The 144,179-nt window shown below is 46.9% G+C and overlaps 2 protein-coding genes and 1 long non-coding RNA gene across 5 annotated transcripts; all 3 read right to left on the bottom strand.

The window, feature by feature from the left end:
- Positions 1-29,365: 29,365 nt before the first annotated feature.
- On the bottom strand, positions 29,366-38,967 carry LOC120998370 (zinc finger protein OZF-like). Its single transcript, XM_040429040.1, has 3 exons — positions 38,923-38,967; positions 31,240-31,393; positions 29,366-31,191 (listed from the first exon to the last, which is right to left on the bottom strand). Exons 1-3 carry the CDS (start codon positions 38,942-38,944, stop codon positions 30,165-30,167), a joined length of 1,203 nt encoding a protein of 400 aa, XP_040284974.1. The 5' UTR covers positions 38,945-38,967; the 3' UTR covers positions 29,366-30,164.
- Positions 38,968-47,390: 8,423 nt separating this feature from the next.
- On the bottom strand, positions 47,391-68,380 carry LOC120998336 (zinc finger protein OZF-like). 3 transcript variants are annotated; one of them, XM_040428999.1, is made up of 4 exons: positions 68,321-68,380; positions 51,278-51,532; positions 48,438-49,929; positions 47,391-48,085 (listed from the first exon to the last, which is right to left on the bottom strand). In XM_040428999.1, exon 3 carries the CDS (start codon positions 49,895-49,897, stop codon positions 48,440-48,442), a length of 1,458 nt encoding a protein of 485 aa, XP_040284933.1. In that variant the 5' UTR covers positions 49,898-49,929; positions 51,278-51,532; positions 68,321-68,380; the 3' UTR covers positions 47,391-48,085; positions 48,438-48,439. The 3 variants fall into 3 exon arrangements, with proteins under 3 accessions (XP_040284933.1, XP_040284934.1, XP_040284932.1); XM_040429000.1 differs by having other exon boundaries at positions 51,278-51,490; positions 68,321-68,349; XM_040428998.1 differs by lacking the exon at positions 51,278-51,532 and having other exon boundaries at positions 68,321-68,377.
- Positions 68,381-68,622: 242 nt separating this feature from the next.
- On the bottom strand, positions 68,623-69,617 carry LOC120998418. The gene is made up of 3 exons (XR_005778362.1): positions 68,925-69,617; positions 68,766-68,844; positions 68,623-68,669 (listed from the first exon to the last, which is right to left on the bottom strand). It is a non-coding gene; the product is annotated as an uncharacterized LOC120998418 (long non-coding RNA).
- Between the last annotated feature and the right edge of the window lie 74,562 nt (positions 69,618-144,179).

Genomic DNA, 144,179 nt, shown 5'->3' with positions numbered 1-144,179 from the left:
ATTGGCTTCTTACGCTCAAATATTTCCTTGACAGACACCTGACTGTGGGCAGATGAGCAGGAACTGCTCAAGGCGAGAGGCGGAGTGGCGGATGGTTGAGAGGGGGCAAGGAGGACAGCAGTGGTTGACGTGGCTGAAGATGCTGGACCAGGAGGAGGATGGTGGCTTTGAGTTTGTGTGCTGCTTGTACTCGTCATCATGTGTTGATCCCATAGGCGTTTGTGATGTGAGATCATGTGCCTTCGCAAAGCAGTTGTACCTAGGTGGGTGTTGGGCTTCCCACGACTCAGTTTCTTTTGGTACAGGTTGCAAATGGCATCGCTGTTATCAGAGGCAGACACACAAAAAAAATGCCACACTGCTGAGCTTTGCAATGACGGCATTCTGGTGGTGGCAACAGCATGCGTTGATTGGCGTGCTGTCTGGCTGACCCGGGTGCCGATACATGCTGTCTGACTGTGCCACTAGCTCCTTGCGACGACCTCCCCCTGCTTCCAACTCGTCTCCTCCTCCTCTCTGTCTCTACATCTGAACTTTCCCCCTGTTCTTCTTCTCTTCGAGCGGGCACCCACGTGACATCCACAGACACATCGTCATCATCAACCGCTTCACTTGTATCTGACAACTCAGCAAAGGAAGCAGCAGCGGGTACAACATCATCATCATCATCACACCGTACGTCCATGTGTGTAATGCTGCCTGACTGAGACATGTCCCTGCTATCTACATCCTCTGGCAATAATGGTTGCGCATCACTAATTTCTTCCAACAATTGTGTAAATAACTCCTCTGACAGATCAAGTGAAGAAGCTGTGGTGCTAGTGTTGGTGGTGGCGGCAGGCGGGCGAGTGGTAACTTGAGAGGTGCCCGAAGCTGAGCTGGAGGAGGATGGTGCGTCAAGGTTCTTAGCGGAAGCTGTAGAAGATTGGGTGTCCTGTGTTAGCCAGTCAACTATGTCCTCAGAACTTTTCGAGTTCAGGGTACGTGGCCTCTGAACAGTGGGCATTATTCTAGGGCCAAAGGAAATCACAGCACCACGACCACAACGGCCCCTGCGGGGTGGCCTGCCTCTGCCTTAAATTTTTTTTAGATTAGTTATACTATGCGTTCAAGCTACTGTGACACCAGATATGAGTGGTGGCACTGCACTGGCAGTAGTTGACACAGTACACGCTGTAGGCCTGAAACACACGCTTGCAGGCAACTGCAATTATATTACAGTCAAAAAAGTTTTAGTTTTTTTTAAATGTAATCTACTGTGACACCAGATATGAGTGGTGGCACTGTGCACTGGCAGTAGTTGGCACAGTACACGCTGTAGGCCTGACACACACGCTGGCAGGCAACTGCAATTATATTACAGTCAAAAAAGTTTTTTTTTTTTTAAATGCAAGCTACTGTGACACCAGATATGAGTGGTGGCACTGGGCACTGGCAGTAGTGGGCACAGTACACGCTGTAGGCCTGACACACACGCTTGCAGGCAACTGCAATTATATTATAGTCAAAAAAGTTTTTGGTTTTTTTAAATGCAAGCTACTGTGACACCAGATATGAGTGGTGGCACTGGGCAAGTGGGCACAGTATACGCTGTGGACCTGACACACACGCTGACAGGCAACTGCAATTAGATTACAGAGAAAAATAAAAATAAAAAAGCAGACTGATGTACTAGCCCTAAAATGGGCTTTTTGGGGTGCTGTCAGGACGCTGTCCTTACAGCAGATCAGATGAGTCTTTCAGGACTGTAGTGGACACTGAATACACTGGCCTAGCTATCGATTTCCCTATTGAATCAGCAGCAGCTGCACTCTCCCTCCTCTCACTAACACTGCAGCTTCCGAATGAATCTAAGATGGATGCTGTCCTTGCTTTTTGCTAGGAGGTGGGAGGGTCTGGGAGGCAGGGTCTGCTGCTGATTGGCTGGAATGTGTCTGCTGACTGTGAGGTACAGGGTCAAAGTTTGCTCAATGATGAAGTATAGGGGGCAGACCGAACATCGCATATGTTCGCCCGCCGCGGCGAACGCGAACAAGCGATGATCGCCGGGAACTGTTCGCCAGTGAATAGTTCGGGACATCTCTAATGGGGAATGTAAAGTAATAACTATTTTTGGAAGGTATTACTATTATGAAAGTAGAGAAATCAAAATTTGGAAATTTGGAAATTTTTCTAAATTTTTGGTAAATTTGGTAATTTTTCATAAATAAAAATACATTTTTTGACTCAATTTTACCATTGTTATGAAGTACAATATGTGACGAGAAAACAATCTCAGAATGGCTTGGATAAGTAAAAGCATTTTAAAGTTATCCCCACATAAAGTGACACTGGTCAGATTTGCAAAAAATGGCCTGGTCCTTAACCACCTCAGCCCCCAGTGCTTAAACACCCTTAATGACCAGGCCACTTTTTACACTTCTGCACTACACTACTTTGACCGTTTATTGCTCGGTCATGCAACTTACCACCCAAATGAATTTTACCTCCTTTTCTTCTCACTAATAGAGCTTTCATTTGGTGGTATTTCATTGCTGCTGACATTTTTACTTTTTTTGTTATTAATCGAAATTTAACGATTTTTTTGCAAAAAAATGACATTTTTCACTTTCAGTTGTAAAATTTTGCAAAAAAAACGACATCCATATATAAATTTTTCTCTAAATTTATTGTTCTATATGTCTTTGATAAAAAAAAATGTTTGGGTAAAAAAAAAAAATGGTTTGGGTAAAAGTTATAGCGTTTACAAACTATGGTACAAAAATGTGAATTTCCGCTTTTTGAAGCAGCTCTGACTTTCTGAGCACCTGTCATGTTTCCTGAGGTTCTACAATAGCCAGACAGTACAAACACCCCACAAATGACCCCATTTCGGAAAGTAGACACCCTAAGGTATTCGCTGATGGGCATAGTGAGTTCATAGAACTTTTTATTTTTTGTCACAAGTTAGCGGAAAATGATGATTTTATTTAATTTTTTTCTTACAAAGTCTCATATTCCACTAACTTGTGACAAAAAATAAAAACTTCCATGAACTCACTATGTCCATCACGAAATACCTTCGGGTGTCTTCTTTCCAAAATGGGGTCACTTGTGGGGTAGTTATACTGCCCTGGCATTTTAGGGGCCCAAATGCGTGCAAAGTAGTTTGAAATCAAAATCTGTAAAAAATGGCTGGTGAAATCCGAAAGGTGCTCTTTGGAATGTGGGCCCCTTTGCCCACCTAGGCTGCAAAAAAGTGTCACACATCTGGTATTGCCGTACTCAGGAGAAGTTGGGCAATGTGTTTTGGGGTGTCATTTTACATATACCCATGCTGGTTGAGAGAAATATCTTGGCAAAAGACAACTTTTCCCATTTTTTTATACAAAGTTGGCATTTGACCAAGATATCTATCTCACCCAGCATGGGTATATGTAAAATGACACCCCAAAACACATTTCCCAACTTCTCCTGAGTACGGCGATACCACATGTGTGACACTTTTTTGCAGCCTAGGTGGGCAAAGGGGCCCACATTCCAAAGAGCACCTTTCGGATTTCACCGGCCATTTTTTACAGATTCTGATTTCAAACTACTTACCACACATTAGGGCCCCTAGAATGCCAGGGCAGTATAACTACCCCACAAGTGACCCCATTTTGGAAAGAAGACACCCCAAGGTATTCCGTGAGGGGCATGGCGAGTTCCTAGAATTTTTTATTTTTTGTCACAAGTTAGCAGAAAATGATGATTTTTTTTTTTTTCTTACAAAGTCTCATATTCCACTAACTTGTGACAAAAAATAAAAACTTCCATGAACTCACTATGCCCATCACGAAATACCTGGGGGTGTCTTCTTTCCAAAATGGGGTCACTTGTGGGGTAGTTATACTGCCCTGGAATTCTAGGGGCCCTAATGTGTGGTAAGTAGGTAAATGACCTGTGAAATCCTAAAGGTGCTCTTTGGAATGTGGGCCCCTTTGCCCACCTAGGCTGCAAAAAAGTGTCACACATGTGGTATCGCCGTATTCAGGAGAAGTTGGGCAATGTGTTTTGGGGTGTCATTTTACATATACTCATGCTGGGTGAGAGAAATATCTCGGCAAAAGATAACTTTTCCCATTTTTTATATAAAGTTGGCATTTGACCAAGATATTTATCTCACCCAGCATGGGTATATGTAAAATGACACCCCAAAACACATTGCCCAACTTCTCCTGAGTACGGTGATACCAGATGTGTGACACTTTTTTGCAGCCTAGATGCGCAAAGGGGCCCACATTCGCATTTTTAGACATTTGGATCCCAGACTTCTTCTCACGCTTTAGGGCCCCTAAAATGCCAGGGCAGTATAAATACCCAACATGTGACCGCATTTTGGAAAGAAGACACCCCAAGGTATTCAATGAGGGGCATGGCGAGTTCATAGAATTTTTTTTTTTTTTGGCACAAGTTAGCGGAAATTGATTTTTTATTTTTTTTTCTCACAAAGTCTCCCGTTCCGCTAACTTGGGACAAAAATTTCAATCTTTCATGGACTCAATATGCCCCTCACGGAATACCTTGGGGTGTCTTCTTTCCGAAATGGGGTCACTTGTGGGGTATTTATACTGCCCTGGCATTCTAGGGGCCCTAAAGCGTGAGAAGAAGTCTGGAATATAAATGTCTAAAAAATTTTATGCATTTGGATTCCGTGAGGGGTATGGTGACTTCATGTGAGATTTTATTTTTTGACACAAGTTAGTGGAATATGAGACTTTGTAAGAAAAAAAAAAAAATTTCCGCTAACTTGGGCCAAAAAAATGTCTGAATGGAGCCTTACAGGGGGGTGATCAATGACAGGGGGGTGATCAATAACAGGGGGGTGACCAGGGAGTCTATATGGGGTGATCACCCCCCTGTCATTGATCACCCCCCTATAAGGCTCCATTCAGATGTCCGTATGTGTTTTGCGGATCCGATCCATGTATCCGTGGATCCGTAAAAAACATACGGACATCTGAATGCAGCCTTACAAGGGGGTGATCAATGACAGGGGGGTGATCAATAACAGGGGGGTGATCAATGACAGGGGGGTGATCAGGGAGTCTATATGGGGTGATCACCCCCCTGTCATTGATCACCCCCCTATAAGGCTCCATTCAGATGTCCGTATGTGTTTTGCGGATCCGATCCATGTATCCTAGATCCGTAAAAAACATACGGACATCTGAATGGAGCCTTACAGGGGGGTGATCAATGACAGGGGGGTTATCAGGGAGTCTATATGGGGTGATTACCCCCCTGTAAGGCTCCATTCAGACAGCCGTATGTGTTTTGCGGATCTGATCCATGTATCCGTGGATCCGTAAAAAACATACGGACGTCTGAATGGAGCCTTACAGGGGGGTGATCAATGACAGGGGGGTGATCAGGGAGTCTATATGGGGTGATCACCCCCGTCATTGATCACCCCCCTGTACGGCTCCATTCAGATGTCCGTATGTGTTTTGCGGATCCGATCCATGTATCAGTGGATCCGTAAAAATCATACGGACGTCTGAATGGAGCCTTACAAGGGGGTGATCAATGACAGCGGGGTGATCAATGATAGGGGGGTGATCAGGGAGTCTATATGGGGTGATAAGGGGTGAATAAGGGGTTAATAAGTGACGGGGGGGTGTAGTGTAGTGGTGTTTGGTGCTACATATTACTGAGCTACCTGTGTCCTCTGGTGGTCGATCCAAACAAAAGGGACCACCAGAGGACCAGGTAGCAGGTATATTAGACGCTGTTATCAAAACAGCGTCTAATATACCTGTTAGGGGTTAAAAAAATCTCATCTCCAGCCTGCCAGCGAACGATTGCCGCTGGCAGGCTGGAGATCCACTCGCTTACCTTCCGATCCTGTGAACGCGCGCGCCTGTGTGCGCGCGTTTACAGGAAATTTTGCGTCTCACGAGAGGACGCGTATATGCGTCCAGGAGGAATGAATCAACCACCTCCAGGACGCGTCGCTGCGTTCGGCGGTCCGGAGGTGGTTAAGGTGAATAATGGCAGGGTCCTGAAGGGGTTAAGGACCTGGGAATTTTTCTCTGATTGGCTCTCATGACCGTGATAACTTTTCTCTGATTGGCTCTCATGACCGTGGAAACATTTCTCTGATTGGATCTCATGACCATGGGAACTTTTCTCTGATTTGCTTTCATGACCATGGGAACTTTTCTCTGATTGGCTCTCATGACTGTGAGAACTTTTCTCTGATTGGCTCTCATGACAGTGGATATTTTTCTCTGATTGGCTCTCATGATCATTGGGAACATTTCTCTGATTGGCTCTCATGACCGTGGGAACATTTCTCTGATTGGCTCTCATGACCGTGTGAACTTTTCTCTGATTGGCTCTCATGACCGTTGGGAACATTTCTCTAATTGGCTCTCATGAACATGGGAACTTTTCTCTGATTGGCTCTCATGAATGTGGGAACATTTCTCTGATTGGCTCTCATGACCGTGAGAACTTTTCTCTGATTGGCTCTCGTGAACGTTTGGAACATTTCTTTGATTGGCTCTTATGACTGTGGGAACGTTTCCCTGATTAGCTCTCATGAACGTGGGAACTTTTCTCTGATTGGCTGACTGTTGTATTCAGTGAATGAAACCTAGTTTTTAATGTGATTGGGCAGGGGAGGGCATGTGACTTGTGGAACCAATGAAAGCACCTCCTGGTATAAAAGGATCGTCCAGAAAAGAAAATGGCAGTGCAATTTTGTTGGGGATCTGGAGCGACCCCCTGACCTCCCTTGACTTTGGGTGAAAAAAGGAGTATATATTTACCTATCTAACCACCTAACTGTTCTGCTGGAGCTGGGCTTGAGTATAAAGTAGAGGGGAGGGGGACTGCTTTAGATGCTGACATCTCCTGAATAGTAGCAGCTACAACATACATTCCAGACTTTTATACAAGTCCAAGCAACAGAGACCGTGGGAACTTTTCTCTGATTGGCTCTCATGAGCGTGAGAACATTTCTCTGATTGGCTATCATGACCATTGGGAACATTTCTCTGGCTCTTATGAACGTGGGAACTTTTCTCTGATTGGCTGACTATGTTGTATTCTGTGAATGAAACTTAGTTTTTAATGTGATTGGGCAGGGGAGGCCATGTGACTTGTGGGACCAATGAAAACACCTCCTGGTATAAAAGGATCGGCCAGAAAAGAGAATGGCAGTCCAATTTTGTTGGGGATCTGGAGCGGCCCCCTGACCTCCCTGACTTTGGGTGAAAAAAGTAGTATATATTTACCCATCTAACCACCTAACTGTTCTGCTGGAGCTGGACTCGGGTATAAAGTAGAGGAGGGGGGGGGGGCTGCTTTAGATGCTGACATCTCCTGAATGGTAGCAGCTACAACATACATTCCAGACTTTCATACAAGTCCAAGCAACAGAGGAGATATCACTGTTAGAAATCCAGTCGGGAATAATTGCAGGTAAAAAGCAGTTTTTAGTTTCACTTCACAGCATCCCGATTCTATCAATGATATCTTCCCCTGTACTGAACAGATTGTGGAGTTTATTGGAGGATATACAGTTTATAAATAAAATAAGACTGTAATTCTACTGTATAGGGCAGTGATGGCGAACCGTTTAGAGGGCGAGTGCCCAAACTGCAGCCCGAAACCCACTTATTTATTTGAAAAGTGCCAGCACGGCAATTTAACCTGAATACTACAGTCCAATATAGTATATCTTCCATGTACTTTATCATGTAGCTATAATAGCCTGCCTGCATTCAGTGCACTGCCTGTGCCGTTCATAGTGCGCCCTGCACTGCCTGTGCCGTACATAGTGCGTCCTGCGCTGCTTATAGTGCGCCCTGTGCCATACATAGTGTGCCCTGTGCTGCATATGCTGTTCATAGTGCGCCCTGCGCTGCCTGTGCTGTTCACAGTGTGCCCTGCTCTGCCTGTGCTGTTCATAGTGCGCCCTGCTCTGCCTGCGCCATTCATAGTGCACCCTGCACTGATAAATGGCAGGAAAAGTTTAAGCCATATTGGTACACCATAGACTTTTTCCAGGGTGCCTACAGAGAGGGCTCTGAGTGCCGCCTCTGGTACCTGTGCCATAGGTTTGCCACCACTGTTATAGGGTATTATGAGGGGCTCTTTCTTGGATAGTTATGCGGCCCTAATAGGAGCCCTGGTTTAGGATTTTGTCTTTATTTATTCTCCATTTTTCTTCCTTTTTTTCTTATTTCTTCCATCTTACACGGCCACTTCTTTTTTGCTTGAGTTCTTTCCGATCTTCTGTGGTAACGCAGGAAACACAGTAATTTGCAGACACGAAGGTACAGTACTGTACGAGTGGCAGCAAACTAAAGTACATGTAAAAAAGGGAGACGAAGATACTGTACATAGATTTATTTGTACAGTACAGTAAGCAGCAGGGTCACACCCCATGAATACAGTACTAATAAGATCCTTAAGCTTCATTACATACTTTAGGTTAACACTGTCCTCTACTGGCCGTGCTGTGTATTGCTGTTACAGAAGTTGATTAGTTCGTAGTGAAAGAGAAGTCGCGATTCGTTAGTAACGTTATGTGAAAACAGTGATCGCTAGCGCTGCTACATCTGTGGGCGCCCCGGCCAGTGGCACAACTTCGTTGCTATAGGTTTAAAGGTCTTGTGAAGCAAAGAGTGATGTCCCTGTATGAGCTATGGATGGCTGCATGTGCCAAACTTCCAACGCGTTTTGGATAGTTCGCTATCCTTCGGCAGGCAATCAACTTGGCACTGCTAGATACCGTACATACAGTTGAACCCAGACGTTTACATACACTATATAAAAAGACACATATGCATGTTTTTCTCAATATCTGACATAAAATCTAAATAAACCTTTCCTGTTTTTGGTCCGTTAGGATTACCATAAATATTATTATTTGCCAAATGCCAGAATAATGAGAGAGAATGTTTTAAGGCATTTTTATTACTTTCTGCAATGTTAAAAGTTTCCATACACTAAGATTACTATGCCTTTAAACAATTCTGAACTGCCCATATGATGATGTCATGTGTTTGGAAGCTTCTGTTGGGTTTGGAGATTAGAGGCACACCTGTGGATGTATTTAAATGCACACCTAAAACACACTGCTTCTTTGTGTAGCATCATGTAAACGTCTAAAGAAATCAGCCAAGATATCAGGAAGAGAATTGTGGACTTGCACAAGTCTGGCTTCACCTTGGGTGCAATTTCAAGATACCTGAAGGTGCCTCGTTCATCTGTACAAACAATTATATGCAAGTACAAACAAGATGGGAATGTCCAGCCATCATACCGCTCAGGAAGGAGACGGGTTCTGTGTCCCAGAGATGAACGTGCTTTTGTCTGACATGTGCATATCCACCCAAGAACAATAGCAAAAGACCTTGTGAAGATGATGGCGGAAGCTGGTAAGATTGTGTCAATATCTACAGTGAAACGAGTACTGTATCAAGATGGGCTGAAAAGCCACTCTGCCAGGAAGAAGCCATTACTCCAAAAGAAACTGAAAAAAGCCAGATTAATGTTTGCAAATGCACACAGGAACAAAGAACTACATTTTTTGAGACATGTCCTGTGGTCTGACGAAACTAAAATTGAACTTTTTGGCCATAATGACCATCGTTACGTTTGGAGGAAAAACAAAGAAGCTTGGAAGCCTAAAAACACCATCCCAACTGTGAAACACGGGGCGGCAGCATCATGTTGTGAGGTTGTTTTGCTGAGGAGAGACTGGTGCACTTCACAAAATAGATGGCATCATGAGGAAAGAAGATTAGGTGGAAATACTGAAGCAAGATATCAAGACATCAGCCATATGTGTCTTTTTATATAGTGTATGTAAACTTCTGGTTTCAACTGTATAAACTCTCGCGATCTCCCCGCTTTAACTTTTTACTTACCACATCACAGTGCCTTGTATTGCTCACAGCGACACGGTTCTCTATCTTCTTACTATTAAAGGGTTTCTACCATCAGATTTTGTGATATGTAGCTTACTGACCCTAGCGATGTGCTAGTGTCAGCAGTACATAACAGTGTCCTTTTTTCACTTCTGTCTGCGGCCGTTCAGCTAAAAAACGTACTTGTATCAATATGCTAATGAGCCTCTAGGTCAGGGGTGGGGAACCTCCGGCCCGAGGGCCGTATGCGGCCCACGGTATCATTTCATGTGGCCCCCGGCCCCCTGCCAGAACATAATGTGAAAATGCTTATGACCCCTTCCATTATGGAAGCGGTCATTAGCATACGGGAGGCACAGGAAGGTGAGAACAGCACTGCACTGGCTGTCCTCACCTTCCCTGGTCTTCTTTCAGCCCCACACTGTGTCCTGACACATCCAGCGTCAGGACGCAGTGCACGTAGACGTGCACTATGACCTGACGCTGTGCGGTGTGAGGTGACAATATAGTGCGGCAGGAAGAAGAACAGGGAGGGTAAGTGAATCTGCCAAGAGGCAGCGCCGTACGGAGCTGGAGAGGTAAGTTTATTTGTTTATCTTAAATACAGGGAGTGCAGAATTATTAGGCAAGTTGTATTTTTGAGGATTAATTTTATGATTGAACAACAACCATGTTCTCAATGAACCCAAAAAACTCATTAATATCAAAGCTGAATATTTTTGGAAGTAGTTTTTAGTTTGTTTTTAGTTTTAGCTATTTTAGGGGGATATCTGTGTGTGCAGGTGACTATTACTGTGCATAATTATTAGGCAACTTAACAAAAAACAAATATATACCCATTTCAATTATTTATTTTTACCAGTGAAACCAATATAACATCTCAACATTCACAAATATACATTTCTGACATTCAAAAACAAAACAAAAACAAATCAGTGACCAATATAGCCACCTTTCTTTGCAAGGACACTCAAAAGCCTGCCATCCATGGATTCTGTCAGTGTTTTGATCTGTTCACCATCAACATTGCGTGCAGCAGCAACCACAGCCTCCCAGACACTGTTCAGAGAGGTGTACTGTTTTCCCTCCTTGTAAATCTCACATTTGATGATGGACCACAGGTTCTCAATGGGGTTCAGATCAGGTGAACAAGGAGGCCATGTCCTTAGATTTTCTTCTTTTATACCCTTTCTTGCCAGCCACGCTGTGGAGTACTTGGACGCGTGTGATGGAGCATTGTCCTGCATGAAAATCATGTTTTTCTTGAAGGATGCAGACTTCTTCCTGTACCACTGCTTGAAGAAGGTGTCTTCCAGAAACTGGCAGTAGGACTGGGAGTTGAGCTTGACTCCATCCTCAACCCGAAAAGGCCCCACAAGCTCATCTTTGATGATACCAGCCCAAACCAGTACTCCACCTCCACCTTGCTGGCGTCTGAGTCGGACTGGAGCTCTCTGCCCTTTACCAATCCAGCCACGGGCCCATCCATCTGGCCCATCAAGACTCACTCTCATTTCATCAGTCCAGAAAACCTTAGAAAAATCAGTCTTGAGATATTTCTTGGCCCAGTCTTGACGTTTCAGCTTGTGTGTCTTGTACAGTGGTGGTCGTCTTTCAGCCTTTCTTACCTTGGCCATGTCTCTGAGTATTGCACACCTTGTGCTTTTGGGCACTCCAGTGATGTTGCAGCTCTGAAATATGGCCAAACTGGTGGCAAGTGGCATCTTGGCAGCTGCACGCTTGACTTTTCTCAGTTCATGGGCAGTTATTTTGCGCCTTGGTTTTTCCACACGCTTCTTGCGACCCTGTTGACTATTTTGAATGAAACGCTTGATTGTTCGATGATCACGCTTCAGAAGCTTTGCAATTTTAAGAGTGCTGCATCCCTCTGCAAGATATCTCACTATTTTTGACTTTTCTGAGCCTGTCAAGTCCTTCTTTTGACCCATTTTGCCAAAGGAAAGGAAGTTGCCTAATAATTATGCACACCTAATATAGGGTGTTGATGTCATTAGACCACACCCCTTCTCATTACAGAGATGCACATCACCTAATATGCTTAATTGGTAGTAGGCTTTCGAGCCTATACAGCTTGGAGTAAGACAACATGCATAAAGAGGATGATGTGGTCAAAATACTCATTTGCCTAATAATTCTGCACGCAGTGTACAGTATCTGATCTGATGTCTGATTGGGGCTGATCTGAGGCTAAAGGAGGGTGGGGAGGGTCTGATGGGGGTCTGATCTGAGGCTTGGGAGGGTCTGATCTGAGGCTGGGGGTGTCTGATCTGAGGCTGGGGTTTGATAGGGGTCTGATCTGAGACTAGGGGGGCTGATGGGGGCTGATCTGAGGCTGGGGAGGGTCTGATGGGGGCTGATCTGAGGCTAGGGAGGGTATTATGAAGGTCTGATCTGAGGCTGGGGGGTCTTATAGGGGCTGATCTGACCCTGGGGGGTCTGATGGGGGCTGATCTGAGGCTGATGTAGGCCTGGGGGGTCTGATAGGAGGCTGATTTCAGGCTGATGGAGGTGGGGGCAGATATTTTGCTGAGAAAGGGACAAAGGCAGGGACAGTTGCGAAGAAAGAGGCAGGGAGAGTGAAAGCTGGGTGAACCCCTCTCTGGACCCCCTGGGTTTAGCTTCCTGCCATTAATGTCAAATAAGTAACATTCTGAACTTAAAAATTAGACTGCTATGTGTGGTCAATATGGCGCCTGTATTGTATGTAATATACTGTATATATATAGTGCAGGCGCTATTTTGTGCTGCAAAAATACAGCCCTCTAGATTATTTTAATTGAAGTGCAATTTCTGTAACTTATCCCTAAGTCAATTATATGTTTGACCAAATACAGCAGTAAAAAATTTTTATTGAGAATTTTGTATGGCCCCCGAATGATGTTACAAATATCCAAATGGCCCTTGGCAGCAAAATGGTTCCCCACCGCTGCTCTAGGTGCTATGTGGGCGTCGATTCAGCACCTAGAGGCTCCGTCTACTCACCATTTATGCCGCCCATGTCGACTGTCTAGCCCGCCCCGCTCCTCTTGACTGACGTCCGATTTCCCTGGATCACAGTCTAAATCCTGCGCCTTCGCCACCTGCTTCTGTATTTGGCCGTCCGCTTCTGTATTCGGCGCAGACGCAGTGACTGTCGGACGCGCTCCTGGCGCCGGCTTCCTCACTGCACCTGCGCTGAATACAGAAGCGGACGGCGCAGGCACGGGATTTAGACTGAGATGCAGGAAAATCGTGCACCAGTCAAGTGGAGCGGGGCGGGCTAGACGGTCGACATGGGCGGCAGAAATGGTCAGTAGACAGAGCCTCTAGGTGCTGAATAGACGCCCACATAGCACCTAGAGGCTCATTAGCATATTGATAAAAGTACGTTTTTTAGCTTAACGGCCGCAGACAGAAATATAAAAAGAACACCGTTATGTACTGCTGACACTAGCACATCGCTAGTGTCAGTCAGCTACATATCACAAAATCTGATGGTAGAAACCCTTTAACCCTCTCAGGCCCACTATTTAAAAGCAAACCGTTCTATTTCGATATTTCAGCCGGCTGGAGCCAGTGTGTTCAGGTTAAAAATCCACCAGTTCTGGGCATACTTTTGATGTAATCACCTCCACTTTCACCATTTCTAACCCATAGAAGGTGGAACATACAGAAATCTCTTCGTAACGCCGTGATGGTGGACATCCCTCAGACTTTCTCCCATCTTCTCTTTAGTTGTCTTTTTTGCGGCCATGTTACTGCATACACCCCTGGCTGTAACGTGTAATATGTTCCCCGATATTCTGCCTGTGTGATCCATCCCTATTCTCTGGCATATTTTTTATTATTTCGTGACTTTCTACAACATACACACTTTTTCTTTATCTGCGTATTTTTTTTTACACCATTGATATTTGTAGCTACGCAGTTACTCATCGATGCCACCATATTTCCTATATTTTTTGCTTTTCGATACACAAATCTTGGTATATTGGGGATAAATTCTCTAATTATCGTATCCTCCTTTAACACCTTAAGGACCAGGCTGTTTTTTTGGAAATCTGACGTGTCACTTTATGTGGTAATAACTTTAAAACGCTTTTACTTATCCAAGCCATTCTGAGATGTTTTCTTGTGACACATTGTGCTTCATGATAGTGGAACATTTTTGTCAATATAATTTTCCTTTATTTTAAAAAAAATCCAAAATTCACATAAAATTTGTAAAAAGTCACCATTTTCAAAATTTTTATTTCTCTGCTTTAGGCAGAGTGATAATCATAAAATATTACTTTACATTTCCCATATATCCACTTTCATGTTTGCATCATTTCGTAAATATTTTATTTTTTTGGATCTTATAAACGCTTAGAATTTTAGGCTACTTTCACACTAGCGTTCGGGGCTCCGCTTGTGAGTTCCGTTTGAAGGCTCTCACAAGCGGCCCCGAACGGATCCGTCCAGCCCTAATGCATTCTGAGTGGATGCGGATCCGCTCAGAATGCCTCAGTCTGGCACCGTTTGTCCTCCGCTCCGCTCAGCAGGCGGACCCCTGAACGCAGCTTGCAGCGTTCGGGTGTCTGCCTGGCCGCGCGGAGGCAAACGGATCCGTCCAGACTTACAATGTAAGTCAATGGGGACGGATCCGTTTGAAGTTGACACAATATGGCTCAATTTTCAAACGGATCCGTCCCCCATTGACTTTCAATGTAAAGTCAAAACGGATCCGTTTGCATTATCATGAACAAAAATTTTTTTTATTTTTTTTTGTTCATGGTAATGCAAACGGATCCGTTCTGAACGGATCTAAGCGTTTGCATTATAGGTGCGGATCCGTCTGTGCAGATACCAGACGGATCCACACCTAACGCAGGTGTGAAAGTAGCCTTAGAAGCAAATTTTTGAAATTTTAAGAAAATTTTCAAAAACCCACTTTTGAAGAACCAGTTCTGTCATGAAGTCACTTTGTGGGGCTTACATAATAGAAACCACCCATAAATGGCCCCATTGTAGAAACTAGACCCCTCAAGGTATTCAAAACTGATTTTACAAACTTTGTTAACCCTTTAGGTGTTCCACAAGAATTAGAGGAAAAGATTACATTTTTAAATTTCACTTTCTTTGGCAGATTTCCATTTTAATCCACTTTTTTCTGTAACACATCAAGGGTTAACAGCCAAAGAAAACTCAATATTTATTAACCCGATTCTGCAGCTTACAGAAACACCCCACATGTGGCGGTAAACCGCTGCACGGGCACACGGCAGGGCGCAGAAGGGAAGGAGCACCATATGTTTTTTAGAGGGCAGATTTCACTGGGATAATTTTAAGTTGCCATGTCACATTTGAAGCCCCCTGATGCATCCCTAGAGTAGAAACTCCCAAAAAGTGTCCCCATTTTGGAAACTATGGGATAAGGTGTCAGTTTTATTGGTATTATTTTGGGGTACATATGATTTTTGATCGCTCTATATTCCGCTTTTTGTGAGGCAGGGTAACAAAAAAATGGCAGTTTTTATTTTTTTTACGGTGTTCACCTGACGGGGTAGATCATGTGTTATTTTTATAGAGCTGGCTGTTACGGAAGCAACGATATCAAATATGTGTACTTTTATTTTTATTTTGTTTTAGTTTTACATAATAAAGCATTTTTAAAAAATCATGTTTTTGAGTCTTCTTTTTCTGAAAGCCATATTTTTATTATTTTTCAGGTGATTAGGAGCTCAGTTTTTGTAGCATGAGGTGATGGTTTGATTAGTACTATTTTGTGGTACATACTACTTTTTGATTGTTTGTTATTACACTTTTGTATGATGCAATGTAACAAAAAATAGATTTTTTCACCTAACAGGGTAAATCATGCGATATTTTTTTTATCGAGCAGGTTGTTACAGATGCGGCGATACCTAATTTGTGTATTGTTTTATATTTATTTTGATTTTACACAATAAAAGCGTTTTTGAAAGAAATGATCATGTTTTTATGTCTCCATTTTCTGAAAGCCATATCTTTTTTATTTTTTGGGTAATTGTCTTATGTAGGGGCTAATTTTTGCGGGATGAGATGATGGTTTGATTGGTATTATTTTGGGGTACATATGACATTTTGATCGCTTGGTATTACACTTTTTGTGATGTAAGGTGACAAAAACTAAGATTTAGTCTTACCGGTAAACGGTTTTCCAGGAGTCCGACATGACAGCACCCACTGGAGGATTTCCTATTGGATCTCTGTAGGGACAGGAAGCGTGAGAGGTTAAAAGGCCCCTCCCCACCCCTCCCATCAGTGTTTTTCCACATTGCTACACCAGATAGGATCCAAAGTTTTCATTTGAACTTCCATGTTAATCTCACATTGGAAATTTTATACATATGGATCCCGGCTATAACAGGAAAGGAAGGGGGGGGGGGGGGGGTATTAACGGGTGCCGTCATGTCGGACTCCTGGAAAACTGTTTACCGGTAAGACTAAATCTTAGTTTCCAGGACGTCCCTCCATGACAGCACCCACTGGAGAACTACCAGCTTAATAATTAGGGGGGGACCACTGCCTGAAGGACCTTACGACCAAACACCAGGTCCTGGTTGGCAAGAGAATCCAGTCTATAATGTTTAACAAAGGTAGAAAAACTGGACCATGTAGCGGCCCTGCAAATTTGTTCCACTGAAGCCTCCGCTTTTTCTGCCCACGAAGTCGCCACAGCTCTGGTGGAGTGGGCTCTTATGGATAAAGGGCAAGTAAGTCCTTTCAGTATATAAGCCTCGCGAACCGTGTCTCTGATCCAACGGGCTAAAGTCTGTTTTGAGGCCTTGTTGCATCTGTTCTTTCCTCCAAACAAAATAAAGAGGTTCTGTGATCTTCTCCAAGACGGTGATCTCTGTAAGTAGGCCAGTATTGATCTTCTTACTGTAGTCCAGCAATTATAAGATGAAAGATTATAATGGGTAAAAAATTAAATAACAACTTAATCCAGCAATAGAATTAAACCTTATAAAAAAATAGGTACTTTTATTAACCACCTCAGCCCCCAGTGCTTAAACACCCTGAAAGACCAGGCCACTTTTTACACTTCTGACCTACACTACTTTCACCGTTTATTGCTCGGTCATGCAACTTACCACCCAAATGAATTTTACCTCCTTTTCTTCTCACTAATAGAGCTTTCATTTGGTGGTATTTCATTGCTGCTGACATTTTTACTTTTTTTGTTATTAATCGAAATTTAACGATTTTTTTGCAAAAAAATGACATTTTTCACTTTCAGTTGTAAAATTTTGCAAAAAAAACGACATCCATATAGAAATTTTGCTCTAAATTTATAGTTCTACATGTCTTTGATAAAAAAAAAATGTTTGGGTAAAAAAAAAATGGTTTGGGTAAAAGTTATAGCGTTTACAAACTATGGTACAAAAATGTGAATTTCCGCTTTTTGAAGCAGCTCTGACTTTCTGAGCACCTGTCATGTTTCCTCAGGTTCTACAATGCCCAGACAGTACAAACACCCCACAAATGACCCCATTTCTGAAAGTACACACCCTAAGGTATTCGCTGATGGGCATAGTGAGTTCATAGAACTTTTTATTTTTTGTCACAAGTTAGCGGAAAATGATGATTTTTTTTTTTTTTTTTTTTTTCCTTACAAAGTCTCATATTCCACTAACTTGTGACAAAAAATAAAAACTTCTATGAACTCACTATGCCCATCAGCGAATACCTTGGGGTCTCTTCTTTCCAAAATGGGGTCACTTGTGGGGTAGTTATACTGCCCTGGCATTCTAGGGGCCCAAATGTGTGGTAAGGAGTTTGAAATCAAATTCTGTAAAAAATGACCTGTGAAATCCGAAAGGTGCTCTTTGGAATATGGGCCCCTTTGCCCACCTAGGCTGCAAAAAAGTGTCACACATCTGGTATCTCCGTATTCAGGAGAAGTTGGGGAATGTGTTTTGGGGTGTCATTTTACATATACCCATGCTGGGTGAGAGAAATATCTTGGCAAAAGACAACTTTTCCCATTTTTTTATACAAAGTTGGCATTTGACCAAGATATTTATCTCACCCAGCATGGGTATATGTAAAAAGACACCCCAAAACACATTCCTCAACTTCTCCTGAGTACGGGGATACCAGATGTGTGACACTTTTTTGCAGCCTAGGTGGGCAAAGGGGCCCATATTCCAAAGAGCACCTTTCGGATTTCACTCCTCATTTTTTCCTGAATTTGATTTCAAACTCCTTACCACACATTTGGGCCCCTAGAATACCAGGGCAGTATAACTACCCCACAAGTGACCCCATTTTGGAAAGAAGACACCCCAAGGTATTCCGTGAGGGGCATGGCGAGTTCCTAGAATTTTTTATTTTTTGTCACAAGTTAGTGGAAAATGATGATTTTTTTTTTTTTTTTTTTTTTTTTCATACAAAGTCTCATATTCCACAAACTTGTGACAAAAAATAAAAACTTCCATGAACTCACTATGCCCATCAGCGAATACCTTGGGGTCTCTTCTTTCCAAAATGGGGTCACTTGTGGGGTAGTTATACTGCCCTGGCATTCTAGGGGCCCAAATGTGTGGTAAGTAGGTAAATGACCTGTGAAATCCGAAAGGTGCTCTTTGGAATGTGGGCCCCTTTGCCCACCTAGGCTGCAAAAAAGTGTCACACATCTGGTATCTCTGTATTCAGGAGAAGTTGGGGAATGTGTTTTGGGGTGTCTTTTTACATATACCCATGCTGGGTGAGATAAATATCTTGGTCAAATGCCAACTTTGTATAAAAAAATGGGAAAAGTTGTCTTTTGCCAAGATATTTCTCTCACCCAGCATGGGTATATGTAAAATGACACCCCAAAACACATTCCCCACCTTCTCCTGAGTACGGAGATACCAGATGTGTGACACTTTTTTGCAGCCGAGGTGGGCAAAGGGGCCCATATTCAAAAGAGCACCTTTCGGATTTCACAGGTCATTTTTTACAGAATTTGATTTCAAACTCCTTACCACACATTTGGGCCCTTAGAATGCCAGGGCAGTATAACTACCCCACAAGTGACCCCATTTTGGAAAGAAGAGACCCCAAGGTATTCGCTGATGGGCAAAGTGAGTTCATGGAAGTTTTTATTTTTTGTCACAAGTTAGTGGAATATGAGACTTTGTATGAAAAAAAAAAAAAAAAAAAAAAAAATAAGCATTTTTCACTAACTTGTGACAAAAAATAAAAAATTCTAGGAACTCGCCATGCCCCTCACGGAATACCTTGGGGTGTCTTCTTTCCAAAATGGGGTCACTTGTGGGGTAGTTATACTGCCCTGGCATTTTCCAGGGGCCCTAATGTGTGGTAAGTAGGTAAATGACCTGTGAAATCCTAAAGGTGCTCTTTGGAATATGGGCCCCTTTGCCCACCTAGGCTGCAAAAAAGTGTCACACATGTGGTATCGCCGTATTCAGGAGAAGTTGGGGAATGTGTTTTGGGGTGTCATTTTACATATACCCATGCTGGGTGAGAGAAATATCTTGGCAAAAGACAACTTTTCCCATTTTTTTATACAAAGTTGGCATTTGACCAAGATATTTCTCTCACCCAGCATGGGTATATGTAAAATGACACCCCAAAACACATTCCCCAACTTCTCCTGAGTACGGCGATACCAGATGTGTGACACTTTTTTGCAGCCTAGATGCGCAAAGGTGCCCAAATCCCTTTTAGGAGGGCATTTTTAGACATTTGGATACCAGACTTCTTCTCACGCTTTGGGGCCCCTAGAATGCCAGGGCAGTATAAATACCCCACATGTGACCCCATTTTGGAAAGAAGACACCCCAAGGTATTCAATGAGGGGCATGGCGAGTTCATAGAAATTTTTTTTTTTTGGCACAAGTTAGCGGAAATTGATATTTTTAATTTTTTTCTCACAAAGTCTCCCGTTCCGCTAACTTGGGACAAAAATTTCAATCTTTCATGGACTCAATATGCCCCTCACGGAATACCTGGGGGTGTCTTCTTTCCGAAATGGGGTCACATGTGGGGTATTTATACTGCCCTGGCATTCTAGGGGCCCTAAAGCGTGAGAAGAAGTCTGGAATATAAATGTCTAAAAAATTTTACGCATTTGGATTCCGTGAGGGGTATGGTGAGTTCATGTGAGATTTTATTTTTTGACACAAGTTAGTGGAATATGAGACTTTGTAAGAAAAAAAAAAAAAAATTCTGCTAACTTGGGCCAAAAAAATATCTGAATGGAGCCTTACAGGGGGTGATCAATGACAGGGGGGTGATCAATGACAGGGGGGTGATCAATGACAGGGGGGTGATCAATGACAGGGGGGTGATCAGGGAGTCTATATGGGGTGATAACCACAGTCATTGATCACGCCCGTGTAAGGCTTCATTCAGACGTCCGGATGCGTTTTGCGGATCCGATCCATCTATCAGTGCATCCGTAAAAATCATGCGGACATCTGAATGGAGCTTTACAGGGGGGTAATCAATGACAGGGGGGTGATCAATGACAGGGGGGTGATCAGGGAGTCTATATGGGGTGATCACCACAGTCATTGATCATGCCCCTGTAAGGCTTCATTCAGACGTCCGGATGCGTTTTGCGGATCCGATCCATCTATCAGTGCATCCGTAAAAATCATGCGGACATCTGAATGGAGCTTTACAGGGGGGTAATCAATGACAGGGGGGTAATCAATGACAGGGGGGGTGATCAATGACAGGGGGGTGATCAGGGAGTCTATATGGGGTGATCACCACAGTCATTGATCATGCCCCTGTAAGGCTTCATTCAGACGTCCGGATGCGTTTTGCGGATCGGATCCATCTATCAGTGCATCCGTAAAAATCATGCGGACATCTGAATGGAGCTTTACAGGGGGGTAATCAATGACAGGGGGGTGATCACCACAGTCATTGATCATGCCCCTGTAAGGCTTCATTCAGACGACCGGATGCGTTTTGCGGATCCGATCCATGTATCAGTGCATCCGTAAAAATCATGCGGACATCTGAATGGAGCTTTACAGGGGGGTAATCAATGACAGGGGGGTGATCACCACAGTCATTGATCATGCCCCTGTAAGGCTTCATTCAGACGTCCGGATGCGTTTTGCGGATCCGATCCATCTATCAGTGCATCCGTAAAAATCATGCGGACATCTGAATGGAGCTTTACAGGGGGGTAATCAATGACAGGGGGGTGATCACCACAGTCATTGATCATGCCCCTGTAAGGCTTCATTCAGACGACCGGATGCGTTTTGCGGATCCGATCCATGTATCAGTGCATCCGTAAAAATCATGCGGACATCTGAATGGAGCTTTACAGGGGGGTAATCAATGACAGGGGGGTAATCAATGACAGGGGGGTGATCAGGGAGTCTATATGGGGTGATCACCACAGTCATTGATCATGCCCCTGTAAGGCTTCATTCAGAAGTCCGGATGCGTTTTGCGGATCCGATCCATCTATCAGTGGATCCGTAAAAATCATGCGGACGTCTGAATGGAGCTTTACAGGGGGTTGATCAATGACAGGGGGGTAATCAATGACAGGGGGGTGATCAGGGAGTCTATATGGGGTGATCAGGGGTGATTAGGGGTGATCAGGGGCTAATAAGGGGTTAATAAGTGATGGGGGGGGGGGTGTAGTGTAGTGTAGTGGTGCTTGGTGCTACTTTACTGAGCTACCTGTGTCCTCTGGTGGTCGATCCAAACAAAGGGGACCACCAGAGGACCAGGTAGCAGGTATATTAGACGCTGTTATCAAAACAGCGTCTAATATACCTGTTAGGGGTTAAAAAAAACACATCTCCAGCCTGCCAGCGAACGATCGCCGCTGGCAGGCTGGAGATCCACTCGCTTACCTTCCGATCCTGTGAGCGCGCGCGCCTGCGTGCGTTCACAGGAAATCTCGCGTCTCGCGAGATGACGCGTATATGCGTGACTGTGCGCAGCGCTGCCACCTCCGGAACGCGATCCTGCGTTAGGCGGTCCGGAGGTGGTTAAAGATCAAACACATATGACATACTCCACTAAACTGTTTAAGGTAGAACCTCCAATGGCTGGGTAAGCTGATAATGGGTGGGGAATCTATCCCTACGCTGATACCCCAAGCTACACCTCAGCCCAGGGACGCCCCCTGATGGTGGGGACTCCCTGTTCTCGAGCCTAGACTACCACCTCCTACTGTTCCCTCTATACGTGACAGGTGGTGGATACTGGCTATGTGGGGGGCTACCAAATAAACAGACAGACAAACATATAGAAAAGGTGCCCTATGTATACAGCCCTGTTGATGTGGTAACACATCAAGAGGTACAAGGTGCACCAAAAAATCTAAAAACACCCAAAGAATTAGTGTGATAATTACAATGGTAATTTGAAAAACCCCGACGCGTTTCCCCCACGGTGTGGGATCATCAGGGGGTGAATGAGGATAGATAAATAGGTAAATAATGAAAACAGAATTTGATAGTTAGATTTCGGAGAGCAGGTATATAATCTGAACTCCGTAGAACGCCTACTTCCGGTTAGTGAATCCTATCTGTCACATGCCGTGACGTGTATCCGGCCGTTGGACCGCACCGCACTTCCGGTCCCTTATCGTATGCGCTCCATCCCTGAAGCAGAAGGCAGGTTTATCGACGAGTGGGCGTTGTCGACTAAAAAGAGAAAGTTTATCACCGAAACAGAACGGCAGCATTGTCCTCTCATGGGGCAGAAGCAATTTTTATATGGGAGGTACAATAGGAGTACCTGTGTGTAGGCCAGATGGGAGGGAGATCATAGAGAGGGGGGGGGAGAGGGGGCTAGTAATAGAGAGGAGAGCGTCAGGTTCACTGATACATGCTGACCCTTCATGATAAGAAGGGGGCATACTAATGCAAAATGAACCAGTTCATGTCCATTTTTTGAGATAGTTAAACATTAGGGTGCTTCGCGCACCCAGGCTAAGTTAGGGGGGCATTGCATTCCTGATGGCCTCACACGCTGACGGGACTAAGGGAAGGGGGAAGAGGGAAAGGGAGGAGGGGTAAGAAGGGCAGGGATATCCCGCACATGGGCCAGATGGTCAACCACAGAGAATGATGGTTAATAATAGGAAGATGTGGGGGGAAGGGGGGTTAATTTAGAAACAGATATGTGAACGGACCGGAGAGAAAGGGGTCAGGGAAAAGGGGGAGGGAACTTAACCCCAGCCTAAAACGTCAGAGAAAACACGAAAATGTTAGTCTCTCATTAAGGCCGCGGGGGGACTGGGACCGGAATCTATGGATCCATTTGATCTCCTTCTGTAGGATCCTCCTGTCCCAATCATCCCCGCGAGGGGAGGGAGGTACCAACTCCAAGACAGTGAATTGGAGGGACGTAGGATCACCGCCATGCAGATCATTAACATGGGTGGCTACTGGTGTTACCTCCTTCTTGATCACATCATTTACGTGCTCAAGTATCCTCCTTCTTAACTCTCTCACGGTTTTCCCGACATAGTCCATGGGGCATGGGCATTGGCATAAGTACACAACACCTTTTGACCTACAGTTGATAAAGTCTCGGACAGTTGATAAAGTCTCCTCTAAATAATACTGCTGGGTCCAATATGGTATGTAACAACACCGTGGTATCAATAACGGTGCTCCACACCCGTTCTACGGAGTTCAGATTATATACCTGCTCTCCGAAATCTAACTATCAAATTCTGTTTTCATTATTTACCTATTTATCTATCCTCATTCACCCCCTGATGATCCCACACCGTGGGGGAAACGCGTCTGGATTTTTCAAATTACCGTTGTAATTATCACACTAATTCTTTGGGTGTTTTTAGATTTTTTGGTGCACCTTGTACCTCTTGATGTGTTACCACATCAACAGGGCTGTATACATAGGGCACCTTTTCTATATGTTTGTCTGTCTGTTTATTTGGTAGCCCCCCACATAGCCAGCATCCACCATTGATCTTCTTACGTCCAAACAGTGAAATTTTTCTTCCTGCGCATTTTTGGGGGAGGCACAAAAGGAGGGAAGAATTATTTCCTGATTTTTATGGAATGGAGATACCACTTTTGGTAAAAAGGATGGTTCTAATTTTAATATGACTCGATCATTCAAAATCTTTAAGAATGGTTCCCTGATGGAGAGGGCTTGAATTTCTCCTATTCTGCGTGCTGTGGTTATCGCTAGGAGAAAGACTGTCTTAAAAGAACGCAACTTATCTGATAACTGCTCTATTGGTTCAAAGGGAGAACTACAAAGACCTTCTAAGACTATATTTAAGTCCCAAGGAGGTACATCCTGGAAATGGATTTAACAAATCTCCTAATCCACCTGTGGTCTGCTAGAGGGGTGTCTAGAAAACAACTCAACGCAGAAATCTGGACCTTAGGAGTACTGGGTTTTAGGCCCAAATCGAACCCCGTCTGTAAAAAGTCCAGAATGCAGCCTATAGACGCGACTGAGACCCCTGGATGTGAATCTGATAGCCATGATGTAAATTTCTTCCATATTTTTAAATATATGGCCGAGGTTACGGGCTTGCGGCTTTGTTGTAAGTTAGAAATTACCTTATCAGACAGGCCCTTCCTTTTTAGGATCTGCCTTTCAGGATCCAGGCTGTTAACCTCAGCTTCTCGAGGTTCGGATGTTCCAGGGGCCCCTGTACGAGAAGGTCCTTCCTTTCTGGAAGAGTTATTGGATCCCTTAAGAGCAATTCCTTCAACAGCGGGAACCAGGCTCTCTTCAGACAGGCAGGAGCTATAAGAATAAAGGGTCATTGAGCAAGTTTTTAGTTTCTTCAGGACCAATGGGATCAAGGGAAATGGAGTAAAGGCGTACGCCAGGTCCATGTCCCAGTCCTGGGATAAGGAGTCTACCCCTAGCGGATTGTTTCTCGGATTCAGAGAGAAAAAATAATTCAACTGGGTGTTCTTCCTTGACGCAAATAGGTCTACTTGTCGGAACCCCCACTGGTGGCAGATCTGTAGAAATACTTCCCGGTTTAGGGACCATTCGCCTGCGTCGAGACTGTGTCTGCTTAGGAAGTCTGCAGCAGAGTTTTCTGCTCCTCTTAGGTGAACTGCCGATATTGAGAGAACTTCCTTCTCTTTCCAGCAAAATATTTGGTTTGACAAGGCCTGTAGATGAGGGTTTCTGGTTCCCCCCCTGATGTTTTAGGTAACAAAAAGTTGTTACATTGTCCGACAGGATTCAGATATGGTGGTTGGAGAGACTGTGCTCTGCCTTCTTCAGAGTCTCCCATACCACCTTCAGCTCTCTGTAGTTCGAGGATCTGTGGCTGTCCAGGTTGGACCATCTGCCCTAAAAGTAATGATCTTTCAGATGGGCTCCCCAACCCCACTGGCTTGCATCCGTGGTAATGACTATGGACGGTGAAGGATTCCAGGCAACCCCTTTCCTTAAATTTTTTGGGTTGGTCCACCAGGATAGAGAACTTAGACTTTGCTTTGAAAGCACTATCTCTGAGTTTAAGGAATGATGATCCCTGTCCCATATCTCCAGGATTGCGATCTGTAAGATCCTGGAATGGAACTGAGCCCACGGAATCACCGAGATAAATGATGTCATTAGGCCCAGAACCTGCATAGCCTCTCTCAGTGTATGGACCCTTCTTTTCTAAAAGGTTTCTATCTTTTTCCTTATCTTTCCTTGTTTTGTCCTTGGAATGAAGGAATATTGTCTCTCTGAGTCTAAGAGAACTCCTAGAAACTGTTTCCTGGTACTAGGTCCGATTTGGTGTAATTTATTATCCAGCCCAGATCCTTGAAAAGGGCTATGGTCTGTTGGATACTGCTTTCTAGACTCTTATTTGTTGCTGCCTTAGGTATGCCACGACCTCTGTGATAACTTTTGTGAAGATGCGAGGTGCTGAGGATATTCCAAATGGAAGACACTGGAACTGGTAGTGAAGAACTGTCCCCTTCTGGATGATTGCAAACCTGAGATATTTTTGGTATAGTGGATGAATTGGGATGTGATAGTAGGCATCCTTCAAGTCCATGGTACATAAGAGATCCCCTACCGAAATTAGTGGGATTGATGATTTTATGGATTCCATCTTGAATCTGTGGTAAACTAATGACTTGCTCAGGGTTTTCAGGTTGATAATCGTCCTGAAGGTTCCATCTGGTTTCTTTATTAGAAAGAGCCTTGAATAATGTCCCAAGCATCTCTGATCCTCTGGGACCTGAACTATAGCATTCAGTTTTATTAGCTTCTGTAAGTCCAGACACAATTGATTTTGTTGATCCACTGATTGGAATTTTGTAATGAGAAATCTTTGCGGGGGAGGACCGCGAAATTCTATTTTCACTCCCTCCCGGATGGTGTTGAGGATCCACTGATTCTGGGTGACCCGAGTCCAGGATTCCCAGAATAAACGGAGTCTGCCCCCAACTGGCCTGATGTCATTGTTTGCTTGAGCTAGAGTTTGGGTTGAAGAGGAAACCCCTACCTCTTCCTCCTTTGGGGTAGCTCCATCTACCTGTTTTACCTTTCCCCCTCTCTGAGGTTGTAAACTGTTTTGAGGGTTTACGAAAGGGCTGCGGCTTCTTTACTTTTTCCTCTGGGAATCTCTTCTTTTTATCAGCTGCACTTTCCAGAATGGAGTCGAGGACCTGACCAAAAAGATATGCTCCAGTAAAGGGGATTGCACAGAGTTTATTCTTAGAGGCAATGTCCCCTGTCCAGGATTTGAGCCAGAGGGCTCGTCTTGCCGTATTTGTGAGTGCGTCATTCTTTGCTGCGAACCGAATTGATTCTGTAGAGGCATCTGCCATAAAAGACGCTGCCAACTTTAATAAAGGTAAGGATTCTAAAATTTCCTCCCTGGATGTTTTCATCTTAAGATGATTGTCTAGCTGATCTAGCCATAGACACATGGCGCGGGATACAGAGGTGGCTGCAATATTGGTATTTATGGAGACTGCAGAAGATTCCCAGGCTTTCTTCAGAAGCCCATCCATTTTCTGATCTGATTTCTGATGGGATCTTTTAATTGTGAGGAATCCTCAAACGGTATGGACGTCTTCTTCACCACCTTGGCCACCTGAATGTCGACCTTCGGTATCTCGTCCCAAAGTTTTGTTTCTTCCGGGTTGAAGATCAGCCTGCTCTTAAATTCCCTGGGCACATAGAGCTTCTTGTCACCCTCTTCCCATTCATTCTTGATTAGATCTCGCAAGTAAGAATTCACAGGAAAGAGTTTTCTCTTCCTGGCTCTTAAACCGCCGAACATCTCGTCCTGCACTGTACGCTTTTGTTCTTCTTCCTCTACCGCCATGGTTTGTCTCACCACTGTTAGCAGCGAATCCAAATGCTCTGTAGAAAACAGATTTCTTGGTTCTTCCGCCAAGGAAGGGGGATAGTCTTCCTCCAATTCGTCCGAAAGGTACCCCGGTTCTTCCTCGAAATCCGAGACTAACTGTACCCTGGAACGTTTGGCAGGTGGGGAAGAGGGGACTGGAAGGGAAGGGGGCTGCCTGTACTTCTTCCCTCACTATGGTTCTTAGCTCCTCCAAAAAGGAAGGTTGTTCCTCCTTCAGAATCTTCGCTAAACAATCTGTGCATAGGGCTTTCTTATATGACTCTGACAGCTTCTTAGTGCAGGTTGCGCACTTTTTAGCTTTTTTCTTGGAGTCCCCATACGGTCTGTGTGCAGTTTCCTTTTCCACCTTAAATAAGGGGGAGGAGATATATAACCGGGCAAGCAGGAGTTAATCCTAACAGGAGGACACTACTTACAATACCTTGGACGAGGGGGTCTGCAGGAGCATCTTGCTTACTCAAAGCCTGGGCCTCCATGATGCAACCAGCCTGTAGCTTAACATCATCTCTTTTTAAAAAGACTTACCATCTTGGCTCTGCCCTCGTCGCCGCTCGGATCCGCCTCCTCTTCTGGGGGACTCATTCAAAGAAGAATCAACCCCTCATGCGAGGCCTCAGAAACCCGAGGCCTCCAGCATGGATGCGCGCCGCCATCTTCTCCGCGTTACTTCCGGTCGCATAGGAAGTGACGCGGTCCGCATCATCAGAGGAGCCGCCGCTGTGCCCAGAGCTCCCACACCGGAGAAGCGGCAACAGCGTCCTGATACCGCGGCTTAGATCCTTGAGGAAAAAAGGTACCAGGAGTGTTAGGGGACCCCTTCCCAGAGGGGTGCTAGCTTTAGGCCGTGTCTGAGGCTGAAGAGGAGAGGAATAAGCCCCCCGACTTCTCTGTATATTTTCAGGCCATCGTGGGAAGGGACAACTTTCTTTAGAAATAAAACTGTTCACATCTGTTGGTTTATTGAACGTTTTCATGCATATTTTATCCCCTTCAATATAGTTAAATCTAAAAAAAAATCTCTTTACTACTATAGCTGGGTGTGAATTCTAGACAAAAACTCCAACAGAGTCCCCCCCCCTTCTCATATAAAAAAATAAAAATAAATAAAAACCACATCATCAATAAAACGCCACCATAGCATGAGTCCTGCCCGGAGCTCAACATTTAGGTTTATAAATTGATGTTCCCATCATCCCATCTATAAATTGGCGAACCCTGGTGCGAACCTCGTCCCCATCGCGGTCCCCCACGTCTGGAGGTAAAAATCTCCATTATAAATAAAATAATTCCTCTGTAAAATAAACATAAAACACCCCCTTTATATTCAATCTGTACTTTCGGATCCGTCAAAATGTATGCAAACTGATGGCATTTGTCAGATGGATCAGGATCCTGATCCGGATGAAAAATGCATTGAAATGCCGGATCCGTCTCTCCGGTGTCATCCGGAAAAACGGATCCGGGATTTATTTATTTTTCAAATTTTTTGCAGTCTGAGCATGCGCAGACCGCAATGCCGGAACACTTGGGGCCAGATCCGACATTAATGCATTTCAATTGGAAAAAAATGCCAGATCCGGCAAGTGTTCCAGAATTTTGGACAGAGATAAAACCACAGCATGCTGCGGTATTATCTCTGTCGTGAAAAGGCAAAAAGACTGAACTGAAGACATCCTGAACAGATTGCTCTCCATTCAGAATGCATTAGGATAAAACTGATCAGTTCTTTTCCCGTATTGAGCCCCTAGGACGTAAGTCAATGCCAGAAAAGAATAACGCTAGTGTGAAAGTACCCTAATTCCCCCTTTTCCTTTTTTTTTCATAAAGTATTTTTTCAAGGCCAACCTTCTCAAACTTCCTCACCCCTATGAATGCCTCAAACCTTTTAAAAAAAAAAATGCAGTGGGGGCAAACTTTAAACCCTTTTTAAGGATAAGCTGTTCCCCTTTAGTAAGTGAGTGTAGACTCAAATTATAGATTTGTTGTCCCAGACCCCCTCTATTTTATTATTTCTTATTTGTTGTTTTTTCTTTTTGGTTTCACAGTCTTTCTAATCGTAGATTTTCTCTTTCACTTCTATTTACTTTCGATGTTCCAGAATGCGCGTATGAAATCCTCGGATGGTCTTCCTAATATACAGTACATCACAATCATATTGGCACAGCTACACCTACGTGCGCAGTTCATAAAGGTTGTCCTACTAAAGGTTACGTTTTAAGGATCTTTATTTTCTGTGATTTTTTTAAGATAATCCTTCAACAGAAGAGGAAGGAACCTTCCACAAACTTAATTTGAGAAGATGCATATTCCTGTAAGTAGCCTCCACGAGTCAGAGGAACCTGTCATTTCCAACAATCTCAGGGAGCAGGGAAACCATTACCCATTGTGTGTGGAAGATGGCTGGGCCTATCCAGCCTCCTACAAAAACTCATGGTTGACTAAAACATTAGTTCTAAATGGAACTTCACATTTGGAAGGACGGTCAAGCTCTTTACCGCTTTAGACAGTTACTGATTTTGTAGAAGTTGAATAGGAAAAACAAACAATGGACCCAGTTTTCAGGTAATTCCCCTTTCATGAAACCTCAATAACCGTACCTAATTCTTAACTTATTCCCTGGAAGAAAAAAAGAAAAAGAAAAAGGTAAAACAAGGTTTATTTCAGTAAATGGTCTTCAGAAAACAGATATATATTCACAAGATTTCTCCAGGGTGACACTTTAGAGTTATTGGATTAAGGTCCATTTTTAGATTTCTATTACTACCTTATGATCATCTCATGGTCAGATGCCACACATGTTGGTTTGTGAAAAAGCAATTGTCAATAAAATAAATGTTTTGTTATTTCCACAAGATTTTGGTTTCTCCTCTGTGTAAATTCCGAGTTTCAAAACTTGATCTTCCCTATATAGATCAAAATGGGTTCTCTCCTATGTGAATTCTTTCATGTGTAACAAGACTTGACTTAGTAGTAAAGCATTTCCCACATAATGGACATGAAATCTCTCCTGTGTGAATTCTTTGATGTACAAGGAGACTTGATTTTTCTGTAAAACATTTCTCACATTCTGAACAGGAATATGGCTTCTCTCCTGTGTGATATCGTTGATGTGAAACAAGGTGTGATTTATTTAAAAAAGATTTTGCACATTCTGAACATGAATATGGCTTCTCTCCTGTGTGATTTCTCTCATGATAAAGAAAATTTGATTTATTTGCAAAGCTTTTCCCACATACTGGACATGAATATGGCCTCTCTCCTGTGTGAATTCTTTGATGTATAAGAAGATTTGATTTATCGGAGAAACATTTCCCACATTCTAAACATGAATACGGCTTCTCGCCTGTGTGACTTCGCTGATGTAAAACAAGATGTGATTTCTTTAAAAAAGATTTCTCACACTCTGAACATGAATATGGCTTCTCCCCTGTGTGACTTCTCTGATGTGAAACAAGGTGTGATTTCTTTAAAAAAGATTTTCCACATTCTGAACATGAAAACGGCTTTTCTCCTGTGTGACTTCTCTCATGTTCAGTAAGAGTGAATTTAGTTGTGAAGCATTTCCCACATTCTGAACATGAAAATGGCCTATCTCCTGTGTGAATTCTATGATGTGAATCAAGGTGCGATTTCTTTGAAAAAGATTTGTCACATTCTGAACATGAATATGGTTTCTCTCCTGTGTGACTTCTCTGATGTGAATGAAGGTGTGATTTCTTTGAAAAAGATTTGTCACATTCTGAACATGAATAAGGCTTCTCTCCTGTGTGAATTCTCTCATGTGCACTAAGAGCCGATTTATTTCTAAACCATTTCTCACATTCGGAACAGGGATATGGCTTCTCTCCTGTGTGGCTTCTTCTGTGTACAGAAAGACCTGACCTATATTTAAACTGTTTTCCACATTCACCACATTGAAGCCTTTTCCCCCCTTTTTGCCCAGTACTTGTGATAATCTGTGATCGGTCAGGAGAAGATTCCACATGATTTGGAGGATTATATGACAGATCTGCACTGTGAGGTTCTGGGTGTACATTACAGGTACTATAGATTTCTCCTAAAGAGTGTGACAGGATATCTTCATCTTCTTTATAGTCTAGCGATAACATGAAGTTTCCCTCAGACTTCTTACTGGGATTTTCTGAAGGAATAATAAATAAATAAAAAATTTCAATTGGTATGGAAATGCACATGCGGATGTCAAGTTCAGAAGCAAATCATGCAGGAAGAAGAAGTCTTTCATTCATACACTCGTTGAGAAAAAAATGCATTCAGACACCGAAGAGATTTTGCCCAGATGACAGACTTAGAGAAGCTTGACTGAGAGAAGCAGGATGCATTTCAACCAACTAATCTAAGCTGTAGCTGTTAAGAGGAGTTTGATCCACTGACAAGCATGAGCAGCTCCCCCAGTTTCGTTGTCCACCATTCAGGTGGCCCCTTTGTTACACATCTCTGCACAAACCATTTCCAAGTGCTTAGCAGAAAGAAATTTGGGTCAAACATTAGGTGTCCTGCCATTGACAGCCAGCCACCGTCACCTTTGATTGGAATGGTGTCGATAAAGGAAATTTGGACTACCACGGACTGGAACCACATCATCTTTAGCAACTAATCGAGGTTCTGTCTGGGATCCAACAATGGTCAGGTTCAAGTAAAGAGGCCTGGTGGCGAGATCTTCAATCCTGCTGTGGAGAGACACACTGAGCCAACTGCTGGTTTGATGATCTGAGGAGCCATTGCATCCAACAGTCGGTCATCTTTAGTAGTGGAGGGACACTAACAGCTCAGCGATATGTGCAGAAATTGTACATGTATTCCTCTCATGGCAGGCCTTCCAACTAGCATTTTTCATCAGGATACTGCTTGTCTACACATAGCAAGAGTCGCCCAGGAATGTCTCCATCAGATTACAATCCCTTGGCTTGTCCTATTGCTAGATTTATCACCAATCCAGCATTTATGGGACCAGCTGTGACAATGGCTTCAGCGTGTGCAGGATGTATATGCACGGCTGCAAAATCTGTGGAAGGAGCCGCCAGATATCATATCGAACCTGTGTGCCTCCATGTCCGACGGAATCTCATCTTGTATCCAGGCTAGAGGCGGCTTTAAATTGTACAGTTTACCCTAAGAAACCTCTATTATTGGAATCACATATATAAAAATGACAGCTAGAAAGCTTCATTCCAACAACTCCTTTTTGGGAGGTAGTTTTGTCTATGAGTGTAATTCCCATTCCTTTTTAAACCACTTCTGGCTTTGGCTCAAAGAACTGCACCAAAATTGCATCAAGATCCTTTTAAGCATGGCTTTTACAGACCTACACTATATGAAGAAAAGTATTCCACCTACAGAAGCTTTCATTCCATCCCATTCTAAAACCATAGGTGTTAATATGGAGTTGGTCTCCCCCTTATCCCTCTTGCACCAACACTTATAGCTGGCACAATAGTCAGGAAGGTAATGTTCTCCTGGCATTCACCAAACCCAGACTTGTCCACCAAACAGATAAGTACGATTGGTCACTCCACAGGAAACGTCTCCACTGTTCCAGAGTACAACACTCCATCAGACACTTGACATTGTGCTTGGTGATGGAAGGCTGGCATACAATGGCCATGGGCACCCATGCTATGAAGCTCCTGGCACAGTTTTTGTGCTGAGATTAATGGCAGAGAAGGTTCAGACTCTGCAGTTATGGAGTCGATAGACTGTGTGGCTAGAGGCTGGATGTTATACACTGTGGTAATGGTAGACTGCGTGGCTAGAGGCTGGATGTTATACACTGTGGTAATGGTAGACTGTATGGCTAGAAGCTGGATGTTATACACTGTGGTAATGGTAGACTGCACGGCTAGAGGCTGGATGTTATACACTGTGGTAATGGTAGACTGTATGGCTAGAAGCTGGATGTTATACACTGTGGTAATGGTAGACTGCACGGCTAGAGGCTGAATGTTATACACTGTGGTAATGGTAGACTGCATGGCTAGAGGCTGGATGTTATACACCTGTGGTAATGGTAGACTGCATGGCTAGAGGCTGGATGTTATACACTGTGGTAATGGTAGACTCCGTGGCTACAGGCTGGATGTTAAAGGCTACATGCACATGACCGTTGTGTGTTTTGCGGTCCACAAATAGTGGATCCGCAAAACACGGATGGCATCCGTGTGCGTTCCGCAATTTGCGGACCGGCATGGACAGCCTTAAACTGCCTATTCTTGTCCGCAAAGTGCGGACAAGAATAGGACAGGTTATATTTTTTTTGCGGGGCCGCGGAACGGAGCAACTGATGCGGACAGCACACGGAGTGCTGTCCGCATCTTTTGAGGCCCCATTGAAGTGAATGGGTCCTCATCTGAGCCGCCAAAACTGCGGCTCGGATGAGGACCAAAACAATGGCCATGGTAGACTGTATGGCTAGAGGCTGGATGTTATACACTGTGGTAATGGTAGACTGCATGGCTACAGGCTGTATGTTATACACTGTGGTAATGGTACACTGCATGGCTAGAGGCTGGATGTTATACACTGTGGTAATGGTAGACTGCATGGCTAGAGGCTGGATGTTATACACTGTGGTAATGGTAGATTGCATGGCTAGAGGCTGGATGTTATACACTGTGGTAATGGTAGACTGCATGGCTAGAGGCTGGATGTTATACACTGTGGTAATGGTAGATTGCATGGCTAGAGGCTGGATGTTATACACTGTGGTGATGGTAGACTGCAGGGCTAGAGGCTGGATGTTATACACTGTGGTAATGGTAGACTGCATGGCTAGAGGCTGGATGTTATACACTGTGGTATAGGCAGACTGCACGGCTAGAGACTGGATGTTATACACTGTGGTAATGGTAGACTGCAGGGCTAGAGGCTGGATGCTATACACCTGTGGTAATGGTAGACTGCACGGCTAGAGGCTGGCTGTTATACACTGTGGTAATGGTAGACTGCACGGCTAGAGGCTGGATGTTATACGCTGTGGTAATGGTAGACTGCACGGCTAGAGGGTGGATGTTATACACTGTGGTAATGGTAGACTGCATGGCTAGAGGCTGGATGTTATACACCTGTGGTAATGGTAGACTGCCTGGCTAGAGGCTGGATGTTATACACTGTGGTAATGGTAGACTGCACGGCTAGAGGCTGGATGTTATACACTGTGGTAATGGTAGACTGCATGGCTAGAGGCTGGATGTTATACACCTGTGGTAATGGTAGACTGCACGGCTAGAGGCTGGATGTTATACACTGTGGTAATGGTAGACTACATGGTTAGAGGCTGGATGTATATAAACCCATACCTATATATATATATATATATATATATATATATATATACACATACACACACACACACACACACACACACACACACACACTACACCAATATCTGTATACACACACACACACACACACACACACACACACACTACAACCCTATCTATATATTAGGATTGTTTCGATACCAACATTTTGATTCGGTTCTGATACCACATGAAAAAAAAATAAAACACAGAAAAAAGCTGCGTGCATTCCACATTTTATAGAACGTCCGGCCCATAATAAAATAGTCCGATCCTAATTTTTTGGGGGACAAGGTGACTAAACAAAAAAAAAAAAATGGCGAATCGCGCAGTTTTTTTTTTTTTTTTTTTCTGTTACGGTGTTCACCACATAGGACAATTTTTATAGTTATATATATATATAATTTTAAGAGTTTGGACTATTCGGAGGTGGCGATAAGTGATATATTTATTTATTGTTTATATGTAAAACTGGGAAAGGGGTAATTTATACTTAATATTTTTTTTTTTAACAGTTTATTTAATAACTATTTTTCCCCTTAGGGGCTAGAACCTGGGATCTTTTAATCCTTTCTCCTATTCACCCTGACAGAGCTCTATAGGACTTGACACTCACTCTCCCTGCTGCCCTGTGCATAGTACACACAGCCGCAGGGAGCTGTCTAGGACAGTCAGGGCTTCAGTAGCGTCCTGGCTGCCAGGGTAACCGATCGGAGCCCCAGGATTACACTGCTGGGGCTCCGATCGGAACTGCCACCAATGATTTTAATAGTTGGGAGGGGGGCGCACTGCGCCACCAATGATTTTAATACTGGGGAGGAGGGGGGGCGCACTGCGCCACCAATAATTATGTAATTAACATTTAATACAGGAGGCAGGTGCGGCACCTGAGGAGTTAACTGCCGCTAATCGCAGCTCCACGCCAGCACTTTCATTGGTGGCGTAGTGCGCCCGCCTCTCTCTCCTCATTGGTGGCAGAAGCAGCACAAGGGGAGGGAGAAAATGACTCCGCCTCCCCTGTGCTGCTGAGGAGAACATGGAGCATGCTGAGAGCAGCGCGCTCCATGTTCTCTGATACTAGACTGCGCAATAATACCTAGTATCGAAAATAAGGCAAACCCTGGTATCAAGGTCGATACCCAAAACAACCCTACTGTATACACACACACACACACTACACCCCTATCTGTATATACACACACACACACACCCCTATCTGTATATACACACACTACACCCCTATCTGTATATACACACTACACCCCTATCTGTATATATACACACACTACACCCCTATCTGTATATATACACACACTACACCCCTATCTGTATATACACACACTACACCCCTATCTGTATATACACACACTACACCCCTATCTGTATATACACACACACTACACCCCTATCTGTATATACACACACACTACACCCCTATCTGTATATACACACACACACACACACTACACCCCTATCTGTATATACACACACACACTACACCCCTATCTGTATATACACACACACTACACCCCTATCTGTATATACACACACTACACCCCTATCTGTATATATACACACACACACTACACCCCTATCTGTATATACACACACACACTACACCCCTATCTGTATACACACACACACTACACCCCTATCTGTATACACACACACACTACACCCCTATCTGTATATATACACACACACTACACCCCTATCTGTATATATACACACACACTACACCCCTATCTGTATATACACACACACACTACACCCCTATCTGTATATACACACACACACTACACCCCTATCTGTATATACACACACACACTACACCCCTATCTGTATATACACACACACACTACACCCCTATCTGTATATACACACACACACTACACCCCTATCTGTATATACACACACACACTACACCCCTATCTGTATATACACACACTACACCCCTATCTGTATATACACACACACTACACCCCTATCTGTATATACACACACACACACACTACACCCCTATCTGTATATACACACACACACACTACACCCCTATCTGTATATATACACACACACTACACCCCTATCTGTATATATACACACACACTACACCCCTATCTGTATATATACACACACACTACACCCCTATCTGTATATACACACACACTACACCCCTATCTGTATATATACACACACACTACACCCCTATCTGTATATACACACACACTACACCCCTATCTGTATATATACACACACACTACACCCCTATCTGTATATACACACACACTACACCCCTATCTGTATATATACACACACACACTACACCCCTATCTGTATATACACACACACTACACCCCTATCTGTATATACACACACACTACACCCCTATCTGTATATACACACACTACACCCCTATCTGTATATATACACACACACTACACCCCTATCTGTATATATACACACACACACTACACCCCTATCTGTATATATACACACACACACACTACACCCCTATCTGTATATACACACACACTACACCCCTATCTGTATATACACACACACTACACCCCTATCTGTATATACACACACACTACACCCCTATCTGTATATATACACACACACACACTACACCCCTATCTGTATATATACACACACACACACACACTACACCCCTATCTGTATATACACACACACTACACCCCTATCTGTATATACACACACTACACCCCTATCTGTATATACACACACACACACTACACCCCTATCTGTATATACACACACACACTACACCCCTATCTGTATATATACACACACACACTACACCCCTATCTGTATATATACACACACACACTACACCCCTATCTGTATATACACACACACACTACACCCCTATCTGTATATACACACACACACACACTACACCCCTATCTGTATATACACACACACTACACCCCTATCTGTATATACACACACTACACCCCTATCTGTATATACACACACTACACCCCTATCTGTATATACACACACTACACCCCTATCTGTATACACACACACACACACTACACCCCTATCTGTATATACACACACACTACACCCCTATCTGTATATATACACACACACACTACACCCCTATCTGTATATATACACACACACACTACACCCCTATCTGTATATACACACACACACACTACACCCCTATCTGTATATACACACACACTACACCCCTATCTGTATATACACACACACTACACCCCTATCTGTATATACACACACACTACACCCCTATCTGTATATACACACACACTACACCCCTATCTGTATATACACACACACTACACCCCTATCTGTATATACACACACACTACACCCCTATCTGTATATACACACACTACACCCCTATCTGTATATACACACACACACACTACACCCCTATCTGTATATACACACACACTACACCCCTATCTGTATATATACACACACACACTACACCCCTATCTGTATATACACACACACACTACACCCCTATCTGTATATACACACACACTACACCCCTATCTGTATATACACACACACTACACCCCTATCTGTATATACACACACACTACACCCCTATCTGTATATACACACACACTACACCCCTATCTGTATATATACACACACACACTACACCCCTATCTGTATATACACACACACACACACTACACCCCTATCTGTATATACACACACACACTACACCCCTATCTGTATATACACACACACTACACCCCTATCTGTATATACACACACTACACCCCTATCTGTATATACACACACACACACTACACCCCTATCTGTATATACACACACACTACACCCCTATCTGTATATATACACACACACACACTACACCCCTATCTGTATATATACACACACACACTACACCCCTATCTGTATATACACACACACACTACACCCCTATCTGTATATACACACACACACTACACCCCTATCTGTGTATATACACACACACACACACACTACACCCCTATCTGTATATACACACACTACACCCCTATCTGTATATACACACACACTACACCCCTATCTGTATATACACACACTACACCCCTATCTGTATATACACACACACTACACCCCTATCTGTATATACACACACACTACACCCCTATCTGTATATACACACACACACTACACCCCTATCTGTATATATACACACACACACTACACCCCTATCTGTATATACACACAGCCCCAGATGTCATCTCTCCCGGGGGGAGGGGGCGGAGCCGCCAGGAATCTCCCCGCACATCCAGCAGTGTCAGCCCGGACCAGACCCGTCCACAGCTCCTGTTACCTGGGAGGGGAGGCTCCATCATGGCGGCCGGGGGCAGCTTCTCCATGGGGACTGACAGAGGAAGCACCTGCGGTGACGTCATCGTCTTATGACCAGGGCAGGAAGGGGCGGAGCTCAACCGTGCAGACGGGTGGTGGTACAGGACCTGCGGTGACGTCACTGTCATGTGACCAGAGCAGGAACAGGCGGAGCTCAGCAGTGCAGACGGGTGGTGGTACAGGACCTGCGGTGACGTCACTGTCATGTGACCAGAGCAGGAAGGGGCGGAGCTCAGCAGTGCAGACGGGTGGTGGTACAGGACCTGCGGTGACGTCACTGTCATGTGACCAGAGCAGGGCGGAGCTCAGCTTTGCACAGGAGAATTAGTCAATGACCTGTGATAACGTCAAGTCACGTGAGGGGGCGGAGCCGCCAGGAATCTCCCCGCACATCCAGCAGTGTCCGCCCGGAGCAGACCCGTCCACAGCTCCTGTTACCTGGGAGGGGAGGCTCCATCATGGCGGCCGGGGGCAGCTCCTCTTCTCTCTGCTGATCCATGGAGACAGGAAACGTTGGAGCCAAAATTGTAGTCAGGTTCTAGCTCCGCCCCGGAAGTTGTAATCTTCGTGCTCCGCCCCCTCGACTAATCCTAAAACTCAAAATTAGCCCAGACGATCATAACTTATCTAAAGGACCTGTGGTGACGTCATCGACATGTGATCGGAACAGGAGCTCAGCTATGCATTTGCGTGGTGGTAAAGGACCTTTGCATACGTCACCATCACGTGACCCATGCAGGAAGAGGCGGAGATAAGTGGTGGGGAAGGATCTGATTATGTCAGGTGATGGGGCGGGGCTCTCTTTACTAGAGGAGAAGAGCAAGAGGAATGCTGGGAGTCAGAGGCGTAACTACAACAGGGGCGGAGCTTCTGACTGCTGGGGGCGTAACTAAACAGGGCAGACCATGTGACTGCTGGGGGCGTGACTACAACGGGGGCGTGACTACAACAGGGGCAGACCATGTGACTGCTGGGGGCGTGACTACAACAGGGGCAGACCATGTGACTGCTGGGGGCGTAACTACAACAGGGGCAGACCATGTGACTGCTGGGGGCGTGACTACAACAGGGGCAGACCATGTGACTGCCGGGGGGGTAACTACAACAGGGGCAGACCATGTGACTGCTGGGGGCGTAACTACAACAGGGGCAGACCATGTGACTGCCGGGGGCGTAACTACAACAGGGGCAGACCATGTGACTGCCGAGGGCGTGACTACAACAGGGGCAGACCATCCGACTGCTGGGGGCGTGACTACAACAGGGGCAGAACATGTGACTGCTGGGGGCGTGACTACAACAGGGGCAGACCATGTGACTGCTGGGGGTGTAACTACAACAGGGGCAGACCATGTGATTGCTGGGGGCGTAACTACAACACTACACTACGTGACTACTACGTAGTCAGACTGTGGTATCATGTGACTGACTGTGGTATCATATGAATGTCACACGATACCACAGTCCATCACTGTAACGGATCTGCGTACCTCCGTTGATGGATGCTCCTAGTGCTTCCCGAGGACTCCAAGCACTCTGCTCGACACCGATACCACCACAGGAACAGGAACAGCTCTTACAAGAGCTAGGAGTAATAGCCAGGGGAGTATACAGCGTATAGCAATCCCATACACATGAGACGAGGCTCTATGCTGAATGTAAAAGAGGAACACTTTATTGACTACATAAGCATTGCCTTTTATACACATTTTCCAACATAGCAGCCAATCATTTACAGCTTTACAGTTTAAACACAAAAACGATACATTCAACAAACACAATGGCATTGTCTGTGACGCAATTAACAAACACAATGGCATTGTCTGTGACGCAATTAACAAACACAATGGCATTGTCTGTGACGCAATCAATAACAGAATAGGCATTGTCTGTGACGCAATTAAACACAATGGCATTGCCTGTGATATATTTAACAAACACAATGGACTTATTACTCACAGGCATAAAATACACATTTTTCCCAACTACAGAAAACACCCCAAAACACCACATATCCCTATAAAAGTTACATTCCCTGATAACCTCAATCTGGGTGAACAACCTATCCAAAAATCACCCAGATTGGTTCAGGGGTTCAGGAATTTCCTGGAAGTCTTATTTTTGCCCCACCGTGCACATGGTCACATGCCGCATATAGTTCCAGTAAAAAGTCCACGGGGCAGAAACAGAGCCTTTGAAATCCAATATGCCCAAATAGTGTCACAGGGCAAGAGGCTGGCAAGCAGGCCTCTCCAACTCCCAGTGACAAAGGTTCTTTCGTTACACATCTTCCCTCCCAGGGGGAGACTAACCAGGTACCTGACCTCCTGTCGGTCAGTACCTGAGTTAGTCGAGAAGCTCACCCACAACCAAGTACTGCACCTGTAGTTCTTGGGTGTCCAGCTTTTTTCGCTAGGCATGGAGCTGTAGGTGCCAGCACTTCTGCTAGGACAACCTGTAAGCGGTCAGGCTCTGGATCAAAGGAAAGGGTAGGGCAGAGGCTAGCAGCGCTCTGCCCAGATGCCAGCTTTTCTGCTAGAAGGGGGTCAGTGGGTATAAACGTCTCCTCCACTGCCCCCAGGACTCGGTTGAGCAGCTGCTGCTGGAGAGGGGCACCGGTTGTACTCTCTCTCTGTAATGTACACGGCCGCTGGGGCATGTGACCGGCAGTCTCCACTCCCTGTAGGACACACTGTCGCTGGGGAGAGAGACCGACTGCCTCCTCTCCCTGTGATGCTGCCTGCCGCTGGGGAGAGAGACCGGTTGTCTCTTCTCCTTTTACAACACACTGCCGCTGGGGAGTCAGACTGACTGTCTCAACTCTCGGTAACGCTGCCTGGTGCTGGGTAGTGGGTGCAACCATCTCCACTCCCAGTGATGCTGGTTGCTGCAGGGATGGGGGACCGACAATCTCCACTCCCTGTGATCCTGTCTGCCGCTGGGGAGAGAGGGCTCGTCTGCACTGGGTTCATGCAGTGAGCGGGTGGACACAAGGCGCAGTTCACAACCCAGTTGAGGATACGAAGTATTTTTTATTTTTTGATTAGCAAAGACGACGCGTTTCGGGGTACGCAGACCCCTTTATCAAGTCTGTATCCTTGTCACCGTAGGCTAATTGGAGGTCACTCTTGTTGGAGATCCCTTATTTGGGGGGTGTACGGCGGTCCGCACTGCTTGGTAATGCGGCCGGTGAGTGTCCTCCAGTGGTAGCGCTTCTGCACGTGTAGCCACTGGCTACACGTGCAGAAGCGCTACCACTGGAGGACACTCACCGGCCGCATTACCAAGCAGTGCGGACCGCCGTACACCCCCCAAATAAGGGATCTCCAACAAGAGTGACCTCCAATTAGCCTACGGTGACAAGGATACAGACTTGATAAAGGGGTCTGCGTACCCCGAAACGCGTCGTCTTTGCTAATCAAAAAATAAAAAATACTTCGTATCCTCAACTGGGTTGTGAACTGCGCCTTGTGTCCACCCGCTCACTGCATGAACCCAGTGCAGACGAGCCCCCTCCCCATACACCACAATTCGCACCAAAGTGGCGGCTTGGCTCCCGCCCATGGTCAACTTGGACGACAACCGGCTGCACCAACCCACATCAACCCACGATTTTACCTCCACCAGAAAAAACCTATGAGCGCCTTCTCCCCTTTTCTCTTTGGCCATTTAATCGCTGGGGAGAGAGACCAGTTGTCATCTCTCCCTGTAAGACATACTGTCGCTGGGGAGCAGGACCAACTGTCACTACTCCATAAAACTCTGGCTGCCGTTGGGGATATGGGCCGACCGCTGTCCTATCTCCACCTGCCATATGGGGTTCCCCCCAGGACAAATCTATGAGGTCCCCTACCTCCGCAGCTGGTACTGAAGCAGGGGATACTTCAGTCGGGTCTTCCCAGCTGTAGGGTTGTAGATCTAGGACTGCCACCCAGCTCTTTGGCAGTGTATATTGAGGCCGAATTGAGCTGAGGAGGTATTGGTAATCCTGCTCCAGCTCCCACTCCCTTGTCACTAGAGATGCCAGGTCTTGTCTCACCTCTCTCGCTGTAGCCCAATCATGCATAGCCTCCCTGTAGTCTTAGATATCCCAGAACCGGAACTCTCCAGCATCTCCGAACTCCGGTTCTTCGAAGGCCTCAAACAACAGGCCAGGGCCATCATAATCCTCACCCTCGGGTCTGTAGTGCTCAGCCATCCAGTGGGAGTGCCAAATCACATACCAGAGTGCCTGAAAGGCGTTGTCTAGCCAAAGCTCCTTCCATACCAGGCTCTCGAGTTCTGTCACCCACTCATCCAGGGGCTGCTCTCCCAGAAGGGGTATTCGCAGGGCCACTCGCATCTGCAACCGCTGCTCCTCACTGGGGAGACTCTCGCCCCGCCGACGCTGTACGTCTTCCAGGGCCTCGTGCCAGATGCCTTTCCGGACTGCATCCATCCAGTCCAGGTCATCCTCCTCCTCATAGTGGAACGCTGTTCGGGAACAAACTGGTTCCATACTGCTGTAGCCAGGGGCGCTGTACGGGGACAAGCGTTGCCCTCAATTTTGTAAATCCACGAACTGTGTCTCCGAGCTGCTTCTCCTCTCACTAGGACGCCATCCCACTGCTGCCACCACTGTAACGGATCTCCTGGCACCCCGACTGGGTACCTCCGTTGATGGGTCTTTATTACTTAGTAACCTCATCACTGCTGATGAATGTCTTCTGCTCTGTCCAGGGGCGAACATCTTTAACCCATGCTGTCCTGCCTGAGGAAATCCACCAAACACTATTCTCAATAGACTTTATGTGATTTCAACTTTGAGGTAAACAAGATAAATACTACTGTGTGAAGTCGATGAGGAGACCACAAGATGTCGTCATCATTATATTTAGGGTAGTTTCTTTATTAATATTCAGTTGCAGTTCACATACATCATGAAAATCATGAATTTATTGCAATTTTCTCCAAGTAACTATTCACATATGGACACTTTATTTATCGACAGTAAATTGCATATTCAATGAGACGAAGAGCACTCCACGATTTGCTGCCATAACGTCTACATTAACTGATGTGGGGGATGGAAGTCCTGTATGAGTACGTCAACCCTATATTTGTAGTCTTCTATATATGTAGACTAAAGCACCAAAATGTTCAAGCCACACATATCTATGCTATAGTGAGAGACCGGGACAGACACGAGGGGTGTCTGTTGTTGGGAGAAGCGACAAATGCAAGGCAGTCACACAGAGCTGTGTGGAGGATTCTCTGATCTCCAACATGACCTCTTCAGGATGGACACATTGACATGGACAGCTGATGTAATATACTGATTAACGGGTATAATCCTTGCTCCAGATAACACATACAAAACATCTGTAGAGAAGACCAGCTATAGTACCCTAAAACTGCAGAGGAAGACTGAAAAGACAACACATGTGGTGAGTCCTCCTGGTATAATCCTCATTCTACATAACACATACACTACATCTAGAGAAGAGGCCACTATTATACCCTAAAAACTGCAGAGGAAGACTGGAAAGATACCACATGTGGTGAGTCCTCCTGGTATAATCCTCATTCTACATAACACATACACTACATCTGGAGAAGAGGCCCACTATTATACCCTAAAAACTGAAGAGGAGGACTAGAAAGACAACATGTGGTGAGTCCTTAGATAACACATACACTACATCTGCAGAGGAGACCCGCTATTATACCCTGAAAAACCGCAGAGGAAGACTGGAAAGACAACACAAGCGCAGTCCCCCTAGTATAATCCTGATTTGAGAGAACACATACACTACATCTAGAGAAGAGGCCACTATTATACCCTAAAAACGGCAGAGGAGGACAGAAAAGATACCACACATGGAGAGTCCTCCTGGTATAAGCCTCATTCTAGATAATACATATACTATATCTGGAGAAGAGGCACACTTATACCCTAAAAACTGCAGAGGAAGACTGGAGAGATACCACATGTGGAGAGTCCTCCTGGTACATTCCTCATTCTAGAGAACACAAACTACAACTGGAGATGATACCTATTTTATGTTTTTGAAATTTTACAAAACCTACTTAGGCTACTTTCACATATGCGTTTTGGCATTCTGATTTTGAGATCTGGCAGAGGATCTGAAAAACGGTTCTATTTTGTCCCCATGCATTCTAAATGGAAAGAGATCCGTTCAGGATGCATCAGTATGCCTTCCGTTCCGTCACCATTCCGATTGCAAGCTGCAGTTTTGTGTCAGGTCATCGAAACAGAACAAACCAGATCAGTCACTAAAAACAATGTAAGTCAATGGTGACGGATCCATATTTTTAGGGTCCTAGAAACGGATCCATCACGCATTGACTTTCAATGTTCAGTATTTAGTAACGGATTCAGTTTGTTCCGTTTTGATTTAACACAACGGCATCCTAATGGACGCAACCTGATGTATTAAATCAAAACGAATCCATTTGGGTTGGGTTTTGAGATCCTCTGCCATGTGAAAGTAGCCGTATTGGCTGTTTAATGTGTGTGAATAAGCGTATCGCATGTCCCAAACTAACCCGAACCCGGAATAGTTGAAGCTAGTTTTAGGAGGTCGGAGTCAGAAGAAACGTACCGACTCCAGTTTAAATATCGGTTATTGAATGTGTGATTTAACTTTTATAGGAATTAACCACCTCAGCCCCCCCCTAGCTTAAACACCCTGAAAGACCAGACCACTTTTTACACTTCTGACCTACACTACTTTGACCGTTTATTGCTCGGTCATGCAACTTACCACCCAAATGAATTTTACCTCCTTTTCTTCTCACTAATAGAGCTTTCATTTGGTGGTATTTCATTGCTGCTGACATTTTTACTTTTTTGTTATTAATCGAAATTGACCGAAATTTTTGCCAAAAAATTAAATTTTTAACTTTCAGTTGTAATTTTTTAAAAAAAACGACATTTCTATATAAATTTTTCTCTAAATTTATTGTTCTACATGTCTTTGATAAAAAAAAAATGCAATAAGTGTATATTTATTGGTTTGCGCAAAAGTTATAGCATTTACCAACTATGGTGCAAAAATGTGAATTTCCGCTTTTTGAAGCAGCTCTGACTTTCTGAGCACCTGTCATGTTTCCTGAGGTTCTACAATGGCCAGACAGTACAAACACCCCACAAATGACCCCATTTCGGAAAGTAGACACCCTAAGGTATTCGCTGATGGGCATAGTGAGTTCATAGAACTTTTTATTTTTTATCACAAGTTAGCGGAATATGGTGATTTTTTTATTTTTATTTTTTTCCTTATAAAGTCTCATATTCCACTAACTTGTGACAAAAAATAAAAACTTCCATGAACTCACTATGCCCATCACGAAATACCTTGGGGTGTCTTCTTTCCAAAATGGGGTCACATGTGGGGTATTTATACTGCCCTGGCATTTTAGGGGCCCTAAAACGTGAGAAGTCTGGAATATAAATGTCTAAAAATCTTACGCATTTGGATTCCGTGAGGGGTATGGTGAGTTCATGTGAGATTTTATTTTTTGTCACAAGTTAGCGGAATATGAGACTTTGTAAGAAAAAACAAACCAAAAAAAAAATATATCAATTTCCGCTAACTTCTGCCAAAAAAAAAAAAATCTTCTATGAACTCGCCATGCCCCTCAAAAGTGATCTTTTTATAGCGCCGCAGCGATTTTACAGTGTTTTTGCAGTGATCAGAAAAAAAAAAATTCTGTCACTGCGGTGGGGCAGACTGAACGCAAGTGTGCGCACAAGATCAGGCCTGATCGGGCGAACACTGCGTTTTTTGTAGAGCCTATAGAATATGTTTTATTCTTGTCCGCAATTGCGGACAAGAAAAGGCATTTTCTATATAGTTCTGGCAATGTGCGGATCCGCAAAATGCGGAAAGCACATTGCCGGTGTCCGTGTTTTGCGGATCTGCGGTGTCCGTGTTTTACGGATCCGTAAAACACATACGGACGTCTGAATGGAGCCTTACAGGGGGGTGATCAATGACAGGGGGTGATCAGTGACAGGGGGGTGATCAGGGAGTCTATATGGGGTGATCAGGGGTTAATAAGGGGTTAATAAGTGACGGGGGGGGGTGTAGTGTAGTGTAGTGGTGTTTGGTGCTACTTTACAGAGCTGCCTGTGTCCTCTGGTGGTCGAGCCAAGCAAAAGGGACCACCAGTTAACAAAACAGCATCTAATATACCTTTCAGGGGTTAAAAAAATCGGATCTACAGCCTGCCAGCGAATGATCGCCGCTGGCAGGCTGCAGATCCACTAGTTTACCTGCCGATCCTGTGAACGCGCGCGCCTGTGTGCGCGTGTTCACAGGAAATCTCGCCTCTCGCGAGATGACGCATCGGCGCGTGAAGGAGAGATGAATCAGCTGCCTCCGGAACGCGATCCTGCGTTAGGCGGTCCGGAGGCGGTTAAGAAAATGTAGAAATGTTAAATCATAAATATATTTAAATGTTCATCAATCTAAAGCCCCAATTAATCAAGAATAAAATAAGCACAGGGTGTTCTAGGGTGGATGGAAAATCACTTCTCACCTCTCCCCCCCTTCCTTTATACTCGGTATCCTAATGCTGCTCCAAGGCCTGAAATAGCGCCGCACATGCTCAGTAGTGAAGACCGGGAAGTATCGGGCATTCCTGCAGTCATCTCAGAGCTGCTAGACAGAACAAGATGACAGCATTAAAGGAATTGTCCAGGAATAAGTAACTTTTCACAAGTGGCCACAGCCTGCCTCCGCTACACAGACATATCCAGCTTCTCTACCTGAGGGCACATTCCTAGACTCCTTACAATTATCAGGTCTATAACAGAATTCTCCAGTTATTATATATTTACTTACAGGGATTTACAAAAATGTTAGGAATTTCAGAAATTGTATTCCCATAAATACAGTATCTGCTCTAAGTAGCCAGTGAGAAAAGGCCAGATTTTACAATTTTACCACAGTACGTTCATACTAAATTATTGGCCATTTATGAAGGAGTCGGAGTTGGGATCAGAGATTTGGTTTAACAGTTCCACAGCCCTGATTCTGAACAAAAATGTGGTTTCTTCTCTGTGTGAATTCTCTGATGAGTTTTAGAATGATTTTCTTATAAAACATTGTTTAAAGAGGACCTTTCACCAGAATAAAACATGTAAACTAACTATACAGACATGTAGAGCGGCGCCCAGGGATCCCCCTGCACTTACTGTTATACCTGGGCGCCGCTCCGTTCGCCCGGTATAGCCTCCGGTATCTTCATAGTTAGGCTCCACCCAGAGAACCTGATGGCGTCTCTTTCTCCTATGCTGTAGCGCTGGCTCCTGGGTGGAGCCTAACTATGAAGATACCGGAGGCTATACCGGGCGAACGAAGCGGCGCCCAGGTATAACAGTAAGTGCAGGGAGATCCCTGGGCGCCGCTCTACACGTCTGTATAGTCAGTTTAGAGGTTTTATTCTGGTGAAAGGTTCTCTTTAAAGCATTAACATTGCTGCTCTCCCGTGTGACTTCGCTCATGTCTTACAAGATATGGTTTGTTGGTAAAACATTTCCCACATTGTGAACAGGAATACGGCTTCTCTGTTGAGTGAATTGTCTCGTGTTTAACAAGATATGATTTATTTGTAAAACATTTCCCACATACTGAACATGAATACGGCTTCTCTCCTGTGTGAATTCGCTCATGTATAATAAGATCTGATTTATTTGTAAAGCATTTCCCACATAGTGAACATGAATATGGCTTCTCTCCTGTGTGAATTCTCTCATGTATAATAAGATTTGATTTAATGGTAAAACATTTCCCACATACTGAACATGAATATGGCTTCTCTCCTGTGTGAATTCTCTCATGTTTAATGAGATCTGATTTAACTGTAAAACATTTACCACATACTGAACATGAAGACAGCTTCTCTCCGGTGTGAATTCTCTCATGTCTCACTAGATATGATTTATTTGTAAAACATTTTCCACATTCTAAGCATAAATACGGCTTCTCTCCTGTGTGACCTCTCTCATGTATAACAAGAACTGGTTTATTTGCAAAACACTTACCACATTCTGAACATGAGTACGGCTTCTCTCCTGTGTGACTTCTCTCGTGTTTAAAAAGGTCTGGTTTATTTGCAAAACATTTACCACATACTGAACATGAATATGGCTTCTCTCCTGTGTGAATTCTCTCATGCTTACTAAGATTTGATTTGTTTGTAAAACATTTCCCACATTCTGAACAAAAATATGGTTTCTCTCCTGTGTGACTTCTCTGATGTGTAATTAAATTAGATTTATTTATGAAACATTTCCCACATTCTGAACATGAATATGGTTTCTCTCCTGTGTGACTTCTCTGATGTGTAAGGAGATTTGATATTACTGTGAAACATTTCCCACATTCTGAACAGGAATACAGCTTCTCTCCTGTGTGAATTCTTACATGACGATTAAGATATGATTTACCTGTAAAGCATTTCCCACATACTGAACATGAAAACGGCTTTTCCCCTGTGTGAATTCTCTCATGTGTAAGGAGATTTGATTCTTCTTTGAAACATTTCCCACATTTAGAACATGAAAATGGTTTCTCTCCTATGTGACTTCTCTCATGTCTAACAAGATCTGATTTGCTTATAAAACATTTCTCACAAAGTGAACATGAATACGGCTTCTTTCCTGTGTGAATTCTTCTGTGTCTACAAAGACCAGAGCTGTATGCAAACTGTTTTCCACATTCCCCACAATGAAACTCTTTACCTCCTTTCTGCCCAGCACTTGTGATAACAATCTGTGATTGGTCAGGAGAAGGTTCCACATGATTAGGAGGATTATATGATGGATCTGTACTGTGAGGTCCTGGATGTTCATTACAGGCAATGAAACCTCCTGAAGAGCGCTGCATGATATCTTCATCTTCTACTTTATGATCTAGTGATAACATGAAGGTTCCCTCAGACTTCTTACTTGGATTTCCTGTTAGGATGACAAACAGATTTTGTGATTTGTTGTTCAAACCATAAAGCAGATAAATTTATAATATTCCTATTAGGCTGGAAAACACTGATGATTGGTGAAGTGCTGCTTGTGGCCATATCATCACTGAAGCCAGGTTATTGGCTGCAGCAGAGCATGTGACCATGTCCATGTGTAGTGCCCTGGAGCAGGGGGTACTTTGACGTTTGGACATTTCCCTGTTGCCCTTTTGCTAAGTTATAAACTTCCTACTTCATTTCACTTAAAAGGGTTAACTTATACGGTTTACTACTGTGTAACTGCATTTTATATGCATGTTGTGATATGTAGATCCTGTTCATTTGGACTGCATTCACATGGCTCTGTGGAAAGGGTTAATGAATACTGACAGATTATTGGGACTTTGAATAAAAAGTTGGTAATTTTCCACAGTTGCCATAGTGTTTAAAAAAGACCATGTTTTGGAGGAAAAAAACTGATGTTGTTTACCACCAAAACCAGACAGCCTGACCTTGTGACTGGTTTATCTCTGTTATGTCTGGAAAACCTGCTGTGTCATTGAGTATCATTGAAGCTGTAATGTAAGTCTATGACAGACGGAAAGTGTTACATTGTATCTGTTTGTGCTGAGATTCTCCCCTCCCACTAGAAGGTTCCAGTCTAGCTAGAAACTGTATATAAGGAGAGCAGTCAGAGCCCCTAGTGTTCTGCAGTTAGGGACCAGTGCTTGGAGGGGAGACTCTGCCAGATTACTGAGTGACCAGACGCTGAGAGGGGGACGCTGAGCCAAAGACCATAGCACACCAACCCTGTGACCAAGAAGCCACCCGGACTACTGAGCTACAGACCGTGGGCCCTTGACCAGGATGCCAGCCTTCAGAGAGAGGGACAGCTAGCTCAGGCCTTTCCTCAGCATCAAACTTTTTTTCTGCCACGGAGGAGACTGGAGAAGCATCTCAGTGCACTGCCTGTATTGTTTTGCACCTAAATTAGTAAAGAAGCACCCTGGTTACTGCAGACCCTGACACTCTGGACTTATTTCCCATTGGGGTGCACCACGCCTTACCATCCCTTCCGGAGGGCAGCAACACATGCCGACACCTCAATGGTGTCCGGGGGCCCAGCATAGCATTGGGGCTACCTCGAACTTGGCCACTGCACATGCTATGCTGGATGTGAAAACTACGCAGACCGGAAAATGAAGGCAGTACAGAGGAACAGATTGCATGGAGCAGGTAATTATAAATATTGTTTCAGGAGGTAGACTCCGAGCATTTCATAAAATGTCCTTATTCCCTAGAACCCCCAATGTCCCTGAACGCATTAAAATAAAAAAATGATTGGATACCTCTTTCTCCTGCACCGTCGTCTGCACTGCCGATCGATCCGGTCCTCCTCTTGCTGGTTGTTCACAATCTGCAGTGGTGATGTGCAGGTAAATAACATGTGACAGCTGCAGCCAATCACTATCCTCAGTGGTCAGGTGCCGTATACCGGCACGTCACCGCTGCAGTCTGTAAATAGAGGGATTGGGACTTGACTGGAAGCACAGAGAATGGAGCTGAAAAGGTGAGCATGATTCTCTTTTTATTTAAAAGTGTGCCTGCAATTAAATGAAAAAAACTTAATATGTAATAGTGAGATAACACACGGAACAGGAACTTAGCAAGCTAAAGGAAGGTGCCTTAAAAGGGGTTGCCTCATCATGGACAATGGGGGCATATCGCTAGGATATGCCCCTATTGTCTTATAGGTGCAGGTCCCACCGCTGGGACCCGCACCTATATCGAGAACGGAGCCCCGCAAGTGAAGTAGGCTCGGCTATTTCCGTCGGTACCATAGAAATGAATGGGAGCGGGGACCGCGCATGCGCGGTACACTGCCATTCACTACTATGGGGAGCTGGCATGGTGGTGGCCGGACCGGAGTCCTCCAGCCACCACCTTGCGGGCCTCTGTTCTCGATATAGGTGCGGGTCCTAGGGATAGGACCTGCACCAATAAGACAATGGGGGCATATCCTAGTGATATGCCCCCATTGTCCATCATGAGACAACCCCTTTAAGTACCCCAGGGTTGCCAGCTGGCTGGTGAAGATAAGTGTAAACGCTGGCCCTTTAACAATTGGAGGCAGTGTACGGGCAGAGGAGGAGAGGCCTTGCTGGTAAGCAGGCCCCAGTCTGTGAGGAGGGATAGAGCGGAGCCAGCAGCCAGACCTGTCGGGAAGAAAACAGTCATGAATCAGACCTTATCCATCACGTTACGGCCGGGCCGACAGAAGGCCCTGGTTACAACCACGCAACCCACACAAGAATGCACTGCGTCCTGCCACACCCCCACTGCATTTACAGTAGTGAGCAGAGCGGCACTTCAAGGATGCAGAGCAACATGGAGCGACTTATTTTTAAGCGATTAGCAACTAAATTTTAAGATTCATGGAAAAGTACAGTGCTAAGTAAAAATGCTACAAAGACGATAAAACAAAGGACATAGGAGAGGACAGTTACAGAAAAGGGACAAAATAAGGAATTTCCATGGTCCATGGTGGGAGTACGCTGGGACAATGACTCAATCCTACGTTTAGATGTATCTCCAGGCACCTGACACCTTATCAACTCCAGCATGCCATTTTAAAGGGTCTAGCTAGTATCCCTCAGCCCCCCCTTCTTAGTCATGTGACAGGGGGCTGCTGCATACAATGCCCCTCTTGCCCTTTACCATGCTATGTGAAATCTATCCATCTATCTATCGGTATAATAGCTCATTTCATTACAGTGTGTCCAAGGCTTCTGGGCAGGGTAAGCGGAGCAGTGGTGGCTTCCAGCTAGAACTTATCTCCAGGAAAAATATGAAGTTTCTTCATATGAGCTGAAGCCTGAAGTACAGTAGTTTTAGTCTCTCGACAGGTCTGAGCGAAGTTGTTGAAAGCTGCTAGAACTCCAGAGGAGATGGTCCATACACTATGAAAAAAGGAGTCTTAATGGAGGACTCGCTAGAATGGTTGTTGTAAGAACACTCTGCCCAGGGGAGTAGTCCTGCCAAATCATCGTGACATGCAGAAGAGAATTTTCACAGGAAGTCAACTGGGATTCCATTAATAGGTTTACTTTAACCACTGAAATGCAGGACTTCAAGGTAAACTGTACTCCCAGATGCGACACAATGTGCAAGGGCAATCCATGAAGCCAGAAAACATCTTCTATGAACAACCTAGCCAGTAGCCTGGCAGACAGGAGACCAGGCAGAGGTACAAAGTGTGCATTCTTCGAGAATCATTCAGCCACCACCCAGATTACCGTGCAGCCCAATAAAAAAAGCAGGTCGGTGATAAAGTCCATGGTGATATGCTGCCATGGGACCAGCAGGTTTCTGTTTTGGAGACTTGTTCCTAGCACAGGTAGGACAGACGACAACAGAGTCCTGAACATCTTCAGAAATAGTAGGCCACCAATATTGATGAGAAATCGGATCAACTCTCTTGTGGAATGATGCCCCCAGACCAGGACCTGCTTCCACAGGAACAAATGTCAGATGGGGAGACCTTCAGCTGAACAGGAGACAGGAAAGCTCTGACAGAGACAGGAAAAACAGCGCATTGCACAGAATGACTTAAGAGGTAAGTATATAAAAACAACTAAAGTAGCTACGCGTTTCAGTCTGCCACCTTCATCAGCTGAACAGGAGTGACAGGGATGATGCGGGCAGGATGCTGCTGTGGGTTTTCAGTCTGATGAATGGGCATCTGCTTTGGTATTTTTGTCAGTTGTTTGAAAATGAAGGACGAAATTGAAGTGTGCAAAAAACAAGGACCTCCAAGCTTGGTGAGGATTGAGGTGTTGAGCTGACTGCATGTAAGTTATGTTTTTGTGGTCGGTGTAAATAATGACAAGATGGCAGGCTTCCTCCAGCAGATGACACAATTCATCAAAGGCAAGCAATTCCTTATCACCAATAGGATAACTCCATTCTGTTGAGGAGAAGACCTTTGAGAACAAGCTACAGGTGAGCATATTGCCAGAGATGCCCTTCTGAGCAAGTACGGCTCTGGCAACCACAGAGGATGTGTCCACCTCCAAGAAGAACAGCCTGGCGACATCCGGACGATGGAGAATAGACACAGAAGAAGAGGCTTGCTTAAGGGCCTGGAAGGCTGGTTCAGCCTCATGAGACCACCCCATAGCATTCACCCGCTTCAAGGTAAGAGCAGAAATAGAGGCCATCAGTGTGAAAAAGTGAGGAATGAATTGACAGTAACAGTTGGAAAAACCCAAGCACCACTGAATAGCACACAAGCCTGAAGAATGGGACAGTCCAGTTCAGCACACAACTGCTCGGCATCCATCTTGATACCACTATCAGAGGTGACGTAGCCAGGAAGGATGGGGAGTTAAAAAAATAAATAAATTAGCATTTTAGAAGATGGTGTGAACATATCTCCGATGAAAGAAGATCAAAGTGTCATCCAAACAGACTACTAGACAGATGTAGAGAAGATCACAGAAGATACTAACATCTAAAACAGATTCTTGAAATACTGCAGCGTGACTGAACCCTAAGGGCATGACATAATATTCACAGTGGCCGTCTCGGGTCTTCCACCCTATCGAGAGGTCAGGAACCAGTGGCAGAGAATGCTTGGTAGTCAGTACACAGCCAGAGAGATGTGTTCATCTGCTTGACAATGATCTGGACTTTGCTGCAGAAGAACCAAGAGGCCCATAGCTCCTGGAATAGTCTGTGTGTGACTGACTGAGGTGTCACAGTGAGAGTCAGGGCAGGAAGTGAAGGGTCAGTACGGAGGTCAAGCACAGGTCAGGCAGTCGTCAGAATCTAATAAAGGGGTAAAGAGTCGGTACACTGCAGACAACAAGTCCTCTCACTGCAGAAGATGGCCTTTATCATGTACAGGTGAAACGCAATAAATTAGAATATCGTGCAAAAGTCCATTTTTTTTTTGTAATGCAAATGAAAAGGATTCGCATTAATGCAGCTTAAAATTAGAATTTTGTGAAAAGGTTGAATATTCTCGTCTCAAACCTTCTAGTCAGCAAATTAATCCATACCCCCTGAGCAAAGGGGACCTGAGACTGTGACTTTGGGGTTTCATCAGCTGTAAGCCGTAATCATCCAAATTATACCAAATAAAGGCCTGAAATATCTCGCTGCCGGTAACGAGTCTCATATGTTAGCTTCACCTTTTAAGCTGCATTACTGAAATAAATGAACTTTGCACCATATTCTAATTTTTCCAGTTTCACCTGTAGATGCAGAGAAGACCAGGCACTTCCTAATGTATCCTGATTCTCCATATTGCTTCCTTTGCTGGCTGTACACGGCTTATTTCGAAGGGTTACTGCCGGTGGTACTATCCATCAGTGGTGGTCATACTGTACACTGTAGGAAAAAGCGCCAGTCCCTCTGGTGGCCGGGATCGAGGGAGCGCACATAGTGGTGGTCGTGACCCCTGTATAATGTGATGGAAAATGGAACGAAGCAAAGGAGGCAATATGGAGAATCACTGCGCATTAGTAGGTGCCTGGTATTAACTGTGTCTACAGGATAAATGCCACTTACTGAAGTCACAGTGCCCCTTTAACACCTTAAGGACCAGGCCATTTTTTGCAAATCTGACATGTGTCACTTTATGTGGTAATAACTTTAAAACGCTTTTACTTATCCAGGCCATTCTGAGATTTTTTTTCTCGTCACATATTGTACTTCATGATGGTGGTAAAATGGAGTCAAAAAAATTTCTTTTTTATTTATAAAAAAAAATACAAATTTTACCAATTTTTTTTAAAAAAGTAGCAAATTTCTATTTCTCTACTTTTATAATAGATAGTAATACCTCCAAAAATAGTTATACTTTACATTCCCCATATGTCTACTTCATGTTTGCCATTTTATGTTAGAAGGCTTAGAAGTTTAGAAGCAAATTTGAAATTTTTCAGAACATTTCCAAAACCCACTTTTTAAGGACCAGTTCAGGTCTGAAGTCACTTTATGAGGCTTACATAATAGAAGCCACCAAAAAATTACAGAAACACCCCATATGTGGTCGTAAACTGCTGTACGGGCACACGGCAGGGCACAGAAGGAAAGGAACGCCATATGGTTTTTGGAAAGCAGATTTCACTGGTATAATTTTAAGTTGCCATGTGACATTTGAAGACCCCCTGATGCACCCCTGGAGTAGAAACTCCAAAAAAGTGACCCCATTTTGGAAACTACGGGATAAGGTGGCAGTTTTGTTGGTACTATTTTAGGGTACATATAATTTTTGGTTGCTCTAGATTACACTTTTTGTGAGGTAAGGTAACCAAAAATAGCTGTTTTGGCACAGTTTTGATTTTTTGTTATTTACAACATTCATCTTACAGGTTAGATCATGTGGTATTTTTATAGAGCAGGTTGTTACGGATGTGACAATACCAAATATGGTTGTTTCAGTTTTACATAATAAAGCGTTTTAAAAAAAAAAAAAAAATACAATTTTTTTTTTAGTGTCTCCATATTCTGAAACAAATCACGGAAAAAAATATATAAAACATCCTGCACGATATGATAATGAATGTTGCGGATATACATGGCTACATTTATACAGTCACAGAAAATAATGCACTGTAATACTAGAAGCAAACATAACATATGGACTAAGCCCTCACTCTATTGATACAATCTGAGACACTTGGTCAATACATTTTGATCAAAACACATCTAAGCCCACCTACCCAGCGCCAAGGTGGTCTCAGTTCAGGCGGGTCCCACGCTAAACCAGTATTGACCAGGTGTCTCAGATTTTAATCAATAGAGTGCGGGCTTAGTCCATATGTTATGCTTGCATCTATTATTACAGTGCATTATTTTCTGTGTCTCCATATTCTAAAAACTATAGTTTTTAAAAATTTTGGGCAACTGTCTTATGTAGGGGCTCATTTTTTCAGTACGAGATTTTATAGAGCAGGTTGTTACGGACGCTGCAAAACCTAATATGTCTACTTTTTATTTATTTAAGTTTTACACAATAACAGCATTTTTGAAACAAAAAAAATCATGTTTTAGTGTCTCCATAGTCTGAGGGCCATAGTTTTGTTTTTGTTGCGACTGTCTTAGGGTGACACCGTTTTTATCAAAATTTTTTTACGATGTTCACCTGAGAGGTTAGGTCATGTGATATTTTTATAGAGCAGGTTGTTACGGACGCAGCGATACCCAATTTGTCAACTTTTTTAGTTTCTTTTACGTTTAACACAATAAAAGCATTTTTGGAGCCAAAAAAAATCATGTTTTAGTGTCTCCATAGTCTGAGAGCTATAGTTTTGCTATTTTTTCGGCGATTGTCTTAGGTAGGGGCTAATTTTTTGCGGGATGAGTTGACAGTTAGATTGGTACTATTTTGGGGGGCATACACCTTTTTGATCGCTTGGTGTTGCACTTTTAGTGATGTAAGGTGACAAAAAAAAAAATATTTTAGCACAGGTTTATTTTTTTTTTTTACGGTGTTCACCTGAGGAGTTAGGTCAGTGATGGCTAACCTTGGCACTCCAGCTGTGGTGAAACTACGACTCCCAGCATGCTCCATTTATTTCTACAGAGTTCTGAGAGCAGCCAAGCAAGGGGGGCATCTTGGGAGTTGTAGTTTTACCACAGCTGGAGTGCCAAGGTTAGCCATCACTGGGTTAGGTCATGTGATATTTTTATAGAGCAGGTCGATACGGACACGGCGATACCTAATATGTCTACTTTTCTTTTTTTCCCTATTTTCAATTTCAATCTTTTTATTGAAGTTTTTCTCATTAACATATAAATTATACACATTTTGAGCCACATTAATATATCACCTCATGTTTATGCATAAGAGTCGACCTCCAAAAAGGTTTTCAAAGGGAACGACCAATTTTTAGAGCTGTATACATGTTGCCCGAGTCTATGTACCACAACATCCTCAATGGATGCTGCCAAACATGGTGCACAACCCGGCTAATCACAATATCTTTCTAAATATATTCGGATGATAATTAGAATAGTGACAAATAAACAAACAAAAAAATAACAATAACAATAAAAACTAACAACTACAACCGGCTCTCTCAGTGTTTGTGTGTTAGCGTATATCTGTGTACTCAATATCGGGCTTTAAGGTTGATACCGGTGATGTTTTTTTCCAAGGTTCCCATGTACTCTCTATTTTCCTCTTATTAATCATCCTATTAGGAATCATGTTCTCGTATCGACACGTCATATTTAGGGTTCCATATACCTCCTCTGTATTCGAAGGGTTTGCTTGTTTCCAGTGACGAGTGATCACCAACTTAATAGAATGAGTGCAAATTGGTGAATGTTTATAAAAAGTTATGCCAAGGCCGGTGTTGGTCTCACTTCCCCTGCACTGATGTCAGATACTAATGTGAAAATCTCCACCATACACCATAGAACATGAATTAGGGTTCCTGTCTGCCACAATTTCTCCAGCAACACGATGGAGTGCCTAGGTATAATTTACCTAATCTATAGAGCGTAAAATACCAACGAAGCGTTGTTTTCCCCCCCGACTCATAGTGCGCTGTACATTAAACGTGGTAGACAGATATGTCAAAGCTTTGACCCGCTCCTCTTCTGTAAATTCTTGGTTTAAGTCATTTTCCCATGCAATTATTGAGGGTATTTTGATAAATGTGTTCTAATCCCATAATAGATTATATATCAATCTAGTAGGCTTGGTGGATAATGTGGGTGTCCGGAACATATTAATCAGGTCTAGGTTAAGCTTGTAAAATCGGATTCAGAGAATGCCCTATTCTTTAGTAATTATAGAATTCCCTGTTCGGAATCATAAAAGCTGATCGAATCATTTGGTCAGTATAGAGGGTGCTATTCTGGGTGACTTCTTGTTCCAAATATACCTTTTTGAGATATTGTGCTTTATTAAAGAATGTGTTCAGGATCTGAATGGGTAATGAGCAAAATATATCTAGATCATTTTGGGAAGAGTCATCATTTGAAAGGAGACTGTTCTACCTACCCACGACATCTCCTTTGATGCAAATTGTCATGCCCCACTCTGGCGATGTGCGGAGGTCGGCCAGGATAGCAGCACGAGTTTAGTGCTTGTTTTGGAGCCGTGCTGGATCCGCCTCTCATCAGGTGCACTGGGTGGGCTCATTAGTTTAAATAGTATACGAGCCCAGTGCTCTGAGCGGATTATACTCATCATTGTGGTCTTGGAAGCTAGGAAGGAAGGTTGGCTGTCTGCTCCAGCTCAGGAAGATAAGTGTTATTTCAAGTTTGGTTGTTTTGTGTCATCAATCCCATCCAGGTTCTGTGCGAGCAGGCTGCTCCTATTTCCCCACTTCACCATCTCAGGGAATTCAGGGTTTTGTCAGCCCAGGCACGGGGACACCTCATACCTTCCTTAACCCCTTAAGGACTTAGGACGTATCGGTACGGCATGGATCCCGAGTCCTTAAGGACCCATGACGTACCGGTACGTCATAACTTGAAATCTGTATTCCGGCGCCCGAGGGGTTAATCGGAACGGGATTTCGGCTGAAATCATTCAGCCGGCATCCCGTAACAATGCAGGGGGGGGGGGTCATTTGACCCCCCCGCATCGGCGATCGCAGAAAACCGCAGGTCAATTCAGACCTGCGGTTTGCTGCGCTTTGTGCAGTTTCTGATCCCCGCGGGCCCTGACCGCGGGGATCAGAAGCTTTAGTGTCCCTAAAATATATATTTTACACCCCCCCCTGCACCCCTGCATGATTTTTTGCCGGCGGGTGGTGCAGGGGGGGAGTTGTGGGCGGTGGGGGCGGTGCGGGAGGCGGGCGGTGCGGCAGGCGGGATCGCGATCCCCCGCCCGCCTCCCTTTGTATAATCGTTGGTCTCTAGTGGGGATACCAGGGTGCCAGCACATTGCTGGCACCCTGGTATAAACGGCTGACATCGATGATGCGATGTCAGCCGTTTAACCCTTTCCATACAGCGGTCCGTACAGACCGCTGTATGGAAAAAGTTAACAGTAAGAGGGAGCTCCCTCCCTCTCCCATCGGGGGGCTGCTGTGCCTTTGCAGCCCCCCGATGGAGAGGGAGAGAGCCCCCAGACAGCCCCCCGAGAGATCCCCTCCTTACCCTTCCCCGTCTGCGAAGTTCTGAGCAGACGGGGAAGGTTCCCATGGCAACAGGACGCCTCTCAGGCATCCTGCTGTCCATGGTGCTGAACAGATCTGTGCTAAAGGCAGAGATCTGTTCAGACAAAGTGTAAGTAAAATACAGTACTGTACAATATATATTGTTCTGTACTGTATTATACAGACATCAGACCCACTGGATCTTCAAGAACCAAGTGGGTCTGGGTCAAAAAAAAAGTGAAAAAAAGTGAAAAAAAAGTAAAAATCCAAAAACACATTTATCACTGATTAAAAATGAAAAAAATAAAATTCTCTACACATGTTTGGTATCGCCGCGTCCGTAACGACCTGATCTATAAAACGGTCATGTTACTTTCCCCGCACGGTGAACGCCATAAAAATAAAAAAATAAAAACTATTAGGAAATTGAAATTTTGCCCACCTTACTTCCCAAAAAAGGTAATAAAAGTGATCAAAAAAGTCGCATGTACGCCAAAATAGTACCAATCAAACCGTCATCTCATCCCGCAAAAATCATACCCTACCCAAGATAATCGCCCAAAAACTGAAAAAACTATGGCTCTTAGACTATGGAAACACTAAAACATGATTCTTTTGGTTTCAAAAATGAAATCATTGTGTAAAACTTAAATAAATAAATAAAAAGTATACATATTAGGTATTGCCGCGTCCGTATCGACCGGCTCTATAAAAATATCACATGACCTAACCCCTCAGGTGACCACCGTAAAAAAATAAAAATAAAAACGGTGTAAAAAAAGCTATTTTTTGTCATCTTACGTCACAAAAAGTGTAATAGCAAGTGATCAAAAAGTCATATGCACCCCAAAATAGTGCCACTCAAACCGTCATCTCATCCCGCAAAAAATGAGACCCTACTTAAGATAATCGCCCAAAAACTGAAAAAACTATGGCTCTTAGACTATGGAGACACTAAAACATTTTTTTTGTTTTAAAAATGAAATCATTGTGTAAAACTTACATAAATAAAAAAAATTGTATACATATTAGGTATCGCCGCGTCCGTGACAACCTGCTCTATAAAATTACCACATGATCTAACCTGTCAGATGAATGTTGTAAATAACAAAAAAAAAAACGTGCCAAAAAATCTATTTCTTGTTACCTTGCCGCACAAAAAAGTGTAATATAGAGCAACCAAAAATCATATGTACCCTAAACTAGTACCAACAAAACTGCCACCCTATCCCGTAGTTTCTAAAATGGGGTCACTTTTTTGGAGTTTCTACTCTAGGGGTGCATCAGGGGGGCTTCAAATGGGACATGGTGTCAAAAAAACCAGTCCAGCAAAATCTGCCTTCCAAAAACCGTATGGCGTTCCTTTCCTTCTGCACCCTGCCGTGTGCCCGTACAGCGGTTTACGACCACATATGGGGTGTTTCTGTAAACTACAGAATCAGGGCCATAAATAATGAGTTTTGTTTGGCTGTTATCCCTTGCTTTGTAACTGGAAAAAAAATATTAAAATGGAAAATCTGCCAAAAAAGTGAAATTTTGAAATTGTATCTCTATTTTCCATTAAATCTTGTGCGACACCTAAAGGGTTAACAAAGTTTGTAAAATCTGTTTTGAATACCTTGAGGGGTGTAGTTTCTTAGATGGGGTCACTTTTATGGAGTTTCTACTCTAGGGGTGCATCAGGGGGGCTTCAAATGGGACATGGTGTCAAAAAACCAGTCCAGCAAAATCTGGCTTCCAAAAACCATACGGCGCACCTTTCACTCTGCGCCCTACTGTGTGCCCGTACAGTAGTTTACGGTCACATATGGGGTGTTTCTGTAAACTACAGAATCAGGGCCATAAATAATGAGTTTTGTTTGGCTGTTAACCCTTGCTTTGTAACTGGAAAAAAAATATTAAAATGGAAAATCTGCCAAAAAAGTGAAATTTTGAAATTGTATCTCTATTTTCCATTAAATCTTGTGCAACACCTAAAGGGTTAACAAAGTTTGTAAAATCAGTTTTGAATACCTTGAGGGGTGTAGTTTCTTAGATGGGGTCACTTTTATGGAGTTTCTACTCTAGGGGTGCATCAGGGGGGCTTCAAATGGGACATGGTGTCAAAAAAACAGTCCAGCAAAATCTGGCTTCCAAAAACCATACGGCGCACCTTTCACTCTGCGCCCCGCTGTGTGCCCGTACAGTAGTTTACGGTCACATATGGGGTGTTTCTGTAAACGGCAGAGTCAGGGCAATAAAGATACAGTCTTGTTTGGCTGTTAACCCTTGCTTTGTTAGTGGAAAAAATGGGTTAAAATGGAAAATTAGGCAAAAAAAAGAAATTCGCAAATTTCATCCCCATTTGCCAATAACTCTTGTGCAACACCTAAAGTGTTAACGAAGTTTGTAAAATCAGTTTTGAATACCTTGAGGGGTGTAGTTTATAGAATGGGGTCATTTTTGGGCGGTTTCTATTATGTAAGCCTCGCAAAGTGACTTCAGACCTGTAGTGGTCCCTAAAAATTGGGTTTTTGTAAATTTCTGAAAAATTTCAAGATTTGCTTCTAAACTTCTAAGCCTTGTAACATCCCCAAAAAATAAAATATCAATCCCAAAATGCTACAAACATGAAGTAGACATATGGGGAATGTAAAGTAATTACAATTTTTGGGGGTATTACTATGTATTACTGAAGTAGAGAAACTGAAAGTTTGAAATTTGCTAATTTTTCTAAATTTTTGGTAAATATGGTATTTTTTTATGCAAAAAAAATTAACTTTTTTGACCCAATTTTAGCAGTGTCATGAAGTACAATATGTGACGAAAAAACAATCTCAGAACGGCCTGGATAAGTCAATGCGTTTTAAAGTTATGAGCACTTAAAGTGACACTGGTCAGATTTGCAAAAAATGGCCAAGTCCTTAAGGTGAAATAGGGCTGAGTCCTTAAGGGGTTAAAGGTCTGTAGGTGGGCTGAGCAGTGCAGGGAAAGAGGTCAGGGATCAGCTAGGAGGTGACCCTTCCCCTGTCTCTCACCCAGAGCCTGGTTGGTGCGTTATCTGTTATACTGAGTGCACGCCCGCCATGACACAAATCCATTAAGGTCCGCTTCTAGGGTATGTAGTAAGGGTAAGTCGTTTTTCTTGTATAGTAGTGAACATGGGGTCGCGAGTTGAACTCCCATGCTGGAGTCCTGCCAATCCAACTTATACGCAGTCTTAAGGGTTTGTAACTCATCTGTGCTTATTTGGGGCTTGAGACTTGTTTTCATTAATCTTATAATATGACAAATTGCCAAAGTGTGAGATAATCTCTATAGCGTTATGTATGGATTGTCTCGGGTGTGTTAGGGTTAATATAATGTCATCTGACAATAGTTATTCCTTCTATTGTTGTGGTGTTTCTGATATGTTGCGCCAAAGGCTCCAGGGAAAGGATAAAGATCAGTGGCGATAAGGGGCATCCCTGACGTGATCCATTCGTTATATTAAATCTTTGGGATATGACTCCATTTGTATAGACTTGAGTAGACAGATTTGTATACAGGCTTGAAATGGAGTGTCTTATTTGGCCTTGGAAACCAACTGCAGCCAACACTGAGAATGCATATGACCACCTGAGCCTTTTCGGCATCTAAAGTTATGGCGAGGAGTGGGATATTCCGCACCTCTGTGTAATTAAAGATATTCAATAGTCTTCTAGTGTTGTCTGCAGCTTGGCGTCCTTTAACAAAGCCTGTTTGATCCACCTTGATGAGTAAGGGCAATATGGGTGCTAGTCGGTTTGCAATCAGTTTGGAGAATATTTTTATTTCCTTTAAGCAGAGATATTGGTGTGAAGTTTTGTGGGACATTATCTGGTTTGCTGGGCTTTGGGAGTGTTATTATGAGTGCCGTTGCATCTCAGTTGGGAAGGGTATTCCTTTGGCCGCTCTTTGATACATGGAGGTTAAATGAGGCAACAGTATTGTAATAAATTGTTTATCATATTCTCCGGATAGGCCATCTGGACCTGGGGATTTTCCTATCGGCAGAGACTTAATTACTGTCTCTTTCTCTGTGATGGGGTCATTAAGCTTTGCTAATTGGGTATCAGAAAGAGAAGGCAAATTCGCATTTATCAAAAAATCATGTACCATTGTAGAATATGAGTCTGGTAATGGGATTTGGTCCTTTAAATTATAAAGTTTTTCGTAGTATATTGTAAATTGGTCCACTATGTCTCTGGGGTCTGTTAGCTTCCCTTGGGTGTAATATATGAGGAATTCACGTTTTGGTTTGCATGGTTTTGAGCTTAGACGCTAGAAGTTTTCCCGCTTTATTTCCTTGTATATAGTATCTAGCTTTTGTGCGAGATAAGGCTTTCTCATAATTACGTGAGAGACTATTCCTCAGCTTTTCTCTTCCTAATGCTATTTCCGCTGTACGCGCTTTTGTTGGTTGTTGTTTGTTAGTCAGATTGGTTAGGACATCCTCTATAGTTTTTTCTCCTGATGGCCTATTTTTATCATTAACCCTCTAATGCATGCTTTATGCGCCTGCCATACAATATATGGATCTGTGACAGAGTCAGTATTGATCTTGAAGTATTCTTCCAAGGCCTCTGTTATTTCTTGGGAGTATTGTTTGTGGCTCATTATAAAGGTATTATTCCTCCATACCGGAGCTCTTTGTGTTTGGGATTGTTCCCTTATTGACAATGTTATTGGTGCATGGTCCGACCATTGTATGAGGCCTATTGTGGTTGTCGATGCGTGAATAGGATGTGTGTGGGGGAGAGAAGCAAGTATAATCCCTTTCTAAGCCATGTTGGGATCTCCGCGCGTCAAACAATCCCTGTGCGGGCAGCAGGGAGGACATGCCTTTCTCTGTTCTGCGGTTGGTGTCGGTAGTGTCAATTGTCGGGTCTACTACAGAATATAAATCCCTGCATATAATCAGTTAACCTTTTTTCATAGTATTTACTCTCTTCATTACTCGTCGCAGAAATGCCATCTGGTGCGTGTTGGGAGCATATATGTTTACCAGGGAGTAGATTATATTATTAATACAGCACACCGAGATCATGGATCTCCCCTCCAGGTCTAATGATTGGGGAATTACAGAAAAGGCCATAAAAACACCTTTTGTTTTCTTAGTGTTGTGTGCGTGTATTATGGTTGGATAACGGCAATGTTTTATTCGGTGAGCGTCTGTCTGCAGCAAATGTGACGCTGAAGACATCTGCCTGTGCGGATATCGCCTCCCTCCAAACATAAGCCCTATTCTGAGGGATATTTAATCCCTTAGCATTAAGTGACAGTAATGTAATCTCCATCTAACTCACAGGAATAATACTGCTATTTGTCACATGCACTAGAGAGCCTTTCCATTCGGCATAATGCCGCTTACGGTAACTTGGAGCGAAAAGATCCATATAGATACCAGAAGTGTCACCGTTCAATGCGCTCCGGCAAAGTGACAGCATAATTAGAGTCATCTCTTGTGGGTCTTGTCTTGAGGGACCGAGTTCTCTGCGCAGATGTGGATGGGTAGTGCATCCCCTTTCCTTCTATGGTTCCATGTAGATCTTCCATTCTTGAAGAAGTTTCTTCCCCTCCTCATAGGACTTCACTACGTGTGTTGTCCCTTCTGCAGATATGAGTATTTTCAATGGGTAGCCCCATCTGTATGCAATATTATGGTTGTGTAATGCTGCGGTAATGGTGATCATAGAGTGTAGCTGCAGATAGGTCGATAAATAGTTTCACCGAATGGAAAGGATGTGGTCGATTTTTATGCTTTCGTGCTGCCGCCATTAAGGCTTCTTTATTATGAATAAAATTGACTCTTGCCAGCGTGTCTCGGGGTACTTGCGGTTTTGGCATTCTGTGCGCTCTGTCGATTATCATATCTTGCGGTGTAATCTTTGGTACAAGAGTTGTAAACAACTTATGGAGATAAGGTTGCAGCTTGTTATTAGGCACCGATTAAGGTTCGCCTCGGAACTTCATGTTGTTACGGCGGGATCGGTCCTCCAGGTCTGCTATTTTGGCTTTTAACATTTCCACTTCGTCCGCCATATCGTTATGTGCGCACACTTCCATTTTGGATTCTATATGCTCTACCCTGTCTTCTAGGCCTTGTATGGAGGCTGACGGTGGAGCCAGAAGTTGTGCCATATTCGTCTGTAAGGATGTTTTCTAAGCTACTAGCATTTGTTTAAGGGGATCTTCTGATGCTGGTTTGTCTGTTGTAGGAAAGTCCAAAAATGGTTCCGATATTTGAGTTGTATATTATAGGAACAGCAGCTTGGGTCTTGTCTCCCATTCTCAGCCTCCGGCTCTGCGGGCTGTATGAGGGTGCGTGGTTGTTTCTTCCCACTTGTTCGCCTTGTTGCCCCCTCTGTGTCTCTTCTTGTAGAGACCGGATGTCTTCTGGTGTTAAAGGCAGTGAGGGTTCGGATTGCTTCTGTGAAAGGAGACTGGAGACTCTGCGTGCGTCGCTGAGGCGCGTCTTTGCGAGACTGGGTGAGAGGTCATATCATGCGTATCTGTGTTATCTCTTCCCCGGTCCTTTTCAAAGTATTGCTCTCGTTTATTTCCGAGCTTGGGGAGGACTCTTTTTGTCTTTCCCATCATCAGGGAATAGGTCCCCTTTATATTATAAAAAAGTATTCTGCGAGAAACGATATTTTGCTGTGCTTTTGTCGCTATATGTGTCTTCCATTATATGGCGATAACCCCCGGCTGTTCAGCCACACTCCTCTGGGTCACTGGCCCTTTAAATATCCGGTGATGTGAATAAGAGGTCTCGGGGTTGATAGCATAGGCTGGAGCCTTCCAGAGTTTTTCTCCCAGAGGTTTGTATGGTGCGCTCTAGTCTCCCCTTAGCTGTCTGCCTATGCAGTATGTCGGCAGCTGTGGGCATCTACCACGCCGTCTGTGCCCCCTCACCTCGCTTCCACTCGTGGCCCACCTCTAAGCTCCCGCTTCGGCTTTCTCCACCGACGGATCCCCCAGATCGGGACAGGTCCTAGCTCCAGAGGATGTATTCCTGGGTCAAGGATGTTCGGGCTTTGACGAACCTGCAGGATACCGCCGGCAATTGCAGTTTGGGCTTTGGTCAGGTAGTAGGCCGCGACCTTGATTTATGTCGGAACTGCTTCCGAGGAGGGTGGAAAGCCGTCAGGCAGGTCTCCAACTATTATATCTGGGGGTTTTCAGTAAGACTGGGGAATTTAGGGCACTGGATGACCTTAGATTAAGGCTTGTGTGGAGGAGCAGAGTTTTCTGCATCCGTTCACTAGCGCCAGGCCACGCCCCCTATTTTTTACTTTATTTTGGGAAAAGGACGCTTTTTTTTTTTTTTTTTACTTGAAACTTTCAATTTTGTTTTGTAAAACTTTATTTATTTTTTTCACTTTATTATTTGTCCCACTCTGGGACTTCAACATTACAGGGTCTGATCCCTGTTTCAATGCATCACGATACTTCTGTATTGTGCTATACTGAACTGTTAGTGTCTAGAGTTGCCTAGGAGACCCAGCCTGGGGGCTGGGCCTCTTAGGCTTCCGTACCTGGAATGGCTTGAGGCTACAATGGCAACCATCGAGTCTCCACCACAGCAGTGCGGGGACCCGATGGAGGAGGTGAGGGAGCACAAACCTCCTATATGCCGCGGTCAGTGCTGACCGCAGCATATGAGGGGTTAATCCACCAGCATGTTACTGACAGCCGGATCTCCGCTCACGGGTGGAGAATCCTGGGCCCTTAACGTGTTAAGCCCATCATCGTATATTCGTATCCACACACAGCTCTGCTGGGCAGCCATCAAAGTCTTCTCCACTACAGCGTCACACATCCACAAACCACTACTCAAAGCCGCCCCCGTTCACTGAATGATGAATGGCTGCAATACTGCTGTCAGCTACACAGCCCCCTCTGTGTGATATCCCTGAAACGTTACAGCCACCCAGCTTTCCTGAGACACATTTCAGCAAAGGGCGGAGAGGACGAAGAGGCTGGAGGGGATAGGGCCATGAAATAATATTGAGTGGTCAGTGGCCTAAAAAAGCACGTGCTGCGCGAAACGGCCGTCCCCATTTTGTACACTGTGTGTGAACTGTCTTGCCCCGAGCCTTGGAGAAAATAAAGGACTTTGTTTATTGTACAGCGCAGAGAGCCGCCTATATATATATATTACTACATTTATTATAACCTGGAGGTCTACTTTACTGCAGCTCTAAGGTGGAGCCTCACCTGAAGAAACCTCCCAAATCCCTTCCTCCATTCATGATTCCATACCTGAGGTCACATGAACTGGAATGTCCTCCTCCATCTCACTCTTACACGGGGGATCGCCCATCATCCGCTCTTCTTCATCCTCCACTTTGATATCAGTCACATCTTCCCCCCGATTTGTCATCTGTAACAATTCAGGACAATACAGCAGACAGGTGGGAAATCTAACAGATCCACATAAGAGACCCCCACCATCTATGACCCCTCTATGACTGCAGGAGCCCCCTATATAGATGTGTATAGGGCTCAGCTCCATCTACCTGATGGTTCTCTGGGAGCTTCTCCTCTGGACAGTCCTGGGAATACAGAGGACGGGGACATCTCTCGGGGGGATTTCCTTCTATGAGTCCATCTGTAGGAAACACACAGGGACAGGAGAGATTATTACATGTGATGATGAGATGATGGGAGTAGTATCCAGGTGACCCATGACAGCCCCCCTCCTTACCCTGCTGATCGCCCCATAAATCCGTCTCCTCTTCTTCTTCATCTTTAACCTCGACCTTAATATCCATCAGATTTTCATCCTGAAGAAGAGAAATGTAAAAATGGTCTTTGGTTCAATCCCTTTCTGGTCAGATTCTGGGGAGACTTCAGCTCCATCTACCTGATGGTTCTCTGGGAGCTTCTCCTCTGGACAGTCCTGGGAATACAGAGGACGGGGACATCTCTCGGGGGGACTTCTCCTCCTGGAGTCAGAACCTATAGGAGATAACACACAGACTGAATACAATGCCCTCTGAACGTCTGGATGATTGGGGTGTGGCAATCAGCAGCCTGAAAGTCTATGGGCAGCCGGAAGCAGTTTATGAGCCACAGATTCAACTGACATTTTACAGTTTCCGGAAGAATTTCTGACGCTTTAGTTTTCTGCTTATAATGGAAAAGAAACAGAAAAATCCCTGGAAAGTGTTACCCTCATAGAGGGAGGAGAGCACCCCCATGTATCAGGACTGAACCCCTTTAGAAGGATGAGAGCGCCCCGGATATCAGGGCTGAACCCCCATAGAGGGATGAGAGCGCCCCCCGATATCAGGGCTGAACGCCCATAGAGGGAGGAGAGCGCCCCCAGATATCAGGGCTGAACCCCCATAGAGGGACGAGAGCGCCCCCTGATATCAGGACTGAACCCCCATAGAGGGAGGAGAGCACCCCCATGTATCAGGACTGAACCCCTTTAGAAGGATGAGAGCGCCCCGGATATCAGGGCTGAACCCCCATAGAGGGATGAGAGCGCCCCCCGATATCAGGGCTGAACGCCCATAGAGGGAGGAGAGCGCCCCCAGATATCAGGGCTGAACCCCCATAGAGGGAGGAGAGCGCCACCCGATATCAGGGCTGAACCCCCATAGAGGGAGGAGAGCGCCCCCCGATATCAGGACTGAACCCCCATAGAGGGAGGAGAGCACCCCCATGTATCAGGACTGAACCCCTTTAGAAGGATGAGAGCGCCCCCCGATATCAGGACTGAACGCCCATAGAAGGAGGAGAGCGCCCCCCGATATCAGGGCTGAACCCCCATAGAGGGAGGAGAGTGCCCCCAGATATCAGGACTGAACCCCCATAGAGGGAGGAGAGCACCCCCATGTATCAGGACTGAACCTCTTTAGAAGGATGAGAGCGCCCCGGATATCAGGGCTGAACCCCCATAGAGGGATGAGAGCGCCCCCCGATATCAGGGCTGAACGCCCATAGAGGGAGGAGAGCGCCCCCAGATATCAGGGCTGAACCCCCATAGAGGGAGGAGAGCGCCACCCGATATCAGGGCTGAACCCCCATAGAGGGAGGAGAGCGCCCCCCGATATCAGGACTGAACCCCCATAGAGGGAGGAGAGCACCCCCCGATATCAGGACTGAACCCCCATAGAGGGAGGAGAGCGCCCCCCGATATCAGGACTGAACGCCCATAGAAGGAGGAGAGCGCCCCCCGATATCAGGGCTGAACCCCCATAGAGGGAGGAGAGTGCCCCCAGATATCAGGACTGAACCCCCATAGAGGGAGGAGAGCACCCCCATGTATCAGGACTGAACCCCTTTAGAAGGATGAGAGCGCCCTGGATATCAGGGCTGAACCCCCATAGAGGGACGAGAGCGCCCCCCGATATCAGGGCTGAACGCCCATAGAGGGAGGAGAGCGCCCCCCGATATCAGGACTGAACGCCCATAGAAGGAGGAGAGCGCCCCCCGATATCAGGGCTGAACCCCCATAGAGGGAGGAGAGTGCCCCCCGATATCAGGACTGAACCCCCATAGAGGGAGGAGAGCGCCCCCGATATCAGGACTGAACCCCCATAGAGGGAGGAGAGTGCCCCCCGATATCAGGGCTGTACCTCCATAGAAGGAGGAGAGCTCCCCCCGATATCAGGGCTGAACCCCCATAGAGGGAGGAGAGCGCCCACCGATATCAGTGCTGAACCCCCATAGAGGGAGGAGAGTGCCCCCCGATATCAGGGCTGAACCCCCATAGAGGGAGGAGAGCGCCCCCCGATATCAGGACTGAACCCCCATAGAGGGAGGAGAGCGCCCCCCGATATCAGGGCTGAACCCCCATAGAGGGAGGAGAGCTCCCCCCGATATCAGGGCTGAACCCCCATAGAGGGAGGAGAGCGCCCCCGATATCAGGGCTGAACCCCCATAGAGGGAGGAAAGCGCCCCCCCGATATCAGGACTGAACCACAATAGAGGGAGGAGAGTGCCCCCTGATATCAGGGCTGAACCCCCATAGAGGGACGAGAGCGCCCCCCGATATCAGGGCTGAACCCCCATAGAGGGAGGAGAGCGCCCCCGATATCAGGGCTGAACCCCCATAGAGGGAGGAGAGCGCCCCCGATATCAGGGCTGAACCCCCATAGAGGGAGGAAAGCGCCCCCGATATCAGGACTGAACCCCCATAGAGGGACGAGAGCGCCCCCCCCCCGATATCAGGACTGAACCCCCATAGAGGGACGAGAGCGCCCCCCGATATCAGGGCTGAACCCCCATAGAGGGAGGAGAGCGCCCCCGATATCAGGACTGAACCCCCATAGAGGGAGGAGAGCGCCCCCCGATATCAGGACTGAACCCCCATAGAGGGAGGAGAGAGCCCCCGATATCAGGACTGAACCCCCATAGAGGGAGGAGAGTGCCCCCCGATATCAGGACTGAACCCCCATAGAGGGAGGAGAGCACCCCCCCCCCCCCCGATATCAGGACTGAATCCCCATAGAGGGAGGAGAGCGTCCCCCGATATCAGGGCTGAACCCCCATAGAGGGAGGAGAGCGTCCCCCGATATCAGGGCTGAACCCCCATAGAGGGAGGAGAGCGCCCCCGATATCAGGACTGAACCCCCATAGAGGGAGGAGAGCGCCCCCCGATATCAGGACTAAACCCCCATAGAGGGAGGAGAGCGCCCCCGATATCAGGACTGAACCCCCATAGAGGGAGGAGAGCGCCCCCCGATATCAGGACTGAACCCCCATAGAGGAAGGAGAGCGCCCCCGATATCAGGGCTGAACCCCCATAGAGGGAGGAGAGCGCCCCCGATATCAGGGCTGAACCCCCATAGAGGGAGGAGAGCGCCCCCCGACATCAGAACTGAACCCCCATAGAGGGAGGAGAGCGCCCCCCGATATCAGGGCTGAACCCCCATAGAGGGAGGAGAGCGCCCCCGATATCAGGACTGAACCCCCATAGAGGGAGGAGAGCGCCCCCCGATATCAGGACTGAACCCCCATAGAGGGAGGAGAGCGCCCCCCGATATCAGGACTGAACCCCCATAGAGGGAGGAGAGAGCCCCCGATATCAGGACTGAACCCCCATAGAGGGAGGAGAGTGCCCCCCGATATCAGGACTGAACCCCCATAGAGGGAGGAGAGCGCCCCCCGATATCAGGACTGTCACCTCGGCAGCGCTCACATGGCGGACACATCCCCTCTTGTGTTGTAAGGGTATTTTACATAATTAAGGGCTGATTGGTTCTGTCCCCTCTAATTATTACATCCCCTCCTGTGTTCTGTGTAATGTAGGGAGTGATGGATGGATAGTGACAGACAGACAGATCTAATAGATAAAGCTGTGTGTATGTTGTCCCAAAATTTGGCACACGGGTACATCAGGTGTCCGGGAAGGTTTTAGACCGGGTCACAGCTCTCTAGCACTCCCAACACATCACATGACCTACATTAGCCAATACAAGCCTGCAAGTCTTTCTCTTCATATCCCAACTGCCATACACACGGTCACATGACCCTCATCAGCCAATAGAAGCTCGCAGGCCCTTAGTCTCCACATACACACAGTTTTACTCCAGGTTTCCATAACAACACAGCCCTTTTTCTTCACTGCTGCAGGTCAGCTTTAAAGGGGCAGGGCTGTGGATGACACTGTTAAGGGAGCGGAGTGCTGTGGAGGTGACAGTTCAGGGGACAGGTAGGGTGGCCATTCAGGACACTCTCAAAAGACGGCCTTAAAAACCACGCCCCCAGGTCCCGCTAAGCCACACCCTGACCTGGTTAGGTCACGCCCACTCCCACTCCGCACCCGACAGGGATAGAAAAAATGAAGGTAAAAATTAACTTCTGTCAGGCTGCTGTGGAGGTCACAGTTAAGGGGGCAGGCTGCTGTGGAGGTCACAGTTAAGGGGGCAGGCTGCTGTGGAGGTCACAGTTAAGGGGGCAGGCTGCTGTGGAGGTCACAGTTAAGGGAGCAGGCTGCTGTGGAGGTCACAGTTAAGGGGGCAGGCTGCTGTAGAGGCCACTGTTAAGGGGACGGGGTGTTGTGGAAATCACTGTTAAGGATATGGGGTACTGTGGAGGTCACTAATAAAGGGACGGCCGCTGCGGAGGTCACTGTTAAGGGGGCAGGATGCTGTGGAGGTCACAGTTAAGGGGACGGTCCGCTATGGAGGTCAGTGTAAAGGGACGGGGTGCTGTAGAGGTCACTGTTAAGGGGGCAGGATGCTGTGGAGGTCACAGTTAAGGGGGCAGGATGCTGTGGAGGTCACAGTTAAGGGGGCAGGCTGCTGTGGAGGTCACAGTTAAGGGGGCAGGCTGCTGTGGAGGTCACAGTTAAGGGGACGGGGTGTTGTGGAAATCACTGTTAAGGAGATGGGGTACTGTGGAGGTCACTAATAAAGGGACGGCCGCTGCGGAGGTCACTGTTAAGGGGGCAGGATGCTGTGGAGGTCACAGTTAAGGGGACGGTCCGCTATGGAGGTCAGTGTAAAGGGACGGGGTGCTGTAGAGGTCACTGTTAAGGGGGCAGGATGCTGTGGAGGTCACAGTTAAGGGGGCAGGATGCTGTGGAGGTCACAGTTAAGGGGGCAGGCTGCTGTGGAGGTCACAGTTAAGGGGGCAGGCTGCTGTGGAGGTCACAGTTAAGGGGACGGGGTGTTGTGGAAATCACTGTTAAGGAGATGGGGTACTGTGGAGGTCACTAATAAAGGGACGGCCGCTGCGGAGGTCACTGTTAAGGGGGCAGGATGCTGTGGAGGTCACAGTTAAGGGGACGGTCCGCTATGGAGGTCAGTGTAAAGGGACGGGGTGCTGTAGAGGTCACTGTTAAGGGGGTGGGTTATTGTGGAAATCATTGTTAGCGAGACGGGGTAATGTGGAGGTCACTAATAAAAGGGTGGCCGCTGTGGAGGTCACTGTTAAAGGGACGGGGTGCTGTAGATGTCACCGTTATAGTGGATTCTGTTGATATCTTTTAACGACACACACAAACATTATATGAAATCGAGGAAATATTCCCGAGCGAAGCCGCGTCCTTCTGCTAGTGAATAAATAAATCGGAGATGGATGGATAGAGAGACAAATCATTGTGCAGAGGAGGCCGCAGTGGGGGCCGCACACCGGAGGGGGGGCTGAACGGTATAAACCTAGTGCACACAGACAGATAACCGGAACCCCACTGAGGCAGGATACTGTGGCGGATTCTTGTATCACATGGCGACAGGAGTTTTCCCCTATTGTATTGCAGGGCACGTGACTAGTATTTACCGTTACTATTCTGTAGGTGATTGTCCGTTTTACATGATATCACGTTTAGTAGATACTTTTATCACTTAGCCTGCTTAAGCCTATTTATTCTCTAATTGGTGAATTTCCATTAAAATACTTGGTGTCAGAAATGTGGAATTTGAGCAAATGAACCCACGTATTGTTGATAGAGTGATGCATAAAGGGGGTAGTTGGGCACCGCAGGCATTGGTGGGAATGTAATAGTCTGCAGGCAGATGGTTGCACCTGTACAGGCTGCGAGTGGCTGTAGTAGAAGGTCTGGAGAATCTGGCAAGGTTCTTTGAGTGGTAGAGTCGATTCTAGAGACAATCTGTCAGAAAAGTGGTGAGAAGTTGTGGATTTCAGGGCTCCTGTGATGGTCAGAGGTTCTGATGAGACTAGAACACACGTATGGCAAGAGGAAAGTGCCCGTGGGTCTGCAAAGATCAGAACTCTTTAAAGAGGTATTGTGGTTAGGCCCCAGGATAGGGGGATAAGTATTAGGTCGGTGGGGTGCTAACCCTAACCCCATACACCCAGCAGCCCCCTGACATGAGCAGAGCGGGCACAGCCGATCCATTCATTTCTATGGGAGTTCCAGAGATAGGTGAGCGCTGTACTCGAGCTGCCGGGCACATGGGCAACTGGCCATCCGGTTCGTTTTAGGAGGCGCCAGGGTCTGGTTGGCACTAAGAATATAAACATGTCAGAAATGTACCATTGTTAGACCAGTTCTGGTGTCAAGAACGACAGTATTAGAGACGGTGAGAAGAGCAGAGCGAGTATTGTGTGGCGTATGCACGAAGGTCATAGAGAAATGCGTAGAGGCGTTCCCTTGAAGAACGCCCCTTTCACTTTTCACCAGGGATGATGGGTCCAGACCGTTCTTTGGTTAGGGACATAGACACACAGGTAAGGTTAGTTCATGACCCCATCCCCTCCAGCCTCTTCGTCCTCTCCGCCCTTTGCTGAAATGTGTCTCAGGAAAGCTGGGTGGCTGTAACGTTTCAGGGATATCACACAGAGGGGGCTGTGTAGCTGACAGCAGTTTTGCAGCCATTCGGCTTTGAGTAGTTGTAGAAGTGTGAAGTTGTAGTGGAGCCGAGCTGTGTGTGCAGTCTGTACTCCGTGAGCGATGTCTGGAGACGGGAATATACCGTGCGGCAGCAAGGACCAGTAATAACTCACATTGCGGATGTTTTATTGAGCTAAAAGAAAGGGATGGAAAGGTCTCTGGGCCCTTCACGTGTTCATGTCCGTGTTGTCAGATCACATGTAACATGTTCTGCGGACACCAGAGATCTGTCCTCATGACTAGGAGAGAGGAGATCACACCGTCCGACTGGCAGGGGGGGGGACTTATATAATCTAGGGGGGGACAGGTTAGGGGACATCTGCCACCAAAATCCTGCCAGTATATATACACATTCTCCTGAATACGGCAGCCCCCCAGAACTAGTCCCCCACATTCTCCTGAATACAGCAGCCCCCCAGAACTAGTCCCCCACATTCTCCTGAATACGGAAGCCCCCCAGAACTAGTCCCCCACATTCTCCTGAATAGGGCAGCCCCCCAGAACTAGTCCCCCACATTCTCCTGAATACGGCAGCCCCCCAGAACTAGTCCCCCACATTCTCCTGAATACGGCAGCCCCCCAGAACTAGTCCCCCACATTCTCCTGAATACGGCAGCCCCCCAGAACTAGTCCCCCACATTCTCCTGAATACAGCAGCCCCCCATAACTAGTCCCCCACATTCTCCTGAATACGGCAGCCCCCCAGAACTAGTCCCCCACATTCTCCTGAATACAGCAGCCCCCCATAACTAGTCCCCCACATTCTCCTGAATACGGCAGCCCCCCAGAACTAGTCCCCCACATTCTCCTGAATAGGGCAGCCCCCCAGAACTAGTCCCCCACATTCTCCTGAATACGGCAGCCCCCCAGAACTAGTCCCCGACATTCTCCTGAATACGGCAGCCCCCCAGAACTAGTCCCCCACATTCTCCTGAATACAGCAGCCCCCCAGAACTAGTCCCCCACATTCTCCTGAATACGGCAGCCCCCCAGAACTAGTCCCCCACATTCTCCTGAATACGGCAGCCCCCCAGAACTAGTCCCCCAGAACTAGTCCCCCACATTCTCCTGAATACAGCAGCCCCCCATAACTAGTCCCCCACATTCTCCTGAATACGGCAGCCCCCCATAACTAGTCCCCCACATTCTCCTGAATACGGCAGCCCCCCAGAACTAGTCCCCCACATTCTCCTGAATACGGCAGCCCGCCAGAACTAGTCCCCCACATTCTCCTGAATACGGCAGCCCCCCAGAACTAGTCCCCCACATTCTCCTGAATACGGCACCCCCCAGAACTAGTCCCCCACATTCTCCTGAATACGGCAGCCCCCCATAACTAGTCCCCCACATTCTCCTGAATACGGCAGCCCCCCATAACTAGTCCCCCACATTCTCCTGAAAACGGCAGCCCCCCAGAACTAGTCCCCCACATTCTCCTGAATACGGCAGCCCCCCAGAACTAGTCCCCCACATTCTCCTGAAAACGGCAGCCCCCCAGAACTAGTCCCCCACATTCTCCTGAATACGGCAGCCCCCCAGAACTAGTCCCCCACATTCTCCTGAATACGGCAGCCCCCCAGAACTAGTCCCCCACATTCTCCTGAATACGGCAGCCCCCCATAACTAGTCCACCACATTCTCCTGAACACGGCAGCCCCCCAGAACTAGTCCCCCACATTCTCCTGAACACGGCAGCCCCCCAGAACTAGTCCCCCACATTCTCCTGAATACGGCAGCCCCCCATAACTAGTCCCCCACATTCTCCTGAATACGGCAGCCCCCCATAACTAGTCCCCCACATTCTCCTGAATACGGCAGCCCCCCATAACTAGTCCCCCACATTCTCCTGAATACGGCAGCCCCCCAGAACTAGTCCCCCACATTCTCCTGAATACGGCAGCCCCGGATAACTAGTCCCCCACATTCTCCTGAATACGGCAGCCCCCCATAACTAGTCCCCCACATTCTCCTGAATACGGCAGCCCCCCATAACTAGTCCCCCACATTCTCCTGAATACGGCAGCCCCCCAGAACTAGTCCCCCACATTTTCCTGAATACGGCAGCCCCGGATAACTAGTCCCCCACATTCTCCTGAATACGGCAGCCCCCCAGAACTAGTCCCCCACATTCTCCTGAAAAACGGCAGCCCCCCATAACTAGTCCCCCACATTCTCCTGAATACGGCAGCCCCCCAGAACTAGTCCCCCACATTCTCCTGAATACGGCAGCCCCCATAACTAGTCCCCCACATTCTCCTGAATACGGCAGCCCCCCCATAACTAGTCCCCCACATTCTCCTGAATACGGCAGCCCCCCAGAACTAGTCCCCCACATTCTCCTGAATACGGCAGCCCCCCAGAACTAGTCCCCGACATTCTCCTGAATACGGCAGCCCCCCAGAACTAGTCCCCCACATTCTCCTGAATACGGCAGCCCCCCATAACTAGTCCCCCACATTCTCCTGAATACGGCAGCCCCCCAGAACTAGTCCCCCACATTCTCCTGAATACGGCAGCCCCCCAGAACTAGTCCCCCACATTCTCCTGAATACGGCAGCCCCCCAGAACTAGTCCCCGACATTCTCCTGAATACGGCAGCCCCCCAGAACTAGTCCCCCACATTCTCCTGAATACGGCAGCCCCCCAGAACTAGTCCCCCACATTCTCCTGAATACGGCAGCCCCCCAGAACTAGTCCCCCACATTCTCCTGAATACGGCAGCCCCCCAGAACTAGTCCCCCACATTCTCCTGAATACGGCAGCCCCCCAGAACTAGTCCCCCACATTCTCCTGAATACGGCAGCCCCCCATAACTAGTCCCCCACATTATCCTGAATACGGCAGCCCCCCAGAACTAGTCCCCCACATTCTCCTGAATACGGCAGCCCCCCAGAACTAGTCCCCCACATTCTCCTGAATACGGCAGCCCCCCATAACTAGTCCCCCACATTCTCCTGAATACGGCAGCCCCCCAGAACTAGTCCCCCACATTCTCCTGAATACGGCAGCCCCCCAGAACTAGTCCCCCACATTCTCCTGAATACGGCAGCCCCCCAGAACTAGTCCCACACATTCTCCTGAATACGGCAGCCTCCTATAAGTGGAGGTAACCAGCTGTGGGGGCGCACCGCAGGGCTCAGAAGGCAGGGAGCACCATGTGGCACTGACAGTCACTGCGACCGATGCTGACACTTTCTGACAACCGGAAGTCTTTCTGGTTCGGAAATACATTTTCTAGGATGACACTAAGGATCCCAGCCCCCGCAGTCCGTCTGGTCTCTGAGCTCAGACTGCTGAGGACCTCACTGCCCCGACTGTTCGCGTCCTGCTCACACGGAGGACGCGCCCCCTCCGCAGCCCTCACACGGAGCACGCGCCCCCTCCGCAGCCCTCACACGGAGGACGCGCCCCCTCCGCAGCCCTCACACGGAGGACGCGCCCCCTCCGCAGCCCTCACACGGAGCACGCGCCCCCTAAGCAGCCCTCACACGGAGGACGCGCCCCCTCCGCAGCCCTCACACGGAGGACGCGCCCCCTCCGCAGCCCTCACACAGAGCACGCGCCCCCTCCGCAGCCCTCACACGGAGGACGCGCCCCCTCCGCAGCCCTCACACGGAGGAAGCGCCCCCTCCGCAGCCCTCACACGGAGGACGCGCCCCCTCCGCAGCCCTCACACGGAGGACGCGCCCCCTCCGCAGCCCTCACACGGAGGACGCGCCCCCTCCGCAGCCCTCACACGGAGCACGCGCCCCCTCCGCAGCCCTCACACGGAGCACGCGCCCCCTAAGCAGCCCTCACACGGAGGACGCGCCCCCTCCGCAGCCCTCACACGGAGGACGCGCCCCCTCCGCAGCCCTCACACGGAGCACGCGCCCCCTCCGCAGCCCTCACACGGAGCACGCGCCCCCTCCGCAGCCCTCACACGGAGGACGCGCCCCCTCCGCAGCCCTCACACGGAGGACGCGCCCCCTCCGCAGCCCTCACACGGAGGACGCGCCCCCTCCGCAGCCCTCACACGGAGGACGCGCCCCCTCCGCAGCCCTCACACGGAGGACGCGCCCCCTCCGCAGCCCTCACACGGAGGACGCGCCCCCTCCGCAGCCCTCACACGGAGGACGCGCCCCCTCCGCAGCCCTCACACGGAGCACGCGCCCCCTCCGCAGCCCTCACACGGAGCACGAGCCCCCTCCGCAGCCCTCACACGGAGGACGCGCCCCCTCCGCAGCCCTCACACGGAGGACGCGCCCCCTCCGCAGCCCTCACACGGAGCACGCGCCCCCTCCGCAGCCCTCACACGGAGGACGCGCCCCCTCCGCAGCCCTCACACGGAGGACGCGCCCCCTCCGCAGCCCTCACACGGAGGACGCGCCCCCTCCGCATCCCTCACACTGAGCACGCGCCCCCTCCGCAGCCCTCACACGGAGGACGCGCCCCCTCCGCAGCCCTCACACGGAGCACGCGCCCCCTCCGCAGCCCTCACACGGAGGACGCGCCCCCTCCGCAGCCCTCACACGGAGCACGCGCCCCCTCCGCAGCCCTCACACGGAGGACGCGCCCCCTCCGCAGCCCTCACACGGAGCACGCGCCCCCTCCGCAGCCCTCACACGGAGCACGCGCCCCCTCCGCAGCCCTCACACGGAGGACGCGCCCCCTCCGCAGCCCTCACACGGAGCACGCGCCCCCTCCGCAGCCCTCACACGGAGCACGCGCCCCCTCCGCAGCCCTCACACGGAGCACGCGCCCCCTCCGCAGCCCTCACACGGAGCACGCGCCCCCTCCGCAGCCCTCACACTGAGCACGCGCCCCCTCCGCAGCCCTCACACGGAGGACGCGCCCCCTCCGCAGCCCTCACACGGAGCACGCGCCCCCTCCGCAGCCCTCACACGGAGCACGCGCCCCCTCCGCAGCCCTCACACTGAGCACGCGCCCCCTCCGCAGCCCTCACACGGAGGACACGCCCCCTCCGCAGCCCTCACACGGAGCACGCGCCCCCTCCGCAGCCCTCACACCGAGCACGCGCCCCCTCCGCCGCCCTCACACCGAGCACGCGCCCCCTCCGCAGCCCTCACACCGAGCACGCGCCCCCTCCGCAGCCCTCACACGGAGCACGCGCCCCCTCCGCAGCCCTCACACGGAGCACGCGCCCCCTCCGCAGCCCTCACACGGAGCACGCGCCCCCTCCGCAGCCCTCACACGGAGGACGCGCCCCCTCCGCAGCCCTCACACTGAGCACGCGCCCCCTCCGCAGCCCTCACACGGAGCACGCGCCCCCTCCGCAGCCCTCACACGGAGCACGCGCCCCCTCCGCAGCCCTCACACGGAGCACGCGCCCCCTCCGCAGCCCTCACACGGAGCACGCGCCCCCTCCGCAGCCCTCACACGGAGCACGCGCCCCCTCCGCAGCCCTCACACGGAGCACGCGCCCCCTCCGCAGCCCTCACACCGAGCACGCGCCCCCTCCGCAGCCCTCACACCGAGCACGCGCCCCCTCCGCAGCCCTCACACCGAGCACGCGCCCCCTCCGCAGCCCTCACACGGAGCACGCGCCCCCTCCGCAGCCCTCACACGGAGCACGCGCCCCCTCCGCAGCCCTCACACGGAGCACGCGCCCCCTCCGCAGCCCTCACACGGAGCACGCGCCCCCTCCGCAGCCCTCACACGGAGCACGCGCCCCCTCCGCAGCCCTCACACGGAGCACGCGCCCCCTCCGCAGCCCTCACACTGAGCACGCGCCCCCTCCGCAGCCCTCACACGGAGCACGCGCCCCCTCCGCAGCCCTCACACTGAGCACGCGCCCCCTCCGCAGCCCTCACACGGAGGACGCGCCCCCTCCGCAGCCCTCACACGGAGCACGCGCCCCCTCCGCAGCCCTCACACGGAGCACGCGCCCCCTCCGCAGCCCTCACACGGAGCACGCGCCCCCTCCGCAGCCCTCACACGGAGCACGCGCCCCCTCCGCAGCCCTCACACGGAGGACGCGCCCCCTCCGCAGCCCTCACACGGAGGACGCGCCCCCTCCGCAGCCCTCACACGGAGGACGCGCCCCCTCCGCAGCCCTCACACGGAGCACGCGCCCCCTCCGCAGCCCTCACACTGAGGACGCGCCCCCTCCGCAGCCCTCACACGGAGGACACGCCCCCTTCGCAGAGCTAACACGGAGGACACGCCCACCCGCAGCGCTCACCCCCGAGGAGAGGACACGCCCTCTGCACAGCGCTCCCATGGGGGTCCTTCCTCCCGGTGTCCGCAGTGGTTTCCGGATAAATCTCCCCCAGATGTCATCTTCCCCGGGGGGAGGGGGCGGAGCCGGCAGGAATCTCCCCGCACACCCAGCAGTGTCCGCCCGGACCAGACCCGTCCACAGCTCCTGTTACCTGGGAGGGGAGGCTCCATCATGGCGGCCGGGGGCAGCTTCTCCATGGGGACAGAGAGCGGAGGACCTGCGGTGACGTCACCACCATGTGATCAGTGCAGGAGGGGGCGGAGCTCAACAGTGCAGACAAGTGGTGGTACAGGACCTGCTGTGACGTCACTGTCATGTGACCAAAGCAGGAAAAGGCAGAGATCAGTATTATAACAGATAAAGGAGGACCTGCGGTAACGTCATTATCATGTGATCATTACTGGGCGGAGTTTAACTGAAAAGACGTCACTGTCATGTGATAAAGAGAGGCGGAGCTCAGCAGTCAGACTAGATGTTAGCGAGGATCTCTGTTGACGTCACTGTCACGTGATGATAATGGAGGAGGCGGAGTTCAACTAAGGAGTTGAGTAGTAATGTTGCTGGAACTTTGAAAACGGAACAGCGTCTGAGGGGCGGGACTAAGCTGTAGATGGGCGGGGCTAAAAGGTAGAGGGGCGGAGATTTGTAGCTGAGCTTTTCTCTATATCATTAGCAGAGCCCTGTATATATTTATAGCCTCCCTGCAGCCCATACATTGTAGTCTGGTCAGTAGTGAGGTGTCTAGAATGTACTGGTCTCTATGAGGTCCTCCCTGCAGCCCATACATTGTAGTCTGGTCAGTAGTGAGGTGTCTAGAATGTACTGGTCTCTATGAGGTCCTCCCTGCAGCCCATACATTGTAGTCTGGTCAGTAGTGAGGTGTCTAGAATGTACTGGTCTCTCTGAGGTCCTCCCTGCAGCCCATACATTGTAGTCTGGTCAGTAGTGAGGAGTCTAGAATGTACTGGTCTCTATGAGGTCCTCCCTGCAGCCCATACATTGTAGACTGGTCAGTAGTGAGGTGTCTAGAATGTACTGGTCTCTATGAGGTCCTCCCTGCAGCCCATACATTGTAGTCTGGTCAGTAGTGAGGTGTCTAGAATGTACTGGTCTCTATGAGGTCCTCCCTGCAGCCCATACATTATAGTCTGGTCAGTAGTGAGGAGTCTAGAATGTACTGGTCTCTATGAGGTCCTCCCTGCAGCCCATACATTGTAGACTGGTCAGTAGTGAGGTGTCTAGAATGTACTGGTCTCTATGAGGTCCTCCCTGCAGCCCATACATTGTAGTCTGGTCAGTAGTGAGGTGTCTAGAATGTACTGGTCTCTATGAGGTCCTCCCTGCAGCCCATACATTGTAGTCTGGTCAGTAGTGAGGCGTCTAGAATGTACTGGTCTCTATGAGGTCCTCCCTGCAGCCCATACATTGTACTGGTCAGTAGTGAGGTGTCTAGAATGTACTGGTCTCTATGAGGTCCTCCCTGCAGCCCATACATAGTACTGGTCAGTAGTGAGGTGTCTAGAATGTACTGGTCTCTATGAGGTCCTCCCTGCAGCCCATACATTGTAGTCTGGTCAGTAGTGAGGTGTCTAGAATGTACTGGTCTCTATGAGGTCCTCCCTGCAGCCCATACATTGTAGACTGGTCAGTAGTGAGGAGTCTAGAATGTACTGGTCTCTATGAGGTCCTCCCTGCAGCCCATACATTGTAGACTGGTCAGTAGTGAGGTGTCTAGAATGTACTGGTCTCTATGAGGTCCTCCCTGCAGCCCATACATTGTAGTCTGGTCAGTAGTGAGGTGTCTAGAATGTACTGGTCTCTATGAGGTCCTCCCTGCAGCCCATACATTGTAGTCTGGTCACTAGTGAGGTGTCTAGAATGTACTGGTCTCTATGAGGTCCTCCCTGCAGCCCATACATTGTAGACTGGTCAGTAGTGAGGTGTCTAGAATGTACTGGTCTCTATGAGGTCCTCCCTGCAGCCCATACATTGTAGTCTGGTCAGTAGTGAGGAGTCTAGAATGTACTGGTCTCTATGAGGTCCTCCCTGCAGCCCATACATTGTAGTCTGGTCAGTAGTGAGGTGTCTAGAATGTACTGGTCTCTATGAGGTCCTCCCTGCAGCCCATACATTGTAGACTGGTCAGTAGTGAGGTGTCTAGAATGTACTGGTCTCCATGAGGTCCTCCCTGCAGCCCATACATTGTAGTCTGGTCAGTAGTGAGGTGTCTAGAATGTACTGGTCTCTATGAGGTCCTCCCTGCAGCCCATACATTGTACTGGTCAGTAGTGAGGTGTCTAGAATGTACTGGTCTCTATGAGGTCCTCCCTGCAGCCCATACATTGTAGTCTGGTCAGTAGTGAGGAGTCTAGAATGTACTGGTCTCTATGAGGTCCTCCCTGCAGCCCATACATTGTAGTCTGGTCAGTAGTGAGGTGTCTAGAATGTACTGGTCTCTATGAGGTCCTCCCTGCAGCCCATACATTGTACTGGTCAGTAGTGAGGTGTCTAGAATGTACTGGTCTCTATGAGGTCCTCCCTGCAGCCCATACATTGTAGTCTGGTCAGTAGTGAGGTGTCTAGAATGTACTGGTCTCTATGAGGTCCTCCCTGCAGCCCATACATTGTAGTCTGGTCAGTAGTGAGGTGTCTAGAATGTACTGGTCTCTATGAGGTCCTCCCTGCGGCCCATACATTGTAGTCTGGTCAGTAGTGAGGTGTCTAGAATGTACTGGTCTCTATGAGGTCCTCCCTGCAGCCCATACATTGTAGTCTGGTCAGTAGTGAGGTGTCTAGAATGTACTGGTCTCTATGAGGTCCTCCCTGCAGCCCATACATTGTAGTCTGGTCAGTAGTGAGGTGTCTAGAATGTACTGGTCTCTATGAGGTCCTCCCTGCAGCCCATACATTGTAGTCTGGTCAGTAGTGAGGTGTCTAGAATGTACTGGTCTCTATGAGGTCCTCCCTGCAGCCCATACATTGTAGTCTGGTCAGTAGTGAGGAGTCTAGAATGTACTGGTCTCTATGAGGTCCTCCCTGCAGCCCATACATTGTAGTCTGGTCAGTAGTGAGGTGTCTAGAATGTACTGGTCTCTATGAGGTCCTCCCTGCGGCCCATACATTGTAGTCTGGTCAGTAGTGAGGTGTCTAGAATGTACTGGTCTCTATGAGGTCCTCCCTGCAGCCCATACATTGTAGTCTGGTCAGTAGTGAGGTGTCTAGAATGTACTGGTCTCTATGAGGTCCTCCCTGCAGCCCATACATTGTAGTCTGGTCAGTAGTGAGGTGTCTAGAATGTACTGGTCTCTATGAGGTCCTCCCCGCAGCCCATACATTGTAGTCTGGTCAGTAGTGAGGTGTCTAGAATGTACTGGTCTCTATGAGGTCCTCCCTGCAGCCCATACATTGTAGTCTGGTCAGTAGTGAGGTGTCTAGAATGTACTGGTCTCTATGAGGTCCTCCCTGCAGCCCATACATTGTAGACTGGTCAGTAGTGAGGCGTCTAGAATGTACTGGTCTCTATGAGGTCCTCCCTGCAGCCCATACATTGTACTGGTCAGTAGTGAGGTGTCTAGAATGTACTGGTCTCTATGAGGTCCTCCCTGCAGCCCATACATTGTAGTCTGGTCAGTAGTGAGGTGTCTAGAATGTACTGGTCTCTATGAGGTCCTCCCTGCAGCCCATACATTGTAGTCTGGTCAGTAGTGAGGTGTCTAGAATGTACTGGTCTCTATGAGGTCCTCCCTGCAGCCCATACATTGTACTGGTCAGTAGTGAGGTGTCTAGAATGTACTGGTCTCTATGAGGTCCTCCCTGCAGCCCATACATTGTAGTCTGGTCAGTAGTGAGGTGTCTAGAATGTACTGGTCTCTATGAGGTCCTCCCTGCAGCCCATACATTGTAGTCTGGTCAGTAGTGAGGTGTCTAGAATGTACTGGTCTCTATGAGGTCCTCCCTGCAGCCCATACATAGTACTGGTCAGTAGTGAGGTGTCTAGAATGTACTGGTCTCTATGAGGTCCTCCCTGCAGCCCATACATTGTAGTCTGGTCAGTAGTGAGGTGTCTAGAATGTACTGGTCTCTATGAGGTCCTCCCTGCAGCCCATACATTGTAGTCTGGTCAGTAGTGAGGTGTCTAGAATGTACTGGTCTCTATGAGGTCCTCCCTGCAGCCCATACATTGTAGTCTGGTCAGTAGTGAGGTGTCTAGAATGTACTGGTCTCTATGAGGTCCTCCCTGCAGCCCATACATTGTACTGGTCAGTAGTGAGGTGTCTAGAATGTACTGGTCTCTATGAGGTCCTCCCTGCAGCCCATACATTGTAGTCTGGTCAGTAGTGAGGTGTCTAGAATGTACTGGTCTCTATGAGGTCCTCCCTGCAGCCCATACATTGTAGACTGGTCAGTAGTGAGGTGTCTAGAATGTACTGGTCTCTATGAGGTCCTCCCTGCAGCCCATACATTGTAGTCTGGTCAGTAGTGAGGTGTCTAGAATGTACTGGTCTCTATGAGGTCCTCCCTGCAGCCCATACATTGTACTGGTCAGTAGTGAGGTGTCTAGAATGTACTGGTCTCTATGAGGTCCTCCCTGCAGCCCATACATTGTAGTCTGGTCAGTAGTGAGGAGTCTAGAATGTACTGGTCTCTATGAGGTCCTCCCTGCAGCCCATACATTGTAGTCTGGTCAGTAGTGAGGTGTCTAGAATGTACTGGTCTCTATGAGGTCCTCCCTGCAGCCCATACATTGTACTGGTCAGTAGTGAGGTGTCTAGAATGTACTGGTCTCTATGAGGTCCTCCCTGCAGCCCATACATTGTAGTCTGGTCAGTAGTGAGGTGTCTAGAATGTACTGGTCTCTATGAGGTCCTCCCTGCAGCCCATACATTGTACTGGTCAGTAGTGAGGTGTCTAGAATGTACTGGTCTCTATGAGGTCCTCCCTGCAGCCCATACATTGTAGTCTGGTTAGTAGTGAGGTGTCTAGAATGTACTGGTCTCTATGAGGTCCTCCCTGCAGCCCATACATTGTAGTCTGGTCAGTAGTGAGGTGTCTAGAATGTACTGGTCTCTATGAGGTCCTCCCTGCAGCCCATACATTGTAGTCTGGTCAGTAGTGAGGTGTCTAGAATGTACTGGTCTCTATGAGGTCCTCCCTGCAGCCCATACATTGTAGTCTGGTCAGTAGTGAGGTGTCTAGAATGTACTGGTCTCTATGAGGTCCTCCCTGCAGCCCATACATTGTAGTCTGGTCAGTAGTGAGGAGTCTAGAATGTACTGGTCTCTATGAGGTCCTCCCTGCAGCCCATACATTGTAGTCTGGTCAGTAGTGAGGTGTCTAGAATGTACTGGTCTCTATGAGGTCCTCCCTGCAGCCCATACATTGTAGTCTGGTCAGTAGTGAGGTGTCTAGAATGTACTGGTCTCTATGAGGTCCTCCCTGCAGCCCATACATTGTAGTCTGGTCAGTAGTGAGGTGTCTAGAATGTACTGGTCTCTATGAGGTCCTCCCTGCAGCCCATACATTATAGTCTGGTCAGTAGTGAGGTGTCTAGAATGTACTGGTCTCTATGAGGTCCTCCCTGCAGCCCATACATTGTACTGGTCAGTAGTGAGGTGTCTAGAATGTACTGGTCTCTATGAGGTCCTCCCTGCAGCCCATACATTGTAGTCTGGTCAGTAGTGAGGTGTCTAGAATGTACTGGTCTCTATGAGGTCCTCCCTGCAGCCCATACATTGTAGTCTGGTCAGTAGTGAGGTGTCTAGAATGTACTGGTCTCTATGAGGTCCTCCCTGCAGCCCATACATTGTAGTCTGGTCAGTAGTGAGGTGTCTAGAATGTACTGGTCTCTATGAGGTCCTCCCTGCAGCCCATACATTGTAGTCTGGTCAGTAGTGAGGTGTCTAGAATGTACTGGTCTCTATGAGGTCCTCCCTGCAGCCCATACATTGTAGTCTGGTCAGTAGTGAGGAGTCTAGAATGTACTGGTCTCTATGAGGTCCTCTCTGCAGCCCATACATTGTAGACTGGTCAGTAGTGAGGTGTCTAGAATGTACTGGTCTCTATGAGGTCCTCCCTGCAGCCCATACATTGTAGACTGGTCAGTAGTGAGGTGTCTAGAATGTACTGGTCTCTATGAGGTCCTCCCTGCAGCCCATACATTGTAGTCTGGTCAGTAGTGAGGTGTCTAGAATGTACTGGTCTCTATGAGGTCCTCCCTGCAGCCCATACATTGTAGTCTGGTCAGTAGTGAGGTGTCTAGAATGTACTGGTCTCTATGAGGTCCTCCCTGCAGCCCATACATTGTAGTCTGGTCAGTAGTGAGGAGTCTAGAATGTACTGGTCTCTATGAGGTCCTCCCTGCAGCCCATACATTGTAGTCTGGTCAGTAGTGAGGTGTCTAGAATGTACTGGTCTCTATGAGGTCCTCCCTGCGGCCCATACATTGTAGTCTGGTCAGTAGTGAGGTGTCTAGAATGTACTGGTCTCTATGAGGTCCTCCCTGCAGCCCATACATTGTAGTCTGGTCAGTAGTGAGGTGTCTAGAATGTACTGGTCTCTATGAGGTCCTCCCTGCAGCCCATACATTGTAGTCTGGTCAGTAGTGAGGTGTCTAGAATGTACTGGTCTCTATGAGGTCCTCCCCGCAGCCCATACATTGTAGTCTGGTCAGTAGTGAGGTGTCTAGAATGTACTGGTCTCTATGAGGTCCTCCCTGCAGCCCATACATTGTAGTCTGGTCAGTAGTGAGGTGTCTAGAATGTACTGGTCTCTATGAGGTCCTCCCTGCAGCCCATACATTGTAGACTGGTCAGTAGTGAGGCGTCTAGAATGTACTGGTCTCTATGAGGTCCTCCCTGCAGCCCATACATTGTAGTCTGGTCAGTAGTGAGGCGTCTAGAATGTACTGGTCTCTATGAGGTCCTCCCTGCAGCCCATACATTGTAGTCTGGTCAGTAGTGAGGTGTCTAGAATGTACTGGTCTCTATGAGGTCCTCCCTGCAGCCCATACATTGTAGTCTGGTCAGTAGTGAGGTGTCTAGAATGTACTGGTCTCTATGAGGTCCTCCCTGCAGCCCATACATTGTAGTCTGGTCAGTAGTGAGGTGTCTAGAATGTACTGGTCTCTATGAGGTCCTCCCTGCGGCCCATACATTGTAGTCTGGTCAGTAGTGAGGAGTCTAGAATGTACTGGTCTCTATGAGGACCTCCCTGCAGCCCATACATTTTAGTCTGGTCAGTAGTAAGGTGTCTAGAATGGACTGGTCTTTATGAGGTCCTCCCTGCAGCCCATACATTGTAGTCTGGTCAGTAGTAAGGTGTCTAGAATGTACTGGTCTCTATGAGGTCCTCCCTGCAGCCCATACATTGTAGTCTGGTCAGTAGTGAGGAGTCTAGAATGTACTGGTCTTTATGAGGTCCTCCCTGCAGCCCATACATTGTAGTCTGGTCAGTAGTGAGGTGTCTAGAATGTACTGCTCTCTATGAGGTCCTCCCTGCAGCCCATACATTGTAGTCTGGTCAGTAGTGAGGTGTCTAGAATGTACTGGTCTCTATGAGGTCCTCCCTGCAGCCCATACATTGTAGTCTGGTCAGTAGTGAGGTGTCTAGAATGTACTGGTCTCTATGAGGTCCTCCCTGCAGCCCATACATTGTAGTCTGGTCAGTAGTGAGGAGTCTAGAATGTACTGGTATCTATGAGGTCCTCCCTGCGGCCCATACATTGTAGTCTGGTCAGTAGTGAGGTGTCTAGAATGTACTGGTCTCTATGAGGTCCTCCCTGCAGCCCATACATTGTAGTCTGGTCAGTAGTGAGGCGTCTAGAATGTACTGGTCTCTATGAGGTCCTCCCTGCAGCCCATACATTGTAGTCTGGTCAGTAGTGAGGTGTCTAGAATGTACTGGTCTCTCTGAGGTCCTCCCTGCAGCCCATACATTGTAGTCTGGTCAGTAGTGAGGAGTCTAGAATGTACTGGTCTCTATGAGGTCCTCCCTGCAGCCCATACATTGTAGTCTGGTCAGTAGTGAGGAGTCTAGAATGTACTGGTCTCTATGAGGTCCTCCCTGCAGCCCATACATTGTAGACTGGTCAGTAGTGAGGTGTCTAGAATGTACTGGTCTCTATGAGGTCCTCCCTGCAGCCCATACATTGTAGTCTGGTCAGTAGTGAGGTGTCTAGAATGTACTGGTCTCTATGAGGTCCTCCCTGCAGCCCATACATTGTAGTCTGGTCAGTAGTGAGGTGTCTAGAATGTACTGGTTCACTATGAGGTCCTCCCTGCAGCCCATACATTGTAGTCTGGTCAGTAGTGAGGTGTCTAGAATGTACTGGTCTCTATGACGTCCTCCCTGCAGCCCATACATTGTAGTCTGGTCAGTAGTGAGGAGTCTAGAATGTACTGGTCTCTATGAGGTCCTCCCTGCAGCCCATACATTGTAGTCTGGTCAGTAGTGAGGTGTCTAGAATGTACTGGTCTCTATGAGGTCCTCCCTGCAGCCCATACATTGTAGTCTGGTCAGTAGTGAGGAGTCTAGAATGTACTGGTCTCTATGAGGTCCTCCCTGCAGCCCATACATTGTAGTCTGGTCAGTAGTGAGGTGTCTAGAATGTACTGGTCTCTATGAGGTCCTCCCTGCAGCCCATACATTGTAGTCTGGTCAGTAGTGAGGTGTCTAGAATGTACTGGTCTTTATGAGGTCCTCCCTGCGGCCCATACATTGTAGTCTGGTCAGTAGTGAGGCGTCTAGAATGTACTGGTCTCTATGAGGTCCTCCCTGCAGCCCATACATTGTAGTCTGGTCAGTAGTGAGGTGTCTAGAATGTACTGGTCTCTATGAGGTCCTCCCTGCAGCCCATACATTGCAGTCTGGTCAGTAGTTAGGTGTCTAGAATGTACTGGTCTCTATGAGGTCCTCCCTGCAGCCCATACATTGTAGTCTGGTCAGTAGTGAGGTGTCTAGAATGTACTGGTCTCTATGAGGTCCTCCCTGCAGCCCATACATTGTAGTCTGGTCAGTAGTGAGGTGTCTAGAATGTACTGGTCTCTATGAGGTCCTCCCTGCAGCCCATACATTGTAGACTGGTCAGTAGTGAGGTGTCTAGAATGTACTGGTCTCTATGAGGTCCTCCCTGCAGCCCATACATTGTACTGGTCAGTAGTGAGGTGTCTAGAATGTACTGGTCTGTATGAGGTCCTCCCTGCAGCCCATACATTGTAGTCTGGTTAGTAGTGAGGTGTCTAGAATGTACTGGTCTCTATGAGGTCCTCCCTGCAGCCCATACATTGTAGTCTGGTCAGTAGTGAGGTGTCTAGAATGTACTGGTCTCTATGAGGTCCTCCCTGCAGCCCATACATTGTAGTCTGGTTAGTAGTGAGGTGTCTAGAATGTACTGGTCTCTATGAGGTCCTCCCTGCAGCCCATACATTGTAGTCTGGTCAGTAGTGAGGAGTCTAGAATGTACTGGTCTCTATGAGGTCCTCCCTGCAGCCCATACATTGTAGTCTGGTCAGTAGTGAGGTGTCTAGAATGTACTGGTCTGTATGAGGTCCTCCCTGCAGCCCATACATTGTAGTCTGGTCAGTAGTGAGGTGTCTAGAATGTACTGGTCTCTATGAGGTCCTCCCTGCAGCCCATACATTGTACTGGTCAGTAGTGAGGTGTCTAGAATGTACTGGTCTCTATGAGGTCCTCCCTGCAGCCCATACATTGTAGTCTGGTCAGTAGTGAGGTGTCTAGAATGTACTGGTCTCTATGAGGTCCTCCCTGCAGCCCATACATTGTAGACTGGTCAGTAGTGAGGCGTCTAGAATGTACTGGTCTCTATGAGGTCCTCCCTGTAGCCCATACATTGTAGTCTGGTCAGTAGTGAGGTGTCTAGAATGTACTGGTCTCTATGAGGTCCTCCCTGCAGCCCATACATTGTAGTCTGGTCAGTAGTTAGGTGTCTAGAATGTACTGGTCTCTATGAGGTCCTCCCTGCAGCCCATACATTGTAGTCTGGTCAGTAGTGAGGTGTCTAGAATGTACTGGTCTCTATGAGGTCCTCCCTGCAGCCCATACATTGTAGACTGGTCAGTAGTGAGGTGTCTAGAATGTACTGGTCTCTATGAGGTCCTCCCTGCAGCCCATACATTGTACTGGTCAGTAGTGAGGTGTCTAGAATGTACTGGTCTGTATGAGGTCCTCCCTGCAGCCCATACATTGTAGTCTGGTTAGTAGTGAGGTGTCTAGAATGTACTGGTCTCTATGAGGTCCTCCCTGCAGCCCATACATTGTAGTCTGGTCAGTAGTGAGGAGTCTAGAATGTACTGGTCTCTATGAGGTCCTCCCTGCAGCCCATACATTGTAGTCTGGTTAGTAGTGAGGTGTCTAGAATGTACTGGTCTCTATGAGGTCCTCCCTGCAGCCCATACATTGTAGTCTGGTCAGTAGTGAGGAGTCTAGAATGTACTGGTCTCTATGAGGTCCTCCCTGCAGCCCATACATTGTAGTCTGGTCAGTAGTGAGGAGTCTAGAATGTACTGGTCTCTATGAGGTCCTCCCTGCAGCCCATACATTGTAGACTGGTCAGTAGTGAGGTGTCTAGAATGTACTGGTCTCTATGAGGTCCTCCCTGCAGCCCATACATTGTAGTCTGGTCAGTAGTGAGGTGTCTAGAATGTACTGGTCTCTATGAGGTCCTCCCTGCAGCCCATACATTGTAGTCTGGTCAGTAGTGAGGTGTCTAGAATGTACTGGTTCACTATGAGGTCCTCCCTGCAGCCCATACATTGTAGTCTGGTCAGTAGTGAGGTGTCTAGAATGTACTGGTCTCTATGACGTCCTCCCTGCAGCCCATACATTGTAGTCTGGTCAGTAGTGAGGAGTCTAGAATGTACTGGTCTCTATGAGGTCCTCCCTGCAGCCCATACATTGTAGTCTGGTCAGTAGTGAGGTGTCTAGAATGTACTGGTCTCTATGAGGTCCTCCCTGCAGCCCATACATTGTAGTCTGGTCAGTAGTGAGGAGTCTAGAATGTACTGGTCTCTATGAGGTCCTCCCTGCAGCCCATACATTGTAGTCTGGTCAGTAGTGAGGTGTCTAGAATGTACTGGTCTCTATGAGGTCCTCCCTGCAGCCCATACATTGTAGTCTGGTCAGTAGTGAGGTGTCTAGAATGTACTGGTCTTTATGAGGTCCTCCCTGCGGCCCATACATTGTAGTCTGGTCAGTAGTGAGGCGTCTAGAATGTACTGGTCTCTATGAGGTCCTCCCTGCAGCCCATACATTGTAGTCTGGTCAGTAGTGAGGTGTCTAGAATGTACTGGTCTCTATGAGGTCCTCCCTGCAGCCCATACATTGCAGTCTGGTCAGTAGTTAGGTGTCTAGAATGTACTGGTCTCTATGAGGTCCTCCCTGCAGCCCATACATTGTAGTCTGGTCAGTAGTGAGGTGTCTAGAATGTACTGGTCTCTATGAGGTCCTCCCTGCAGCCCATACATTGTAGTCTGGTCAGTAGTGAGGTGTCTAGAATGTACTGGTCTCTATGAGGTCCTCCCTGCAGCCCATACATTGTAGACTGGTCAGTAGTGAGGTGTCTAGAATGTACTGGTCTCTATGAGGTCCTCCCTGCAGCCCATACATTGTACTGGTCAGTAGTGAGGTGTCTAGAATGTACTGGTCTGTATGAGGTCCTCCCTGCAGCCCATACATTGTAGTCTGGTTAGTAGTGAGGTGTCTAGAATGTACTGGTCTCTATGAGGTCCTCCCTGCAGCCCATACATTGTAGTCTGGTCAGTAGTGAGGAGTCTAGAATGTACTGGTCTCTATGAGGTCCTCCCTGCAGCCCATACATTGTAGTCTGGTTAGTAGTGAGGTGTCTAGAATGTACTGGTCTCTATGAGGTCCTCCCTGCAGCCCATACATTGTAGTCTGGTCAGTAGTGAGGAGTCTAGAATGTACTGGTCTCTATGAGGTCCTCCCTGCAGCCCATACATTGTAGTCTGGTCAGTAGTGAGGTGTCTAGAATGTACTGGTCTGTATGAGGTCCTCCCTGCAGCCCATACATTGTAGTCTGGTCAGTAGTGAGGTGTCTAGAATGTACTGGTCTCTATGAGGTCCTCCCTGCAGCCCATACATTGTACTGGTCAGTAGTGAGGTGTCTAGAATGTACTGGTCTCTATGAGGTCCTCCCTGCAGCCCATACATTGTAGTCTGGTCAGTAGTGAGGTGTCTAGAATGTACTGGTCTCTATGAGGTCCTCCCTGCAGCCCATACATTGTAGACTGGTCAGTAGTGAGGCGTCTAGAATGTACTGGTCTCTATGAGGTCCTCCCTGTAGCCCATACATTGTAGTCTGGTCAGTAGTGAGGTGTCTAGAATGTACTGGTCTCTATGAGGTCCTCCCTGCAGCCCATACATTGTAGTCTGGTCAGTAGTTAGGTGTCTAGAATGTACTGGTCTCTATGAGGTCCTCCCTGCAGCCCATACATTGTAGTCTGGTCAGTAGTGAGGTGTCTAGAATGTACTGGTCTCTATGAGGTCCTCCCTGCAGCCCATACATTGTAGTCTGGTCAGTAGTGAGGTGTCTAGAATGTACTGGTCTCTATGAGGTCCTCCCTGCAGCCCATACATTGTACTGGTCAGTAGTGAGGTGTCTAGAATGTACTGGTCTGTATGAGGTCCTCCCTGCAGCCCATACATTGTAGTCTGGTTAGTAGTGAGGTGTCTAGAATGTACTGGTCTCTATGAGGTCCTCCCTGCAGCCCATACATTGTAGTCTGGTCAGTAGTGAGGAGTCTAGAATGTACTGGTCTCTATGAGGTCCTCCCTGCAGCCCATACATTGTAGTCTGGTTAGTAGTGAGGTGTCTAGAATGTACTGGTCTCTATGAGGTCCTCCCTGCAGCCCATACATTGTAGTCTGGTCAGTAGTGAGGAGTCTAGAATGTACTGGTCTCTATGAGGTCCTCCCTGCAGCCCATACATTGTAGTCTGGTCAGTAGTGAGGTGTCTAGAATGTACTGGTCTGTATGAGGTCCTCCCTGCAGCCCATACATTGTAGTCTGGTCAGTAGTGAGGTGTCTAGAATGTACTGGTCTGTATGAGGTCCTCCCTGCAGCCCATACATTGTAGTCTGGTCAGTAGTGAGGTGTCTAGAATGTACTGGTCTCTATGAGGTCCTCCCTGCAGCCCATACATTGTACTGGTCAGTAGTGAGGTGTCTAGAATGTACTGGTCTCTATGAGGTCCTCCCTGCAGCCCATACATTGTAGTCTGGTCAGTAGTGAGGTGTCTAGAATGTACTGGTCTCTATGAGGTCCTCCCTGCAGCCCATACATTGTAGACTGGTCAGTAGTGAGGCGTCTAGAATGTACTGGTCTCTATGAGGTCCTCCCTGCAGCCCATACATTGTAGTCTGGTCAGTAGTGAGGCGTCTAGAATGTACTGGTCTCTATGAGGTCCTCCCTGCAGCCCATACATTGTAGTCTGGTCAGTAGTGAGGTGTCTAGAATGTACTGGTCTCTATGAGGTCCTCCCTGCAGCCCATACATTGTAGTCTGGTCAGTAGTGAGGTGTCTAGAATGTACTGGTCTCTATGAGGTCCTCCCTGCAGCCCATACATTGTAGTCTGGTCAGTAGTGAGGTGTCTAGAATGTACTGGTCTCTATGAGGTCCTCCCTGCAGCCCATACATTGTAGTCTGGTCAGTAGTGAGGTGTCTAGAATGTACTGGTCTCTATGAGGACCTCCCTGCAGCCCATACATTTTAGTCTGGTCAGTAGTAAGGTGTCTAGAATGGACTGGTCTTTATGAGGTCCTCCCTGCAGCCCATACATTGTAGTCTGGTCAGTAGTGAGGTGTCTAGAATGTACTGGTCTCTATGAGGTCCTCCCTGCAGCCCATACATTGTAGTCTGGTCAGTAGTGAGGAGTCTAGAATGTACTGGTCTTTATGAGGTCCTCCCTGCAGCCCATACATTGTAGTCTGGTCAGTAGTGAGGTGTCTAGAATGTACTGCTCTCTATGAGGTCCTCCCTGCAGCCCATACATTGTAGTCTGGTCAGTAGTGAGGTGTCTAGAATGTACTGGTCTCTATGAGGTCCTCCCTGCAGCCCATACATTGTAGTCTGGTCAGTAGTGAGGTGTCTAGAATGTACTGGTCTCTATGAGGTCCTCCCTGCAGCCCATACATTGTAGTCTGGTCAGTAGTGAGGAGTCTAGAATGTACTGGTATCTATGAGGTCCTCCCTGCGGCCCATACATTGTAGTCTGGTCAGTAGTGAGGTGTCTAGAATGTACTGGTCTCTATGAGGTCCTCCCTGCAGCCCATACATTGTAGTCTGGTCAGTAGTGAGGCGTCTAGAATGTACTGGTCTCTATGAGGTCCTCCCTGCAGCCCATACATTGTAGTCTGGTCAGTAGTGAGGTGTCTAGAATGTACTGGTCTCTATGAGGTCCTCCCTGCGGCCCATACATTGTAGTCTGGTCAGTAGTGAGGTGTCTAGAATGTACTGCTCTCTATGAGGTCCTCCCTGCGGCCCATACATTGTAGTCTGGTCAGTAGTGAGGTGTCTAGAATGTACTGGTCTCTCTGAGGTCCTCCCTGCAGCCCATACATTGTAGTCTGGTCAGTAGTGAGGTGTCTAGAATGTACTGGTCTCTATGAGGTCCTCCCTGCAGCCCATACATTGTAGTCTGGTCAGTAGTGAGGTGTCTAGAATGTACTGGTCTCTCTGAGGTCCTCCCTGCAGCCCATACATTGTAGTCTGGTCAGTAGTGAGGAGTCTAGAATGTACTGGTCTCTATGAGGTCCTCCCTGCAGCCCATACATTGTAGTCTGGTCAGTAGTGAGGTGTCTAGAATGTACTGGTCTCTATGAGGTCCTCCCTGCAGCCCATACATTGTAGTCTGGTCAGTAGTGAGGTGTCTAGAATGTACTGGTCTCTCTGAGGTCCTCCCTGCAGCCCATACATTGTAGTCTGGTCAGTAGTGAGGAGTCTAGAATGTACTGGTCTCTATGAGGTCCTCCCTGCAGCCCATACATTGTAGACTGGTCAGTAGTGAGGTGTCTAGAATGTACTGGTCTCTATGAGGTCCTCCCTGCAGCCCATACATTGTAGTCTGGTCAGTAGTGAGGTGTCTAGAATGTACTGGTCTCTATGAGGTCCTCCCTGCAGCCCATACATTGTAGTCTGGTCAGTAGTGAGGTGTCTAGAATGTACTGGTCTCTATGACGTCCTCCCTGCAGCCCATACATTGTAGTCTGGTCAGTAGTGAGGAGTCTAGAATGTACTGGTCTCTATGAGGTCCTCCCTGCAGCCCATACATTGTAGTCTGGTCAGTAGTGAGGTGTCTAGAATGTACTGGTCTCTATGAGGTCCTCCCTGCAGCCCATACATTGTAGTCTGGTCAGTAGTGAGGTGTCTAGAATGTACTGGTCTTTATGAGGTCCTCCCTGCGGCCCATACATTGTAGTCTGGTCAGTAGTGAGGAGTCTAGAATGTACTGGTCTCTATGAGGTCCTCCCTGCAGCCCATACATTGTAGTCTGGTCAGTAGTGAGGTGTCTAGAATGTACTGGTCTCTATGAGGTCCTCCCTGCAGCCCATACATTGTAGTCTGGTCAGTAGTGAGGTGTCTAGAATGTACTGGTCTCTATGAGGTCCTCCCTGCAGCCCATACATTGTAGTCTGGTCAGTAGTGAGGAGTCTAGAATGTACTGGTCTCTATGAGGTCCTCCCTGCAGCCCATACATTGTAGTCTGGTCAGTAGTGAGGTGTCTAGAATGTACTGGTCTCTATGAGGTCCTCCCTGCAGCCCATACATTGTAGTCTGGTCAGTAGTTAGGTGTCTAGAATGTACTGGTCTCTATGAGGTCCTCCCTGCAGCCCATACATTGTAGTCTGGTCAGTAGTGAGGTGTCTAGAATGTACTGGTCTCTATGAGGTCCTCCCTGCAGCCCATACATTGTAGACTGGTCAGTAGTGAGGTGTCTAGAATGTACTGGTCTCTATGAGGTCCTCCCTGCAGCCCATACATTGTACTGGTCAGTAGTGAGGTGTCTAGAATGTACTGGTCTGTATGAGGTCCTCCCTGCAGCCCATACATTGTAGTCTGGTTAGTAGTGAGGTGTCTAGAATGTACTGGTCTCTATGAGGTCCTCCCTGCAGCCCATACATTGTAGTCTGGTCAGTAGTGAGGAGTCTAGAATGTACTGGTCTCTATGAGGTCCTCCCTGCAGCCCATACATTGTAGTCTGGTTAGTAGTGAGGTGTCTAGAATGTACTGGTCTCTATGAGGTCCTCCCTGCAGCCCATACATTGTAGTCTGGTCAGTAGTGAGGAGTCTAGAATGTACTGGTCTCTATGAGGTCCTCCCTGCAGCCCATACATTGTAGTCTGGTCAGTAGTGAGGTGTCTAGAATGTACTGGTCTGTATGAGGTCCTCCCTGCAGCCCATACATTGTAGTCTGGTCAGTAGTGAGGTGTCTAGAATGTACTGGTCTCTATGAGGTCCTCCCTGCAGCCCATACATTGTAGTCTGGTCAGTAGTGAGGTGTCTAGAATGTACTGGTCTCTATGACGTCCTCCCTGCAGCCCATACATTGTAGACTGGTCAGTAGTGAGGTGTCTAGAATGTACTGGTCTCTATGAGGTCCTCCCTGCAGCCCATACATTGTAGTCTGGTCAGTAGTGAGGTGTCTAGAATGTACTGGTCTCTACGAGGTCCTCCCTGCAGCCCATACATTGTAGTCTGGTCAGTAGTGAGGTGTCTAGAATGTACTGGTCTCTACGAGGTCCTCCCTGCAGCCCATACATTGTAGTCTGGTCAGTAGTGAGGTGTCTAGAATGTACTGGTCTCTATGAGGTCCTCCCTGCAGCCCATACATTGTAGCCTGGTCAGTAGTGAGGTGTCTAGAATGTACTGGTCTCTATGAGGTCCTCCCTGCAGCCCATACATTGTAGTCTGGTCAGTAGTGAGGTGTCTAGAATGTACTGGTCTCTATGAGGTCCTCCCTGCAGCCCATACATTGTAGACTGGTCAGTAGTGAGGTGTCTAGAATGTACTGGTCTCTATGAGGTCCTCCCTGCGGCCCATACATTGTAGTCTGGTCAGTAGTAAGGAGTCTAGAATGTACTGGTCTCTATGAGGTCCTCCCTGCAGCCCATACATTGTAGTCTGGTCAGTAGTGAGGCGTCTAGAATGTACTGGTCTCTATGAGGTCCTCCCTGCAGCCCATACATTGTAGACTGGTCAGTAGTGAGGTGTCTAGAATGTACTGGTCTCTATGAGGTCCTCCCTGCAGCCCATACATTGTAGACTGGTCAGTAGTGAGGTGTCTAGAATGTACTGGTCTCTATGAGGTCCTCCCTGCAGCCCATACATTGTAGTCTGGTCAGTAGTGAGGTGTCTAGAATGTACTGGTCTGTATGAGGTCCTCCCTGCAGCCCATACATTGTAGTCTGGTCAGTAGTGAGGTGTCTAGAATGTACTGGTCTCTATGAGGTCCTCCCTGCAGCCCATACATTGTAGTCTGGTCAGTAGTGAGGCGTCTAGAATGTACTGGTCTCTATGAGGTCCTCCCTGCAGCCCATACATTGTAGACTGGTCAGTAGTGAGGTGTCTAGAATGTACTGGTCTCTATGAGGTCCTCCCTGCAGCCCATACATTGTAGTCTGGTCAGTAGTGAGGAGTCTAGAATGTACTGGTCTCTATGAGGTCCTCCCTGCAGCCCATACATTGTAGTCTGGTCAGTAGTGAGGTGTCTAGAATGTACTGGTCTCTATGAGGTCCTCCCTGCAGCCCATACATTGTAGTCTGGTCAGTAGTGAGGTGTCTAGAATGTACTGGTCTCTATGAGGTCCTCCCTGCAGCCCATACATTGTAGACTGGTCAGTAGTGAGGAGTCTAGAATGTACTGGTCTCCATGAGGTCCTCCCTGCAGCCCATACATTGTAGACTGGTCAGTAGTGAGGTGTCTAGAATGTACTGGTCTCTATGAGGTCCTCCCTGCAGCCCATACATTGTAGACTGGTCAGTAGTGAGGTGTCTAGAATGTACTGGTCTCTATGAGGTCCTCCCTGCAGCCCATACATTGTAGTCTGGTCACTAGTGAGGTGTCTAGAATGTACTGGTCTCTATGAGGTCCTTGCAGCGTACTCAAGTTAGGTTTAGAAATGTTCCTGGGTGTTGTAGTGCAATAGACACTAACCTGAGACGGCTGACTCTCTGCAAGGGCAGGTGATGATAAGAAATGTTCGTGACGCCAGTGCCAATTAAACGGTGGCACGCCGTTTGCTGACAGCAGGAATAACTGAGGAACCACGTGATGTTAAAGCAGAACTCAAACTTTAGTCGTCATCATTTAGGGACATTGACGGAAACGCAGTTCCTTTGCAGACAGTTGGTTGCAGTACATTTGATGCAGGCAATATATATATAGCAAGGTGACTTCAGAGTGTTAAACACAGGACTTGCAGTACAGGCAGCTTGCACTCTATTCCTGACTGATCCTGGAACATAGAAACTCTTCTCCAAGGCCCGATGCCCTAGCTCTGGCTTATATCCTTGGTTTTATCTCTATCAAGTACCTCCTCTGTTGTCTTGAGTACCTCTTGCTTTTCTGAGCTTTGCCTCTGTCTCTCTCTCAGCTTCCTCAGGCTCTAGAAACTTCTGAACTCCCTTCCTGGCTAGGCCCTAGCCTATTTATACTGAACTGGGGGCTCCCTCTGCTGGCTGGAATAAAGATTGCCTGCACCAGGCCTAACTCTCTTAAAGGGAAACACACATTACATTCTAGCAGTGTCGGGTAACCTACCCGTATGCTGCACACCCCCAGACTTTAACGTGAGTAAGGCCTCGTACTCACACACACCTTCCTGAACCGGCATAACATGGTACATAACATAAGCATTCTATTATAAATACAATAAATAATTATTTCACACAGAAAACATAACATTGGTAACTTCATGAACAAATGACGTAAGGAAAAGGGGCGTCTTCTTGCTTCTTAGGCACGGCCGCTGACCTGGCACAGCGGACTTAGGGTGAACCAGGTTAGTCCATTTTCTTTGGTGGCAGTATAATAACGGAACTACCCAGGGGTATCCTGTGGGTGTATAATAGGCAAGGGCTCACGTGGAGGAGTCCATTCTTGCGCACAAATGTCAAGTAAAGTATTACCAGTAGCAACTGTTTGGGAGGAGACACCACCAGAATAGTCAAAGTCTCCTAAACGGACTGGCGGACGTCCCCTGGTCATCCGGGTGGACCTTCTCAACACAGGGGTCTCCTCCTCCCTTAGCAACGAGGTAGAAGAGAGAGGAGCAACAGGAGGGTCTCCATCAGTGAGACCTTGGTCAGGAACAACAGGAACAACTAGATCCACTAGAGGGGAAACTGGATCCGGGGAATCTCGAACCGGCTCTTCTGGAGGTGAAGATACAGTAGGAGCGGGCACCAACAAGTTCAACCATGGTGTCAGAAGCCAATGCATGGGATCAGCGTCATACCTGAGATTACTGACAGCCTGCATAGGATCCTCGGGCTGTATTGCTGACTCTGACACAGGGGATTCAGATCCAGAACTCTTGGCACTAGGTTCTGGTGTCAGGCAGAGCTTTAACCGGTTTCGGTGTACAATTTGGGATCCCTTGTCTTCCCGGGTGATCTCATAAGTGTGAGTTCCAACATTTGGGATTGCAGTGACAACATAGGGACTTCGCTCCCATTTACTGTCCAGTTTACTGGTACGGCGGTTATTTTTTAACCATACCACAGCCCCTATTGTCAAGGGTTCTTTCTGCATGGGCTGCCTGATCATAGTCTCTCTGCTGTCGGTCTCTAGCATAATCCATACGTTCCTGAACAATGGCTTTGGCTGTATTCAATCGCCTTTGATGTTCAGCAACCCAGTCGGTGTTAGGTAATGGGTTAATGCAATCAGGTACATGTATGTCCAAGGAGTGATCAGCAGGCAATGTCCCTTGGCGCCCAAACATCAAGTAAAAAGGGGTATACCCGGTGGAACAATGTATGGTATGATTGTACGTGAACATGAGCTGTGGCAACAGATTAGGCCAATCTCCTCTGGTTTCAGGAGGCACGGCCCTCAGCATCTCTATCAAGGTCTGATTCATTTTTTCACATAATCCGTTACCTTGAGGATGGTAGGCCGTTGTCCGGATCTTCTTACAGTTGTGTAAGCAGCACAGTTCATGGAACAGATGGGACTCAAAAGCAGGTCCTTGATCGGTGAGGATCTTTTCTGGACATCCGTAGGGCAGGAGGAAGTGCTTCCAGAACATTTCGGCTGTAGTCTTGGCTGTCTGGTCTCTCACAGGCACTGCTACAACAAACTTTGTGAAATGATCAATAATAGTCATGGCATAAGCATACCCTGAGCGACTAGGCTCCAGTTTCACATGGTCGATGGCGACAAGTTCAAGAGGACGGGTACTTACAATGGGTCTCAGTGGTGCCCTCTGATCATGGTGCTCACTTCGTTTTAAGGCACAGGCTACACACTCCCGACACCACTTCTCCATGTCTTCTCTCATGCCCACCCAGTAAAACCGCTGGCGGATAGTAGCTTCAGTCTTTTGGACCCCAAAGTGACCGGATTGATTGTGGTACATCTCCAACACCATACCTGCATCTCGTCGGGGTATGAGAATCTGGTGCACTCTTTCGTTGGACACTGGGTCTAGGCTTCTCCGTAGCAACAGGCCCTTTTGTATGAAGAGTTGATGGCGCTGTCTCCACAGTTTGATGAGCTCAGGATCTGCACTCTTACGCCGAATCCTCTCAGGGGCTCTGCCACTAGTAATGAAGTCCAACAACTCACCCAGCACTCTACTTTCAGACTGTAGTTTCACCCACCTTTCTTCTTTAGGTTCAGGCCTACTGGACGGTGAAGGAACTGCAGCTCTGTTATTGGTAGCTCGAGCCTGATCCTGTTGAGCAAATTTGTTATAGAAGGCCGGCATCTCTACATCTTCCCAAGCATCTCGCACATCATCAGGAGCTGTCTCTGTGGGAAGCCTGGATAAAGCATCAGCATTATCATTAGTGCGTCCAGCACGATATTTTACAGAGAAATCATAGTTGGCGAGGCGAGAGGCCCATCTCTGCTCCAAGGCCCCTAATTTAGCTGTATTTAGATGTGCCAGAGGGTTATTGTCAGTGAATGCAATGAACGGGGTGGCGGCTAGATAATCCTTGAATTTTTCTGTCACTGCCCACACTAATGCCAGGAACTCTAGTTTGAAGGAACTATAATTCTGGTCATTTTTCTCAGCCCCTTTCAGGGAGCGGCTTGCATATGCTATCACTCTCTCTTTTCCCTCTTGGATTTGGGCTAACACAGCTCCCAGGCCTCGCTTGCTAGCATCGGTATAAAGATGGAAAGGCTTGCTATAATCTGGATAACCTAACACAGGAGGCTCGGTCAGTTTCTTTTTTAGCAATTGGAACGCTATCTCTCTTTCCTCATTCCACTCAATGGGCACAGGAGTTCTAGGACTTTTCTTGGGTTGCCCCCTCAGGAGTTCCTGGATAGGATCAGCTATTTGAGCAAAATGGGGGATAAAACGTCTATAGTAGCCTGCAAAACCAAGGAAAGCCCTCACTTCCTTGACGGTAGTAGGAACCGGCCAATTACGTACAGCCGCTAGCTTATCAGGGTCAGGTTGCACTCCCTCTCCGCTTACTACATGCCCCAGGTATTTTACTGCAGGTTTGAGCAAGTGACACTTGGATGGCTTTACCTTCAAGCCATATTTGATAAGGATTTCAAATACTTCTGCTAAATGTTTCAGATGGTCTTCATATGTTTTTGAGTACACAATGACGTCATCTAGATACAGCAGCACTGTTTCGAAGTTTTTGTGACCCAAACACCGCTCCATTAGTCTCTGGAAAGTTCCTGGGGCATTACATAGCCCGAACGGCATACAATTGAATTCGAACAGGCCCATGGGAGTGGTGAAAGCAGTCTTTTCCCTATCTGCAGGGGCCATGGGTACTTGCCAGTAGCCACTGGTCAAGTCCAATGTGGAGAAATAGGCAGAAGAGCCCAGAGCGGTTAGTGACTCCTCAATGCGGGGCAGTGGGTATGCATCTTTGTGGGTTTTTTGATTAATTTTCCTATAATCCACACAGAAACGGACACCACCGTCCTTCTTCTTTACAAGGACCAGGGGTGCAGCCCACGGACTACGGCTGTCCCGGATCACATTAGAGTCTTTCATCTCTTGGATCATTTCCTTTACAGTCTGATATGAAGTAGGTGGTAAAGGTCTGTATCTCTCCTTGATAGGAGGATGAGAGCCAGTAGGTATGGTGTGTTGTATGGCACTCACCTCTCCATAATCAGTAGCATGCTTACTGAAGGCCTGGTGGTGCTCCTTGACAAGCTGTAGGATCCCTTCTTGTTGTTGTTGGGGGGTAGTCTCGTCCCCCACATAGAGGTCTTCCCACCAGGGCACTTGTGGCTGGGTCACTGACGAACATCTATTGACTGCTTCTGGCGGCTTTTCTGTCACTGGAAGACGAATGATGTCTTGGAAGGACACCTGGGACAGCTGGGCAACACGGCAATGCTTAGTAAGCGCAACAGGATGATCACTCAGGTTAATCAGACGGACAGGTACTTTACCTTGGGAGACGTTCACCAGGCACTTGGCAGCTCTCACATAAGAGTAATCCTCCATCTGGATTGGTTCCACCAGGGCTGGATAATCTCGGCCTTGGACTCCCAGGACAGCACGACACCATAAAAGAGTTTGAGAATTAGGAGGCAAAGTCACAGGCTTAATATCACAGATCCTGGCAGTACAAATTTCTCCTTTCCCATTAGCAAACCTCTGCTGGGCACTTAACACCGTAATAGTCTTTTGAATCACCCTCTTGGATGCAGAGGAAGCAGTGGGCAAAGTCTGATGTAATACGGCAAGTATTTCTGAATAACAGTTTTTGAAGACATTGGTGCCTAGAATGACAGGATGTCCTCCTTTGTCGCCGGCCTGTACTACTATCACCCCCTGTTGCGGTAAGGTTACTTCTCCCACCTGCAGGGTGGGTTCCCAGTATCCATGAATCTTTAATGGTTTGCCATTGCTGGCGATAATCTCCACCCAGGATTCAGGCGGCTGGGTTAACTGATTGGTGTCCCAGAACTTTTCAAATGCGGGCAGCTGAATGGTAGTGACCTGGGACCCAGTATCTAATAGGGCTTCAAAGGGGACCCCATTGATCTCTATATTGATTTTAGGATGGGATCCTACATAACGTGGCATCCAATTTGGATCTTTTGGACCTATTGTTCTACCTCCCGAGGGGTGGTCCTCAGCCTCAGGGGTTGCCCGTTTAACTGCCAGCACGTGGATTCTGTGTGTCCCATCTTTTTGCAGTATGTACACACGGGCCTCTTGCGACCTCTATTACGCCTCCTAGGATCCCTGGGGTGAGTCTCTTGGTATGGAGGTGGGAACGGCCTAGGAGGTGACAGGAACTCTTCTTCTGACATTATGGGTTTTTCCCATTCCTCTATTTTTCTGCACACCTTCTCTAGACTTTTAGTGAGGTGATTTACTTGCTCTGTCAGCATGGCAATAGTATCAGTAGCTGACACTTGAACAGCTTGGCCGGCCTCAGCTCGGTTAGTGAGAAGCGGTTTTGGCCTGCAGGCTGATGACTCAGGTGGGGTGCTCAACTCAGGAGATACTGTGGACCCCAGAATTTTTATCGCCAGTTCTTTAAAGTCCAGAAAGGTACTGTTAGGGTGCTGGGCGGACAGCATCTTTAATTGGGTCCTTATTTGCTCACTAGACACCCCGGTGATAAATTGTTCCCTCAGGGTCTGGTCCTGGTTATCAGCCTCTTTGGGATCTATCTGGATTACAGCCCCTAAAGCCTCCTGAAGTGATAGGGCATAGTCACGGAGGGACTCACCGGGCTTCTGTTTCTTGCCAAAGAAGTGCATCTTTATCTCTGAGGCAGTCCTGGTTTCAAAAGTGGCCCTGAGGCGGGTGAATATCTGCTCTAGAGTACTCCGCTCAGCAGCAGGCCAGGATAATACCTCTCTGCGGGCAGCTCCCTCCAGCTGCGCTAGCAGGATTTCCATTTGCTGATCGGCATTTATGGGGTACAGTTTGAATAATGCCAGCAACTTTTCTTTAAAGTCTCTTAGGGTATGGGTCTCTCCTTTATAGCGGGGAAACCATGGGGCCCCAAAATAGTAAGGCATGGTAAAGGGCATCATGCTGGGGGCTATAGGATGATTCGGAGCCGCAAGCTCTCCCGGGGCCGGCTGCTCGGGAACTCCCGGTTCTGACATGTTAGCTTATTACGATGTGGCCGCTGGCGACTAAAGGGGCCGGAACAATCCCCTTCCCTCCGGTTACAAGTCCTTACCGGTATCGCCGGGTTTGCGCAGGCCAAATCTCGAGAGACTCCGGACGTCCTGAGTACGCGGTGACGTAGAAGAAGCAGGGCCGCGGCGGTGCGATGATGACGAGGGGCGGGATTCTCTGTGTCTTTGAAGGGATCCGCCCACGAAGGTCCTCAGCAGCGCGGGAAACTTTACTCCAGGCGGCCGGTGGCCATCTTGGTCACCATTCCCTGACAGCAAGCAGGGTTGTTGACAAGTGAATAAATTGTAATTCACAACACGATTTCCTTTTCCTGGGAGTAGCGCAACACAGCACAGCGCTTCCGATTCCTCCCAGGCACAATTGTAATCCACCGGCTTGGAAATAAAGGGTACAGTCCTTGCAATACGGTGGTGGAATAGTTAAAGCACACAGTTCACACTTCTCTGCACTCCAGAAGCATGCGGATCCTGTTCGTGACGCCAAAAAGAGAGGTGCAGCGTACTCAAGTTAGGTTTAGAAATGTTCCTGGGTGTTGTAGTGCAATAGACACTAACCTGAGACGGCTGACTCTCTGCAAGGGCAGGTGATGATGAGAAATGTTCGTGACGCCAGTGCCAATTAAACGGTGGCACGCCGTTTGCTGACAGCAGGAATAACTGAGGAACCACGTGATGTTAAAACAGAATTCAAACTTTAGTAGTCATCATATAGGGACATTGACGGAAGCGCAGTTCCTTTGAAGACAGTTGATTTTCAATACAGTTGATGCAGGCAATATATATATAGCAAGGTGACTTCAGAGTGTTAAACACAGGACTTGCAGTACAGGCAACTTGCACTCTATTCCTGACTGATCCTGGAACATAGAAACTCTTCTCCGAGGCCCAATGCCCTAGCTCTGGCGTATATCCTTGGTTTTATCTCTATCAAGTACCTCCTCTGTTGTCTTGAGTACCTCTTGCTTTTCTGGACTTGCCTCTGTCTCTCTCTCAGCTTCCTCAGGCTCTAGAAACTTCTGAACTCCCTTCCTGGCTAGGCCCTGCCTATTTATACTGAACTGGGGGCTCCCTCTGCTGGCTGGAATAAAGATTGCCTGCACCAGGCCTAACTCTCTTAAAGGGAAACACACATTACATTCTAGCAGTGTCGGGTAACCTGCATATCCCCTGAGGACGCCGAAGGTTTCGGCGAAACATGTAGGGAAGCGGGAGCATTTACATTTTAGATTCAGATCGAGCGCAGTGAGCCTCCTTAGTAGTGACACACATGCAACTAAATACTAAGTTGCTGTCAAGATTTAGGGACTAGGGCAAGCCCTGAGAATGTTATCAGGAGCCATCCCACCCTATGGTGTATACTGAGAAGAGGTATACACATATATACACCAGTCTCACAGCTCAATCTGAGGATTTTTAACCATTAATTTAGAGTTCAACTTTTAAATTGAAATAATAAAGATATAAGTTTTATGTAAATAAAATAAAAATTAGTCAGTAGGTGATTCAAGCCACGCTTTGGTCGCATGACCCCTGAAAAATTTCGGGTAACCTACCCGTATGCTGCATCCTCCCTGCAGCCCATACATTGTAGTCTGGTCAGTAGTAAGGCGTCTAGAATGTACTGGTCTCTATGAGGTCCTCCCTGCAGCCCATACATTGTAGTCTGGTCAGTAGTGAGGTGTCTAGAATGTACTGGTCTCTATGAGGTCCTCCCTGCAGCCCATACATTGTAGTCTGGTCAGTAGTGAGGTGTCTAGAATGTACTGGTCTCTATGAGGTCCTCCCTGCAGCCCATACATTGTAGTCTGGTCAGTAGTGAGGTGTCTAGAATGTACTGGTCTCTATGAGGTCCTCCCTGCAGCCCATACATTGTAGTCTGGTCAGTAGTGAGGTGTCTAGAATGTACTGGTCTCTATGAGGTCCTCCCTGCAGCCCATACATTGTAGTCTGGTCAGTAGTGAGGAGTCTAGAATGTACTGGTCTCTATGAGGTCCTTGCAGCGTACTCAAGTTGTGTGTAGAAATGTTCCTGGGTGTTGTAGTGCAATAGACACTAACCTGAGACGGCTGAATCTCTGCAAGGGCAGGTGATGATGAGAAATGTTCGTGACGCCAGTGCCAATTAAACGGTGGCACGCCGTTTGCTGACAGCAGGAATAACTGAGGAACCACGTGATGTTAAAGCAGAACTCAAACTTTAGTAGTCATCATACATGGACATAGATGGAAGCGCAGTTCCTTTGAAGACAGTTGATTTTCAATACAGTTGATGTAGGCAATATATATATATATATAGCAAGGTGACTTCAGAGTGTTAAACACAGGACTTGCAGTACAGGCAGCTTGCACTCTATTCCTGACTGATCCTGGAACATAGAAACTCTTCTCCAAGGCCCAATACCTTAACTCTGGCTTATATCCTTGGTTTTATCTCTATCAAGTACCTCCTCTGTTGTCTTGAGTACCTCTTGCTTTTCTGAGCTTTGCCTCTGTCTCTCTCTCAGCTTCCTCAGGCTCTAGAAACTTCTGAACTCCCTTCCTGGCTAGGCCCTAGCCTATTTATACTGAACTGGGGGCTCCCTCTGCTGGCTGGAATAAAGATTGCCTGCACCAGGCCTAACTCTCTTAAAGGGAAACACACATTACATTCTAGCAGTGTCGGGTAACCTACCCGTATGCTGCACACCCCCAGACTTTAACGTGAGTAAGGCCTCGTACTCACACACACCTTCCTGAACCGGCATAACATGGTACATAACATAAGCATTCTATTATAAATACAATAAATAATTATTTCACACAGAAAACATAACATTGGTAACTTCATGAACAAATGACGTAAGGAAAAGGGGCGTCTTCTTGCTTCTTAGGCACGGCCGCTGACCTGGCACAGCGGACTTAGGGTGAACCAGGTTAGTCCATTTTCTTTGGTGGCAGTATAATAACGGAACTACCCAGGGGTATCCTGTGGGTGTATAATAGGCAAGGGCTCACGTGGAGGAGTCCATTCTTGCGCACAAATGTCAAGTAAAGTATTACCAGTAGCAACTGTTTGGGAGGAGACACCACCAGAATAGTCAAAGTCTCCTAAACGGACTGGCGGACGTCCCCTGGTCATCCGGGTGGACCTTCTCAACACAGGGGTCTCCTCCTCCCTTAGCAACGAGGTAGAAGAGAGAGGAGCAACAGGAGGGTCTCCATCAGTGAGACCTTGGTCAGGAACAACTAGATCCACTAGAGGGGAAACTGGATCCGGGGAATCTCGAACCGGCTCTTCTGGAGGTGAAGATACAGTAGGAGCGGGCACCAACAAGTTCAACCATGGTGTCAGAAGCCAATGCATGGGATCAGCGTCATACCTTAGATTACTGACAGCTTGCATAGGATCCTCGGGCTGTATTGCTGACTCTGACACAGGGGATTCAGATCCAGAACTCTCGGCACTAGGTTCTGGTGTCAGGCAGAGCTTTAACCGGTTTCGGTGTACAATTTGGGATCCCTTGTCTTCCCGGGTGATCTCATAAGTGTGAGTTCCAACATTTGGGATTGCAGTGACAACATAGGGACTTCGCTCCCATTTACTGTCCAGTTTACTGGTACGGCGGTTATTCTTTAACCATACCACGGCCCCTATTGTCAAGGGTTCTTTCTGCATGGGCTGCCTGATCATAGTCTCTCTGCTGTCGGTCTCTAGCAAAGTCCATACGTTCCTGAACAATGGCTTTGGCTGTATTCAATCGCCTTTGATGTTCAGCAACCCAGTCGGTGTTAGGTAATGGGTTAATGCAATCAGGTACATGTATGTCCAAGGAGTGATCAGCAGGCAATGTCCCTTGGCGCCCAAACATCAAGTAAAAAGGGGTATACCCGGTGGAACAATGTATGGTATGATTGTACGTGAACATGAGCTGTGGCAACAGATTAGGCCAATCTCCTCTGGTTTCAGGAGACACGGCCCTCAGCATCTCTATCAAGGTCTGATTCATTTTTTCACATAATCCGTTACCTTGAGGATGGTAGGCCGTTGTCCGGATCTTCTTACAGTTGTGTAAGCAGCACAGTTCATGGAACAGATGGGACTCAAAAGCAGGTCCTTGATCGGTGAGGATCTTTTCTGGACATCCGTAGGGCAGGAGGAAGTGCTTCCAGAACATTTCGGCTGTAGTCTTGGCTGTCTGGTCTCTCACAGGCACTGCTACAACAAACTTTGTGAAATGATCAATAATAGTCATGGCATAAGCATACCCTGAGCGACTAGGCTCCAGTTTCACATGGTCGATGGCGACAAGTTCAAGAGGACGGGTACTTACAATGGGTCTCAGTGGTGCCCTCTGATCATGGTGCTCACTTCGTTTTAAGGCACAGGCTACACACTCCCGACACCACTTCTCCATGTCTTCTCTCATGCCCACCCAGTAAAACCGCTGGCGGATAGTAGCTTCAGTCTTTTGGACCCCAAAGTGACCGGATTGATTGTGGTACATCTCCAACACCATACCTGCATCTCGTCGGGGTATGAGAATCTGGTGCACTCTTTCGTTGGACACTGGGTATAGGCTTCTCCGTAGCAACAGGCCCTTTTGTATGAAGAGTTGATGGCGCTGTCTCCACAGTTTGATGAGCTCAGGATCTGCACTCTTACGCCGAATCCTCTCAGGGGCTCTGCCACTAGTAATGAAGTCCAACAACTCACCCAGCACTCTACTTTCAGACTGTAGTTTCACCCACCTTTCTTCTTTAGGTTCAGGCCTACTGGACGGTGAAGGAACTGCAGCTCTGTTATTGGTAGCTCGAGCCTGATCCTGTTGAGCAAATTTGTTATAGAAGGCCGGCATCTCTACATCTTCCCAAGCATCTCGCACATCATCAGGAGCTGTCTCTGTGGGAAGCCTGGATAAAGCATCAGCATTATCATTAGTGCGTCCAGCACGATATTTTACAGAGAAATCATAGTTGGCGAGGCGAGAGGCCCATCTCTGCTCCAAGGCCCCTAATTTAGCTGTATTTAGATGTGCCAGAGGGTTATTGTCAGTGAATGCAATGAACGGGGTGGCGGCTAGATAATCCTTGAATTTTTCTGTCACTGCCCACACTAATGCCAGGAACTCTAGTTTGAAGGAACTATAATTCTGGTCATTTTTCTCAGCCCCTTTCAGGGAGCGGCTTGCATATGCTATCACTCTCTCTTTTCCCTCTTGGATCTGGGCTAACACAGCTCCCAGGCCTCGCTTGCTAGCATCAGTATAGATGGAAGGGCTTGCTATAATCTGGATAACCTAACACAGGAGGCTCGGTCAGTTTCTTTTTTAGCAATTGGAACGCGATCTCTCTTTCCTCATTCCACTCAATGGGCACAGGAGTTCTAGGACTCTTTTTGGGTTGCCCCCTCAAGAGTTCCTGGATAGGATCAGCTATTTGAGCAAAATGAGGGATAAAACGTCTATAGTAGCCGGCAAAACCAAGGAAACTCCTCACCTCTTTGACAGTAGTAGGAACCGGCCAATTACGTACAGCCGCTAGCTTATCAGGGTCAGGTTGCACTCCCTCTCCGCTTACTACATGCCCCAGGTATCTTACTGCAGGTTTGAGCAGGTGACACTTGGATGGCTTTACCTTCAAGCCATATTTGATAAGGATTTCAAATACTTCTGCTAAATGTTTCAGATGGTCTTCATATGTTTTTGAGTACACAATGACATCATCTAGATACAGCAGCACTGTTTCGAAGTTTTTGTGACCCAAACACCGCTCCATTAGTCTCTGGAAAGTTCCTGGGGCATTACATAGCCCGAACGGCATACAATTGAATTCGAACAGGCCCATAGGAGTGGTGAAAGCAGTCTTTTCCCTATCTGCAGGGGCCATGGGTACTTGCCAGTAGCCACTGGTCAAGTCCAAGGTGGAGAAATAGGCAGAGGAGCCCAGAGCAGTTAGTGACTCCTCAATGCGGGGCAGTGGGTATGCATCTTTGTGGGTTATTTGATTAATTTTCCTATAATCCACACAGAAACGGACACCACCGTCCTTCTTCTTTACAAGGACCAGGGGTGCAGCCCACGGACTACGGCTGTCCCGGATCACATTAGAGTCCTTCATCTCTTGGATCATTTCCTTTACAGTCTGATATGAAGTAGGTGGTAAAGGTCTGTATCTCTCCTTGATAGGAGGATGAGAGCCAGTAGGTATGGTGTGTTGTATGGCACTCACCTCTCCATAATCAGTAGCATGCTTACTGAAGGCCTGGTGGTGCTCCTTGACAAGCTGTAGGATCCCTTCTTGTTGTTGTTGGGGGGTAGTCTCGTCCCCCACATGGAGCTCTTCCCACCAGGGCACTTGTGGCTGGGTCACTGACGAACATCCACTGACTGCTTCTGGCGGCTTTTCTGTCACTGGAAGACGAATGATGTCTTGGAAGGACACCTGGGACAGCTGGGCAACACGGCAATGCTTAGTAAGCGCAACAGGATGATCACTCAGGTTAATCAGACGGACAGGTACTTTACCTTGGGAGACGTTCACCAGGCACTTGGCAGCTCTCACATAAGGATAATCCTCCATCTGGATTGGTTCCACCAGGGCTGGATAATCTCGGCCTTGGACTCCCAGGACAGCACGACACCATAAAAGAGTTTGAGAATTAGGAGGCAAAGTCACAGGCTTAATATCACTAATCCTGGCAGTACAAATTTCTCCTTTTCCATTAGCAAACCTCTACTGGGCACTTAACACAGTAATAGTCTTTTGAATCACCCTCCTGGATGCAGAGGAAGCAGTGGGCAAAGTCTGATGTAATACGGCAAGTATTTCTGAATAACAGTTTTTGAAGACATTGGTGCCTAGAATGACAGGATGTCCTCCTCTGTCGCCGGCCTGTACTACTATCACCCCCTGTTGCGGTAAGGTTACTTCTCCCACCTGCAGGGTGGGTTCCCAGTATCCATGAATCTTTAATGGTTTGCCATTGCTGGCGATAATCTCCACCCAGGATTCAGGCGGCTGGGTTAACTGATTGGTGTCCCAGAACTTTTCAAATGCGGGCAGCTGAATGGTAGTGACCTGGGACCCAGTATCTAATAGGGCTTCAAAGGGGACCCCATTGATCTCTATATTGATTTTAGGATGGGATCCTACATAACGTGGCATCCAATTTGGATCTTTTGGACCTATTGTTCTACCTCCCGAGGGGTGGTCCTCAGCCTCAGGGGTTGCCCGTTTAACTGCCAGCACGTGGATTCTGTGTGTCCCATCTTTTTGCAGTATGTACACACGGGCCTCTTGCGACCTCTATTACGCCTCCTAGGATCCCTGGGGTGAGTCTCTTGGTATGGAGGTGGGAACGGCCTAGGAGGTGACAGGAACTCTTCTTCTGACATTATGGGTTTTTCTCATTCCTCTATTTTTCTGCACACTTTCTCTAGACTTTTAGTGAGGTGATTTACTTGCTCTGTCAGCATGGCAATAGTATCAGTAGCTGACACTTGAACAGCTTGGCCGGCCTCAGCTCGGTTAGTGAGAAGCGGTTTTGGCCTGCAGGCTGATGACTCAGGTGGGGTGCTCAACTCAGGAGATACTGTGGACCCCAGAATTTTTATCGCCAGTTCTTTAAAGTCCAGAAAGGTACTGTTAGGGTGCTGGGCGGACAGCATCTTTAATTGGGTCCTTATTTGCTCACTAGACACCCCGGTGATAAATTGTTCCCTCAGGGTCTGGTCCTGGTTATCAGCCTCTTTGGGATCTATCTGGATTACAGCCCCTAAAGCCTCCTGAAGTGATAGGGCAAAGTCACGGAGGGACTCACCGGGCTTCTGTTTCTTGCCAAAGAAGTGCATCTTTATCTCTGAGGCAGTCCTGGTTTCAAAAGTGGCCCTGAGGCGGGTGAATATCTGCTCTAGAGTACTCCGTTCAGCAGCAGGCCAGGATAATACCTCTCTGCGGGCAGCTCCCTCCAGCTGCGCTAGCAGGATTTCCATTTGCTGATCGGCATTTATGGGGTACAGTTTGAATAATGCCAGCAACTTTTCTTTAAAGTCTCTTAGGGTATGGGTCTCTCCTTTATAGCGGGGAAACCATGGGGCCCCAAAATAGTAAGGCATGGTAAAGGGCATCATGCTGGGGGCTATAGGATGATTCAGAGCCGCAAGCTCTCCCGGGGCCGGCTGCTCGGGAACTCCCGGTTCTGACATGTTAGCTTATTACGATGTGGCCGCTGGCGACTAAAGGGGCCGGAACAATCCCCTTCCCTCCGGTTACAAGTCCTTACCGGTATCGCCGGGTTTGCGCAGGCCAAATCTCGAGAGACTCCGGACGTCCTGAGTACGCGGGTGACGTAGAAGAAGCAGGGCCGCGGCGGTGCGATGATGACGAGGGGCGGGATTCTCTGTGTCTTTGAAGGGATCCGCCCACGAAGGTCCTCAGCAGCGCGGGAAACTTTACTCCAGGCGGCCGGTGGCCATCTTGGTCACCATTCCCTGACAGCAAGCAGGGTTGTTGACAAGTGAATAAATTGTAATTCACAACACGATTTCCTTTTCCTGGGAGTAGCGCAACACAGCACAGCGCTTCCGATTCCTCCCAGGCACAATTGTAATCCACCGGCTTGGAAATAAAGGGTACAGTCCTTGCAATACGGTGGTGGAATAGTTAAAGCACACAGTTCACACTTCTCTGCACTCCAGAAGCATGCGGATCCTGTTCGTGACGCCAAAAAGAGAGGTGCAGCGTACTCAAGTTAGGTTTAGAAATGTTCCTGGGTGTTGTAGTGCAATAGACACTAACCTGAGACGGCTGACTCTCTGCAAGGGCAGGTGATGATGAGAAATGTTCGTGACGCCAGTGCCAATTAAACGGTGGCACGCCGTTTGCTGACAGCAGGAATAACTGAGGAACCACGTGATGTTAAAACAGAATTCAAACTTTAGTAGTCATCATATAGGGACATTGACGGAAGCGCAGTTCCTTTGAAGACAGTTGATTTTCAATACAGTTGATGCAGGCAATATATATATAGCAAGGTGACTTCAGAGTGTTAAACACAGGACTTGCAGTACAGGCAACTTGCACTCTATTCCTGACTGATCCTGGAACATAGAAACTCTTCTCCGAGGCCCAATGCCCTAGCTCTGGCGTATATCCTTGGTTTTATCTCTATCAAGTACCTCCTCTGTTGTCTTGAGTACCTCTTGCTTTTCTGGACTTGCCTCTGTCTCTCTCTCAGCTTCCTCAGGCTCTAGAAACTTCTGAACTCCCTTCCTGGCTAGGCCCTGCCTATTTATACTGAACTGGGGGCTCCCTCTGCTGGCTGGAATAAAGATTGCCTGCACCAGGCCTAACTCTCTTAAAGGGAAACACACATTACATTCTAGCAGTGTCGGGTAACCTGCATATCCCCTGAGGACGCCGAAGGTTTCGGCGAAACATGTAGGGAAGCGGGAGCATTTACATTTTAGATTCAGATCGAGCGCAGTGAGCCTCCTTAGTAGTGACACACATGCAACTAAATACTAAGTTGCTGTCAAGATTTAGGGACTAGGGCAAGCCCTGAGAATGTTATCAGGAGCCATCCCACCCAATGGTGTATACTGAGAAGAGGTATACACATATATACACCAGTCTCACAGCTCAATCTGAGGATTTTTAACCATTAATTTAGAGTTCAACTTTTAAATTGAAATAATAAAGATATAAGTTTTATGTAAATAAAATAAAAATTAGTCAGTAGGTGATTCAAGCCACGCTTTGGTCGCATGACCCCTGAAAAATTTCGGGTAACCTACCCGTATGCTGCATCCTCCCTGCAGCCCATACATTGTAGTCTGGTCAGTAGTAAGGCGTCTAGAATGTACTGGTCTCTATGAGGTCCTCCCTGCAGCCCATACATTGTAGTCTGGTCAGTAGTGAGGTGTCTAGAATGTACTGGTCTCTATGAGGTCCTCCCTGTACATTCTAGACACCTCACTACTGACCAGACTACAATGTATGGGCTGCAGGGAGGACCTCATAGAGACCAGTACATTCTAGACACCTCACTACTGACCAGACTACAATGTATGGGCTGCAGGGAGGACCTCATAGAGACCAGTACATTCTAGACGCCTCACTACTGACCAGACTACAATGTATGGGCTGCAGGGAGGACCTCATAGAGACCAGTACATTCTAGACACCTCACTACTGACCAGACTACAATGTATGGGCTGCAGGGAGGACCTCATAGAGACCAGTACATTCTAGACACCTCACTACTGACCAGACTACAATGTATGGGCTGCAGGGAGGACCTCATAGAGACCAGTACATTCTAGACACCTCACTACTGACCAGACTACAATGTATGGGCTGCAGGGAGGACCTCATAGAGACCAGTACATTCTAGACACCTCACTACTGACCAGACTACAATGTATGGGCTGCAGGGAGGACCTCATAGAGACCAGTACATTCTAGACACCTCACTACTGACCAGACTACAATGTATGGGCTGCAGGGAGGACCTCATAGAGACCAGTACATTCTAGACACCTCACTACTGACCAGACTACAATGTATGGGCTGCAGGGAGGACCTCATACAGACCAGTACATTCTAGACACCTCACTACTGACCAGACTACAATGTATGGGCTGCAGGGAGGACCTCATAGAGACAGCTAACAATTAGAGGAGGGGATCACTCACCGATACGGTCACTGATGAGAAGATCACATTCACTACAGATTACATCATGCATCTTTCTAGCAGGTCAGAGAGTAAACATTTTTTCCGGAGTGCTACCTTAATAATTCATCATCTTCCTCAGGAAGACACTTTTCTTATCTGAAGATTTTTCTAGTATGTTTAAACAATGTTTATTAAACTTTTTAACATTTCGTCAAAATAAAAACGAAAAATCCTGAGAGGCGTCAAGCAATATGTCTTGTGCACAGAAGAACTAATTCCATAAAGTATAATCAAATTATCATTGAATTCAAATCTCTACTGACTGTTGGTGAGAGTTGTAGGAATAAAGTAGAGACATAGATAGTAAGAGAGATGCGATAGACTATCTAGAGTGAAAAGGAAGAAGATGGACGGGTGTAAAGAGGGCAGGGAAGGAATGGGGGGTTAGGGCGGACAATCTCTGCATGCCACACCTGCCACCCGGATCACTGTCACCTAATAACGGTGGTGAATGCAGGGGACGCTTGGAACATAAACCAATCCTGCCTCATAGTGAAAAAGCACGTGGGGTCTCCATGGGCCTCCGCAGAAACCTCTCCCATCCTACAAATTTGTAGCATCTCTTGGTACCACGCCAGGATGGTAGGGACATGTGCCGACCGCCAGGGACGAGGAATCACATATCTTGAAGCAGTGAGACCGAATCTTAGAATGCTTTTCATTTGGGAGGCTACTGCCACCTTAGGGGACTTTACGACTGTCTCGAAAAACCTGAAAGATCTTATCCCAAAAAGGATGAATTATGGTGCAACTCCACCAGATACAAATCATGGTGCCCCTTTCCTGGTTGCAGCGCCAACAGGCCTCTAAAACAGTGTGGAATATCCTGTGAAGCCGAACCGGGTATCTATACCAACGAGACAGAATGTTATAGTTCTTTTCCTGTGCATGACAGACCATAGAGAGTTTGTGGGAAAATATGTAGGTCTTTTGCCACTCTTTGGGTCAAGGGAGCTGCCTAAATCTCTCTCCCATTCCGCAGTGAAGCAAGGAGGGTCCGTATAGGAGCCATCCAATAAGGTGCTGTAGAAGAGGGAGATAGTGTGGGTCGGCGGAGAGGCCAGCACAAATAATTTCTCCACTTCAGACAAGGTCGTACTAGAAGAGCACTGTGACCCCTCATCGAGATGAAAGACTTCAGTTGGTCGTATTCCAGCCATGATGTTAGTTGTGAGCACGTTTAGCTGGAAACTCGGTGTATGTTGGCAGAGGGGATCCTAACAAGTGGGGTTATGGAAAATAGGAGTCAGTTGGCTATTTCTCCTAGACCCTATTCCTCTAAGGGTCAAGGAATCCCATAGTTTGAGTGTTTCTTTTTGTAGAGTGCCTGGAATCTGGGGAAAGCCAGGGGTATGTTGAAGGGGAAGAGGGTATAAGGGCCTGTTCAAGCACCACCCATTGTTTGGTCATCCTATAATATTGCCAATCCAATAGTCTTATCAATAAGGCTTCCACATGATATAATTTGAAATCCGGTAGACCTGCACTCCCTGATGGCTTTGGCCTCACCAGGGTGGAAATTGCAACCCGAGACTTGAGGTGGCCCCAAACAAAGCGAATTGTCATTGTTTTTAGTGTTTTAAAAAAAGGAGGATGGTAAACACATGGGAGCCGCTTGGAAGACGTATAATAGCTTTATGTAATATATCCATTTTCAGCACATTGACCCGACGGAACCATGACAATCCTTAATGAAGTGAGGTCCTTCAGAATCCAGTTTAACATTGACACATGATTCATCACATTTAAGGCCTTCTTCACGCTTCAGTTTTTTATCAGTTATGGTGCAGATCTTTTCGTTACACCTGATCTCTGAGTAGCCTCCACTCCTGGGTTTTGGCTCACAAAAACTGCTAGAAATAACTGATCAAATAACTGACTTGTGAACAAGGTTGTAAAGGTCGCGTACACACACAGACAGTGGGGAGGGAAGTGACCACTGCTCTCACCCCTGGCCCTACCTACTTGCCTCGCAAGTCCTAATGACAGGGGACAACTGGACGGCAATCCCTAACTTGGAGTAAGGGCGGACAGACCAGACAAACAATAGAAGGTGAACGGACCGAGTCAAAACCAGGAGAGCAACGAAGTACAAATGGAGTAAGCAGAGAATAGTCAGGAGAAGCCAGGGTCATAAATACCAGGAGAGTCGTGAAGTACCACAGGAGTCCGCAGAGAATTGTCAGGTGGAAGCCGGGGTCAGAATACCAGGAGAGCAGCACAGTACACAAGGAGCAGGCAGAGGATCGTCAGGGAAAATGGCAACAGGTACGTATGCCAGGTAATTAGAATCGCCAAAGAACCTAAATAACAGGCCACCTGTGGCCAGCATCATGTGGGTCATGTGACGTGGCCAGCATCACATGACCCGCCCCTCTGAATACAGCTGAGCACTGAGTGCCCAGCTCGGTGCTCAGACTACCCAGGTTGCCGGGGGAACCAAGGACGCCGACAGCGCTGAGGAGAGCGAGCGCCTCGTCGGCGTCCCATGACAAGGTCTTATCGATCTGCCTTAGGGAAAGGAAGCCACGCAACTGTCAAAGGCGACCGGAGGGATGGATATGTTTAGAACTTCGGATTTGGTGAAGTTAACCTTGAAGTTGCTTAACTGCCTATGACGAGAACACCGAAGAGGAAAAGTGCACTCTGCGGATACTATATGGTCTTGTTGTACATCATAAGAAAAAATCACAGATATTTGGTGAAGACCAAAAGCACCACATGACACCTACTAGGTTAAAAAATAACACAGTTGGCCCAATGAAGATACGCCATAAAACGCAGGTAGCATAAGTAACAAGGCCAGAATGGAGGAATACAGATATACAGACCCAGTAGGCCCCTAACTGCCCATAACCTTCAAAGTCACTAAGTATACAGTCGTGGCCAAAAGTTTTGAGAATTACATAAATATTGGAAATTGGAAAAGTTGCTGCTTAAGTTTTTATAAAAGCAATTTGCATATACTCCAGAATGCTATGAAGAGTGATCAGATGAATTGCATAGTCCTTCTTTGCCATGAAAATTAACTTAATCCCAAAAAAAACTTTCCACTGCATTTCATTGCTGTCATTAAAGGACCTGCTGAGATCATTTCAGTAATCGTCTTGTTAACTCAGGTGAGAATGTTGACGAGCACAAGGCTGGAGATCATTATGTCAGGCTGATTGGGTTAAAATGGCAGACTTGACATGTTAAAAGGAGGGTGATGCTTGAAATCATTGTTCTTCCATTGTTAACCATGGTGACCTGCAAAGAAACACGTGCAGCCATCATTGCGTTGCATAAAAATGGCTTCACAGGCAAGGATATTGTGGCTACTAAGATTGCACCTCAATCAACAATTTATAGGATCATCAAAAACTTCAAGGAAAGAGGTTCAATTTGTGTTAAGAAGGCTTCAGGGCGTCCAAGAAAGTCCAGCAAGCGCCAGGATCGTCTCCTAAAGAGGATTCAGCTGCGGGATCGGAGTGCCACCAGTGCAGAGCTTGCTCAGGAATGGCAGCAGGCAGGTGTGAGCGCATCTGCACGCACAGTGAGGCCAAGACTTTTGGAAGATGGCCTGGTGTCAAGAAGGGCAGCAAAGAAGCCACTTCTCTCCAAAAAAAAACACCAGGGACAGATTGATCTTCTGCAGAAAGTTTGGTGAATGGACTGCTAAGGACTGGGGCAAAGTCATATTCTCCGATGAAGCCTCTTTCCGATTGTTTGGGGCATCTGGAAAAAGGCTTGTCCGGAGAAGAAAAGGTGAGCGCTACCATCAGTCCTGTGTCATGCCAACAGTAAAGCATCTTGAGACCATTCATGTGTGGGGTTGCTTCTCATCCAAGGGAGTGGGCTCACTCATAATTTTGCCCAAAAACACAGCCATGAATAAAGAATGACACCAAAACAAGCTCCAACAGCAACTTCTTCCAACAATCCAACAACAGTTTGGTGAAGAACAATGCATTTTCCAGCACGATGGAGCACTGTGCCATAAGGCAAAAGTGATAACTAAGTGGCTCGGGGACCAAAACGTTGACATTTTGGGTCCATGGCCTGGAAACTCCCCAGATCTTAATCCCATTGAGAACTTGTGGTCAATCCTCAAGAGGCGGGTGGACAAACAAAACCCCACTAATTCTGACAAACTCCATGAAGTGATTATGACAGAATGGGTTGTATCATCAGGAATTGGCCCAGAAGTGATTGAGAGCATGCGCAGTCGGATTGCAGAGGTCCTGAAAAAGAAGGGCCAACACTGCAAATAATGGCTCTTTACATAAATGTCATGTAATTGTCGATAAAAGCCTCTGAAACGTATGAAGTGCGTGTAATTATATTTCACTACATCACAGAAACAACTGAAACAAAGATCTAAAAGCAGTTTAGCAGCAAACTTTGTGAAAACTAATATTTGTGTCATTCTCAAAACTTTTGGCCACGACTGTAGATGGGAAAGATATGCATATAATAATAGGTCGCCACTCTCCAGCCTATACAGATGACTTGTAATGAACCTTCCTGTCCTGTATCCCATGGATTGCTGGATTATATCTGATCACCACAGCCAGATGCTCCATTACTAACACATAGAGCAAAGGGGACAATGGGCACCCCTGTCGAGTGTCATTTAGTATCCGTATGGGATAAGACAACAACCCATTAACTCCTGTCCTACCCGTAGGGCGAGCGTATAAAGCTCTAATCCTGTCCAGGATTGCTAGCCCAATTTGTCTCTGAGTAGCATCCAAAAACTCCCAGTGGACCCGATCAAATGCTTTCTCTCCGCGTCCACCAAGAGTAAACAGAGATATTGAGTTTGTGTGGTCGGAGTGTATTAGATCAAGCAACAAAAGGGCCAGTTTCTCTACCAGGAGATCAAAGTACAGTTTTATGTCCACATTAAAGAGACTGGGTTATGGTATTTGCAGGGTGGGATGGGTCTTTCCCAGGTTTGTTGAACACTGAGAGTGGGACATAAATGGGGACTCTAGACTAATATGTTTAAATACTTTAGTTAAAAATGAAGCAAAGTCATCCGAGAAGCATTTGTAAAAAGCAGGGGTATACACGTCCGGACCAGGACTCTTGCCGGCTTGTGATGATTTAATGGCTGCCCCAATTTCTGTTTCCGAAAAGTCCTTTTCCAGGCAATCCCTGTTTTGCTGGAACAAGACTGGTAAAGCCGTTTCCCAGACATAATCCTCTATTCTATTAATCAATGCAGATTACTGCCCTCTAATGCCATATAGTTGGGAGTAAGTCTGAAAGATCTCAAGAATCTCCTTTAGGGTATGGGTGGCTCTACCGTCAGGCTTAACAATACATGTTTGAGATGACTGAGAGAGCAGCTTACCACATTTATTCATAAAAATATTGTCTTCCCTGATTGCGGAACTGCCGATACTGTTTATCTAAGAGAGATTTAAGGGAGTCTTTGGCTTTAAGGAGGTCCACATAAGTGGCAGATGAGAGACTGTTTATCTCCAGTTCATGTACCCGACAAAGGAGGGAATTAATCTGAAAGACTCCATCTTTTTTCAGTCGGGTACCATGTTTGACAAAAGTCAATAAGACACACTTGAGGGCCTCCCACTGAGTAGGTAGCGAGGTGGTATCTGTGGCATGTACTGCTGTGCACACGACGTATTTAACCCCTTAAGGACTCGGCCCTATTTCACCTTAAGGACTTGGCCATTTTTTGAAAATCTGACCAGTGTCACTTTAAGTGCTGATAACTTTAAAACGCTTTGACTTATCCAGGCCGTTCTGAGAATGTTTTTTCGTCACATATTGTACTTCATGACACTGGTAAAATTAAGTTAAAAAAAATTCATTTTTATTTATAAAAAAATACCATATTTACCAAAAAATAAAAAATAAATTGCAAATCTCCAAGTTTCAATTTCTCTACTTCTATAATACATAGTAATACCTCCAAAAATAGTTATTACTTTACATTCCCCATATGTCTACTTCATGTTTGGATCATTTTGGGAATGATATTTTATTTTTTGGGGATGTTACAAGGCTTAGAAGCTTAGAAGCAAATCTTGAAATTTTTCTGAAATTTTCAAAAACCCAATTTTTTGGGACCAATTCAGGTCTGAAGTCACTTTGCGAGGCTTACATAATAGAAACCACCCAAAAATGACCCCATCTAAGAAATTACACCCCTCAAGGTATTCAAAACAGATTTTACAAACATCATTAACCCTTTAGGTGTTCCACAAGAATTAATGGAAAATAGAGATACAATTTCAAAATTTCACTTTTTTGGCAGATTTTCCATTTTAATAATTTTTCCCAGTAACAAAGCAAGGGTTAACAGCCAAACAAAACGTAATATTTATGGCCCTGATTCTGTAGTTTACAGAAACACCCCATATGTAGTCGTAAACCGCTGTACGGGCACACGGCAGGGCGCAGAAGGAAAGGAATGTCATACAGGTTTTTGGAAGGCAGGTTTTGCTGGACTGGTTTTTTTTACACCAAGTCCCATTTAAAGCCCCCCTGATGCACCCCTAGAGTAGAAACTCCAAAAAAGTGACCCCATCTAAGAAACTACACCCCTCAAGGTATTTAAACCAGATTTTACAAACGTTGTTAACCCTTTAGGTGTTCCACAAGCGTTATTGGCAAATGGAGATGAAATTTCTGAATTAAAATTTTTGGGCTAATTTTCCATTTTAATCCATTTTTCCCAGGAACAAAGCAAGGGTTAACAGCCAAACAAAACTCTATATTTATGGCCCTGATTCAGTAGTTTACAGAAACACCTCATATGTGGTCGTAAACTGCTGTACGGGCACACGGCAGGACGCAGAAGGAAAGGAATGCCATACGGTTTTTTGGAAGGCAGATTTTGATGGACTGTTTTTTTTTGACACCATGTCCCATTTGAAGCCCCCCTGATGCAACCCTAGAGTAGAAACTCCATAAAAGTGACCCCATGTAAGAAACTACACCCCTCAAGGTATTTAAAACAGATTTTACAAACGTCGTTAACCCTTTAGGTGTTCCACAAGAGTTATTGGTAAATGGAGATGAAATTTCTGAATTAAAATTTTTGGGCAAATTTTCCATTTTAATCCATTTTTCCCAGTAACAAAGCAAGGGTTAACAGCCAAACAAAACTCAATATTTATGGCCCTGATTCTGTAGTTTACAGAAACACCCCATATGTGGTCGTAAACCACTGTACGGGCACACGGCAGGGCGCAGAAGGAAAGGAATGCCATACGGTTTTTAGAAGGCAGATTTTGCTGGACTGTTTTTTTTGACACCATGTCCCATTTGAAGCCCCCCTGATGCACCCCTAGAGTAGAAACTCCAAAAAAGTGACCCCGTTTTAGAAACTACGGGATAGGGTGGCAGTTTTGTTGGTATTATTTTAGGGTACATATGATTTTTAGTTGCTCTATATTACACTTTTTGTGAGGCAAGATAACAAGAAATAGCTATTTTGGCCCGTTTTGGCCCCTTTTTATTTTTTGTTATTTACAACATTCATCTGAGGGGTTAGGTCAGTTTTTGGGCGATTACCTTGGGTAGGGTAAGATTTTTGCTGGATGAGAAGACGGTTTTATTGGCACTATTTTGGGGTGCGTGTGACTTTTTGATCGCTTGCTATTACACTTTTTGTGATGTAAGGTGGTTTATTTAGCACAGTTTTTATTTTAAATTTTTAACGGTGTTCATCTGAGGGGTTAGGTCATGTGATATTTTTATAGATCCGGTCGATACGGACGTGGCGATACCTAAGATGTATACTTTTTTTTAAATTTATGTAAGTTTTACACAATAATATAATAAAAAATAAATAAAAAAAATCATGTTTTAGTGTTTCCATGATTCTGAGAGCCATAGTTTTTTTTCAGTTTTTGGGAGATTGTCTCACGTAGGGGCTCATTTTTTGCGGGATGAGGTGACGGTTAGATTGGTACTATTTTGGTGGGCAAACGCCTTTTTGATCGCTTGCTGTTGTACTTTTTGTGATGTAAGGTGACAAAAAAATGGTTTATTTAGCACAGTTTTTATTTTTTACGGTGTTCATCTGAGGGGTTAGGTCATGCGATATGTTTATAGAGCCGGTCGATACGGACGCGGCGATACCTAATATGTATACTTTTTTTTTTTCCCCTATTTTTTACCAATTTTTTTTTTAACTTTATTTGGGGAAAATAAAGTTTTTATTTATTTTTACTTGAAACTAATTTTTTGGGGGGGAAAACGTAATTTTTTCAACTTTTTTTTTTTCCTTTATTTTTTGTCCCACTTTGGGGGTTATATTCCTTTACAATGCATTCCAATACTTCTGTATTGGAATCCATTGGCTGTATGAGTAATACTGTGTGTATTACTCATACAGCTTCCAGGGGGCTGGAACTGTGGGGTCCCCATCGGGTCCCCCCCACAGCCGAATGGGGACCCGATGGCACCGCCGACACCCGCCGCAACCGCAGGTAAAAGCCACAAATCGCAGGTCTGAATTGACCTGCGGTTTGCGGCGATTGCCGACACGGGGGGGTCACATGACCCCCCCGTGCGTTGTGACAGGATGCCCGCTGAATGATTTCAGCTGACATCCTGTTCGGATTAACGCCAGCGGCGCCGCAATCACGATTTAAACTTAGGACGTACCGGTACGGCCTGAGTCCTTAAGGGGTTAAGGAGATTATTGTTTAGTCTCCAGTTCCAAGGTCTCTGAATGGAATCTGGGATCTCCAGTGAAACAAAAACTGGGTCGTGGTCTGAGAGTGCGATATCGGTGATTAAATCTCCCGGTACCCAGAGCATGGTGACTGAGGAGAAACATGTCGATTCAGCTATATGTATTGTGGGGAACAGAATAAAAAGTATAGTCCTTACCTTTAAGGTCTAAGATGCACCAAACAACGACCAACTGTGGAGAAAAAAGCTGAGTAAACAACGATCGCAGCTGAGGATGAGGAGCAGCACTCTGGCCTGAAGATGTATCCATTAATGGGTCAAGGACGAAGTTGAAGTCTCCACTAACGATCAAGATCCCTTTTGTGAAATCGGAGAGAGAGGACAAGAACTGTTTACACATCACAATCTGTCTCTGGTTAGGTAAATACCAGTTGGCTATGGTAAAAAGCATGGAGTGAATTCAGATCTTTAGAAACAGGTGGCGCCCCTCCACATCGAGCTTAACGTCTGTTACTGATCCTGGCACAGAATTGTGCAAAACTATGGAAACTCCATGGGACCTAGAGTCCGAGCTAGTGCTATGATACCACTGAGTATAATACCAATCCTTGAGCGTCGGCACATGCCCCTCTCTGAAATAAGTCTCCTGCAGCAGTAAGACCTGGACCCTTTGTTTATGCATGGATTACAATATTTGGGATCTCTTTTGAGGGGTGCTAAATCCCTTCACAATAAGGGAACCAATTTTTGGAGGTGGCATTTCCGGGCTTGTGCAGAAGATAAAAGACGGGTGGACAAAGGGAAGGGAAGAAGGGAAATATGTTAGTACGTAGGAGAGTGCTAGAAGGGTGTAGAGAGACCCTAATGAGTGAACGCAAGAACATAAGCAAGAACATCACAAGTATACATGGAACAGGAAGGCAAATAAGATATCTGCAGGTACATGTAGAGACATAATGTCGTAGTATGGAATGACCGATGGCAAACTATCACCCTGAGAGGGACATCCATTGCTCCCAGCCATTGTGAGGCTGATCAATAGGAGTCATCAGAGTAATATATCAGGGAGCAGAGAGGGTCCGATATGTAAGTGTAGACATAGTTGAGCGCTGTCATTCGGCAAAACAACCCAACAGGGGGCCAGCCGTTCAGGTGGTGGGAGGATCCAGGCCTCCAGTAGTAGGCCAGTCTCTCGAGCCATGTGGGCTGGGCTCCCTTCTAGGTAGCTGCTGTATCTCCAGAGTGGGGCCATCAGGCAGTGATGTCCACTTGTGCAAGATCCAGAGCTGACATGAACGAGGGTAAATCCCTGTGGTGGCAAAGGGTCACCAAGCGACTGGATAGGTGAATTTGCAGATGAAATGGGAAGGCCCAGATGTAAGCAATCTCACGTTGTTGCAGGAGAGACAGCAGGGGGAGAAGGACTTTTAGTTTCAGAGGCGTGAGATGAGAGAGGTCAGAGAGGAGTTGAATAGAAGTGCCCATGTATTGCACCTGACCAAGCTCCCTAGCCTTCCGGATGATTGCCTCTTTTTGTTCATAGTGATGAACCTTGCAGATAACATACTGGACCCGGCTATTATACATAGGTGGAGGTCCCAGGACACAGTAAGCCCAGTCCAATTCCAAAAGAGTGTCCTCTGGCCACCCCAAAAAGCTCATTAAAGATAATATGCAAAGTATTGTCCAGCACTCCTGCCTTAACTGTCTCCGACAACCCCCACACCGTGATATTGTTGCGCCGACACCTGTTTTTACCGTCATCTCTGATATCAGCTAGAAACTGTAGTTGAAATGTATGAGAGGTATGCTGAGAGCGTACCGCAGCTGCAGTCTGCTCCAACTAAGAAACCTTCCGCCCTAGAGAGTTCACCTTAGTTTTGATGCTCTGAACCTCTGCTTTGTACACATTTTCTTATCTGGAGACATACGCCTCCATGTTGTCTTTAATAGGAATCGCCATTACGCAGGTATGGAGGTCCCTCAGGCTGAGTGGCGGTGGGTGGTCCATCAGCTAGGGTACCTGGAGGGGAGGCAGGAAAGAGTACTGGGGTTGGGGGGTCAGAGTACTGGCATTCAGATACTGGAGAGTTCTCCCAGTCTCCACTCACTAGACGATGGTGCCTTCCTGCGCCACTGGAAAGAGGCCACCATTGAAAGACATTCGGTCATTTTCAAAATCCTTACATCTCTCCTCACTCTCCCCAACTGATTCCTCATTATTATTAGGGCCGATATCCATGGAGTAAATAAGTCGGGCTTTATCCTCCACCCCTGTGGGCAGAAGCCCTCACCCTGATGGCCTTCCTATTATTTACTATAGGAAATTCCAACATGTCCTGCTTCCACCCTTCTGGACCCCACGTCAGGCATTGTATAAAGGGAAGAGCAGTATTACCTAAGGATGGTAAGGACCCTGCATTGTGTAGCAGTTACCGCGCCATTCACCTTCTCAACTGCCTGGGACATAAAGATTTTTGCGCAACATTTGCAGGTTTTCCTCCCTTCCCTGACAGATTGGGTAAAGACAATGCTGATGGAGTGCTGAATGCAGTACATTTTGCAGCAGCATTAGATCCCTCTGGTCGAAGGCCTTTGACAGGATAGATTGGACCTCCATGCTTAGATTTGTTACCCCCCCCCCTTTATTTTCGCCATCTTTTCTCTCGACGCCTCCGCTTATTCCAGGGTTAAGGTCAATAGCTTGTTGTTGCCCATATTCACTATTGCCAATGGCATGCGGCAAGGTTGTCCCCTTTCCCCCAGCCTCTTTGTATTGTGTATGGAGACTCTTATACAAGCTGTTAGACAGCACCCTCACATAAGCGGAGTGCCTTCTCCATCGGGGATACGCGTCGCGGCTGCATACGCGGATGACTTGCTTTTATTTATTGCCTTCCCTCTCGTTCTATCTTTGGTCGATTATCCAACTTTAAAATAAACCTTGGAAAGTCAGAAGTCCTTAATATCTCCATGGAGCTCTCTTGTAGGCTTCTACCCCCTCCGAATGGCAGGACTCCCTAACTTACCTGGGCTTGAAGGTGCCAGATGAATGGAATAATCGCCCCTTGATTAATCAGGTAAGTGCACAGTTATCCAGAGATCGTATTCCTTTTCCCTCCTGGATAGGGAGGAAACATTTTCTTACCAAGTATGTCTTACCTAAGTTTCTATACTTAAAGGGGTCCCCTCACTTCAACAAGTGGCATTTATTGTGTAGAGAAAGTAAATACAAGGCACTTACTAATGTATTGTGATTCTCCATGTTGCCTCCTTTGCTGGCTGGATTCATTTTTCCATCACATTATACCCTGCTCGTTTCCACGGTTACGACCACCCTGCAATCAATCAACGGTGGCCGTGCTTGCCCAGTATAAGAAAAAGCGCTGGCCTCTTTGGTGGCTGGGACCACTGGAGCACACATAGGTTAGTGCTTATTCCTATAGTGTGCAAGCACGACCACCTCTGCTGGATTGCAGAGTGGTCGTAACCATGGAAACGAGCAGTGTATAATATGATGGAAGAATGAATCCAGCCAGCAAAGGAAGCAATATGGAGAATCACAATACTTTAGGAAGCGCCTGGTATTGACTTCCTCTACGTAACCCCTGTTTATTGCGGAATTGTAGGAGGAAGTGAAAATTACTGAAACAGAAGCCCAACAAACCTTGTCTAGATCGCATGGATTCTCTAGATGCGTTCACATGCAGGAAAATTCATACAAGACATTGTCCAGATGCTATAGGACTCCGGCCTTCTTATATATGAGAGGTGTGTGGATAGGGACCTCGGTAGGCGATACAATGCAGCCCGGGGACTATATCCCACATTTGGTGGTTTTGCGCTAAAATCTGTCTTTTCTAGGATCCCATAGAAGCTGTAATTAATTTGGTGTACTCCGAACCTCTATCACTAACTTTGACTCTGCTCTTTCTCTGGCAGCATTCCTGCAGCTCTGGATGAGCTCTTCCCCCCATCACATCAGGTTGGACAGAGTTGACCAAAGTTATCGCACACAATAATATCATATTTGCCTTAATGTTTTCTTTTTTTCTTTCTTAATGCATACCATCACCCAGTTTACCACTGTCACAGAAGAAAAGCTTCCACCTTAGTCTCCAAGTCCCACCTCACCACCTGTGCCCTTGACCCAATCCCATCCCACCTCACCCCAAACCTCACCACTCTAGTTATCCCTGCCCTAACCCACCTCTTCAACCTATCGCTAACCACTGGCATCTTTCCTTCCTCTTTACACATGCAACTGTCACACCCATACTGAAGAAGCCTCCCCTGGACCCATCCTCTTTATCCAGATATCGTCCCATTTCACTTCTCCCATTTGCATCCAAACTCCTAGAACAACATGTTCTCGAATTGTCCTCTCACTTTTCATCTCACTCACTTTTTGATCAGATGCAATCCGACTTCCGACCCAATCACTGCACTGAAACTGCCCTAGCCAAAGTCGCCAATGATCTGCTAGCTGCCAAAGCTATACTTCACTACTCTTTGCTCCTCCTTCTTGACCTGTCCTCTGCCTTCTACATTACTCTGTTCTCCTCCTTCTTGACCTCTCCTCTGCATTTGACACTGTTGACCACTGTCTACTCTTACAAATCCTCTCCCTTCCTCAGCATCATAGACCTAGTCCTCTCCTGGATGTCCTCGTACCTCACCAACAGAACCTTCAGAGTTACCCATCCATACACTACCTCCTCATCATGACCCTTTCTGTTGGTGTTCCTCAAGGTTCTGTCCTGTGTCTCCTACTTTTCTTCACTTATACATTCGGCCTGGGACGGCTCATAGAGTTCCACGGCTTCCAATACCACCTCTATGCTGACAACACTCAAATCTACCTCTCCAGCCCAAATGTTGCTTCCCTCCTATCCAGAATCCCAGCGTGTCTGTCAGCAATATCTTCATTCTTCTCCTCCTGCTTCCTAACACTCAACATAGAGAAAACTGAATTCATTGTCCTCCATATCACTCAGCCCCCCTACCTGACCTGTCCATTACAGTTAATAGCACAACACTTTCTCCAGTCTTGCAGGCCCGCTGCCTGGGGGTAACATTGGATTCTGCCCTACACATCCAAACCCTCACCTCCACCTGCCATTTTCAACTTAAGAACAACTTAAGAACGTCAACTGAAATACTAGTGTATCCCCTTGTTATCCCCCACCTGGACTACTGCAACATCCTCCTGTGTGGCCTCCCATCCAGCACTCTCGCTTCCCTTCAATCTATTCTCAACTCATGGTTAGTACACCTCTCCCCTCGTTTCTCCTCTGCCTCCCCCCTTCCAATCTCTTCACTGGCTCTCCCGATACATCCCCACATGTAATCTCCGATCCTCACAGGACCTCCTCCTCTCCTCTTATCACAACCTTCCCCCCATACATCTCTGACCTCCCGATACACCCCCACATGTAATCTCCGATCCTCACAGGACCTCCTCCTCTCCTCTTATCACAACCTTCCCCCCATACATCTCTGACCTCCCGATACACCCCCACATGTAATCTCCGATCCTCACAGGACCTCCTCTTCTACTCTTATCACAACCTGTCCCCTCCTTACATCTCTGACCTCCCGATACATCCCCACACGTAATCCCCGATCCTCACAGGACCTCCTCCTCTACTCTTATCACAACCTTCCCCCACCCCCTGTACATCTCTGACTTCCTGATACATCCCCAAACGTAATCTCAGATCCTCACAGGACCTCCTCCTCTCCTATCACAACCTGTCCCCTCCTTACATCTCTGACCTCCTGATACATCCCCACAAGTACTCTCCGATCCTCACAGGACCTCCTCCTCTACTCTTATCATAACCTACCCCCCCGTACATCTCTGGCCTCCCGATACATCCTCACAGGACCTCCTCCTCTTCTCTTATCATAACCTGTCCCCTCCTTACATCTCTGACCTCCTGATACATCCCCACACGTACTCTCCGATCCTCACAGGACCTCCTCCTCTACTCTTATCACAACCTGCCCCCCGTATATCTCTGACCTCCCGATACATCCCCACATGTAATCTCCGATCCTCACAGGAACTCCTTCTCTCCTCTTATCACAACCTGTCCCCCCCCCCCCCCCGGTACATCTCTGACCTCCCGATACATCCCCACATGTAATCTCCGATCCTCACAGCACCTCCTTCTCTCCTCTTATCACAACCTGTCCCCCCCCCCCCCCCCCCGTACATCTCTGACCTCCTGATACATCTCTCACGTAATCTCAGATCCTCACAGGACCTCCTCCTCTCCTCTTATCACAACCTGCCCACCCGTATATATCTGACCTCCCGATACATCCCCACATGTAATCTCCGGTCCTCACAGGACCTCCTCCTCTGTTCTCCACACAATCGACTACAAGTTTTCTCATGTTCCTCTCCCCTACTCTGGTACTCACTGCCCCAACACATCAGACTCTCCACAACATCTAAACCTTCAAGAGTAACCTGAAAACCCACCTCTTCAGGAAAGCCTACCATCTGCAATGAGCATGCTGCCACCACAGCCACATGAGCAGACTATACCCTCACCCACTGTGTTCTCCCCTTCCCTTGTAGATTGTAAGCTCTTGTCCCCTCCCCCTCTGTACCAGTCTGTTAATAGTATTTTTATATTTGTGTGACCCTGGCTGGATGTACATGGAATTAATGTTACTTTGAAATAAATAATAATGTAGCATGCGGGAATATTTTATTTGCCTGCTCCTGTAATGCGTCCATGTCGACTGTTCATGATATTACCACTGGAAGAACATTGTGTCACTTTCTGGACGGCTTCTTTTGGGAGTGGGGATATCTGTTTTTGGGGGTTTGCTATTGACGCCTGCGTGCGCTTCCTTTTGTCTTTACTATGTCTTTTTCAATAAGAGATTTATGGAAAAAAAAAAATTGGGACATTTATTAAGACCTGAGTTTTAGATCCTGGTCTAAACAAAGCCCCATACCTGGCGGTGGATCCACCGGAGTTAGGAGGCGCAGGCCTCTCCGTAACTTTGGTGCATTCAGTGCCAGTTCTAAATGTGAGAACTTCTGAGCGGTCTCACATTTAGACCATTTTCTATGCCTAAAACAGGCGTAGAAATGGTGACTGAGACGGATCTATCAACCCGTAGCTTTCCCCGCCCACGCCACGGCCACAATTTTACACCTGGCGTGAGCAGACAGTGGTGCAACTAAGCATTACGCTACCACCTGCGCCCATAATATGCTTAATTTAGGTGTATTTCAGCTTAGTAAATGACCCCCTTAGTCCTTTACAAAGCAGCGGAGAGAAAGAAAAACATAACAACATTGGAGGAGATTTATCAAACTGGTGTGAACTAGAACTGGCTCAGTCGCCCATAGCAACGAATCAGATTCCCCCTTTCATTTTTCACAACTCCTTTGGAACATGAATGGAGGAATCTGATTGGTGGCTATGGGCGACTAAGCCACTTCTACTTTACACCAGTTTGATAAATCTCCCTCTATGTCTCCAGGTGTCTTTTATATGTCCATACGGAGGGTCTCCTGCCCCAGTACTATCCCAGTATGAACTGGTCTTGTCCAGTATGAACCATCCTATGGACACAGATACAATGTCTCCAGGTGTCTTTTATATGTCCATACGGAGGGTCTCCTGCCTCTAGTACTATACCAGTATGAACTGGTCTTCTCCAGTATGGACCATTCTATGGACACAGATACAATGTCTCCAGGTGTCTTATATGTCCATACGGAGGGGCTCCTGCCCAGTACTATCCCAGTATGAACTGGTCTTCTCCAGTATGGACCATTCTATGGACACAGATACAATGTCTCCAGGTGTCTTTTATATGTCCATACGGAGGGTCTCCTGCCCAGTACTATACCAGTATGAACTGGTCTTCTCCAGTATGGACCGTCCTATGGACACAGATACAATGTCTCCAGGTGTCTTTTATATGTCCATATGGAGGGTCTCCTGCCCCCAGTACTATACCAGTATGAACTGGTTTTGTCCAGTATGAACCATCCTATGGACACAGATACAATGTCTCCAGGTGTCTTTTATATGTCCATACGGAGGGTCTCCTGCCCAGTACTATACCAGTATCAACTGGTCTTCTCCAGTATGAACCATCCTATGGACACAGATACAATGTCTCCAGGTGTCTTTTATATGTCCATATGGAGGGTCTCCTGCCCCCAGTACTATACCAGTATGAACTGGTCTTGTCCAGTATGAACCATCCTATGGACACAGATACAATGTCTCCAGGTGTCTTTTATATGTCCATATGGAGGGTCTCCTGCCCAGTACTATACCAGTATGAACTGGTCTTCTCCAGTATGAACCATCCTATGGACACAGATACAATGTCTCCAGGTGTCTTTTATATGTCCATATGGAGGGTCTCCTGCCCCCAGTACTATACCAGTATCAACTGGTCTTCTCCAGTATGAACCATCCTATAGACACAGATACAATGTCTCCAGGTGTCTTTTATATGTCCATATGGAGGGTCTCCTGCCCCCAGTACTATACCAGTATGAACTGGTCTTGTCAAGTATGTACCATCCTATGGACACAGATACAATGTCTCCAGGTGTCTTTTATATGTCCATATGGAGGGTCTCCTGCCCAGTACTATACCAGTATGAACTGGTCTTCTCCAGTATGAACCATCCTATGGACACAGATACAATGTCTCCAGGTGTCTTTTATATGTCCATATGGAGGGTCCCCTGCCCCCAGTACTATCTCAGTATGAACTGGTCTTGTCCAGTATGAACCATCCTATGGACACAGATACAATGTCTCCAGGTGTCTTATATGTCCATACGGAGGGTCTCCTGCCCAGTACTATACCAGTATGAACTGGTCTTCTCCAGTATGAACCGTCCTATGGACACAGATACAATGTCTCCAGGTGTCTTTTATATGTCCATATGGAGGGTCTCCTGCCCCCAGTACTATACCAGTATGAACTGGTCTTTTCCAGTATGAACCATCCTATGGACACAGATACAATGTCTCCAGGTGTCTTTTATATGTCCATACGGAGGGTCTCCTGCCCAGTACTATACCAGTATCAACTGGTCTTCTCCAGTATGAACCATCCTATGGACACAGATACAATGTCTCCAGGTGTCTTTTATATGTCCATACGGAGGGTCTCCTGCCCAGTACTATACCAGTATCAACTGGTCTTCTCCAGTATGAACCATCCTATGGACACAGATACAATGTCTCCAGGTGTCTTTTATATGTCCATATGGAGGGTCTCCTGCCCAGTACTATACCAGTATGAATTGGTCTTGTCCAGTATGAACCATCCTATGGACACAGATACAATGTCTCCAGGTGTCTTTTATATGTCCATATGGAGGGTCTCCTGCCCAGTACTATACCAGTATGAACTGGTCTTCTCCAGTATGAACCATCCTATGGACACAGATACAATGTCTCCAGGTGTCTTTTATATGTCCATATGGAGGGTCTCCTGCCCCCAGTACTATACCAGTATGAACTGGTCTTGTCCAGTATGAACCATCCTATGGACACAGATACAATGTCTCCAGGTGTCTTTTAAATGTCCATATGGAGGGTCTCCTGCCCAGTACTATACCAGTATGAACTGGTCTTCTCCAGTATGAACCATCTTATGGACACAGATACAATGTCTCCAGGTGTCTTTTATATGTCCATATGGAGGGTCTCCTGCCCCCAGTACTATACCAGTATGAACTGGTCTTGTCCAGTATGAACCATCCTATGGACACAGATACAATGTCTCCAGGTGTCTTTTATATGTCCATATGGAGGGTCTCCTGCCCAGTACTATACCAGTATCAACTGGTCTTCTCCAGTATGAACCATCCTATGGACACAGATACAATGTCTCCAGGTGTCTTTTATATGTCCATATGGAGGGTCTCCTGCCCCCAGTACTATACCAGTATGAACTGGTCTTGTCCAGTATGAACCATCCTATGGACACAGATACAATGTCTCCAGGTGTCTTTTATATGTCCATATGGAGGGTCTCCTGCCCAGTACTATACCAGTATGAACTGGTCTTCTCCAGTATGAACCATCCTATGGACACAGATACAATGTCTCCAGGTGTCTTTTATATGTCCATATGGAGGGTCTCCTGCCCCCAGTACTATACCAGTATGAACTGGTCTTGTCCAGTATGAACCGTCCTATGGACACAGATACAATGTCTCCAGGTGTCTTTTATATGTCCATATGGAGGGTCTCCTGCCCAGTACTATCCCAGTATGAACTGGTCTTCTCCAGTATGAACCATCCTATGGACACAGATACAATGTCTCCAGGTGTCTTTTATATGTCCATATGGAGGGTCTCCTGCCCAGTACTATACTGTTGTAGAAAATATAAATAGTTGTAATCAGCTCGCATCAAAATTTGTGTAAGGAAAAAGATGAGTCCCTTCCCTCACCCTCAGTCAGAGACAGACACATGTGTTACCATCTTGATTGAAAATTCTGAGCATCTCCTCCCCTCCCTGCTCAACCTGCGTCTTTTATTTACTAACAAAAGGTGTAAAAGGGTCTGGCCCAAGACAAGGATACAGGAAGTGATGACATGTCAAAGGACAGGGAGGGGCAATCAATGTGACTGGGCCGACAATGCACACACCCCATCCCTGTAGAAGGAAGGATGAGTCATGTCCATCGTCCGACCAGCTAGGTGGCCTCCCTCGACGGATCTCGATCTTCTTCTTTGAAAAAAACAGTCTTGTCTACGAAAAGTCCTGAATCCATAAAACAGAACAGATGATGGAAAACAGAAAGTCAATCTTGACACGTCTTCTTTTCTTCGGGAGGTGACTTAGGAGGTGGCGTTTCGCGTTGGTCGCCGGCTGGTTTGGGATCCTCTGCATCTGGTCCACGGTTTGGTCTTCAGGGCGTCTTGTCTGTTCGGGCTTCGGTAACTCAGTCGATTAGACATCAGGAACATCTCACTCCAGCGTATAGAAGGAATGGAAACAAAAAACATAATTACATGTCCTATTTCCTTTCGCCCCGATCCAATGGAAAACCAGTGAGCCCCAAGACTTCCCAAAGCTTTAAAAAGGATTCTGACCCTCGCTAGTCATAGCTCCGCCTCTGTCCTGCTCCTGTCAGTATGGGCCTGACCTTTGTCGATGGTGTCTGCTAGCCAGGCATAACCGTATACCTTTCTCACAACTGGAGGATCCCACATCTACGGGTCGCCTAGCTGCCCGGACACCCATACAGGATTAATAAGCAAGGAGCAGAAGCCAGAGCTAATATTAATATTACCCTCTAGGAATGTATCGTCTATCAACAAATGCCTCCTTGTAACAAATAAACAAAAGTGATACTCTGCATTCTTTGACTTAGTTGAGCAGCTTCTTGCAGTGACCGGTGTGGATCCAGTTGTCTCGTCCCTCGAACTTCAGAGAGGTTGGCGTCATCAGCAGCACCTGGAATGGCCCAAGATATCTCGGCTCTAGTCCCATCCTCGGATATTTCTTTAGCACGACCCAATCACCTGGTTGACTAGAATGAACACTGGTTATTGAGTCTGGGTCTGGAAGAAACTCCCGAACCCGGTGGTCGACATCGGGTGATAACCCGTGGGGCTGCCTGGGGGCATACCTGATGAAATAAAGGGTTACAGCGGAACATTCAGGCCATGGATCGGCCGTGATTTTTACTTTCTTTGCAAAAATCGGACCCAAGTACCAGCAAAGAAAAGGCAGTTGTGATGGTTTAGAAATTGATTGACATTTGAGAGGTTAGAAAGTTTGAAAATCGTTGTTTTCTGCACCACTTTCCCCCCTTCTCATCGTCCTTAAAACCAGGACGAAGAGAAGCTGGAATAAACATGGTGCATCGTCTCAAGGTTAGATGGAGAGATGAGGGAGGGATGAGAGAGAGATAGAGAAAGAGAAAAGCACTTCTCTTGGACTCTGCAGTCTTAGCGAGACAGGAGTACATGACAGTGTTAGTTTGCGCTGTCTGGGACTTTTGAATGCCCTGTTGCTGGAGCTCGATGGATTCGTGCAGCCACAGTTCTGCTTTCTGGAGGGAACCATGGCTTTGGAGTCTAGTGGGGAATTTACGGACAAACTTTTTCCCAATCCAGACCTCAAAGGTCCCTTCTTTGGGGATGGTCCACTCTGAACCTACAGTCCCTTGGTGCCAATCTTTGAGGGGCTTAACAACTCCTCCTCCATAGATGGATTTCATGTACTGCTTGGCTGTCCTATAGTCAGAAGTGGTACCCTTCTGTTTCCTAAATTTCCCTAAACCCATGCTCAAGCCTTCTAAAAGTAGGTGCATCCACCTACAGTGTCCCGCCACCTACGCTAGGACTGCCCTGCGACACACGCTGGGCGGCTTTTACTCCCCTTCGTTCGCCTCTGAATTGCCCTAGGGTTTCTGGCACCGACACACGGACTCCGTTCACCCTAGTTAGACCTCAGGAAAAGGAGTAATCAGTATGAGGAAAAGGGCTCTCGCCGACACACGGTGGCCCTCAGATTGGCTCTGAATAGTGACCTGACCACAGGATAGGGATTCCAATTGACCTGGAGTGGAAAAAGGGGCGCACAGAGAACACACAGTACCTTCTGTGGGGACGAGGGGTGCACAGGAAACAAACACACAGCACTCCTGTGGGGAATGGGGTTACTCACACAGCTATTGGTATGCCCGGGTGATATATATCACCTTGTCTCCTTAACAAAATGCTCATCAACTCACTTTCCTTTGCCGATATGATTCTATATAGTCAAGCTGAACAGCACACAAAGCCCTTTTTGCAGTGACTGATCAAAAACCTCTCGCTCAGCAGCAACCCTTGAATTCAGACAGTAGTTCCCACACAATATCATGAGACCGCCAGTACTCCTAACCAAATCTGCAGAGAAAAGAGAGGGAAAGAAAGAGAAAAAAGAAAAAGAGAAAAGCGCCAAAATATGAAAAACCTAAAAAATAAAAATGGGTTACTAAAAGAAGAAAAATGTAAATGTAAATTAATTAAAGAAATACCCAAACGAAAATAGACAAGAATAACTGAAAAATAAAAAAGGGAAAAAACTTGATTACAACAATAAAACCTAAAACCTTAGGAACACATACAATTGTATAGGACTGAATTAACAAATCAATGTCTTGGAGTGTTCCCTGAAACCGTACAGGAGAATTTCTACCCACCCAGTCATTGAAATGTTAATTTGCCCCCAGCCCCAAACAGATTCAGATTCCTACCAGAGAAGCAGGATTTAACATTTCAAGGTCCCAAAACCGGTTTTTCCTAGACCTTGGCTGTCCCTGGGTTCTCTGCTTTTGCAAAGAACCATGTCTGGGACCATTACCCCACCTTGCTGAATAAACCACTTCACTTCTAGGTGTGGTTCTGGGGTACTTACCATACCTGTGTCTGTTGCCATTAGCAATGTTACAATATCGTGCAATGTGCCCGTATTCCCTGCATGCAAAACAAAGGATAGCTCGCCTCCCTGCATAATACCTTGTCTGGGCACATGGTGATTTGACTTGGCACACTACATTAACCATCCCAGCATGACTAGATCCCACACTACTATCTGTATTGAGTTCACTTACCACGGACTCATCTGAGGAATCTTCTGGCCTTGTGTTGATACTTCCAACTCCAGGGTCAGACACATTGTCCATCTCCATCCCTGAGTCGGGTCCACTATGTGACCCACAGTCCTCAGACTTCCCCATGCTTACAGCCCATACATTGCCTCTAATCCCAGACACATTACTCTCTAACGGTTGTTTCACTGACTCTGGCTGCACGAAGCACTGAGAATGTTCATCTTCTGTCCTCCTGCAGAGAACAGACAATTCCCTTACAGCACCCTGTGCATGCGTCAGGCTTTCAGATAAACATTCATTTTCCTTGCACAGCTCAGTATTACACCTCACAGTACATTCATACTCGGGGCTAGCTTCAGCTGCCTGCTGGACATGCGTTCTCAATTTAACAATTTCCACTTTTAAATCTTCCACTTCTCCTTCCAAACTCCGCTTCAGCCTACAAGACTCCTGATATTTATCCGCTATCCACCCAGCAGCAAAAATCAGAGCATAGTTGCCTTTCCTTTTGCGCATATTTTTTGGTACCGATCAGGTTTGCTACACAATTCTGGGTCTGCATCCATGGATCAGTAGATCCCTGCATAGCCTGAAGAATGGCCGCCGTGTCCTTCCACTTTGCTACTTCTTTAAAAATACTTTCCATTGCACAAAAACAAACACCACAATGGTTTCTACAAAAAAACAAAACACTAGTACCAATTTCTAGGAGTTGTCCCAATACTTTTGGCACAGAACCTTTCTACACTGTAGTACCCGTATTAATTATGCCAAACAAGTCTACAATTCAGTGTAACAGCCACAGATATACAAACATTAAGCAGAATCATCAACTATAGGACGATTTCACCACTAAACTGCCACTAATGTTCACACAATGATTCCTATATCAGACTGGTCACTGCGCTATACCATAACCGAACACTCAACCGATATCCAGCACAAAACTTATCAACACAAAATCAAACTGTACATAGAAATGTTACAAAAAGACAAGATAACTATTCGACAAAACTAACATTTCAGGCAAAAACAATCAGATCGCTTTCCATAGTAAACTAAGATGGCCGACAAACTTAAAGATGGCCGACATACCACATGGTCATAAAGATGGCCGACATACCACATGGTCATAAAGATGGCCGACAAGCACATGGTCATAAAGATGGCCGACAAGCACATGGTCATCACACAAAGGAAATCAAGATAGTGTGTACAATATCAAGCAATAAAAACTGTTTCTATATTTCCTGTTCCCCACCCCCGAAACCAGAGCAAAACCTCCACTCTGTGGGTGATTTACAGGTTAACAATATAAAAATACTCTCTAAATACTGTCTCTAATGTACAAACACTAAAACCAATTGCTGCCTCTATAAACCTCTATAAAATTGCCTCTTACAAAATCACAGTAACATAAAAGTTAAGAAGTTACAAAAAAACACAATACCCTGTACTACTCATCATACAATCTCATCATACAACCTCTGTACAATCAACTCAGATCCACCAAAAACTACACAAGGGAAAAACTCTTACCTTATCCTCACACCCCTTGACGCAGCAGGCAACAACCACATACACCAAAAATTCGTTAAATATATTTTTTCCTGATGTCAGCAGATTGGAGTACACAGATTTCAGTTCACAAAGAGCAAAACTTTGAGAGTAAGGAAAAGGATATTACCTTATGCCGGCCTTTTTTGCTTTTTGAAAACTAAGCTGTGTCTCCTTTAAGTTCTGCTGATAACGGGGAAAAAATTATCTCCTTAACTGAGCTCGCCATCTGTTGTAGAAATATTAATAGTTGTAATCAGTTCGCATCAAAGTTTGTGTAGGGAAAAAGGTGAGTCCCCCCTTCCCTCACCCTCAGTGAGAGACAGACACAGGTGTTACCATCTTGATTGAAAATTCTGAGCATCTCCTCTCTGCTCAACCTGTGTCTTATTTACTAACAAAAGGTGTAAAAGGGGCTGGCCCAAGACAAAGATACATGAAGTGATAACATGCAGGAAGTGATGTCAAAGGACAGGGCGGGGCAATCAATGTGGCCGGGCAGACAATGCACACACCCCATCCCTGTATAAGGAAGGATGAGTCAAGTCCATTGTCTGATCATCTAGGTGGCCGCCCACCCCCCATCACTGTCAGCATGGACCTCATTCAATACTGCTCAAAGGTGATCAGTATCTAATAAAGATCATTCTACTGGTTCCCATAGGCTTGAAATTATCTGCAAGACATTGCTACGGCTATTGTCAGTATACGGTACTAGTATACCGACAAGGCAGATATGCATGTCTTAAAAGCAGATATGTCTCCAAGCCCATGAGAAGGTTTTCATACTGACGGTTTTACCACTGGTCCCGATTCAGCCAAAGTGCCCTCTGCTAGAACGCTCCTCGGCTAAATCAGACACAGGGAGACAGATGACAATCTATAAAAACACACACACATCCTAAAGTAAAATGTCCGCATAATAACATTTCCACAACAATACTAGTATGAACTGGTCTTCTCCAGGATGGACCATCCTATGGACACAGATACAATGTCTCCAGGTGTCTTTTATATGTCCATATGGAGGGGCTCCTGCCCAGTACTATACCAGTATGAACTGGTCTTCTCCAGTATGAACCATCCTATGGACACAGATACAATGTCTCCAGGTGTCTTTTATATGTCCATACGGAGGGTCCCCTGCCCCCAGTACTATACCAGTATGAATAGGTCTTCTCCAGTATGGACCATCCTATGGACACAGATACAATGTCTCCAGGTGTCTTTTATATGTCCATACGGAGGGTCTCCTGCCCCCAGTACTATCCCAGTATGAACTGGTCTTCTCCAGTATGGACCATCCTATGGACACAGATACAATGTCTCCAGGTGTCTTTTATATGTCCATACGGAGGGTCTCCTGCCTCTAGTACTATCCCAGTATGAATAGGTCTTCTCCAGTATGAACCGTCCTATGGACACAGATATAATGTCTACAGGTGTCTTTAATATGTACATACGGAGGGTCCCCTGCCCCCAGTACTATACAGTATGAACTGGTCTTCTCCAGTATGAACCATCCTATGGACACAGATACAATGTCTCCAGGTGTCTTTTATATGTCCATATGGAGGGTCTCCTGCCCCCAGTACTATCCCAGTATGAACTGGTCTTGTCCAGTATGGACCATCCTATGAACACAGATACAATGTCTCCAGGTGTCTTTTATATGTCCATACGGAGGGTCCCCTGCTCCAGTACTATACCAGTATGAATAGGTCTTCTCCAGTATGGACCATCCTATGGACACAGATACAATGTCTCCAGGTGTCTTTTATATGTCCATACGGAGGGTCTCCTGCCCCAGTACTATACCAGTATGAACTGGTCTTCTCCAGTATGGACCATCCTATGGACACAGATACAATGTCTCCAGGTGTCTTTAATATGTACATACGGAGGGTCCTCTGCCCCCAGTACTATACCAGTATGAACTGGCCTTCTCCAGTATGAACCATCCTATGGACACAGATACAATGTCTCAAGGTGTCTTTTATATGTCCATACAGAGGGTCTCCTGCCCCAGTACTATACCAGTATGAACTGGTCTTCTCCAGTATGGACCATCCTATGGACACAGATACAATGTCTCCAGGTGTCTTTAATATGTACATACGGAGGGTCCCCTGCCCCCAGTACTATACCAGTATGAACTGGTCTTCTCCAGTATGGACCATCCTATGGACACAGATACAATGTCTCCAGGTGTCTTTTATATGTCCATACAGAGGGTCTCCTGCCCCCAGTACTATACCAGTATGAACTGGTCTTCTCCAGTATGGACCATCCTATGGACACAGATACAATGTCTCCAGGTGTCTTTTATATGTCCATATGGAGGGTCTCCTGCCCCCAGTACTATACCAGTATGAACTGGTCTTCTCCAGTATGGACCATCCTATGGACACAGATACAATGTCTCCAGGTGTCTTTTATATGTCCATACGGAGGGTCCCCTGCCCCCAGTACTATACAGTATGAACTGGTCTTCTCCAGTATGAACCATCCTATGGACACAGATACAATGTCTCCAGGTGTCTTTTATATGTCCATATGGAGGGTCTCCTGCCCCCAGTACTATCCCAGTATGAACTGGTCTTGTCCAGTATGGACCATCCTATGAACACAGATACAATGTCTCCAGGTGTCTTTTATATGTCCATACAGAGGGTCCCCTGCTCCAGTACTATACCAGTATGAATAGGTCTTCTCCAGTATGGACCATCCTATGGACACAGATACAATGTCTCCAGGTGTCTTTTATATGTCCATACGGAGGGTCTCCTGCCCCAGTACTATACCAGTATGAACTGGTCTTCTCCAGTATGAACCATCCTATGGACACAGATACAATGTCTCCAGGTGTCTTTTATATGTCCATACAGAGGGTCTCCTGCCCCAGTACTATACCAGTATGAACTGGTCTTCTCCAGTATGGACCATCCTATGGACACAGATACAATGTCTCCAGGTGTCTTTAATATGTACATACGGAGGGTCCCCTGCCCCCAGTACTATACCAGTATGAACTGGTCTTCTCCAGTATGGACCATCCTATGGACACAGATACAATGTCTCCAGGTGTCTTTTATATGTCCATACAGAGGGTCTCCTGCCCCCAGTACTATACCAGTATGAACTGGTCTTCTCCAGTATGGACCATCCTATGGACACAGATACAATGTCTCCAGGTGTCTTTTATATGTCCATATGGAGGGTCTCCTGCCCCCAGTACTATACCAGTATGAACTGGTCTTCTCCAGTATGGACCATCCTATGGACACAGATACAATGTCTCCAGGTGTCTTTTATATGTCCATACGGAGGGTCCCCTGCCCCCAGTACTATACAGTATGAACTGGTCTTCTCCAGTATGAACCATCCTATGGACACAGATACAATGTCTCCAGGTGTCTTTTATATGTCCATATGGAGGGTCTCCTGCCCCCAGTACTATCCCAGTATGAACTGGTCTTGTCCAGTATGGACCATCCTATGAACACAGATACAATGTCTCCAGGTGTCTTTTATATGTCCATACGGAGGGTCTCCTGCCCAGTACTATACCAGTATGAACTGGTCTTCTCCAGTATAGACCATCCTATGGACACAGATACAATATCTCCAGGTGTCTTTTATATGTACATACGGAGGGTCCCCTGCTCCAGTACTATA

Source organism: Bufo bufo, chromosome 4, assembly GCF_905171765.1.
Source record: "Bufo bufo chromosome 4, aBufBuf1.1, whole genome shotgun sequence".
In the NCBI taxonomy this organism is placed as follows: domain Eukaryota; kingdom Metazoa; phylum Chordata; class Amphibia; order Anura; family Bufonidae; genus Bufo; species Bufo bufo.
This window is presented reverse-complemented; position numbering and strand designations above follow the sequence as displayed.

Coding starts and splice junctions, on each gene's coding strand:
- LOC120998370 (XM_040429040.1), bottom strand. CDS start 38,944: ATGATGGAGCCTCCCCTCCCAG. Junction 31,394..38,922: donor GATGGAGCCTCCCCTCCCAG/GTAACAGGAGCT, acceptor TTATTCCTTCAG/AAAATCCCAGTAAGAAGTCT. Junction 31,192..31,239: donor CTGTCATATAATCCTCCAAA/TCATGTGGAATC, acceptor CACAAGTACTGG/GCAAAAAGGGGGGAAAAGGC.
- LOC120998336 (XM_040428998.1), bottom strand. CDS start 68,354: ATGGAGGAGGACATTCCAGTTCATGTGACCTCAG. Junction 49,930..68,320: donor TCCAGTTCATGTGACCTCAG/GTATGGAATCAT, acceptor TCATCCTAACAG/GAAATCCAAGTAAGAAGTCT.